General features: G+C 46.8%; 4 protein-coding genes across 5 annotated transcripts in view; 2 read left to right on the top strand and 2 right to left on the bottom strand.

Annotated features, from left to right (window-relative positions):
• The window catches only part of LOC137537250 (zinc finger protein 721-like), a 75503-nt gene extending 70239 nt beyond the window's left edge, over positions 1-5264 (top strand). Inside the window, exon 8 of the mRNA XM_068259340.1 lies at positions 761-5264. Within this exon, the coding sequence (XP_068115441.1) occupies positions 761-2076 (1316 nt within the window). The 3' untranslated portion in view covers positions 2077-5264. The remainder of the gene's footprint in view (positions 1-760) is intronic.
• A 22256-nt stretch (positions 5265-27520) lies between these two features.
• LOC137535529 (oocyte zinc finger protein XlCOF8.4-like) lies at positions 27521-52230 on the top strand. Its single transcript, XM_068257369.1, has 7 exons — positions 27521-27580; positions 33512-33632; positions 34621-34746; positions 35314-35392; positions 36567-36664; positions 38578-38701; positions 45770-52230. Exons 1-7 carry the CDS (start codon positions 27576-27578, stop codon positions 46576-46578), a joined length of 1362 nt encoding a protein of 453 aa, XP_068113470.1. The 5' UTR covers positions 27521-27575; the 3' UTR covers positions 46579-52230.
• A 23242-nt stretch (positions 52231-75472) lies between these two features.
• Positions 75473-87419, bottom strand: LOC137535510 (zinc finger protein 568-like). Of its 2 annotated transcripts, none has more exons than XM_068257350.1 (5): positions 87209-87419; positions 85756-85931; positions 83231-83328; positions 81875-82166; positions 75473-77252 (listed from the first exon to the last, which is right to left on the bottom strand). In XM_068257350.1, the coding sequence occupies exons 1-5, from the start codon at positions 87247-87249 to the stop codon at positions 75802-75804; spliced, it is 2058 nt and encodes a 685-aa protein (XP_068113451.1). In that variant the 5' UTR covers positions 87250-87419; the 3' UTR covers positions 75473-75801. The 2 variants fall into 2 exon arrangements, with proteins under 2 accessions (XP_068113451.1, XP_068113452.1); XM_068257351.1 differs by having other exon boundaries at positions 85756-85917.
• Positions 87420-105788: 18369 nt separating this feature from the next.
• LOC137537249 (uncharacterized) lies at positions 105789-142142 on the bottom strand. The gene is made up of 10 exons (XM_068259339.1): positions 142082-142142; positions 125807-125923; positions 124056-124256; positions 118307-118408; positions 118055-118199; positions 117737-117796; positions 117429-117526; positions 117060-117311; positions 109745-110183; positions 105789-109208 (listed from the first exon to the last, which is right to left on the bottom strand). Exons 2-10 carry the CDS (start codon positions 125900-125902, stop codon positions 107899-107901), a joined length of 2703 nt encoding a protein of 900 aa, XP_068115440.1. The 5' UTR covers positions 125903-125923; positions 142082-142142; the 3' UTR covers positions 105789-107898.
• Positions 142143-144179: the final 2037 nt, after the last annotated feature.

The following is a 144179-nucleotide window of genomic DNA, read 5'->3' as shown; positions in this document are numbered from 1 at the left end:
ACGTCACACCCCTATTACTTCTCACATTCCCTGTGTACATAGTGTGTTTATACCACATTACAGGCACACTGTGCAGTCACATTACACACATCACACCCCTATTACTTCTCACATTCCCTGTGTACATAGTGTGTTTATACCTCATTACAGGCACACTGTGCAGTCACATTACACATCACACCCCTATTACTTCTCATGTTCCCTGTGCACATAGTGTGTTTATACCTCATTACAGGCACACTGTGCAGTCACATTACACACATCACACCCCTATTACTCTTCACATTCCCTGTGTACATAGTGTGTTTATACCTCATTACAGGCACACTGTGCAGTCACATTACACGTCACACCCCTATTACTTCTCACATTCCCTGTGTACATAGTGTGTTTATACCTCATTACAGGCACACTGTGCAGTCACATTACACATCACACCCCTATTACTTCTCACATTCCCTGTGTACATAGTGTATTTATACCTCATTACAGGCACACTGTGCAGTCACATTACACACATCACACCCCTATTACTCCTCACATTCCCTGTGTACATAGTGTGTTTATACCTCATTACAGGCACACTGTGCAGTCACATTACACACATCACACCCCTATTACTTCTCACATTCCCTGTAATTTGATTACAGTCAGAAACTGGAATGGTTTGCAGACCAGTTGGAGTTGTCTGGATGTATGCATATCTGTTATTCTTCTCAACATTTTCTAACAGGAAGTGATGATATTTCTCTATTTGCAGCGCAGAGTCCCGGCATCAGGAACCTCTCAGAGACTCGTCTCTCTGTATCCACAGACTGTACAACGGATGATGATGCCACCACACAAGATTCTCCGTCCGGGACCTCTTTTATCCAAAATATTCCCCCAGACTCCCCTCACCTGTGCAACCCTGGGTTGCCTCAGGTTGGAGCCCATGAGAGGGGGGAATTTTACTGTGCTGAGTGTGGGAAATGGTTTAAAATTAAGTCATACTTTCTCTTACACGAGAGATCGCACACTGGTGAAAAGCCACATTCCTGTTCTGAGTGTGGGAAGTGTTTTATACAGAGATCAACTCTCTTGAGACATATGAGAACCCACACAGGTGAGAAGCCATTTTCATGTTCAGAGTGTGGGAAATGTTTTTTAACAAAGTCAAACCTTGACCGACATGAGAGATCTCACTCTGGTGGAAAGCCATATTCCTGCATTGAGTGTGAGAAAAGCTTTATACGCAAAGCACAGCTTGCCCTTCATGTGAGATGTCACACTGGAGAGAGGCCGTATTCCTGTACAGAGTGTGGGAAATGCTTTGTTCAGAAGTCACAGCTTACTAAACACATGAGATCCCACACTGGCGAGAAGCCATACTCGTGTGATTTGTGTGGGAAATGTTTTGGGCGTAAAGCAGACCTTATCACACATGAGAGAACTCACACAGGTGAGAAGCCATTTTCATGTTCTGAGTGTGGGAAATGTTTTTTAACCAAGTCTAACCTTGTTGTACATATGAGATCTCACACTGGCGAGAAGGCATATCCCTGTACTGAGTGTGGGAAGTGTTTTAAACACGTATCACAGCTTGTTGTACATATGAGATCTCACACTGGAGAGAGGCCATTTTCCTGTACTGAGTGTGGGAAAGGTTTTGTACAGAAATCACAACTTACTAAACACATGAGATCTCACACTGACGAGAAGCCATATTCTTGTTCTGAGTGTGGGAAATGTTTTGCACAGCAGTCTCAGCTTACCGAACACATGAGTATTGTCAAGCATGAGAAATCTCTCACTGGTGAGAAGCCGTACCCCTGTGCTGAGTGTGGGAAACGTTTTGCTCAGAAATCAGATCTTGTTAAGCATGAGAGAATCCACACAGGTGAGAAGCCATTTTCTTGTTCTGAGTGTGGGAAATCTTTTGCCGAAAAATCAAACCTTACTGTACATCAGAGATCTCACACTGGCGAGAAGCCCTATTCCTGTACCGAGTGTGGGAAGTCCTTTTCACAGAAATCAAAACTTAATATGCATAAGAAAAGTCACACTGATGAGAAGTCGTATTCCTGTGCTGAGTGAGGGTAGGATCACACTAGGCAGTATTGCATATTTCCACTATGTGCTATGGAAAAATGTATACGCGATTCTGCCTAGTGTGTTCCTAATCACAAACACTGGTCCGCACGACAGCCGGGGGCCCCAGGTCTCTCTCACTGGCTGGGGCCCCCAAACCACCATGCGATACCTAGAGGGAAGTGTGGGCAAGCCCTGGACCTCTCACCTCCAGGCAACTCACCCCCATTGCCTCTAAACTGAATGCCAACTGCAACAAACACAATTGCCAACTTCCAGCTAGAGAAATTTCCTACCTTTATCTGGTCAGCAGGTGCCAGTCAGCCAATCAGGTGTACTTGTACTGTCATACACCCTTTGCCTGCTGTACCAAATCTAGCAGGAATTGCATAAATTAGCATTCAGGAGGGAGGCTTCGGTTGGACGCACTCATGGATTGCATCTGTTACAGGGACGCCCCATGTAGGCACATCTCCCACGCGGTCCCCTCCCTAACCACTCACCTGTCAACCGCATCCTGAACGCTGCAAAAAAAGAAATTTAAAATCACAAACACTGAGGGAAATTTTTGCTACTGCAGACTTTATCCAATGAATATTATACAACTATGAACTCAGGGCCTGGAAATGACTTATATAGATAGATATTATACGGCCTGCTAGAATCCCGTAAGCTGTGGTCTCGGCGAGGGGGATATCGATGTATAAAATGCAGTATTTTTGTAACTAAAGAGAATAAGGGCCCTTCTCCACTAGCCACAATCCGCTTTCAAAAGCGGATCGCCAGTGTTTTGCTGATCGTTAGTGCACCGTGATTTACATGTAAATCGCGATGCACTTTCCCATTAGTGCGTTTCGATGTACCCCAAATCGCAATCGTCGGGCTGCACGATATTTGGTTTGATCTCATTTCACTCCCGACGGCTCGCATCGTAATCGCAGCAAGTGGAAAAAGAAGCTTTTGCAGGCGCAAACGCAATTATGCTTGCAAGTGGAAAATGGCCCTACATCCTTTTTTATCGTTAGCAACACAGGATACAAACTCTCGGCACTGCTGGCCATTGTAATGCCTTCACTGTGAGCTCAGGAACAGTCCATAGAAACACATACACTGTGCATCAGTGACATACCGATACTGGCAGAGCTGGGGGGCAGCGTCCGTATGGGGTGGGCTCATTGAGCCGCAGGCTTTTGAAATGGCTGTAAGGCTGAAAGTGGCTGGATAGCGTGCTGGGTAAGTGCTCTGCCTCTGACACCGGAGAGCAGGGTCCAAATCTCACCTCTTCAGTATTCCAGCACGTATTTAGTAAGGAGACCTTGGGCAAGACCCCCTAACACTGCAACTGCCTATAGCGCGCGTCCTAGTGGCTGCAAGTCTGGTGCTTTGAGTCCGCCAGGAGAAAAGCGCAATATAAATGTTCTGTGTCTTGTCCGATACCCTGTTTGGTTGCTGCACCACAGCCTTGCCGATGTTGTGTATGCTATGGATGCGCAGCATATGTTTTTTTTGTACGGGCTGCTGATGAAATCACAATGAAGCCATTGCAATTACCATTAGTGTCAGGAGTTGTCCTTCCTGGATGAATGCGTATGCTAAGCTATTTTGCACACCGATATGGTGAGACTGAAAAGACATTACCAGGCCATGATCCACCAGCTTTCCAGGCCTGTCTGCCGCTAGGATAATTGGGAGGTCTGATAGAAGAGCACCCTACTGTAGTGTCTGCCTCAGCACTTCTCAGTCCCTCTTTAAAGAAGTATAACACTCAGCATTTCTTTTTTGCTCTAAACGATTATTTACAGCATAAAATTTACTACCACAAAAAAAAATGTAGCAAAACAGCATTCAAACAGTTAAACACAGCATTTTGTTCTTTAGTGGAAAGCTTCTGGCCCCATCTGAAGAGGTGATAACATTACCTTTTGTTTACATTCCTTTGTCAGATACATTTAGTAAACATAAGCAAAGTGCTGAAACTCAGCTGAGAAGTAGAAAGAGCTGAGAAGTGAGCACTAGATCGGTTTTAATATATAAATACAGCAGCTATGCAATAAAATGCAATGGCAGCTTTCGGTGCAGATAAACAGTACTTTAGGAATTTGTAATCTGTAAACAGACAATATAACTTATGCACAAAAGCAAATATAATTGTATGGGTAATAAAAAGTAAGAAAACGCATTTTCATTGAATGTTTTCTGTCAGAGTGTTATACCAGTTTAAGGCCTCATTCAGGCAGGCAGCTGATAGGTGGTGAACTCACTGCCTGTGAGCTGCTCTCCTGTCCGGCCTGTGCGCTTGTTACCGCTCCGTACCGGCGCTAGACAAGTGTTCCCTCCCCCTTCCTCATAGAGTCACATCTGAGCATAACTGCAGCTGTGCTCAGACGCAACGTGTCACAGTTCTCTGCTCCCCAGTAACCCCACCTGGCTTTAGTACTTGGCACGCACGGTGTTACAACCACTGCAAAGTAGCTGCATTTAAATTGCACCCGAATTGCACTAGTGGGTGGCAGACATGATGCTGAACTGCTTGGCAAGCGTGCTGTTCAGCCATCCATCTGAAAGAGGCCTCACTGTATACAAGAGACAAGCGTCCATATGTGACCGCCTGATGCACAATCATGAATTCATCTAAGAACGGGTTCTGTGCTAAGGCCGGAGCATAGGGAGGAATATGGTAAGAAAAGGGTGTAACGACTCTCGATAAGACCCTCAGCAAGACCGTGATAAGCCCCCACGTTCCGGTACACACACGCACACGCACACATACGCACACACACACACACACCTCCATAGGAAGTGATAATTGATTATTTTTGAGGTGTGATGAGATGACTGAGTGCTGTACAGAAATGACCGGGGCGATATGACACCGTCACTGTGTTACATCTCTTCTTTGCATAATTATGTAGCGAGCTGATGATGAATAGGGGGCGGGGTTATAAAAGGAAAATGATGAATTGGAAGGAATGTTGCTTGTCATTGTTCTTGTAACTACTTTGATGATATATATCTGATGATTGCTGATCTTTTTGATATGACTGTCATAATATTTACCAATAAAAAAGTTTGGGATGAGGAAAGTAATTTTTTTTTAAACCAAAGATGTATCCTTTACCATTCACTTGTGAGTGTATTGTATATAATTATTCTTATATATTTATATATGCCCATTTTACACAGCGCTGTACAGAGTATATTGTCTTGTCACTAACTGTCCCTCAGCGGAGCTCACAGTCTAATCCCTACCATAGTCATGTGTCTATTTATAATGTAGTGCATGTATCATAGTCTAGGGCCAATTTAGGGGGCAGCCAATTAACTTATCTGTATGTTTTTGGGAGGAAACTGGAGTGCGGGGAGGAAACCCACACAGACACGGGGAAAACATACAAACTCCATGCAGATAGTGCCCTGGCTGGGATTCAAACTGGGGACCCAGCGCTACAAGGCGAGAGCGCTAACCACTACACCACTGTATTGTATATACCATTTCCTTTCATACATCTTCCCCAAAGAAACCATCAGATAAATTCATAGTAGCTGAATATCCCTCCGAGAATATTTAGTTCTTCTCCTGTACCCAGCATGCCACGCCCTCTTAATGTCACTGCCACTTACTACCACCGCTGTTCTTACCTCTAAACTTGCATCTCTACAAAAACTGCTCTAACCTTGCATCTAATGAATGTGGCCACACACCGTGGCTGGACTTAGATAAGCGCTGCTATTTTATATCCCACTAACACAGGCATGGGCAAACTGTTAAGGAACTACAAGTCCCACAATGCATTGCAGGAGTCCGACAGCCACAGTCATGACTCATAAAGACAAATGCATTGTGGGACTTGTAGTTTCGTAACAGCTGGAGGGACGAGTTTGCCCATGCCTGCACTAACGTGTGTCAGCAATAACTAGTTGGAAAATACATTGTCGTTTGCCAACACCTCTCACACATTAGCGTATAATCTCCCCACCAGTCTGCAATCAACATTGGCTTCAATTAACTAAAATTTTCATGTGAGGTCATTTACGTTGTGCAGTAAAACGATTTCTTTTGAGTATTCACTAAGATTGTCACACATGCGGTGATAGTTCAGTAAATTATCAAACAACGTCATGACAAGTCACAAAGAAACTTACTTCATGCGGTATTTCATTCAGTATTTGCTGGATTATTCCAGTGCAGAGAAAATGGATGAAAAATGTTATGTAGATAGAATGTGTTATTGTAATAAGTAAAGAGCAAATCCAAGCTGCACAAAAGTAACAAAATCTCCTTAACAACACTATAATTTTGTTTTAATAAAATCCGGTATAGTAAACATTAGGGTATATAGCAGTGATGGCTAACCTTGGCACTCCAGCTGTGGTGGAACTACAAGTCCCATGAGGCATTGCAATACTCTGACAGCTCTAAGCATAACTCTGGGAGGCAGAGGCATGATGGGATTTGTAGTTTTTTCACAGCTGGAGTGCCAAGGTTAGCCATGACTGGTATATAGTAAAGTCACTGTCCAGGTCCTGGGCCAAACTCCGCGGAACTGGATTGATGGTGGATGCAGGATGCTAGAAACAATCTGGGACTTTTAATATACAATGCGCATGATTTTATCTCCAATGTGAGTGCAATTTTTTTTTTTTTTAAAGTTTAATAAACAGTATTACGCTATGCAAAGTGATTTGTAGTTGTAGACTTAACCTTCCTGGCGGTAAGCCCGACCTAAGCTTGGGCTATGCCGCGCAGGAGGATTTCTCCGGCCCTGCTGGGCCGATTTGCATCTTTTTTTTTTTTTTTTTTGCAATACGCAGCTAGCACTTTGCTAGCTGCGTGTGCATTCCGATCACCGCCGCTCAGCGCAAAATCGCCGCGCCGTGTTAATCTCAGCGACATGTCAATGGCTGTAAACAAAGAGAAACTTGTAAAAAACTCATGAAAGAATAAAGTTACAGTAAAACCAAGCACACCATTATTTTTCCTGTGAAATTCCCAATAAGGTTGATATCACATGACCCTCTTCCTATTGAAAAAACAAAAGTTGGATTCAAAATGGCTGACTTCAAAATGACCGCCATGGTCACCACCCATCTTAAAAGGTTTCCCCCCTCACATATACTAATATGCCACTAACAGGAAGTTAATATCACCAACCATTTCCATTTAAAGAGACACTGAAGCGAAAAAAAAAACTATGATATTATGATTTGTATGTGTAGTACAGCTAAGAAATAAAACAATAAGATCAGATACATCAGTCTAATTGTTTCCAGTACAGGAAGAGTTAAGAAACTCCAGTTGTTATCTCTATAAAAAAAAGCCATTATCTCTACGACTTTCAAAGTGGTGGAGAAGGGCTGTCTTCTGACTTTTATTATCTCAACTGTTAGTTAACTATTTACTTTTCCTCTGGCAGAGGAGAGGTCATTAGTTCAAAGACTGCTCTGAAAGAATCCTTTTGAATGCTGAGTGTTGTGTAATCTGCAAATATTATAGAATGATGCAATGTTAGAAAAAACACTATATACCTGAAAATAAAAGTATGAGAGTATTTTCTTTGCTGCTAATCTTCTAGTAATTATTCATAGTACACAACCAATTCATTATATCATATATATTTTTTCGCTTCTGTGTCTCTTTAAGGGCTGGTTCAGACGGACGCTTGCGGAGCGTTTACAGCAAGTGTTCGGAACGAAGTGTTTCGGTAGCGTTCGAGCTGCCCCTGGAAGCGACATGTAGCTTCCAGGGGGTGGCCAACCGCGACGGCTAATGTCCCCCTAGGGGAAGAGAAAACGCAACCGCATCGGAACGCGACGCGAAGGCTACTGAAAGCCTGACCGCGCAGCCGCCGCAACGCCCCCAAACGCAACGCCACGCAGACATCCGTCTGAACCAGCCTTTAGTAAGGTGTATCCATATAAATGGCCCACCCTGCATATTGTGGGCTTACTTACCCTAAGGTGTGGCGAACCATAACGTGTAAGGACTATCCGAATATTTACTGGAAGAAGCGCAATTACACGCATACAATTCCACTTTCCACTATGGTCGAATGCAGAATACTGTTGGGCCAGAAAACAGGTTTACCATACCTCCCAACTTTTTGAGATGAGAAAGAGGGACACTTAAGCCATGCCCCTGCCACACCCATGATCACACCTCTAGTCTTGCATACCATAAAGATTTCATAAGAAAAATATGTTGTTTTATCATTCAAACCACATTGGTCCTTTCTATCCTGGTTCATTTTCCTTCATATTAACATTTTAAAATTAGTAATATATCAATTTAAAGGATGGGAATAAAGTTTAGAGTCAACCAAACACATTTTTAGTAGAGAAATATACCGGTATATATTTACATAGAAAGAGGGACAAAGTCCTGAAAGAGGGACAGGGCTCCCAAAGAGGGACTGTCCCTCCAAAAGAAGGACAGTTGGGAGCTATAGGTTTACTGACCGCAGCCACCCTCCATTCTGGAGATATAAGGGGGCAAAGTGCCCCCAACACACCGGTCTGTGGAGCTGAGAGGGGGGTAAAGGTACCCACAGGCTACACTGACCATGACAGAACCATGAATTCCGGGGAATTCAGGGCACGCGTGTGGAGGACATGATCACCACATTTGGGGTGCTGTGACCCCTAGTACAGGAGGAACAAAGCTCTACCCAACGCATCCCATTCACTGTCATTTGGAATGATTTTACTATGTGCTGATGATGGCCAGCTATGAACAAGGAAGAGACTATAGAGGGCAGCACCATGTAACCAGAGCTAGCTGTGACTGTACCAGCTGAGTCTCCCAGTGCGCATGCTCCACAGACGCTGCCTCCTCTGCACTGCGCATGTCTACCACAGAGGGCGGGGCTGAGACGCACAGTGGAACGCAAAACACGCCCACCGTAACCAGAAACCGCCATAACTGCAGCAAGCGAATCAAGCCACGGGGGCGGGGAACAAGCAGCACGCTGCGCCTATCACAGAGGACGGGGCGGGACTACAAGCTGGAGCGACCTTCCAGTCAGGGCGGTGAATATGTAAATGAGGCTGCTGCTAAGGGCTGGAGTAATGCTGCTCAGCTCAGGGGGGAGGAGTTATGGGCGGGGCTTGGGAGAGATACTGCAGCACTGATACTGTATGTTAGTATTATTGTATTTATATATATATATACAGGACAAATAGCGGGGAGCCCTAATACATGATATTCTGCACAATCAGGACCTCCAGCAATACCAGCCCAGGCACAGTGACGTCAGCACTGCTGGGAATGTCCATGTGTGATGAATAACAGCAGAGTAATCACTAGCCAAGTCACTGAGATCATCAATCACTCACAATCAATCCAATATAGATAGAATAAAGTGAACCTGTAGAGAAAAAAATGGGATAATTCAGAGACACCACTGGTGACTTTTACCTTTTATCTCCCCACTTGTCATTAAAGAAAAACATTTCTGTTACAGGTGATACAAATCCTACAATAAATGTGCAATGTGCCTACTTCCTGCTTTCATGGAAGCAGACATAGGGTTAGCATGCTGTGCTTACAAATTAGCTGCTCTGTCTTGGCAGTCAGCTGACACAACTGAGAGATCAAATTACAACTTGTGATTAGTCACAGATGAGGAGGGAATTAGACAGGCTAAACTCTCTATATACATACAAGGTTACAATACAATTTCTCTACGATTTCCTTCTGTGTTGTGCAAGAATTCGGGTCCACTTTAAGGCTGGTTTCACACCAAGACGTTGCATTTTAGGGGACGTTATGGTCGCATAACTTGCCCCTAACGCAACGCCTGGTGCTCTCTGATGTGCACGTCAGAGTGAGCAGCTCACTCTGGCGTCCGTGATGCCGTGATGCGTACACCTTTGGACGCATGCGGCATCACGTGGTCCCGCCCGGCCAATCGCCGCACAGAGCGGCCGCTCCAGGAAGTAAACACTGCACGTTACTGAGTGCAGTGAATATTAATTAGCCATGTGCCTGGCCTCTCTCCGCTCCTCCCCAAAATTACTGAGCATGTGCAAGCAGTCTAACGTGGCTCTGCCGCTTATAAAGTACTGCATGCAGTACGTTCTGTTATGGCGCAGCGTTACTGAGTAACGCAACGTGGGCACTGTGAACAGCCCATTGATTTTTCATTGCTGTGCGGTGGGCTGCGTTACAGGCTGCTCTAACGTGCGCCTGTAACGTCCCACTGTGAAACCAGCCTTAAGCAGTGTGACCCCCACCATCACAAATGTGTGCTGCCCAGTAACAGCTAAGTGGAGGACACAACAGAAGAAAGACAGATAGTCAGAGCGGCCCAACTGTGCAGCCACAGAGTCTGGTGACGGGGACATCCCAGCCCACCTGGGACATTGGCTGCGACGTATATGTGCCTGGGACGGGGAACCCTCATTCGGAGACATGTCCAGGTACACTGGAATGTCTGGTAACTGTAAATGAAGGCCCTTTCGCACATGCGGAGTAGCCTCCTTCAGACACGCAGACGGCGCTGCCCTGGAGGTGTGGCTTCATGTATACTACACAGAATGCTGTGAGAGAGCACCAGGCGGAAGGAGAGCCAGTTTTTGCCAATGCATGTAGGCTGATACGACGCGTAGGCAGAAATGATGGCAGACCAGCAGAAGTGTAGACAGCACCAGATAGGAGGCTACTGCACATGTGCGAGGGCCATACATTTTGGGTCCAAGGTCCTGACTATCACTAGAAGGGGCTGCAAGCAGAGTATATAGTGGAGGACAGGGGTGGTTCTTCCATGAAGCAACGTAATCACATGATTCAGGGTGACAACAATTAGAGGGCAGCAAGAGGCAGCTCCCCTCCACAAATGTCCCCCTCCTCGTACTCCCTGTCTCCCCCTACCTAGATGCATGGCGCCATTTCACTCATCTGCTCGAAATGTTCCAACGGTATAATCTCCATCCGCCCATCCAGCATCCTATATCCATGGCTACAGCGGTGCATCATGTGACCTGTTAGTCAGAGAGGAAGCAGCACGTTCCATCCACCCATCCAGCATCCTATATCCATGGCTACAGCGGTGCATCATGTGACCTGTTAGTCAGAGAGGAAGCAGCACGTTCCATCCAGCATCCTATATCCATGGCTACAGCGGTGCATCATGTGACCTGTTAGTCAGAGAGGAGGCAGCACGTTCCATCCACCCATCCAGCATCCTATATCCATGGCTACAGCGGTGCATCATGTGACCTGTTAGTCAGAGAGGAGGCAGCACGTGTGGCTAATGATCTGCTGAGAGCGGGTGAGTGATGCGGTGCAGCACATACCCAGCATGTAGTGCCAGCGCCTGCAATGTACAGCCCAATATCTCTCTCCTCTCTGGTCTGGCTTTGTACACACACATCGGTGGGGGGGTGGGGTCTTGGTGACATCCTCCTCCCTGGTGGAGGAATGGCTGCAAACTCAGGGAAACTGGACATTTAACATGTTTTTTTTTATCTCAGATGTCTTTTAACCACTTGCGGACTAGGTACGTTGAATCAACGTCCAGCAGGTGGTGCTACTGTTCTGACCGGACGTTGATTTAATGGTCGCGCTAACAAACCGCCCCGACACGATCGTGCGCACCCGGAGGGGGAGATTAATCTGTCATATGACAGCTGGCATCTCCCCCGAGTGATCAGCAGCCATTGCGTATGGCTGTTGATCACGTGATCACTACGATCGCCGGCAGATCGTAGTGATCACTTTGACAGCGGCGGCTGCAGCAAAGAAGAGGATCCACTCACCTCCCTGCTGTTCCAGTGACGATCGGCGCCCCCCTCTGCTCTGGCCGGCATCTCTGCTCCGTCTGCCATCAGCGCCGGGTCCCGGCTTGATTACGTCATCAAGCCGCGACCCGGACCTGAGCGTCATTTGGAGCGGAGATGCCGGCTGGAGAAGAGGTGGCTACTGCAGCTCATCGCTGGAGCCTGGAAGGTGAGTGAAAGCTGCCAGCTACAGGGGGGGGGCACCTGCCTCCATGGGGGACACCATGCCCAGCCAGCCACAGACGGGATCCGGCCGCCCGACCCCCCCCCCCTAAACGCGCCCCCCCCCCCTCCATGCAAATTGCCCTGGTCCTTAAGGGGGGTTAGGCGGCCGGTCCCGAAGTGGTTAAGTAGTGAACACTTTATTAAAATGTCCAAACAAAGATAAATAAAAGGGAAGAACTGCCCACAAAACACTGTAAAGTGTACATTTCTCTTAAAGCCTCATCTACACTTTACAATTTTCCGTTAGATCGGATCTTGATTGCATCTAATAAAATACTGGAAAAATTAGTGGAATAGGCAGGGTACGCTGTGTACAACATATATACACCACCCTGAGAAAGGGGAGAATATAGATCCCAAAGAGGGAGCATGTAGAAATCCCAAGGGAAGATGCGTAAAACCATAGATGACAGGCCATGATGACCCAGCTGTGGAGGGCTCTTTCATATGGGCAGCTGAATGCAGTGAATTCACCGCCTTTCAGCTGCTCTTGTTCACCGGCTGGGTGCTTGTTAGTACTGGTGCTAGACAGGCAGTCCCCCAATAGCGTTACATCTGAGGACAGCCTTGATTCTCTGTCGCTGGCTGACACCACCACACGTCTAGCGCTGACGCACATGGTGTTACAAGCGCTGCCATTCAGATGCATCTTAACTGCACTGGAATGGCGCTCTTGGCTGGCAGACAGGATATTGAACTGCTTGACAGGGGCAGAGTTCACATTCAAGTAATTAAGCCTCCTGGAAATTTGGGCAAAGGGTAAAGTCGAAAAACAGCTCCCCCTGCTCCTGCACAAGTCCCGGCGGTGCTACTTACTATTCCGCCTTCCGGTCGCCATGGGGTAACAAGCAATATGGATTCCAGCTTTTGCTGGCAGCCGAATTACGCTCTTTTGATAATAATTTGGGCTCCATCTTCTCCATCTATAACTATAATTCACATTACGGCCTTTGGCGGCGCCGGCTGTGCCTGATTTGCACAATTCAACCTCCCATCTGAAAGACAACTCAGAAAGAAGAGTGAATATCAAGGTCTATCATCTGAATTCACAATAAGCTGTGTCAGTGTTTGGAGGGTTTTGATCCAGAAAGTCTGTGTCTTAAAGTTATACCTAGGGGATGGATGGGGGTCAGATATACTGTACTTACCTGGGACTGCTCCCAGCCCCCTGCAGTCTATGAGATCCCTCCTCACTGTAGTTCTGATCCTCTCCAGGGAACCGCTGTCCGCTCGAAAGATCTTCGACCAATAGGCCAAGCGCTATTCAAGTACATGCAGCCAAATGGCAGTGTTTGGTAACACTGCACAGGGCACATTCAACACATGGTGAGATTATGCAGCACCTTAAAACCGCCTCATGCTGCATCTGAAGACAGGGTCAGTTCTAGCAACAATGGGGCCTGGGGCAAAAGTAACCTGAGGGCCCCCCCTTACACCCACCTCTCCCCCAGTATAGTAGTCAGAGGTGTCCTTAAAGACCTCCCCACCCCACCAGTGTTATGGAGGCAGGCAGAAACTCACCTCCTCTGAGTTCCAGGCACTGAAGTCCTGCCTGTCTTCTCTGTAGTGCTGCTGCTCTGCACTTCCTGCCAACCACATCGTACACTAGAGGCCAAATGGAGAAGCAGGAAGTGCAGAGCAGCAGCACTAAAGAGAAGACAGATGGACTTGCAACGCCTGGAACTCGGAGGAGGCGAGTGTGTGCCTGTCACCACTGCCTCTGTAATGCTGCTCGGGGGGAGAGGGATGGAGATAATTTAGTGGGGTGGTGGCAGATACTTGGAGGCCCCTATGGATGCTGGGGCCCTGGGACATTTACCCCTTTTGCCCATATGGTAACGCTGGCCCTATCTGAGGATGGAAACCGCATTGCTCAGATGCAACTCCATGGTGGCTGCCTCCCCACCGCCCTTGCTGACACTGTTGAGTGCTAACAAGTCCCTAGCTGGTGAATGGGTGAAGAGGCCTAATGCCTGGTACACACAATGCAATTTTCTGACAGATTTACTGCCAGATCAACTATTTCCAACATGTCCGATCTGATTTCCGATCAATATTTTGATCAATTTTCCATAGAAACAAACGGAAAATCAATCGGAATTCAGATCGGACATGTTGGAAATAGTCGATCTGACAGTAAATCTGTTAGAAAATTGCATTATGTGAACCTAGCATAACTGTGATTTGGGAAGAGATTTAAGGACGGGAGAGCGAGTGAATAGGCAGGTGGAGGGGGAGAAGATCACAGAGACCTCTGATGTCACGTTGGCGTAGGACTTGGACAGGGTCAGGACACTGTGGCGCCTGCATTCAGCCATGCTGTGATAAGCTGCCAACTCTCCCATTCCCTCCCCTATTGTCTCTCCTCTCCCTCTGCCTGCCTAGTCTGGGGCTCTCCTGACCCTGCAGCACCTGCTGGTTCATTGCTTATCTCAGTGTTCACATTGTGAACTTTACACCCGTCCCTGCTGCTGGGCTGTTTGTTTACTTTCATATGGGCTGCAGGAACACTTCCTGGCTCACCTATTTGGCCACACCTATGTTTGTTTAATTACTTTTCTGCAGGGTCCTGTTTGCTTTTGGATTATCACACAGTCTACTCACTTTAATGAAAAACTTTTCCCACACTCTGAACATGAGTACAGTTTCTCAGCTGTGTGAGATTGCTGTTGCTTTTCAACAGCTGATTTACAGGAAAAGCATTTCCCACACTCAGCAAAGGGAAATCTCTTCTGTTGGGGTCCGGTATTAGACTCCTCAGGAGAAGTGGGGTGGGGGGATCTAGCTGTCCATCGAGCTCTTGGATGAAAAACTGCTGTATGAGAGATTTCATTTGAAGAATCTTCTGTGAGTTCACCATCATTCATTGTAGCATCTGAGGATATTGAGAAAAGAGTCTCTGAGAGGTTCTTGATGCCGGGACTCTGCCCTGCAAATAGAGAAACATCATCACTTCCTGTTACAAGAGAATAGAACAGTTTTCAGCATGGAATGGAAATATACATTACAGGAAGATGTCCAGGGAGGGGACCCTACAGGAACATGTCTAGGGAGGGGACCCTACAGGAAGATGTTCAGGGAGGGGACCCTACAGGAACATGCCCAGGGAGAGGCCCCTACAGGAACATGCCCAGGGAGAGGACCCTACAGGAACATGTCCAGGGAGGGGCCCCTACAGGAACATGCCCAGGGAGAGGACCCTACAGGAACATGCCCAGGGAGGGGACCCTACAGGAACATGTCCAGGGAGGGGACCCTACAGGAATATATCTAGGGTGGGGACCCTACAGGAACATGTCCAGGGAGAGGACCCTACAGGAACATGTCCAGGGAGGGGCCCCTACAGGAACATGCCCAGGGAGAGGACCCTACAGGAACATGCCCAGGGAGGGGACCCTACAGGAACATGCCCAGGGAGAGGACCCTACAGGAATATATCTAGGGTGGGGACCCTACAGGAATATATCTAGGGAGAGGACCCTACGGGAACATGTCTAGGGAGGGGACCCTACAGGAAGATGTCCAGGGAGGGGACCCTACAGGAACATGCCCAGGGAGGGGACCCTACAGGAACATGTCCAGGGAGAGGACCCTACGGGAACATGTCTAGGGAGGGGACCCTACAGGAAGATGTCCAGGGAGGGGACCCTACAGGAACATGCCCAGGGAGGGGACCCTACAGGAACATGTCCAGGGAGGGGACCCTACAGGAACATGTCCAGGGAGGGGACCCTACAGGAACATGTCCAGGGAGAGGACCCTACAGGAACATGTCCAGGGAGGGGACCCTACAGGAACATGCCCAGGAAGGGGACCCTACAGGAACATGTCCAGGGAGGGGACCCTACAGGAACATGCCCAGGGAGGGGACCCTACAGGAACATGTCCAGGGAGGGGACCCTACAGGAATATATCCAGGGAGAGGACCCTACAGGAACATGTCCAGGGAGGGGATCCTACAGGAATATATCTAGGGAGAGGACCCTACAGGAAGATGGTAAGATTTTGACGACATATCAAATGTAGAGAGGTGGGGCAATAGACAAACACATAATGATAAAGGCACATATAGGGATGGCATCACTCTGATGCACCATCTTGAGGTTTTTGTTGCTCCTACTGTCATATTCAGTCATATTCAAGCACGGAGCCTTGTGGTACACCAATAGACAGCAGGCGTGGGGAGGAGAAAGTATTGGAGCAGAAGTGCCAACTAGAGGGTGGGCAGAGAGCACCCTGAGAGGAAAAAACACACAGGCAACAGCTGCCCCGATGGTGCAGAATGTCACATCAAAAATCAGAGTGAGTGATATAGAAGATGGAGTACTCACAAAGGGAGGTCGCAGTCAGGCAACCAACCACTGTAAGCAGGTGGAGATGCACAAACCTGACTCCACTCAGGTGTTCAGCCCAGCGGGACGCAGTCGTACTCTTCGTAAAAGACAACTAAATGGTTCTACCAGTGATTGAACCACTGTGGACCAGTTAGGACATCCCTCCAGTGGGTGTACTGGAGCAGGAGACAGAGAAAGTATCTCCAGACAGGTAAGTGTTAGGCATAAAATAATTATCAGTAGTGTGGCAGAGGCCGAAACCTGACTGAAGGGGGTCAAACATGCTGTCAGTAGAGAAAAAGGGGAAATGCAAGACAGTAAGGTAGCTACAGAAGGATGTCGGGTCCAAAGAAGGATTTTTTAATTTGAGGTGTTGTGATGAGAAGGGGAATGTGCCAGTGGAGATGGACAGGTTAAACATGTTCCCATGAGGTCCCCTCTCTGGGCATCTTCCTGCAGTGTACCCTCCCCTGACAGGTTCCTCAAGTGTGTGTGTCGTCCCCCCCCTCCCCCAGCAGGTTACTCTAGTGTCCCCTCCATGGATATATTCCCATATTGTTCCTTCTCTGGATATGTTTTTTGTACGATCACTTCCCTGGTTGTATTCCCTTAGTGTGCTATAAATGTCATAGTTCACTCAGTTCTGTAAGGCGATTTGTATGAATTTACCTTCTGCAGACTGATTTGTCACAGAAAAGATTTAGATAAACACCAATCTGTGCCGATCTCTCTAAAACATCCCCTAACTTCAATTGTCCTCATCATGCCACCCTCCTCCATAGACTGCTGATCACTCCTCACATACGTCTCTTCTTCTTCCTCTTTACTTCTCCTCATCATGTCACCCTCCTCCATAGATTGCTGATCACTCCTCACATATGTCTCTTCTTACGCTTTACTTGTCCTCATCATGTCACCTTCCTCCATAGACTGCTGATCACTCCTCACATACGTCTCTTCTTCTTCCTCTTTACTTCTCCTCATCATGTCGCCCTCCTCCATAGACTGCTGATCACTCCTCACATACGTCTCTTCTTACGCTTTACTTGTCCTCATCATGTCACCTTCCTCCATAGACTGCTGATCACTCCTCACATACGTCTCTTCTTCTTCCTCTTTACTTCTCCTCATCATGTCGCCCTCCTCCATAGACTGCTGATCACTCCTCACATACGTCTCTTCTTCTTCCTTACATGTCCTCATCATGTCACCCTCCTCCATAGACTGCTGATCACTCCTCACATATGTCTCTTCTTCTTCCTCTTTACTTGTCCTCATGTCTCCCTCCTCCATAGTCTGCTGATCACTCCTCACATATGTCTCTTCTTCCTCCTCTTTACTTGTCCTCATCATGTCTCCCTTCTCCATAGACTGCTGATCACTCCTCACAGATATCTCTTCTTATTCCTCATTACTTGTCCTCATCATGTCCCCCTCCTCCATAGACTGCTGATCACCCCTCACATATGTCTCTTCTTCTTCCTCTTTACTTGTCCCCATCATGTCACCCTCCTCCATACACTGCTGATCACTCCTCACATATGTCTCTTCTTCCTCTTTACTTGTCCTCATCATGTCTCCCTCCTCCATACACTGCTGATCACTCCTCACATACATCTGTTCTTCTTCCTGTTTAACTTTGGCTTTTATATTGTCACCCTGACTTCAAAACATGAGATGAAATGATGTATTTTACATATGATCATTAGCAATCTGAGACTACACAGAATAGTATAATGTAACATTGTTTGGAGTCTCTGGTGACCACCAGTCCCACCTACCTGATAATACTGAGCGATGGTGGAATCTTCTGGGGGACAATCTTGGGAATAAAGAGGACCTGTACATCTCTCTGGTGGGTTCCTGTTACTGGATACATCTGTAGGAAACACACACACTGACTGAATACATTGTCTCTATGTGATTATCAGATGATGGGGGATCTAGGTGGATAATCCCAGGAATAAAGAGGACCTGTACATCTCTCTGGTGGGTTTCTGTTACTGGAGACATCTGTAGGAAACACACACACTGACTGAATACATTGTCTCTATGTGATTATCAGATGATGGGGGATCTAGGTGGACAATCCTGGGAATAAAGAGGACCTGTACATCTCTCTGGAGGGGTGCTGTTATTGGATACATCTGTAGGAAACACACACACTGACTGAATACATTGTCTCTGTGTGTTTATCAGATGATGAGGGATCTAGGTGGCCAATCCTGGGAATAATGCTGGATACACACCATGCGTTTCCGCGTTCGATGCGTCCGTCGATACGCATCGATTCGATTATTTCCGACATGTCCTATTCAAGCTTCGATGGATCGTTAGGTCGATTTGCCATACTTTACATGGCAATCGACCTAAAAATCATCAAAATGCGTTCGGAAATGCTCGGAAATAATCGAATCGACGCGTATCGACGGACGCATTCGACGCGGAAACTCATGGTGTGTATCCAGCATAAGGAGGACCTGTACATCTCTCTGGTGGGTTTCTGTTACTGGATACATCTGTAGGAAATACACACACTGACTGAATACATTGTCTCTATGTGTTTATCAGATGATGGGGGATCTAGGTGGACAATCCTGGGGATAAAGAGGATCTGTACATCTCTCTGGAGGGTTTCTGTTACTGGATACATCTGTAGGAAACACACACACTGACTGAATACATTGTCTCTATGTGATTATCAGATGATGGGGGATCTAGGTGGGCAATCCTGGGAATAAAGAGGACCTGTACATCTCTCTGGTGAATTTCTGTTACTGGATACATCTGTAGAAAACACACACACTGTCTGAATACATTGTCTCTGTGTGTTTATCAGATGATGGGGATCTAGGTGGACAATCATGGGAATAAAGAGGACCTGTACATCTCTCTGGTGGGTTTCTGTTACTGGAGACATCTGTAGGAAACACACATACTGCCTGAATACATTGTCTGTATGTGTTTATCAGATGATGGGGGATCTAGGTGGATAATGCTGAGAATAAAGAGGACCTGTACATCTCTCTGGTGGGTTTCTGTTACTGGATACATCTGTAGGAAACACACACAGTGACTGAATACATTGTCTCTATGTGTTTATCAGATGATGGGGGGGATCTAGGTGGACAATCCTGGGAATAAAGAGGACCTGTACACCTCTCTGGTGGGTTTCTGTTACTGCATACATCTGTAGGAAACACACGCACTGACTGAATACATTGTCTCTATGTGATTATCAGATGATGGGGGATCTAGGTGGACAATCCTGGGAATAAAGAGGACCTGTACATCTCTCTGGTGGGTTTCTGTTACTGGGTACATCTGTAGGAAACACACACACTGACTGAATACATTGTCTCTATGTGTTTATCAGATGATGGGGGATCTAGGTGGACCCTCCATACTTCTATCTCCTTTACCAAAAATAAAAGTCTCCTCTTACCCGGTGATGTGAGGGGCGGCTGATTCTCCATCATGGTGTCCTTGTAGCGGTCCTGGTGTTGTCCTATATGTTGCCCCTCCTCCATGGGGAAATAGATGGTGACATCTGCCAGTGATATCTTCCCAGTTGTATTCTGTTGCTCCTCTGCCCCCTTGCAGTGGACATGTGGTCTATACAAGAAAATAATGTGGTCTGTGCTGGATAAAGAACTAGGAAGGTTTCTACAATCATTACCATAACTTCCGGCTGTATAAGAATAAAAGAAGCATGAAGCAAGCCATTCTGTCCACAAATATTCACACACAGAATCCCCCAAACTCTACCCCATGAGGAGCAGCATCACATACTTACATATTGTCACCATCATTTCACAATAGTTGTGATTACTGCAGCTGAAAGCAGCCGACATTCGGCACAGATCCTCCCTCTTTGCACAATTACCGCCTACAATACAGTTCCCAGCCGTTTTCGTTTTGTAAAATGTAATAAAACGCTGGTGTGATGCAACCATCTTGTTGGAGGACATGGCTCTGTTCCTCCATAGAAGTTCTTCTGACTAGTGAGGTTCTTACGATCTCCTGCAATTGTAGAAGTTCTATTGTCGTATAACAGCTGGGCTCTATTCTTCTAAACAGATATTTTATGTGCTAAAAAAAAAAATCAGGATAGCTGCAACTGCAAGCTAATAGACATTGTGGTACAGAACTGGATTACCCACAATGCAACTGAGGGCAGATCAGCAATTAGAGGGCGAATTGGGAGGCTTATGGAGACAAGTGGTACACCCTCCTGAAATGCAGAGTAGCCAAATTCCTGGCCTCCCCTCCCCCACTATGTGTTACTCCCCCCATCCAATACCTGTGCTCCCTCACCTATACCGGTCCTCCCCTCCCCCATTATGTGCTCCTCCCTCACCCCAATACCTGTCCTCCCCTCCCCCATTATGTGCTCCTCCCTCACCCCAATACCTGTCCTCCCCTCCCCCACTATGTGCTTCTCCCCACCCCAATACCTGTCCTCCCCTCCCCCAATACCTGTCCTCCCCACTATGTGCCCCTCCATCACCCCAATACCAATCCCCCCCTCCCTTTGTGCTCCTCCCTCACCCCAATAGCCACACCCACAACCCACGTTGTAAGCATAAATAGTGCTGGTTGTAATTAGAATACTCCTTTGCTTGTTTTTGTATATGATATGATACATTACATTATTACAGTGATGTAAAGTAATACATACATTATCCAGCGTATAGCCTCCTGGGTCCTAGTGTTGTCCGGATCATGAACGATTCGGATCTTTGATCCGAATCTATTTTATGAGTCGATCATCCGAATCATCAAAATGAACGATTCGAATCGCAAAAGGGGCGGGGCCAGGAGCGACACGCCCCCTCTCAGCGGGCAGCGGGGTCCTGGAAGCAGAGATGGATCGCTGAGTTGGAGGGGAGGCAGCCTTGCAGGGACAGGTAGATGAGAGAGAGGGGACATGGGTGCCACTGCCAGATATGTGTAGAGCACACATACTGGCTGCAATGTGCTGCTCATTATAGGCTGTCTGTTCCGTAGTGCTGCACAGTGATCACATTGGAAGCTTTTGGCTCAGCACAGCTCAGCTCAGTAACTTTGCAGACAGTGTGATTGAAAGGCAATATAATCCTCCTGCACTCAGCACTAAACAGCTGCACTTATCTTCTGGGAATGCTTTCTTTCACTGTGTGACCTTTTCTTTCAAAGTGTACAGATGAACATATAGGTGAAATACATGTAAAGCATATGACTTCAGCATGTGGGTATTACGTGCAAACATTTCTGCTCTCTGCTCGTCCCTCCTCCCTTCCCTGTCCACTCCCTGCCCTGTGTCCATCTTCTCCCCTTCTCTGTGTGTCCACCCCCCTCCCCTTCTCCTGTCCACAGACCTGTCCTGCTGTTCATTTCACCCCCGAATGCTTCGGTAGTAAAATGATCCGAGATTCGGATCAAAGATCCGGATCTCTTCAATGATCCGATTCGAATCATCCGGATCATTGAAAAGATCCAGTTCAAGTACACTCCCCTCTGCCCTTCCTGCCTGCGCTCCATGGTTTCCAGCACAGGAGAGCCCGCCATCTTGTGGTGAGTTAGGTAACTGCATCCCACCACTCTACATGATTACATCTGATAACGGGGAATAGCTAAGTGTGGAGATTAGTTACAGCCACCGGCGTACCACTAGCCCCCTAAATCTCCATATTTGTGGTGACCTGCTCCTCCTACCCCCATTGCAGAGCAATGCAGGGAGTTCTGGGATACTAACCTGTTCCAGTGCTGCTTTCATCTCCCCTCCTCTGACCCTCACCTATCTTCATGTCTCCTCCTCTGACCCTTACCTATTCCTCATCCCCTACCCTGACCCTCACTTGCCCCTGATGTCCCCTCCCCTACCCCTCATGTCCCCTCCCCTGACCCTCACCTAACCCTCTTCTCAGCTCCCCTGACCCTCATGTCCCCGCCTCTGACCCTCACCTACCTCTCATGTCCTCTCCCCATGTCCCCTCCCCTGACCCTCATCTACCCCTCATGTCATCTCTCCTGACCCTCACCTACCCCTCATGTCCCCTCCCCTGACCCTCACCTAACCCTCATGTCAGCTCCCCTGACCCTCACCTACCCCTTATGTCCCCTCCCCTTACCCTCATGTCAGCTCCCCTGACCCTCATGTCCCCGCCTCTGACCCTCACCTACCTCTCATGTCCTCTCCCCATTTCCCCTCCCATGACCCTCACCTACCCCTCATGTCATCTCTCCTGACCCTCACCTACCCCTCATGTCCCCTCCCCTGACCCTCACCTACCCCTCATGTCAGCTCCCCTGACCCTCACCGACCCCTCATGTCCCCACCCATGACCCTCACCTACCTCTCATGTCCCCTCCCCATATCCCCTCCCCTGACCCTCACCTACCCCTCCTGTCATCTCCCCTGACACTCGCCTACCCCTCCTGTCATCTCCCCTGACACTCGCCTACCCCTCATGTCCCCTCCCCTGACCCTCACCTACCCCTCATGTCACCTTCCCTGACCCTCACCTACCCCTCATGTCCCCTCCCCATGTCTCCTCCCCTGACCCTCACCTACCTCTCATGTCATCTCCCCCGGAGTGTCAAGTCTGCCTCAAACTATTGCTAACATACATCCCTCATTTCCTTTGCCACGTCCTCTTCTCCTCTGCTTTGCTCCAGCTCCAGGCTGACTGGTCTGGAAATTGTTCCTCAACATAACCAGCAGTTTTTAGATGTAAGTGATAAGATGAAAGCATTACCTACAGTATTCCCTCCTCATCTCCCCTTGACTGATCCATGTAAAGGATACCTGTAATCAACCTAAGAAAAAAACACATACCTTAGGACCCCTTAGAGGCTTAGAGCTTGCCCATTCCTCTCTGCATCCCCTCATTCCACTGAAAGCTATCTAGCTTTAATGGCAAAGAAGCCTTCGGGTCTAATCTGAAGGCTTCAGAAGGCTTCGGGCCTGAAGATGTGAGAAACCTGAAGACGTAGCCAGTGGGATATCTAACTGGGTGCCTGGCGGTGGAACGAGGGGATGCAGAGGACCAAGAAGGGTCTAAAGCTTTCTTTTTTCTTAGGTGAGTATATGAATTTTTTCTCAGGGTGGAAACAGGTATCCTTCCTATTGGGAGAATATACACTATGCCCAAGGAAAAAGTACAGTAGGCAAGTAGCTGCCTTGTTTATTTATTTTGTGGTCACAAGTTTGCTTTAAATTGAACCTGAACTGAGTACAATTATTTACATGATGTACCTACAAATGAATATTGCATACTTACCTCGCCGTCAGTTTATCTTAGAAGCTCGCCATTTTCTTCTTACAACGATTCCTTCCATTTCTGACAAGATTTTGTCCGAGCTGAAATATATCAGTTTCTGTCAGTTACATATCAGTTTCTGTCAGTTATAACTGAAAGGACAACTGATGAGTAAGGTAATGTAATGCTGGCTGTGATACAAACTAACCAGTTACACAGAAAATACGAAAATCGAGGTCAGATCGTTAAGTGAGGTCATACACGTGAAGTCTGAGATATGCGGTACAAAGGGACTAAGACAGAGCAATGTCAATTACCGGCTAGGATCATACACTGGTAATCAGATAGGCTAAGGTACAGTTAAGGATGAGACAGAGACGAGGTCGTTAGACTAGCCGAGGTCAATACCAGGTATCAGATGACTGTGGTACAGAGCGATAAGACTTTAATCAATAGTGGAGGGCTTGCCGGGTCATACACAGAAAATCAATAACAATATACAATATTCAATACTAACTAAGGATAGATATATATATATCGCAAACACTGCATATATATCTATCACAGCGAACCTAAACTAGACTCTGTAGCAGAGCAAGGTCCAGCGCTCAGTGACCTGAAAGCTATCACGGACACTGGACAACTGAAAAGACCAGTCTTCTATACTGAGGTAACGTGCATCACTCCCCTGAATTTTCAGCCAATCAGAGGCTTCAAAAGTGTCAGCTGACCAGCCTCACAAGCATTTCCTAAGCCTATAAAGGCTGTTTTGAGCCGTTCGCGCTCGCCCCGAGGGATGGCTGGAAGCGCTGCACTGGCTCACAGCCGTGGGGAAGCCGGGAATGCCATCAGGTAATGCAGAAGTGCATGGCTGCCCGGAGCTGCCGGCAGCCGCATCCGCATTTATTACTACAGGTAATGTCCATATTTAACTATGGCTCAAGTGGGCGATATTACAGTTTTACAGTAACTGACCAGGAAGTTGTTATTGGGTAATGGCCATTTTCAAACAGGAGGACAATTCCATTGATCACAGTGAAACAGATGCAGAAGAGGAGAAAGAGATTGAGGAGTAGACTACATGCGAGGTAAGTATGATGTGTGTATGGTTATTTTGACTTTTAATTTTACATTTTTTTGGTTAAATGTTCATATTTTATAATCTGAAGAGGGGGATGACCGATATAGCCTCATTATCAGTATTACCAGCAGAGAACAACCAGTTAAGTCAAAGTCATAGCGAACCACTAGGAAAGAACCTAACCGCCCATTGATAAAGCTATGTTAAATAGAATTTAGTCTTAAAATAGAAACAAAGGCAAATCAGCACTTAAGTATAAAAATATATAAAATGAACCTCTCCATATGGGAGTTTCATAATCGGGAGATGTAGTCCGTTAGTGTTAGCTTATGTCGATGGTTACTGTGATTGTAATAACCCCAGGTTCATCTAAAAGACAAAAGGAGACCAGGAGCCCAATGGTGCAGAATCATGTAAGATTCAGAAAAGCAAATTGCTAAGGATGTACAGTATATACTCACAAAGGCGGGTTGCAAATCCTTGCAACCACCGTCAGAGCAGGCAGGAAATTAATCGTCCCAACTCGGTTTCCCAGGTCTGTGGCAGGAACTGGCCGGTCCGGTCGCACTCCGGAAGCTCTTTAGGACAACTAAAAAACTATCACCTCTAAAAGCAGTATGACAAGACGTGGTGGTGTACTATGTGTTAGTACACCTCTGGGCCGGGAGATGTAGTCCGTCTATGTTAGTACACCTCTGGGCTGGGAGATGTAGTCCGTCTATGTTAGTACACCTCTGGGCCGGGAGATGTAGTCCGTCTATGTTAGTACACCTCTGGGCTGGGAGATGTAGTCCGTCTATGTTAGTACACTTCTGGGCTGGGAGATGTAGTCCGTCTATGTTAGTACACCTCTGGGCTGGGAGATGTAGTCCGTCTATGTTAGTACACCTCTGGGCTGGGAGATGTAGTCCGTCTATGTTAGTACACCTCTGGGCTGGGAGATGTAGTGTCTATGTTAGTACACCTCTGAGCTGGGAGATGTAGTCTGTCTATGTTAGTACACCTCTGGGCTGGGAGATGTAGTCCGTCTATGTTAGTATACCTCTGGGCTGGGAGATGTAGTCCGTCTATGTTAGTACACCTCTGGGCTGGGAGATGTAGTCCGTCTATGTTAGTACACCTCTGGGCTGGGAGATGTAGTGTCTATGTTAGTACACCTCTGGGCTGGGAGATGTAGTCCGTCTATGTTAGTACACCTCTGGGCTGGGAGATGTAGTCCGTCTATTTTAGTACACCTCTGGGCTGGGAGATGTAGTCCGTCTATGTTAGTACACCTCTGGGCTGGGAGATGTAGTCCGTCTATGTTAGTACACCTCTGGGCTGGGAGATGTAGTGTCTGTTATTACACCTCTGGGCTGGGAGATGTAGTCCGTCTATGTTAGTACACCTCTGAGCTGGGAGATGTAGTCTGTCTATGTTAGTACACCTCTGGGCTGGGAGATGTAGTCCGTCTATGTTAGTACACCTCTGGGCTGGGAGATGTAGTCCGTCTATGTTAGTACACCTCTGGGCTGGGAGATGTAGTCCGTCTATGTTAGTACACCTCTGGGCTGGGAGATGTAGTGTCTATGTTAGTACACCTCTGGGCTGGGAGATGTAGTCCGTCTATGTTAGTACATCTCTGGGCTGGGAGATGTAGTCCATCATAAAGATTTCATAAGAAAAATATGTTGTTTTATAATTCAAACCACACTGGTCCTTTCTATCCTGGTTCATTTTCCTTCATATTAACATTTTAAAATTAGTAATATATCAATTTTAGGGATGGGAATAAAGTTTAGAGTTAATCAAACACATTTTTAGTATATAAATATATATATTTGTATAGAAAGGGGGACAAAGTCCTGAAAGAGGGACAAATGAGGAGGACAGAGGGACAGGGTTCTCAAAGAGGGACTGTCCCTCTGAAAGAGGGACACTTGGAAGCTATGGGAACAGCCCCCCGTAGGTAAGTAATGCGATCACTCCAACCCCTCCCCGCACTCCTCACATTTTCATATTTAAGTGCTTGGCTACCCTTAATAATAATGATAGTGATGATGATAGTAAAGTTAAGCAAGGTGGCGTAGTTGTTAGTACTATTGCCTTGCATTGCTGGGTCCTCGTTTTGAAACCAAAAAAGCCAGGTCACTATCTGCACAGTGTTTGTATTTTCTATCCGTGTTTTTCCTCCGGGATCTCCAAGTTTACTCTCACATTCCAAAAACATACAGATAAGTTATTTGGCATCTCCCTAAATTGGCCCTAGACTACGAAATATACACTACACGATACATACATAGGCATATGACTACGGCAGGGATTAGACTTTGAGCCCCTCAGAGGGATAGCTAATTGACAACACAATATACTCTGTACAGAGCTGTGGAAGATGATGGCAATATAAATACTAAATGATAATAATAATCTCTATATAATAAAACCTAACTGTCCCTGCGTCATCTTGCTGTCCCTGTGTCCATGGTTTTTGGCTACTGTGCATATGTAGCCGTTGGGACAGGAGGCCGAGGGGGACAAGGCCAGGGTGGGTGGACGGGTGCGCGCGTGGCGGGCGGGTGCACGGGTGCGCATGCGGTGGACAGGAGCGCGCGCACACATGCACTGACATGCAGCGGGGAGAGAGACCTAGAGCCTGTTTTTAAACGAGCTTAGGTTTACTGGTAATAATAATAATAATAATAGTAATAATAAAAAAACAGAGGCTGCAGTTAACCAATTCAACACAAGATGGCGACCTCCTACCTCCCAGATGGAACGCACAGAAAGCAGGAAATGCAACCAAAGACAGGAAGGATGTAAGAGCAGGAACAGAAGTTGCAGGAGGTGGAGAGGAGCCATCGTTGGATGAGGTAATTGTGTGATTGCTGTTATATATTGGGCAGGGCAGAGGTCGGGGTGGACATGATTTGTTACAGATGAGGTCATAGTACACCTGTCACTATCCTGATCATCCCCCTTGAAGTAATTGCCATACAAGAGACATTATAACTGCTGTGACTTGTTTGCCAGTTTTCTAGTGCCATGTCCCTCCAGTGCTGGCATCTCACCTTCCTAGTAATAATTCACATCACAGAGACAAGAGAAGATGTATATGGAATATAGCCATGTCCCCCCAGTGCTGGCATCTCACCTTCCTAGTAATAACTCAGTCACATCACAGAGACAAGAGATGATGTATATGGAATATAGCCATGTCCCTCCAGTGCTGGCATCTCACCTTCCTAGTAATAATTCAGTTACATCACAGAGACAAGAGAAGATGTATATGGAATATAGCCATGTCCCTCCAGTGCCAGCATCTCACCTTCCTAGTAATAATTCACATCACAGAGACGAGAAGATGTATATGGAACATAGCCATGTCCCTCCAGTGCCGGCATCTCACCTTCCTAGTAATAATTCACATCACAGAGACGAGAAGATGTATATGGGATATAGCCATGTCCCTCCAGTGCTGGCATCTCACCTTCCTAGTAATAATTCACATCACAGAGACAAGAGAAGATGTATATGGAATATAGCCATGTCCCTCCAGTGCCGGCATCTCACCTTCCTAGTAATAACTCACATCACAGAGACGAGAAGATGTATATGGGATATAGCCATGTCCCTCCAGTGCTGGCATCTCACCTTCCTAGTAATAATTCACATCACAGAGACAAGAAGATGTATATGGAATATAGCCATGTCCCTCCAGTGCTGGCATCTCACCTTCCTAGTAATAATTCACATCCCAGAGACAAGAGAAGATGTATATGGAATATAGTCATGTCCCTCCAGTGCCGGCATCACACCTTCCTAGTAATAACTCACATCACAGAGACAAGAGAAGATGTATATGGAATATAGCCATGTCCCTCCAGTGCTGGCATCTCACCTTCCTAGTAATAATTCAGTCACATCACAGAGACGAGAAGATGTATATGGAATATAGCCATGTCCCTCCAGTGCCGGCATCTCACCTTCCTAGTAATAATTCAGTCACATCACAGAGACAAGAGAAGATGTGTATGGAATATAGCCATGTCCCTCCAGTGCCGGCATCTCACCTTCCTAGTAATAACTCAGTCACATCACAGAGACAAGAAAAGATGTATATGGAATATAGTCATGTCCCTCCAGTGCCGGCATCTCACCTTCCTAGTAATAATTCAGTCACATCACAGAGACAAGAGGAGATGTATATGGAATATAGCCATGTCCCTCCAGTGCTGGCATCTCACCTTCCTAGTAATAACTCACATCACAGAGACAAGAGAAGATGTATATGGAATATAGCCATGTCCCTCCAGTGCTGGCATCTCACCTTCCTAGTAATAATTCAGTCACATCACAGAGACAAGAGGAGATGTATATGGAATATAGTCATGTCCCTCCAGTGCCGGCATCTCACCTTCCTAGTAATAATTCAGTCACATCACAGAGACAAGAGAAGATGTATATGGAATATAGCCATGTCCCTCCAGTGCTGGCATATCACCTTTCTAGTAAATATATCACATCACAGAGACAAGAGAAGATGTATACAGAATATAGCCATGTCCCTCCAGTGCTGGCATCTCACCTTCCTAGTAATAACTCACATCACAGAGACAAGAGAAGATGTATATGGAATATAGCCATGTCCCTCCAGTGCCAGCATCTCACCTTCCTAGTAATAATTCAGTCACATCCCAGAGACAAGAGAAGATGTATATGGAATATAGCCATGTCCCTCCAGTGCTGGTATCTCACCTTCCTAGTAATAATTCACATCACAGAGACAAGAAGATGTATATGGAATATAGCCATGTCCCTCCAGTGCTGGCATCTCACCTTCCTAGTAATAATTCACATCCCAGAGACAAGAGAAGATGTATATGGAATATAGTCATGTCCCTCCAGTGCCGGCATCACACCTTCCTAGTAATAATTCACATCACATAGACAAGAGGAGATGTATATGGAATATAGCCATGTCCCTCCAGTGCCGGCATCTCACCTTCCTAGTAATAATTCAGTCACATCACAGAGACAAGAGAAGATGTATATGGAATATAGCCATGTCCCTCCAGTGCCGGCATCTCACCTTCCTAGTAATAATTCAGTCACATCACAGAGACAAGAGAAGATGTATATGGAATACAGCCATGTCCCTCCAGTGCTGGCATCTCACCTTCCTAGTAATATTTCACATCACAGAGACGAGAAGATGTATATGGAATATAGCCATGTCCCTCCAGTGCCGGCATCTCACCTTCCTAGTAATAATTCACATCACATAGACAAGAGGAGATGTATATGGAATATAGCCATGTCCCTCCAGTGCTTGCATCTCACCTTCCTAGTAATAATTCACATCACAGAGACGAGAAGATGTATATTGAATATAGCCATGTCCCCCCAGTGCTGGCATCTCACCTTCCTAGTAATAACTCACATCACAGAGACAAGATAAGATTTATATGGAATATAGCCATGTCCCTCCAGTGCTGGCATCTCACCTTCCTAGTAATAACTCACATCACAGAGACAAGAGAAGATGTATATGGAATATAGCCATGTCTCTCCAGTGCCGGCATCTCACCTTCCTACTAATAATTCACATCACAGAGACAAGAGAAGATGTATATGGAATATAGCCATGTCCCTGCAGTGCTGGCATCTCACCTTCCTAGTAATAATTCAGTCACATCACAGGGACAAGAGGAGATGTATATGGAATATAGCCATGTCCCTCCAGTGCTGGCATCTCACCTTCCTAGTAATAATTCAGTCACATCACAGAGACAAGAGAAGATGTATATGGAATATAGCCATGTCCCTCCAGTGCTGGCATATCACCTTTCTAGTAAATATATCACATCACAGAGACAAGAGAAGATGTATATGGAATATAGCCATGTCCCTCCAGTGCTGGCATATCACCTTTCTAGTAAATATATCACATCACAGAGACAAGAGAAGATGTATATGGAATATAGCCATGTCCCTCCAGTGCTGGCATATCACCTTTCTAGTAAATATATCACATCACAGAGACAAGAGAAGATGTATACAGAATATAGCCATGTCCCTCCAGTGCCGGCATCTCACCTTCCTAGTAATAACTCACATCACAGAGACAAGAGAAGATGTATATGGAATATGGCCGTGTCCCTCCAGTGCTGGCATCTCACCTTCCTAGTAATAATTCAGTCACATCACAGAGACAAGAGAAGATGTATATGGAATATAGCCATGTCCCCCCAGTGCTGGCATCTCACCTTCCTAGTAATAATTCACATCACAGAGACAAGAGAAGATGTATATGGAATATAGCCATGTCCCTCCAGTGCCGGCATCTCACCTTCCTAGTAATAATTCAGTCACATCCCAGAGACAAGAGAAGATGTATATGGAATATAGCCATGTCCCTCCAGTGCTGGCATATCACCTTCCTAGTAATAATTCAGTCACATCACAGAGACAAGAGAAGATGTATATGGAATATAGCCATGTCCCCCCAGTGCCAGCATCTCACCTTCCTAGTAAATATATCACATCACAGAGACAAGAGAAGATGTATATGGAATATAGCCATGTCCCTCCAGTGCTGGCATCTCACCTTCCTAGTAATAACTCACATCACAGAGACAAGAGAAGATGTATATGGAATACAGCCATGTCCCTCCAGTGCTGGCATCTCACCTTCCTAGTAATAATTCACACCACAGGGACAAGAGAAGATGTATATGGAATATAGCCATGTCCCTCCAGTGCCGGCATCTCACCTTCCTAGTAATAATTCAGTCACATCACAGAGACAAGAGAAGATGTATATGGAATATATCCATGTCCCTCCAGTGCCGGCATCTCACCTTCCTAGTAATAATTCAGTTCAGTCACATCACAGAGACATATCCACCCTGTGTTGTCTGTGTAATGTCCCCCACCCCAGTAATGCCATTTCTCCCCCAGTATAGCCATGCCCCCCCCCCCCCTGTGTCCCCCAGCATTGCCATTATCCTCCAGTATGTAATGTCCCCCACCCCAGTAATGCCATTTCTTCCTCAGTATAGCCATGCCCCCCCCCCCCCTGTGTACCCCAGCATTGCCATTATCCTCCAGTATGTAATGTCCCTCACCCCAGCAATGCCATTTCTTTCCCAGTATAGCCATGTCCTCCCTGTGTCCCCCAGCATTGCCATTATCCTCCAGTATGTAATGTCCCCCACCCCAGTAATGCCATTTCTCCCCCAGTATAGCCATGTCCCCCTGTGTCCCCCAGCATTGCCATTATCCTCCAGTATGTAATGTCCCCCACCCCAGTAATGATATATCTCTCTTGTATAGCCATGTCCACCACAACCATGCAGAGTAGCTTAAGAAAACATGAGTTTGCCTTCTTAAAACAGAAGGTGTTTGCGATTATTCGTGTTGGCGTGAGCTCTAATGCCAGGTACACACAATGCAGTTTTCTAGCAGATTTACCTGCCAGAACGATTTTATTCAGCATGTCCAATCTGAATTTCGATCCGTTCACTTTTATGGAAATCGATCTGAAAATTTATCAAAATTCAAATTGGACATGTTGGAAATAAATCGATCTGGCAGGTAAATCTGCCAGAAAATTGTACTTTGTGTACCTAGCATAAGGTACAATGCTGAATTTGCAGATCATCTCTTTGTTGTCCCTGAAAGCTAGCCACACCTCCAGAACCGCTGCAATACAATGATGAGTCAGCTTGTTAATATCACAGAGTCTCATAATCCAACATGAATATAGACTGCAGTGTTCTCCCCAGAATTTTTTTTCCTGCCGGTTGTCATGGAAAAGTAGCTGGGGGAGTCGACAGGGACTGTATGGCCAGCGCATCACTACTTCTAGCATAGGAGGCGGAAGAGGTGGTGAGCTGATGACAGCCGGCTGCTCACCAAAATTAGCCGGATGGAGCACCCGGCTAAAAGAGCCTGGGGAGAGCACTGGACTGTTTTGGATTGGCTGATCCTCATCACTGTTTTGGATTGGCTGATCCTCATCAGTGCATGGCATGGATTAATGTGGCTCTATTGGGTAGGACTTGAAACGCCCACAGATACAGACAACCCAGCAAGCTCGTGGTGAACGAGAACTCCTAGAGTGTGAAAGGGGCTTTTCGTAAGATGGCATTTTGATCTTTTTCAGCCCCTTACACACTTCTAGGAGTTCTGGTTCGCCATGAGCTTGCTGGGCAATCTGTAACTAAAGAAATCATTTAATATAGATTTACAGCACAGCCACCAGTCACAGTGTGCTCCAGTCCTCTGCTCCCATTAGCCTCAGTCTCTGCCTCTCCTCATATCCTCATCCATCTACCACTACCAGCACTGCTGTAACATCACAGGAATGGTAACAGTGGGAGGGGATGCCTCAGTCTCCGCCTCTCCTCATATCCTCATCCATCTACCACTCCCAGCACTGCTGTAACATCACAGGAATGGTAACAGTGGGAGGGGTTGCCTCAGTCTCTGCCTCTCCTCATATCCTCATCCACCTACCACTACATGCACTGCTGTAACATCACAGGAATGGTAACAGTGGGAGGTGGATGTGAGGAGAGAAGGCCAGCTGGAGAGGAGGCAGAGGGAGGACAGGAGTGCAGTACGCTGTGAGTATAGTGCACAGGTAGCAATAAACCAGGTTATTATGCTTTCCTACCGCACACACAGGTGACAGCAGTCAGGAGAGTGCAGGGGAAGGGGGATGTTCTCCTCTGCCATTAGTTACTCCATTTATTGCTGCACAAACTCATTTACCCTCCCCTTATTATCTATCATAGGGCAGCAGCCTCCTGTATGGATCACATGACCACATCACTGAGAATGGACAAAGACCAGTGTCACATGACTGAGAGGATATTCAACCTCACCCTGGAGATCATCTATCTGCTGACAGGAGAGGTAAGGAGGATTCTGGGAGGTCACATGACATCACTCTTATCTCTAGTAATATAACACAGGTGTCTGGAGAGGTGAGGAGGATTCTGGGAGATCAGATGACATCACTCTTATCTCTAGTAATATAACACACAGGTGACTGGAGAGGAGAGGGGGATTCTGGGAGGTCAGATGACATCACTCTTATCTCTAGTAATATAGCACACAGGTGACTGGAGAGGAGAGGGGGATTCTGGGAGGTCAGATGACATCACTGTTATCTCTAGTAATATAACACACAGGTGACTGGAGAGGAGAGGAGGATTCTGGGAGGTCAGATGACATCACTCTTATCTCTAGTAATATAACACACAGGTGACTGGAGAGGTGAGGGGGATTCTGGGAGGTCAGATGACATCACTCTTATCTCTAGTAATATAACACAGGTGACTGGAGAGGAGAGGGGGATTCTGGGAGGTCAGATGACATCACTCTTATCTCTAGTAATATAACACACAGGTGACTGGAGAGGAGAGGGGGATTCTGGGAGGTCAGATGACATCACTCTTATCTCTAGTAATATAACACACAGGTGACTGGAGAGGAGAGGGGGATTCTGGGAGGTCACATGACATCACTCTTATCTCTAGTAATATAACACAGGTGATCGGAGAGGTGAGGGGGATTCTGGGAGGTCAGATGACATCACTCTTATCTCTAGTAATATAACACAGGTGACTGGAGAGGAGAGGGGGATTCTGGGAGGTCAGATGACATCACTCTTATCTCTAGTAATATAACACACAGGTGACTGGAGAGGAGAGGGGGATTCTGGGAGGTCACATGACATCACTCTTATCTCTAGTAATATAACACACAGGTGACTGGAGAGGAGAGGGGGATTCTGGGAGGTCACATGACATCACTCTTGTCTCTAATAATATAACACACCTGACCGGAGAGGTGAGGGGGATTCTGGGATGGCACTATGATTGTTTATTTCTCTGTACAGAGTTTTCCTCCAGTGAAGTCTGGTGATCATGTGACCATCACTGTGTCCCCACCTCACTCTGGGAGACACAATAAGCAGAAGATTCTGGAAGTCACCAGGAAGATGATGGAGCTGCTGACTAAAGAGGTGAGCAGTGAGTGCTAAGAATTATGGGACATTAACACAGCAACAGCAAAGAGCGTGTCTGGGTGACTCTATCATGGGACATTTTTATTTTTCCAGCTGGATGTTTTGCAGAACATGGGTAACCCTACAAGCCTGGGCGCCAGGGAAAGACAGCTCGCTCTCAAACTGTGAGGCTTCCAATAGGTTGTAGTATACTATGCCCACACTATTAGGCCAGTCACAACACTTTGTGCTGTAACAAGGTGCTGTGATTGGAGAACTCCCTGTGAGGTTTCCTGCTGGGTCCCCTAAAGTAGACTAGCGCCCAAGCCTGACCTGGATACAAGAAATACTACTAGATAGCAGGTGTTTAAGCCCCCACCTAGGATAATATGAAAGCAGTAATACGAATTATTTTCTCTGCAGTGAGGTTTTTTGCTTTATTTGATAAATTCCTCATCCGGTCTGCAGAGCTACTGCTGCTCTCCAATAATGTCCAGACCAAGAGGAGATTACAAGAGACTGTCTATATCTGCAGCACATTCCTAGAAAGTGTCACATTGTCACCACATTTATCTCACCATACAGGAGGGGCAATATTTAGAAGAACGCAAGGACCTCTATAAAGAAGCCAAGATTGAGAATGAGACGCCCTTCACATCACCGGGTAAGAAGAGACTTTTGTTTCTAGTAAAGGAGAGAGCAGTTCTTGGGGTCCACTTAGACCCCCCATCATCTGATAATCACATAGAGACAATGTATTCAGTCAGTGTGTGTGTTTCCTACAGATGTATCCAGTAACAGGAACCCACAAGAGAGATGTACAGGTCCTCTTTATTCCCGGGATTGTCCACCTAGATCCCCTATCATCTGATAATCACATAGACAATGTATTCAGTCAGTGTGTGTGTTTCCTACAGATGGATCCAGTAACAGAAACCCACCAGAGAGGTGTACAGGTCCTCTTTATTTCCGGGATTGTTCACCTAGATCCCCCATCATCTGATAAACACATAGAGACAATGTATTCAGTCAGTGTGTGTGTTTCCTGCAGATGTATCCAGTAACAGAAACCCACCAGGGAGATGTACAGGTCCTCTTTATTCCCAGGATTGTCCACCTAGATCCCCCATCATCTGATAATCACATAGAGACAATGTATTCAGTCAGTGTGTTTCCTACAGATGTATCCAGTAACAGAATCCCACCAGAGAGATGTACAGGTCCTCTTTATTCCCGGGATTGTCCACCTAGATCCCCCATCATCTGATAATCACATGTATTCAGTCAGTGTGTGTGTTTCCTACAGATGGATCCAGTAACAGAAACCCACCAGAGAGATGTACAGGTCCTCTTTATTCCCGGGATTGTCCACCTAGTTCCCCCATCATCTGATAATCACAAAGACAATGTATTCAGTCAGTGTGTGTGTTTCCTACAGATGTATCCAGTAACAGGAACCCACCAGAGAGATGTACAGGTCCTCTTTATTCCCGGGATTGTCCACCTAGATCCCCCATCATCTGATAATCACATAGAGACAATGTATTCAGTCTGTGTGTGTGTTTCCTACAGATGTATACAGTAACAGAAACCCACCAGAGAGATGTACAGGTCCTCTTTATTCCCAGGATTGCCCACCTAGATCCCCCATCATCTGATAATCACATAGAGACAATGTATTCAGTCAGTGTGTGTTTCCTGCAGCTGTATCCAGTAACAGAAACCCACCAGAGAGATGTACAGGTCCTCTTTATTCCCAGGATTGTCCACCTAGATCCCCCATCATCTGATAATCACATAGAGACAATGTATTCAGTCAGTGTGTGTGTTTCCTACAGATGTATCCAGTAACAGAAACCCACCAGAGAGATGTACAGGTCCTCTCTATTCCCGGAATTGTCTAGAGGAAGATTCCACTATCCTCCACCATTATCAGGTAGGTGGGGCTGAGGGTCACCAGAGACTCCAGACTGTGTGACATTATAGCAAAGTCAAATAACCTTCCGCACACTCGCATCACAGGCTCCAGGCACACAGGGCTCCGGCTCTTTTTCTTCTACTGCCCTTCTCCCCCGTTATCCACTCGTCTTTCTGGGCGGGATGGATTCCTCTCCACCAGGGGACACAGGCAGGCCAGGCGCCAGCAGTCATGAGCAGCCGCTCGTTTTAGGATAGGGCCGCCACCCACGTGGCTGGCCGCGGATCCCCATTCATGGCAATCTCCTGCTCCGCTCTCCAGCAGCAGCCGCCGCTGCCAGCAACCCAGGACGCCCAGCTACCACGACTGGGACATAGGCAGGCCGGGTGCCGGACACCAGAAGCAGGTCACGGGAAGCCACTCGGTCGGAGATCAGGCCGCCACCCATGTGGCTGGCCGCGGACCCCTGTGCACGCCGCTCCTGCTGCTCCTTCCAGCGAGCCACCGCCACTGCCAGCGACACCGGCAGGCCAGCGATCACCAGGGGCGGCTTGTTTTGGATCGCCTCCCCTCCATACTCCACTCCCCAGTGGGAGCCGCTCCGCTTGGGCAGCCATGGAGGACCAGGCAGCCGTTGCTGAGCCTACCGCAGGAGCCGCCGCTGCCTTCCAACACAGGTAACGGGTCTGGGAGCCGCAGACAGGAGGTCCAGGCTGCCACTGCCACCCTGCCGGGACACATCTGCCAGGTCAGGGGGGCTGCAGGGAAGCATAGCAGCGGACAATCACAATCATCATCATCAGCCCCCTTCGGATCATCTGCTGGGGGGGGGCGCAGGCCAGGGGCTAATTTTTGCAATTCTGCTCCGGGAGCTGTGGGGCCGGGACTGTTAAGGACCATGTGGACTGTGTAACAACCATGGGGACGAAGGGTCTCTGTCTATATCTCACTAATTGTGGGGGGTCTGTTGGGCTGCAGGGCAGAGAGCGCCGCTCAGATTGTGGCTGGCAGCTCCACTCGACATAGCTCTTGGACAGACCCCTCTGGTCTTTCTTGTCTTTCTCTCGTCAATGTGTTCTATGTTTAACGTGTTCTATGTAAGGTATGCTCTGAGGAATGCTTAATGTGTGTCTACTGTATTGTTTTCTTAACTTGTGAAATGCATAACGTATGTTTACTGTACCATCACCAACCCTGATTGTGCCAAAAATAATTCCGGGTACAACTCACTGTTGTACTTGGCGAAATAAATGATTCTGATTCTGATCAAAGCACTGGATAAAATCCCAGCCACATGGATCAAATGCAAGGAAAAAACACAGAATCCTTACTAGTTAAATATTTTAATATGTAATAAAAATGTGCTGAGGAGGGGGGGGGGGGCAAATAAAACAGCAAAGTCAATTAACCCTTCGCTCATTTGCATGCAAATTCCCTCACACAACTCATGCAGGAACCAACGCTCTCCCTACAGCTAAGATAGAAGCTGGCGACTGCACTATCTTTCCCAGGAGAGGACATGAGGATATGAGCTCCTAATGTCTGGATGGGCTTGATGCGCTGAATGTTTGTGCTGTGCATGTTACAGGGCCAGAGTTAGGAAACATACTAACACAGGGAACCTGTATGTGTATGTGACTACGCAAGAGACTTTATTCTTGTAAAATGACCCCTGCTTTTACCTTAGCTGTAGGGATAGCGTTGGTTCCTGTATGAGTTGTGTGAGAGCATTAACATGCGAGTGTGCAGAGGGTTGATTGATGTTGCTATTTTATATGCCACACCCCCTCCAGCACATCCCTACACACATATTAAAATAATGCAATGTCCTAGCTGGAGGTGAGGAGCCTGGATGGTGTGTTTCTTCTTGTATGAGTTTATATTCTGCTCTGTTACCAGTGATCACATCTTATGTCATGCTGTGCACTTAGGATGGAGAGATGATACAAGTAAAGGTTGTGGTTAAAGAGGAAGAGGAGGAGATCTCTGTCGCAGCTCACCAGCCGTCTATGGAGGAGGGGGACATGGCCAGAGCTTCTAAGCGGGAAGATACTGGTGAGTAATAACTCTAGGTATTCAAATGTAATAAGCTGATAATGGTCACTGTACATTACTGTACACAGATTGGTCACAGTAGGGGTGACTTAGTGTTACTGGCCTGTAATAAGCTGATAATGGTCACTGTACATTACTGTACACAGATTGGTCACTGTACGGGTGACTTAGTGTTACTGGCCTGTAATAAGCTGATAATGGTCACTGTACATTACTGTACACAGATTGGTCACAGTAGGGGTGACTTAGTGTTACTGGCCTATAATAAGCTGATAATGGTCACTGTACATTACTGTACACAGATTGGTCGCAGTAGGGGGTGACTTAGTGTTACCGGCCTGTAATAAGCTGATAATGGTCACTGTATATTACTGTACACAGATTGGTCACAGTAGGAGTGACTTAGTGTTACCGGCCTGTAATAAGCTGATAATGGTCACTGTACATTACTGTACACAGATTGGTCGCAGTAGGAGGTGACTTAGTGTTACTGGCCTGTAATAAGCTGATAATGGTCACTGTACATTATTGTACACAGATTGGTCACAGTACGGGGTGACTTAGTGTTACTGGCCTGTAATAAGCTGATGGTCACTGTACATTACTGTACACAGATTGGTCACAGTAGGAGTGACTTAGTGTTACCGGCCTGTAATAAGCTGATAATGGTCACTGTACATTACTGTACACAGATTGGTCACAGTAGGGGTGACTTAGTGTTACCAGCCTGCAATATGCTGATAATGGTCACTGTACATTACTGTACACAGATTGGTCACAGTAGGGGGTGACTTAGTGTTACTGACCTGTAATAAGCTGATAATGGTCACTGTACATTACTGTACACAGATTGGTCACAGTAGGGGTGACTTAGTGTTACCAGCCTGTAATAAGCTGATAATGGTCACTGTACATTACTGTACACAGATTGGTCACAGTAGGGAATGACTTAGTGTTACCGGCTTGTATTAAGCTGATAATGGTGACTGTACATTACTGTACACAGATTGGTCACAGTAGGGGGTGACTTTGTGTTACCGACCTGTAATAAGATGATAATGGTCACTGTACATTACTGTACACAGATTGGTCACAGTAGGAGTGACTTAGTGTTACCGGCCTGTAATAAGCTGATAATGGTCACTGTACATTACTGTACACAGATTGGTCACAGTAGGGGTGACTTAGTTTTACCAGTCTGTAATAATCTGATAATGGTCACTGTATATTACTGTACACAGATTGGTCACAGTAGGAGTGATTTAGTGTTACCGGCATGTAATAAGCTGATAATGGTCACTGTACATTACTGTACACAGATTGGTCACAGTAGGGAGTGACTTAGTGTTACCGGCATGTAATAAGCTGATAATGGTCACTGTACATTACTGTACACAGATTGGTCACAGTAGGGGGTGACTTAGTGTTACCGGCCTGTAATAAGCTGATAATGGTCACTGTACATTACTGTACACCAGATTGGTCACAGTACGGGGTGACTTAGTGTTACCGGCCTGTAATTAGCTGATAATGGTCACTGTACATTACTGTACACAGATTGGTCACAGTAGGGGTGACTTAGTGTTACCAGTCTGTAATAATCTGATAATGGTCACTGTACATTACTGTACACAGATTGGTCACAGTAGGGGTGACTTAGTGTAACTGGCCTGTAATAAGCTGATAATAGTCACTGTACATTACTGTACACAGATTGGCCACAGTAGGGGTGACTTAGTGTTACTGGCCTGTAATAAGCTGATAATGGTCACTGTACATTACTGTACACAGATTGGTCACTGTACGGGTGACTTAGTGTTACTGGCCTGTAATAAGCTGATAATGGTCACTGTACATTACTGTACACAGATTGGTCACAGTAGGGGTGACTTAGTGTTACTGGCCTATAATAAGCTGATAATGGTCACTGTACATTACTGTACACAGATTGGTCACAGTAGGGGGTGACTTAGTGTTACTGGCCTGTAATAAGCTGATAATGGTCACTGTACATTACTGTACAAAGATTGGTCACAGTAGGGGTGACTTAGTGTTACCGGCCTGTAATAAGCTGATAATGGTCACTGTACATTACTGTACACAGATTGGTCACAGTAGGGGGTGACTTAGTGTTACTGGCCTGTAATAAGCTGATAATGGTCACTGTACATTACTGTACACAGATTGGTCACAGTAGGAGTGACTTAGTGTTACTGGCCTGTAATAAGCTGATAATGGTCACTGTACATTACTGTACAAAGATTGGTCACAGTAGGGGTGACTTAGTGTCACCGGCCTGTAATAAGCTGATAATGGTCACTGTACATTACTGTACACAGATTGGTCACAGTAGGGGGTGACTTAGTGTTACTGGCCTGTAATAAGCTGATAATGGTCACTGTACATTACTGTACACAGATTGGTCACAGTAGGGGGTGACTTAGTGTTACTGACCTGTAATAAGCTGATAATGGTCACTGTACATTACTGTACACAGATTGGTCACAGAAGGGAGTGACTTAGTGTTACCGGCCTGTAATAAGATGATAATGGTCACTGTACATTACTGTACACAGGTTGGTCACAGTGGGGGGGTGACTTAGTGTTACCGGCCTGTAATAAGCTGATAATGGTCACTGTACATTACTGTACACAGGTTGGTCACAGTGGGGGGGTGACTTAGTGTTACCGGCCTGTAATAAGCTGATAATGGTCACTGTACATTACTGTACACAGATTGGTCACAGTAGGAGTGACTTAGTGTTACCGGCATGTAATAAGCTGATAATAGTCACTGTACATTACTGTACACAGATTGGTCACAGTAGGGGGTGACTTAGTGTTACCGGCCTGTAATAAGCTGATAATGGTCACTGTACATTACTGTACACCAGATTGGTCACAGTACGGGGTGACTTAGTGTTACCGGCCTGTAATTAGCTGATAATGGTCACTGTACATTACTGTACACAGATTGGTCACAGTAGGGGTGACTTAGTGTTACCAGTCTGTAATAATCTGATAATGGTCACTGTACATTACTGTACACAGATTGGTCACAGTAGGGGTGACTTAGTGTAACTGGCCTGTAATAAGCTGATAATAGTCACTGTACATTACTGTACACAGATTGGCCACAGTAGGGGTGACTTAGTGTTACTGGCCTGTAATAAGCTGATAATGGTCACTGTACATTACTGTACAAAGATTGGTCACAGTAGGGGTGACTTAGTGTTACCGGCCTGTAATAAGCTGATAATGGTCACTGTACATTACTGTACACAGATTGGTCACAGTAGGGGGTGACTTAGTGTTACTGGCCTGTAATAAGCTGATAATGGTCACTGTACATTACTGTACACAGATTGGTCACAGTAGGACTGACTTAGTGTTACTGGCCTGTAATAATCTGATAATGGTCACTGTACATTACTGTACACAGATTGGTCACATTAGGGGTGATTTAGTGTTACTGGTCTGTAATAATCTGATAATGGTCACTGTACATTACTGTACACAGATTGGTCACAGTAGGGGGTGACTTAGTGTTACCGGCCTGTAATAAGCTGATAATGGTCACTGTACATTACTGTACACAGGTTGGTCACAGTAGGGCTGACTTAGTTTTACTGGCCTGTAATAAGCTGATAATGGTCACTGTACATTACTGTACACAGATTGGTCACAGAAGGGGGTGACTTAGTGTTACCAGCCTGTAATAAGCTGATAATGGTCACTGTACATTACTGTACACAGGATGGTCACAGTGGGGGGGTGACTTAGTGTTACCGGCCTGTAATAAGGTGATAATGGTCACTGTACAATGCTGTACACAGATTGGTCACAGTAGGGGTGACTTAGTGCTACCGGCCTGTAATAAGCTGATAATGGTCACTGTACAATGCTGTACACAGATTGGTCACAGTAGGGGTGACTTAGTGTTACCGGCCTGTAATAAGCTGATAATGGTCACTGTACATTACTGTACACAGGTTGGTCACAGTAGGGCTGACTTTGTTTTACTGGCCTGTAATAAGCTGATAATGGTCACTGTACATTACTGTACACAGATTGGTCACAGTAGGAGTGACTTAGTGTTACTGGCCTGTAATAATCTGATAATGGTCGCTGTACATTACTGTACACAGATTGGTCACAGTAGGGGTGATTTAGTGTTACTGGTCTGTAATAAGCTGATAATGGTCACTGTACATTACTGTACACAGGTTGGTCACAGTAGGGCTGACTTTGTTTTACTGGCCTGCAATATGCTGATAATGGTCACTGTACATTACTGTACACAGATTGGTCACAGTGGGGGTGACTTAGTGTTACCGGCCTGTAATAAGCTGATAATGGTCACTGTACATTACTGTACACAGATTGGTCACAGTAGGGGTGACTTAGTGTTACTGGCCTGTAATAAGCTGATTATGGTCACTGTACATTACTGTACACAGATTGGTCACAGTAGGAGTTGACATAGTGTTACTAGCCTGTAATAAACTGACAATGTTCACTGTGTACACAGAAAGTGCCTGGTTACCACTTCCTGCCCTATGATGTGAAAATAAGTCTCTGCTCTCCCCTCCCTACAAAATCCTAGATATAATTGTTTATTTTACTCTGAGCTGATAACAATGCCAAACATTTGTAAAGGAATGATTGCAAACCCCTTTATTCCTCCCAGGGAATTCAATGGCAGGATTAAGGTGTAAACAAGTGTAAAACAAACATTCCAGGAGCAGACATTAAGGTATATACAATATGTTACTAATACATATTAAAACAAATGAACTGTTTAAATAAACAGGAGAGATAGACAAATAAAATATGTGTGTTTAATGTACAATAGAAGCTATGTACATTAAGGCTATAATGTATTGAAGTGGATAAATTGTGTATTTTTTCACTTTTTTCTTTATTTTCCTTTTACAATGCACAGAAAATATCATTAATAAAAACAAATATGAGCCACAATAAGCCCAATTTGTCCTGAATAAAACAATATATAGATCATTTAGTTGTGATAATTATTTATGAAGTTATTGCCAAAATAATCAGAGCTGAGCTGAACTGTGAAAATGGCCAGGGTAGGGAAGTGGTTAACATTACCAGTACTAACTAGAGCCAGGGGATCAGCAGGACAGCCAGGCAATGTGTATTGTTTAAAAGTAAATAAATATGGCAGCTTCCATAACCCTCTCACCTCTGGTTTCCTTTTAAAGGGTACCTAGAATGTAAGTAAGGTGCCCAGTGTAACTTACTCTGGGCTTCTTCCAGCCCTCTGTAGTCATCCTGGTCCATTACTGTCGTTCCGCTCTGAACCATTCAGCAGCTTTTGGCTGACTGAAGTGGTTTGTTGGCTACTGAGCATGTGCGTGCCCAACCACGGTTGTACTGATCCAGGAGGCAGGGGGCTGCGCAGGCAGCTTGTGGAGGGGACAGCTGTTGAATGGATCAGATCGGAACCACAGTGAGGGACCAGAAGGATAATAGGGGGCTAGAAGGAGCCCCAAGTAAGTTAAACTGGGCACCTAAGTTACACTTTAGCTTTCCTTTAAGAATGCTTTTCGTTCTGAACCCATTCCCTCCCCCTGCTGAACTGTCCAGTAGGAGTTATAATGAGCAGCAGCAGGCTTCTCCTTCTGTCGGAAGACAGAGTTAAAGTGAACCAAAAGGCAAGTTACATACTTACCTCAGTAGTGGCGATCCTCTGGATGGTCCACCAGCCTCTAAGATACTCTACAGCCCACCAGTGCAGCGCTGGGTCCCTCTGTACCTGTTTCAAACATGCCAGCTGAATAGGTGTCTTGTGGCTGTGAGGGACTCATCTGTATGAGGCATACCCAGAACTTACACAGCCCGCAGGAGCCCCTCCAGAGCCGGGAGAGCAGCCAGAGGATGACGAGGGAACCGGCGCTGGAACGGTGGGCTCTACAGGGGTTCAAGAAGTCTCTCTACACACACACACTTTATTTACATGTACAGTTGAGTATGAACACATCCTGTGGGTGGGCACACTAGGGCTGCACGATTTTAGGAAAAAAATGAAATTCACTATCGATTTTATTCAAAACAAGCTGTAGCACTAAATTTATAGGTAGCCAGTATAGTTGCCCCAGTATAGGTTAGCCTGGTAGGTGCCTCTGGTGTAGGTAGCCACAGCCAGTATACTTACCCCAGTATAGGTTAGCCTGGTAGGTGCCTCTGGTGTAGGTAGCCACAGCCAGTATACTTACCCCAGTATAGGTTAGCCTGGTAGGTGCCTTCAGTATAGGTAGCCAGTGTAGTTGCCCCCAGTATTGATTAGCCTGGTAGGTGCCTCCAGTGTAGGTAGCCACAGCCAGTATGCTTGCCCCCAGTATAGGTCAGCTAGGTAGATGCCTCTGGTGTAGGTAGCCACAGCCAGTATTCTTGCCCCCAGTATAGGTTAGCCAGGTAGGTGCCTCCAGTAAAGGTAACCAGTATAGTTTCTCCCAGTATAGGTTAGGTAGGTGCCTCCAGTGTAGGTAGCCACAGCTAGTATACTTGCACCCAGTATAGGTTAGCCTGGTAGGTGCCTCCACTATAGGTAGCCAGGCAGCATAGGTGTAGCGGCGGGGGAGAGCAGGCATAGCGTAGCAGCAACTTGCCTTCCGGGATGACAGCGGCAGCTTCTATCTCCTTCATTCTTCCTCTCCCAGCCGTCCATCGCGTTGGTACCAGCGATGACATGCGGTTACATCATCACAGGGCGCGCTGTTACCAACACAATGGACGGCTGGGAGAGGAAGTAGAAAGAGGCTGCAGGGGATCCTGGAATGTGAGTTGTGCTATAATTATACGCCTGGAACGCGGAAAAATATGTGTTAAAAATCACCGATTTGACGATTATGTAATCGCTGTGCCCCATATTATGATGTTGATTTTAAAACGATTTATTGTGCAGCCTTAGCGCACACACACACACACTATATTTATGTGTAAAGTTGAGTATGAACACATCTTTCTGCAGTTCTGTATCAGGCTGATAACTGTGATATTCCCCAGAATTCTCTAACAATGTTGATGTTTTGTTATTTGCAGATCGGAGTCCCATCGTCACGAAACCCGCAGAGGTTCATCTGACTTTATCCCCAGACTGTAGACTGGAAGACGATGTCGTCACACGACAGTTCCCCCACCCTTCTAACGCAGGGGATCCTCATCCCAGGACCCGGCAGTCAGATCACCACGGCGACAAGGTTGATACGTGGCGCGAGGAAAGCTTCATCGGGACATCGGGTCTTGCTGCGCACGAGAGATCTCACACTGGTGAGAAGCCCTATTCCTGTGCTGAGTGTGGGAAATGCTTTGACCATAAATCCCAGCTCCTCAGACACGAGAGATCTCACACTGGCGAGAAGCCTTATTCATGCTCGATGTGTGGGAAAACGTTTGTTTGGAAATCGAGTCTTGTGTCTCATGAGAGATCTCACGGTACCGTTGAGCCATATTCCTGCTTTGAGTGCGGGGAATTTTTTGTCCATAAGTCCCAGCTGACCGTCCACGAGAGATCTCACCCGCAGAAGAGGGTCTATTCCTGTTACCATTGTGGGAAATGCTTCGTCCACAAATCTCAGCTCATCAGGCACGAGAGATCGCACACCGGCGAGAAGCCCTTCTCATGTTCCGAGTGTGGGAGGTGTTTTGTTTGGAAATCGAGTCTCGTCACACATGAGAGATCTCACACCGGTGACATGCCACATTCGTGTTCTGTGTGTGGGAAATGCTTTGTCCATAAATCTCAACTTGCCACACACGAGAAATGTCACCCGCGCAAAAAGACGTACAGACGTCCCCCAGCTTCACAACAGGTTCCGCCACAGGAGGACGTTTGTAAGGCGAATTCCTAAGCGGAGCCGCGGTACGCGCGGTTATTATTTACTTCCAGAAAACTCTAGATTTTGTCACATAGTATAAATTATGTTTTTTTAGTTGCTTTTAATGAGTTTTAAACAACTTATAGCAGCTTATAGAGCACTGCAACACATAATAACAAAACTATGTAGTAAGACATAAAAGTAGAGTAGATTTGGTACATGAGGATAACTTTTTATGTGTGTATGAGAGTTTTATGACTCAAGGGTTTGTAAGCAGAATTCTCTGTATTTCTGTTCTGAGTGTGGGAAATTTGGTGCATAGAATTAGATCCCCAGTCAGACATGAGATCTCACAATGACACAAAGACCTAGATGAGCCCTGAGTGCGGGAAATGATCTCACAATGACACAAACGCCTAGATGAGCTCTGAGTGTGGGAAATGATCTTACAATGACACACAGACCTAGATGAGCCCTGAGTGTGGGAAATGATCTCACAATGACACAAAGACCTAGATGAGTCCTGAGTGTGGGAAATGATCTCACAATGACACAAACACCTAGATGAGCTCTGAGTGTGGGAAATTATCTCACAATGACACAAAAGACCTAGATGAGCCTTGAGTGTGGGAAATGATCTCACAATGACACAAAGACCTAGATGAGCTCTGAGTGCGGGAAATGATCTCATAATGACACAAAGACCTAGATGAGCCCCAAGTGTGGGAAATGATCTCACAATGACACAAAGACCTAGATGAGCCCTGAGTGTGGGAAATGATCTCACAATGACACAAAGACCTAGATGAGCCCTGAGTGCGGGAAATGACCTCACAATGACACAAAGACCTAGATGAGCCCCGAGTGTGGGAAATGATCTCACTATGACACAAAAACCTAGATGAGCCCTGAGTGTGGGAAATGATCTCACAATGACACACAGACCTAGATGAGTTCTGAGTGTGGGAAATGATCTCACAATGACACAAAGACCTAGATGAGCTCTGAGTGTGGGAAATGATCTCACAATGACACACAGACCTAGATGAGCCCTGAGTGTGGGAAATGATCTCACAATGACACACAGACCTAGATGAGCTCTGAGTGTGGGAAATGATCTCACAATGACACAAAGACCTAGATGAGCCCTGAGTGTGGGAAATGTTCTCACAGTGACACAAAAAAGACCTAGATGAGCCCTGAGTGTGGGAAATGATCTCACAGTGACACAAAGACCTAGATGAGCTCTGAGTGTGGGAAATGATCTTACAGTGACACAAAGACCTAGATGAGCCCTGAGTGTGGGAAATGATCTCACAATGACCTAGATGAGCTCTGAGTGTGGGAAATTATCTCAAAATGACGGCTCGTGAGTGTGGGAAATGTTTTGGTCATAACTGACACTTTCTTGACCATCAGGGATCCTATACGATTGAAAAGCGAATTATGTCCTGAGTGTGGGAAATGTTTTGAACTGAAGCGGTGTGACTAAAATCAGGATTTCAGAATCGTATGACTCAATTAACACTCCATTTGCCTGGTAAATATTAGGTCTGCGAGGAAAAAACTTTTGGGATGTTTTTTTTCCCTGATCCTGAGTTTTTCTCATCTGTTAGCAAATACAAATATATCAGAAATGCGGGTAGATGGGCACTAAACGTATCGCTGCCTCGTACCCAGGAGAGAAGACACACTGCTTACCTCACAATGGTTTTACAAGTTTTTAATTATTTTTCTATTACATAAAAAAAATCAGGCTAGTTTTTTATCAAGCCTTTTTGACCCTTTCCTCCCACATGCTGGCTGGTATCGTCAGAGTATCTGAGCCAGACAACAATGGGCTCCCCCACCTGAACAATACCAGGCCCTGTAGCCCATGATGGGTGGGGGCTGTGCAAAAAGGGGGCAGGAATGCCTCCCCTCCCTTGCATAGGTATTTCTGTTCATGTCAAGGACATGGGGCTCATCCCCACCCCTATGGCAGTATGCCCGGGGGGGCGGGGGGTAATGGTGGAATCTGGGAGCCTCCTTTAAGGTGACCCAAAGCTGTTTGTCCCCTCCCAGGTAGATGGGTAAAGAGGGTTATTTGCAAAGTATTGTGGGTTAAAAAAAAGTTATTTTTAATATACAAATCAACTTTCAACTCTTTATTAAGATACTTATGTTAAAGAGAATCTGTAACCTAAAAACCTCCTATAAATAAACATACCAGCCTGTAGGTTTTCATCTCCTGTCCCCCTCTGTCACATTTTCGCTGCTCCCCACCAGGATCCTGGCCCAAATAAAGCAGTTTTATAAACTGTTTTTGTAAACAAAAAATATGGCTGCCAGACAGGAAGTTCATCATAATATTGCATGTTCATGTAAACTGCATTACAGTTTCCATGAAAGGTTATATTATGGAACAATACATTCAGCCTTTAGAGTTTATTTCATAGTTTGGAAGAAGTTTTACCTTGTAAAGAATGCTGCAATCTTTAGTAGTGATTACTGATAGCAGGTCCATGTCTGCATTCTGCAATAGTCTATGAGCTATGCTTCTTACAATGATCAGCTTTTATCAGTAGGTGATACAGAGTTACTGAGAGCAGGTAACTCTGTTTTCAGTGTGTTTTCACAGTTTTCAGTGTGTGAAAGACTCAGAGACTCAGAGCAGGGCTATCAGTGTAACCTCCTCCTGTCTGTAAACCATTACAGCTACTTCCTCTTTGGGCCGACAAGCCTGACAAAAGAGAGTAAATTTAATTTATTACAGCAATGGAGCAACTAAAAAAGGCTGCAGTAAGGCAGAGCACTTTAGAATAGATATAGGAACTTGTAGGATAGTAGAAAAAGGCTGAACATTTTGTTACAGAGTCTATTTAAGGAATCCCATTGGCATACTGACCAATAGGAAATCCTGGCAGGAAAATAAATGATATTTCTAGCGGGTTCCTTCAACAGCCTCAGGAGTAAATTACAGGGAGGCCCGATATGAAGTAATCTACTGCCAGGTCTCTCCAATAATCCTTTTATTTGACTAACGTGAATGTTTCTATGGGTCAGCTGGCTGCCTCGGCAGAGCAGCTACAGTAATTTGTAAACACAGGGTGTCAACCCCATATGTCTGCTTCCATGAAAGCAGGAACTAGAAATACTGCAGATTCATTGTAGGATGTGTATCAGCTGTAACAAAGAAATGTTTTTCTTTAAAGGTTATGTTGCGAATCTTTTAGAGCAGAAAAGAAGTTCTGAGTTCAGGTCAGCTTTAAAAAGAAAGGGTATATATTTTACAAATTATTTATTGATGGTTTTTATTAAATGTTTTTAAATGTAACCCTGTGTTCTGAATTGGGAGAGGGAGTAAAAAATTGCCTCTATACCCGCTTACCTGGGGCATTGGGACAGGCATTTGGGGGTCTCCTTAGTGTTAAAGTATGGTAAGCTCCCAATCCCCTTGCAGGACCCACGGCCAGAATCGAGATAAGCCCCTTGTGCCCGACATAGAGAGGGGGGCCCATAAGTAACCAAGGAAGTCCCACTACACCAAAAGGTAGGGTGAAGTAGAAAAACTCTTTATTCCAAATACATCATCAGTGTACAGATAAAAATCTCATGCGTATCGGAGCAGTAGATGGCTCCTTAATCATAGCTAGAGAGCATAGAGAGGGGGGCTTTGTAGAAGATGGGAAGCAGCTCTGATTTATTTTTTTAATTCCGAAAGAGGGAAGAAGATTGATGGTTAACTGAATGCACAAAGTCCAGTAAGATGAGAAGAGATGGATTTATCTCCCAGCAATGTTACGCTGGACACACACAGGACCGATATTCAGAGAGACTGGATCACTGTGACTGTGACGGGATCTTCGAGGCATCTCCTGATTTCTCTACATCATTTTAGGGGTAACGTTATAGATCTATATTGTTACGCCCTCACAGAGGAAGACTGGCAGCTATATTACCTAATAATACTATAAATATGACAGCAGCAAATCATGAGGTATTATAAGTCAGATGTATTCCCAGGTCATATTATACTCCAGTACAAATAATGCCGATACACCCCAATGCCTCAGTGCTGCACCCCAAATGTAAATTAGGAGATGATTGGATACAGGTTTTTGGGGTTGAGGTGAGATACAGGAATTCTGGGGTGGAGAGGGGGACAGGTTATTGTTATATATGTTACATTCACTGCTATAGACACCCCAATGCCTCAGTGCTGCACCCCACCTGTAAATTAGAGGGAGATGATTGGATACAGGGGTTTGGGCTGGAGGGGAGATACAGGAATTCTGGGGTGGAGAGGGGGACAGGTTATTGTTATGTGTTACAATCACTGCTATAGACACCCCAATGCCTCAGTGCTGCACCCCAAATGTAAATTAGGAGATGATTGGATACAGGTGTTTGGGCTGGAGGTGAAATACAGGAATTCTGGGGTGGAGAGGGAGACAGGTTTTTGTTATATGTGTTACAGTCACTGCTATAGACACCCCAATGCCTCAATGCTGCACCCCAAATGTAAATTAGGAGATGATTGGATACAGGTGTTTAGGCTGGAGGTGAGATACAGGAATTCTGGGGAGGAGAGGGGGACAGGTTATTGTTATATGTATTACAATCCCTGCTATAGACACCCCAATGCCTCAGTGCTGCACCCCAAATGTAAATTAGGAGATGATTGGATACAGGTTTTTGGGCTGGAGGGGAGATACAGGAATTCTGGGGTGGAGAGGGGGACAGGTTATTGTTATATGTGTTACAGTCACAGCTATAGACACCCCAATGCCTCAGTGCTGCACCCCAATTGTAAATTAGGAGATGATTGGATACAGGTGTTTGGGCTGGAGGTGAGATACAAGAATTCTGGGGAGGAGAGGAGGACAGGTTATGGTTATATGTGTTACAGTCACTGCTAAAGACACCCCAATGCCTCAGTGCTGCACCCCAAATGTAAATAGGAGATGATTGGATACAAGTGTTTGGGCTGGAGATGAGATACAGGAATTCTGGGGTGGAGAGGGGGACAGGTTATTGTTATGTGTTACAATCACTGCTATAGACACCCCAATGCCTCAGTGCTGCACCCCAAATGTAAATTAGAAGAAGATGATTGGATACAGGTGTTTGGGCTGGAGGTAAGATACAGGAATTCTGGGGTGGAGAGGGGGACAGGTTATTGTTATGTGTTACAATCACTGCTATAGACACCCCAATGCCTCAGTGCTGCACCCCAAATGTAAATTAGGAGATGATTGGATACAGGTGTTTGGGCTGGAGGTGAGATGCAGGAATTCTGGGTAGGAGAGGAGGGACAGGTTATTGTTATATGCGTTACAATCACTGCTAAAGACAAATGTGGGAAGCTGTTGCTGGAAATGATTCTGTGTTATGTAACAAAATAAATCCTATTAGAATGGAAATATGATGCGTCTCCAAGTATCTCTCCTGTGATTAATGCCTGGTACACACTATGCAATCTCCCGTCAGATCAACGGGTCAAATTAACAATTTCTGTCAGGTCTGATCTGATTTCTGGTTACTTCTGTACAAAATTGAACAAAAAAATAATTGAAAATCAGATCGGACCTGTTGGAAATTATCGATTCGACCCGTCAATCTGATGGGAACTTGTATGGTGTGTACCAGGCATTAAGCTGTTAACCTCCCCGGCGTTCTATTGAGATCGCCAGGGAGGCTGCGGGAGGGTTTTTTTTTAATAAAAAAAAAACTATTTCATGCAGCCAACTGAAAGTTGGCTGCATGAAAGCCCACTAGAGGGCACTCCGGAGGCGTTCTTCCGATCGCCTCCGGCGCCCAGAATAAACAAGGAAGGCCGCAATGAGCGGCCTTCCTTGTTTTGCTTAGATCGTCGCCATAGCGACGAGCGGAGTGACGTCATGGACGTCAGCCGCCTCCGATCCAGCCCTTAGCGCTGGCCGGAACTTTTTGTTCCGGCTACGCTGGGCTCAGGCGGCTGGGGGGACCCTCTTTCGCCGCTGCTCGCGGCGGATCGCCGCAGAGCGGCGGCGATCAGGCAGCACACGCGGCTGGCAAAGTGCCGGCTGCGTGTGCTGCACTTTATTTGAAGAAAATCGGCCCAGCAGGGCCTGAGCGGCAGCCTCCGGCGGTGATGGACGAGCTGAGCTCGTCCATACCGCTCAGGAGGTTAATAAAGTATATTCTCTGGATAGATGGGTTGACTAAAGGTATGCAGACATGTCCAAAAAGGTGCACGACCAACAACACGACATGACTGACTCCACAAAAACCATTTACATGACTTGTATTTACCGCGCACCAACCAACTAAATGACCAAATTATTTACATACTGTGTGCAAACGAAACAACGGACTGCTCGACATGGCCGCATTGAAAACAAGTACATCAGTCAAACGATATTGTGCACATGTAGCCAACTCCACGTTATCAGCCCAACAGTCCTGTGAGTTCAGTGTTCTCCCCAGGCTCTTTTAGCCGGGTGCTCCACCCGGCTAGTTTTGGTGAGCACCCGGCTGTTATCAGCTCACCACCTCCTCCTAAGCTATAAGCAGAGTTGCGCACAGAAGCACCAGCCCTGCATTCTCTCATCTTGCCCCACCCGGCTACTTTTTCATGCCACCCAGCTGGAAAAAAATTCTGTGGAGAACACTGGAGTTGATCCACCAGATGGATTGGGAAAACCGCCTTTCTCTCGTCTAGTTGTTTGCAATGTGCACACACAGCTGATTGTCGTCCAACAGACCAGACCACAATCCGGCAGATTGGTTGAGGGTGTGTATGGGCCTTAAAACAAAGATATGCTGGGAATACACAATTAGCTTTTTCCAGCAGATTTACTGGCCGATCAAATTTCCGATCGTTTTTCTGATCCATTTCCATTCACTTCTTTGAGAAAATTGATTAGAAAAATGATCGAAATCAGATCAGAAGTGATCTTTCGAGCCATCTATCTGTCAAAAAACCTCATGGTGTATTCCCAGCATTAAAAGAAGGATGTAGTTTGGAGGGGCTGTAGCTTTGGGGGAGGGGGGTGACAGGTTGATTGTCTATTGTTTGCATTGTGTGCAGTGCGTTGTTATTACTGATGTACTATTACATACATCAATAAAATTACATTTTAAACAAGAGATGTGTATTGTTATAATTATCAGGCCATCTAAGCTCCGTGTTTCAGACAACGATCAACCTTCCACTGCGATTATTGCGATTGGAAATCACTGATCGAGCCCATAAATGGGATAGAATATTATAACCCATCTAATCATTTCAGATAGGATCGATACGGAAAACAGATCGATAAAACGATTATTTGTTGTTGATTGGCATCATCAACACTATCCAAATTCAACCAACAGAATGGTTGATAGTTTGCTAAAATTGCAACATTAATGGACAGATTTACTGATGGCCAAGTCTGAAAATGAATTTGCCTCTCTGTGTATTGTGACCATGTGTTGTGTATTTTTTTTTTATCATTGAAGCAGGTGACAAACTGCTCTAAATCCATTTTAGTCCTGGCCACACCGGCAGCTCATCATCTATATGAGGGGATGTCATGAATTTTTGGATGTGTTTTGGCCGCTTTGTGGGCGCTGAAGGTCTTTGGTCGTAGGAACCCTTGGTGTGGCCATTCCTTTGCCTGTTCCTTGTTATCAGGATCATCACTGTGGAGTCAGGTTTCATCCTCAGTCACTAACCTGGCCAAAATATCCTCTGCAGCTTCAAAATGGGCCAAAGCGGCTTTGGATGCTTCAACTCGTTCCCTCTTGTGATCGCTGTTCAAACATTACGGCACCCACTTTGCTGAAAGCTTGGCCTGCTGCACATGTCTAGAATAGTGGAGATAACAAACCCAACCCGCTCCCCTGAGATGTCCAGTATCTGGAATATATTGTGGATATTCGGTGGTCCTCAATAATCAGCTCATGGACGGCATCGCAGGTTGCCGGGTCAGTTGGGGGGGCCTCCAGTTCAGGGCTCATCTTCTATGGTGAAATGCCCATTCCTGTGAGATATCCAGGTTTTGACAATGCATAATTATACAGGCGTAAGCCCGGGCACACAACGCCTCCCCAGAGGTACCCCTTACCTGGTGGTAAAAGTATCCCTCAAACACAATCCGTTAATGCTGTATTTGCCTTACTTAAGGGCTAGAACCCACTACAGCGATTTATTTTTTTTTTTTTTTTTTTTTTTTTCCAATGTTTAGGGAGGTTTTCAAAACGCTAGCGTTTTCCCTAAATGCTCAGCTAATGTTAATGGATGGGCCAAATTCCACTAGAGCAATTATGATCACCAAAATCGCAAACGCAGGACATGGAGCATTTTTAGCGTTAGCGTTTCTGCAATGTAAAGTAGATAAACGCTGGAAATGAAAATGAATTGAAAGGACCAATCAGAAGACTCATAGAGAATCATTGCATAAGGGCTTTTAGGGAGATTTTGAAAATCGCCTGCGCTTGAAAATAGGGCAAAAAACGCCCTTAGTGTGAACAAGCCCTAAAGGTGTATATTTTTCAGGGTTTTTTTTTTTTGTGTCCCATGAATTGTAAAAAGTAACAGTAATATACCCTCATGACATACATATTAAAAGGGCAACTATTTATGTATTTATTTTATAATTTTTTTCTTTACAGTTCTTTGTTATGAATGGACATGGCCCCTGATCAGTGTCATGTCCATTAATTACAGGCACTGGGATTAGTTCAGGGAAGCCTCGCTTCCTTTCCCCAACTGCCGACGTGGAAATACCGCTGCTCGGAGTGGTGGTCACGCGTGCATGTGCACTGGACGAGAATACTCACCCAGGTAGCCTTGAGTGGCGCCTATCTGAACGAGAATACTTGTCCAGATAGGCTTAAAGAGAGTCTGAAGCATTTTAAAATACCTATTTATTAGAAAAATCCATAAAATACATACAATTGCTGTAGGCACATAGGTACTATGGAGAGAGAGAAAACACGTTAGCGTTGACAGCTGTTTCGCACCCTAGTATGGGGGTGCTTAATCAGGACAGTGAGCCCCCCTGAAAACCCTCCTTATATACAATAAAGCAACTTGCCAAATGGCAAGCAAACATGGACGCCTCCTCTGCACGCCGATCTCCGACATCTATGACTTCCGGGACGCATCTGCGTTCCACCAACCGGAAACCGGAAGTCATCATATGCTAGTGTAGCCTATCAGAGCGGCGGTGACGGGGCATAATCAAGGAGGCGGAGGCAACCGCGTCTAGGCGAAAACCACGCCTCCATGACTCCCAAATCCCTCCCAGTTAAACGCCACAGTCGGACAAATTATGTCCGTAAAGGTTGCCATGGATACCGTGGGTAAATACAAACGCCAGGGAAATTACAGCAAAAGATAGCAAAACAGGGCCTCCTGAGACCTACCGTATTTTTCGCAATAAAAGACGCACTTTTTCTTCCCCAAAACTGGGGGGGGGGGGGGAAAGTGGGTGCGTCTTATATTACAAAGGTACAGTATTTTCGCCCCATAACATACTTACCGGATCCTGCCGCCCCGATCCTCTCCTCCTTCGTCTGACCGCTGTCATCCAAGGTCGCAGCAGCCGTCATCTGAGGATCCCATTAGGTGTCATCAGAGGGTCCAGCAATCCCATCCAGTATCCCCGCTCTTTAAGTGTCCAAGTCGCTGGCTCCTCTCCACTGCAGTCATGCTTGTATGCAGGCTCGCTGTGATCACGCGCTGCCGCCTTGCCGGCTTCCTCCATAGTTACAGCGTCCTTTTCTTAGTTACAGTGCCCCCTTATGTGTGACGAGCAGCGCACGTGCGCCTGACGTCATGCGTGACCCCGGCGCACATGCGCCGCTCGTCACACAGAAAGGGGCACTGTAACTAAGAAGAGGACGCCGTAACTATGGAGGAAGTCGGCTGGGCGGCAGCGTGTAATCGCAGCGTGATCACCGTGAGCCTGCATACAAGCATGACTGCAGTGGAGAGGAGCCAGCGATTTTGACACTTAAAGAGCGGGAATACTGGATGGGATTGCTGGACCCTCTGATAACAGCTAATGGGATCCTCAGATGACACTGTGTAACGAAAAAAGAGGAAAAAAAACCACAGAGACACCAGGAGCCCCTATAGTGTATTATCCTTGCAATCTGGTCTAGATATGCAAATGATGCTACTCACAAGTATAGGTTGCTTGGAGAGGCAACCACTCGAATGCGCATGTGGAGAAAACCCGTCTCCACTCGGTCTTTAGGGTAGATGGTCGCAGCTCCTTCGAAAAAAGGTATCTTACCACAAATTTGTGGTGAGAAATAACAATCCAACAATTGTGGGGTGTTAGACTCGAGATAAACTAGTAGTAGGAGGCGCCCTTGTAGTATAAATTGCACTTAGGCTTATTAAAATGAACAGTAACATATATAGTAGATCGCCTACCTTAAGAATGGACTCTCCACTCGGTAGGATGAGTATAAAAATTTAATAATGATAAGCACTCAGGACAACGCGTTTCGCGGTATAAGCCGCTTCATCAGGTCAAAATAGTGCTGTAGTCAGTAGTAGTATAACTATAAGTGAGAGCACACACCATTAACCATTAACCAGGTTTGGCGCCCAGTAAATCTACTACTGACTACAGCACTATTTTGACCTGATGAAGCGGCTTATACCGCGAAACGCGTTGTCCTGAGTGCTTATCATTATTAAATTTTTATACTCATCCTACCGAGTGGAGAGTCGATTCTTAAGGTAGGCGATCTACTATATATGTTACTGTTCATTTTAATAAGCCTAAGTGCAATTTATACTACAAGGGCGCCTCCTACTACTAGTTTATCCTCAGATGACGGCTGGAGGCGTTAGTTAGTGAAGTGTAGTGGAGTTTGGGTTGGCTGGAGGGGTCAGTTAGTGAAGTGTAGTGGAGTTTGGGTTGGCTGGAGGGGTCAGTTAGTGAAGTGTAGTGTAGTTTGGGTTGGCTGGAGGGGTCAGTTAGTGAAGTGTAGTGTAGCTTGGGTTGGCTGGAGGGGTCAGTTAGTGAAGTGTAGTGTAGTTTGGGTTGGCTGGAGGGGTCAGTTAGTGAAGTGTAGTGTAGCTTGGGTTGGCTGGAGGGGTTAGTTAGTGAAGTGTAGGGCTGGCGGGGTCAGTTAGTGAAGTGTAGTGTAGTGTAGTTTGTGTTGGCTGCAGGGGTTAGTTAGTGAAATGTAGTGTAGTTTGGGTTGGCTGGAGGGGTTAGTTAGTGAAGTGTAGGGCTGGAGGGGTTAGTTAGTGAAGTGTAGGGCTGGCGGGGTCAGTTAGTGAAGTGTAGTGGAGTTTGGGTTGGCTGGAGGGGTCAGTTAGTGAAGTGTAGTGGAGTTTGGGTTGGCTGGAGGGGTCAGTTAGTGAAGTGTAGTGTAGTTTGGGTTGGCTGGAGGGGTCAGTTAGTGAAGTGTAGTGTAGCTTGGGTTGGCTGGAGGGGTTAGTTAGTGAAGTGTAGGGCTGGCGGGGTCAGTTAGTGAAGTGTAGTGTAGTGTAGTTTGTGTTGGCTGCAGGGGTTAGTTAGTGAAATGTAGTGTAGTTTGGGTTGGCTGGAGGGGTTAGTTAGTGAAGTGTAGGGCTGGAGGGGTTAGTTAGTGAAGTGTAGGGCTGGCGGGGTCAGTTAGTGAAGTGTAGTGTAGTTTGGGTTGGCTGGAGGGGTTAGTTAGTGAAGTGTAGTGTAGTTTGGGTTGCCTGGAGGGGTCAGTTAGTGAAGTGTAGTGTAGTTTGGGTTGCCTGGAGGGGTCAGTTAGTGAAGTGTAGTGTAGTTTGGTTTGCCTGGATGTCTCAGTTAGTGAAGTGTAGTGTAGTTTGGTTTGCCTGGAGGGGTCAGTTAGTGAAGTGTAGTGTAGTTTGGGTTGGCTGGAGTGATTAGTTAGTGAAGTGTAGTGTAGTTTGGGTTGGCTGGAGGGGTCAGTTAGTGAAGTGTAGTGCATCTTGGGTTGGCTGGAGGGGTTAGTTAGTGAAGTGTAGTGCATCTTGGGTTGGCTGGAGGGGTTAGTTAGTGAAGTGTAGTGTAGTTTGTGTTGGCTGCAGGGGTTAGTTAGTGAAGTGTAGGGCTGGCGGGGTCAGTTAGTGAAGTGTAGTGTAGTTTGTGTTGGCTGCAGGGGTTAGTTAGTGAAATGTAGTGTAGTTTGGGTTGGCTGGAGGGGTTAGTTAATGAAGTGTAGTGTAGTTTGGGTTGGCTGGAGGGGTTACTTAGTGAAGTGTAGAGTAGTTTGGGTTGGCTGCAGGTGTTAGTGAGGGAAGTGTAGTATACTGTAGTGTAGTGTAGTTGTAGTAGGGGTTAGTGAAGTAATGTGTAGTTGGTGGGGGCAGCAGGGGTAAGGGAAGTGTAGTGTAGCAGGTGTTAGTATAGATGGGCAGTGTAGCTTAGATAAAGACAGTTTTGGGGGAGTTAGAGGTCCATAAGAAGCCCCTGCACCATAGACGCACCTAGGTTTAGTTTAATTTTTTTTTTCCTGATTTTTGCCCTCTAAATCTAGGTGCGTCTTATATGCCGGAGCGAGGTATATTCCGAAAAATACGGTACCTAAATCCTATGTCAGAAACAAGCGGCCGGACGGACTCCGTAGTGTTACACAGTTCTCAGTAAGGTAGAGGTATAGAAAAGAGAGAAGATGAGATAAGAGAAAATTAATAATACAGAAATAACACATATAAAACCATAAAAAATGTATTCATAGCAACTACAAAAAGACTGACCTATCATTACGCCCATTTAAACCCAAGACTCCAGTAGTGTTGAAAAAGGAAATCCAGAAGCTTTCCCTCCTCAATATTTTCTTGTTCCAATCACCACCTCTCCTATCCTTGGCTACTGATTCTAACCCAAAAATGTTTTTAGTAGAATCTCCCGCATGGATTTCATTCGTATTGTGCATAACCCTGGGGCTTCCCTTAGCATTGAGGTTGCCAAGGGATCTACAATGTTGTTGGCAACGTTCCTGCATCATTTGTGTTGTCATAGCAACACACAATCTTTCACAGGGACAAATCAACTCATAAATCACTCCTCTGGACCTGCAATTCATAAATTGTTTAAATCTCACCGTTTGGCCAAATCTCTCAAAGCTTTTTCCTGTCACCATAAAATTGCTACAAGAACAACTGCCACATTTGTAGTTACCCATGGACCTCGTACGGCCAAGCCCATTTGATATCCTGGAGCTAACAAACTCACTTCTACAGGGTGGGCCATTTATATGGATACACCTTAATAAATGGGAATGGTTAGTGATATTAACTTCCTGTTTGTGGCACATTAGTATATGTGAGGGGGGAACTTTAAGATGGGTGGTGACCATGGCGGCCATTTTGAAGGCGGACATTTTGAATCCATAGGAAGAGGGTCATGTGACACATCAAACTTATTGGGAATTTCACAAGAAAAACAATGGTGTGCTTGGTTTTAACGTAACTTTATTCTTTCATGAGTTCTTTATTTAGTTTCTCTTTGTTTACAGCCATTGACATATCGCCGAGGTTAACACATGAGGAGTGGATAAAAATTGTGTTGATGTCTGGTGAACGCAGTAACCGGGTCATTGCAGCAGATTTCAATGCAAGACACCCGATAAGACCACCCATCTCCCATGCTACAGTTAGCAAACTGCTTGCTAAGTTTCGTGAAACTGGTTCAGCGTTGGATTTGCCAAAATGTGAATGCATGAAATCTGTCACTAATGAAGACACATCAGTGGCTGTCCTAGCTTCATTCAGCAAGAGCCCACAACGTAGCACTCGCCGCATGTCACTGGAGAGTGGCATTGGTCGAACATCCCTTCGGTGGATATTAGCTACTCACAAATGGCACCCTTACAAACTCCAGCTACTGCAGCATCTCAAAGAGGATGACCCAGATCGGCGCACTGAATTTGCAGGATGGGCAAAACAAAAATTGGAACAGGGCCCTCAATTTACGCAGAAGATTTTGCTCAGTGATGAGGCAAACTTTTATGTGAGTGGTGAAGTTAACTAACAAACCCACCGCTATTGGTCTGACACTAACCCACATTGGATAGATCCCTCCAAGACTGTTGGAACAAAAAAATTGATGGTATGGTGTGTTATATGGGGTACAAAGATAGTGGGGCCATTCTTCATCAATGGAAACCTAAAGGCCACTGGATATGCGAAATTGCTACATGATGATGTGTTTCCCTCTTTATGCACTGAAGCTGGCACGTTCCCTGAGTTTTTCCAGCAAGATGGTGCACCACCACATTATGGGTGTCAGGTCCGAGCATTCCTAGATGTACAGTTTCCTGGAAACTGGATTGGTAGTCGCGGGCCAGTTGAATGGCCCCCATGGTCTCCCGATCTGACCCCCTTAGACTTTTATCTTTGGGGTCATCTGTCTGAAGGCAATTGCTGTGAAGATATGAGATGTGCAGCACCTGAAACTACGGATACTGGAAGCCTGTGCTGGCATTTCTCCTGCGGTGTTGCTATCAGTGTGTGAGGAGTGGGAGAAGAGGGTACGGATACTGGAAGCCTGTGCTAGCATTTCTCCTGCGGTGTTGCTATCAGTGTGTGAAGAGTGGGAGAAGAGGGTACAGATACTGGAAGCCAGTGCTAGCATTTCTCCTGCAGTGTTGCCATCAGTGTGTGAAGACTGGGAGAAGAGGGTTGCATTGACAATTCAACACAATGGGCAGCATTGAATACATTTTATAAGTGGTCAGAAACTTGTAAATAATTCATGAAATAATAAAGTTATGTTAAAACCAAGCACAGCATTGTTTTTCTTGTGAAATTCCCACTAAGTTTGATGTGTCATATGACCCTCTTCCTATTGAAAAAACAAAAGTTGGATTCAAAATGGCCAACTTCAAAATGGCCGCCATGGTCACCACCCATCTTGAAAGGTATTCCCCCTTACATATACTAATGTGCCACAAACAAGAAGTTAATATCACCAACCATTCCCATTTTATTAAGGTGTATCCATATAAATGGCCCACCCTGTAGTTAGTTGGTATTTTAAACTAGATGGTTTCCTGTAAGAAACACAAGGAGGGAGTCTACATTTTTCATTTAACAGATTGTCCTGTTGGATAATCCACCAATTCTTCTACATAGATTTCTTGATGGACTCAAACATTGGGGAATAGGTAAAGTGCATGTAGAATCTGTTATCAGAGCTCTTCACTTTTTTGCTTTGAAGGGAGTCCCTACTTTTATTGGCCGCCTTTTCAAAGGCCTGATTAATATCTCCTTATTTGTAAACCCTCACCAAAAGCCTCTCACACAATTGACTAAAGGGGAGAGACCTCACCGTAGGGGCGGGGGGGGGGGGGGGCAGTAACTAGTAGCATACAGTAAATAATTGACAAGGTTTTAGTTATCAAAGACCCCCGGTTGCATCTATACACAAATCCAAAAAATCAACTTTCTGATATCCCCATGTGTAGGTAAAGGCCATATTGACATCATTGGCGTGCACATATCCCATGAATTGTAAAAAATCATCCTGTCCTCCATCCAAAACCAACAAAATATCATCAATAAAACGGATCCAGAGTTTGAGCCTCCCTAGGAACGCGTTCCCCACCATAAAGATGTAGTTGGCCTCCCAGTGGCCCATGAAGAGACCTGCATAGGTGGGGGCCACGGGTTCCCCATTGCCGTGCCGACCTCCTGACTGAACCACTGACTGTCAAACAGGAACGCATTCCTGGTGAGGATAAACTCCAGACCCACCAACGTAAACCATCGTTCTGAATCTGAATGAGTGATAAAGGGGAGAAAAAACTTTCAACAGCCCTTAGGCCGTCAGCATGGCAAATCCTACTATAAAGAGACACATCATCAATAGTCGCTAGAGCATATGATGACTGCCATTCAAAATCATTTAGGATATTAAGAAATTCCAAAGTGTCCCCTACGAAGGATGGGATAGTTTTTAAAAGAGGCCTTAATTTAGAGTCCAAAAACTGAGATAAAGGTTCAGTAAGGGAACCAATAGCAGAAACTATTGGCCTCCCAGGTGGTTTGTCCAGAGACTTGTGTATTTTCGGTATAGAGTACCAAACTGGACTTCTCGGATATTGAGGAAACAATTTATTGACGTCTTTCCTGTCTATAGTCCCCTCTGAACAAGCCTTAGATAATAATTTCTTTAATTCCTGATGGATCACTAGGTAGCCGTGTATAGGTGGATCTATCGTTCAATTGTCTTGGGCACTCCTCCTGGTAGTCTTTTGTAGATAAGATAACAACTCCTTCCCCTTTATCTGCTTCCCGAATGGTTATGTCCTGATTTTCTCTTAGACTGCGCAATGCCCATTTTTACAACTCAGTTAAATTTGTGTGATCCTTAGGATAGATCAAGGCTCTGCAGTCCTCCAGGACACTTTTCATAAACAGTTCTACTGACCCTCCAGGAATCGAAGGGGGATAAATGTAAAGGCATTGCCTATATACGTTGGTAAAGGGTGATTCAAATCCACCGTATTCTGTTGAGGGTCCCCAGCCAGTTTTTACAAATCTATCAGGGCTGCTCTGTCCCTTTGGATGAATCTGGCTGCTGCAGTCATGATGCAGTAGTCCAGGCAGAAGATGATGAGGGCATGAACAAGGAGTTTGGCAGGGGCGGATCCTGGAGATGCTGTAACGGTGGAAATTGCAGGTCAGGTAATGTTTTGGATGTGGGGGCAAAGGAAAGCTCTGAGTCCTGGGTGACACCCATGGCCTCGGCATGGGGGGTAGGGAAATTGCGTGTTGTTACTGTGATATGGGGAGGAGTAATGTTGCGTGTGGCAGAAAAATCAACACACAGGTGGTATTTGAAGCCCAGGGAGGAGATGACTTTGCCAATAGAGGAGGTGTAAATTGAAAACAGTAAGGGGCCACAGACAGAGCCCTGGGGGACCGCAACTGAAAGGAAGGTGGAAGAGGAGCTGTTGAAGGAGGTTTTCAAGGAGCGGTTGGAGAGATGTGAGGAGAATCAGGCCAAGGATAAGTCATGGTTGCCCATGGGCTGCAAAGATTGGAGAAGAAAGGAATCGGTCACAGGGTTAAATGTTGAGGAGAGGTCAAGGAGGAGTCGGATGGAAAATTTGCCTTCGTCTTTTGCATTAACCAGTCACTAACCACTATGATGAGAGCTGCTTCAGTTGAGCGGGTGGGTCAGATTGCAGGGGTCAAATAAGGAGTTGGTACTGAGGACTAGGTCAGATGACGGTGGACCAGGCACTCAAGGCGTTTTGAGGCAGTAGTTGGAGGGTAGTGAGGGGTTGAGTGAGAGTATATTCAGCAGGGGGAGTACAGTAGCCTGCTTGAAGTTTGAGGGGAAGGTCTGGTGGAGAAGTTGAACAGGGAGGTGAGGACAGGAGCCAGGTCTGGGAAAAGAGGGCTCTAGGGTGCTGGATGGGATAGGGTCCAGGAGGTAGTAGATGTTGGGGTAAGTCACCAATAGCAGGTTTACTTCTTCCTCCAAGATGATGAGAGTGAAGGAGAAGGGGGGGTAGGGCATAGGAGTGAGCAGGGGCAGTGGAGTGGAGCGGGGTAGAGCATGGGAATGAGCAGAGGCAGTGGAGTGAAGGAGGAGAGCGGGGTAGAGCATGGGAGTGAGCAGGGGCAGTGAAGTGAAGGAGGAGACCTGGGAAGGGCATGGGAGTAAAACAGGGACAGTGTAGTGAGGGAGAGAAATTCCTTGTCAGAAAGGAGAAGTGCTGATAGAAGCACTCATAGTGGCGGCTCCCTCCCTCTGCATCAGCGAGTAGGGTTGCCGCGGCATACTGCAGTTTGATTGTGCATGTTAATCATACCATAATCATACCATGCACAATCGTGTTTTACTGTTTTTTGGGGGGAGCAGGGTCAGGCATATGAAAAACGTCGAGGGTGGGACGCAGCAGCAGGCACACGAACAGCGAAGGGGGTCAACAAATACTCACTTCTCCGGGGTCCATCATGTGTGTACTACCTACTTCTTCCTTTTTCCTGTTCTTGTGTTCTATCCCCCTGTAACAGCGCCCAGGAGAGCGCAGTGACAGCAATTATATAGAGGTGTCAGGGGGTGGTGCTGTAGCACAGTGTGTGGGAAGAGCGCTGGGGAGAGAGGGGCAATGCCAGATGAGGAGAGAGCATTGACAGCAGTTATATAGAGGTGTCAGGGGGTGGCGCTGTAGCACAGTGTGTGGGAAGAGCGCTGGGGAGAGAGGGGCAGTGCCAGATGAGGAGAGAGCATTGACAGCAGTTATATAGAGGTGTCAGGGGGTGGCGCTGTAGCACAGTGTGTGGGAAGAGCGCTGGGGAGAGAGGGGCAGTGCCAGATGAGGAGAGAGGATTGACAGCAGTTATATAGAGGTGTCAGGGGGTGGCGCTGTAGCACAGTGTGTGGGAAGAGCGCTGGGGAGAGAGGGGCAGTGTCAGATGAGGAGAGAGCATTGACAACAGTTATATAGAGGTGTCAGGGGGTGGCGCTGTAGCACAGTGTGTGGGAAGAGCGCTGGGGAGAGAGGGGCAGTGCCAGATGAGGAGAGAGCATTGACAGCAGTTATATAGAGGTGTCAGGGGGTGGCGCTGTAGCACAGTGTGTGGGAAGAGCGCTGGGGAGAGAGGGGCAGTGCCAGATGAGGAGAGAGCATTGACAGCAGTTATATAGAGGTGTCAGGGGGTGGCGCTGTAGCACAGTGTGTGGGAAGAGCGCTGGGAGAGAGGGGCAGTGCCAGATGAGGAGAGAGCATTGACAGCAGTTATATAGAGGTGTCAGGGGGTGGCGCTGTAGCACAGTGTGTGGGAAGAGCGCTGGGGAGAGAGGGGCAGTGCCAGATGAGGAGAGAGCATTGACAACAGTTATATAGAGGTGTCAGGGGGTGGCGCTGTAGCACAGTGTGTGGGAAGAGCGCTGGGGAGAGAGGGGCAGTGCCAGATGAGGAGAGAGCATTGACAACAGTTATATAGAGGTGTCAGGGGGTGGCGCTGTAGCACAGTGTGTGGGAAGAGCGCTGGGGAGAGAGGGGCAGTGCCAGATGAGGAGAGAGCATTGACAACAGTTATATAGAGGTGTCAGGGGGTGGCGCTGTAGCACAGTGTGTGGGAAGAGCGCTGGGAGAGAGGGGCAGTGCCAGATGAGGAGAGAGCATTGACAACAGTTATATAGAGGTGTCAGGGGGTGGCGCTGTAGCACAGTGTGTGGGAAGAGCGCTGGGGAGAGAGGGGCAGTGCCAGATGAGGAGAGAGCATTGACAGCAGTTATATAGAGGTGTCAGGGGGTGGCGCTGTAGCACAGTGTGTGGGAAGAGCGCTGGGGAGAGAGGGGCAATGCCAGATGAGGAGAGAGCATTGACAGCAGTTATATAGAGGTGTCAGGGGGTGGCGCTGTAGCACAGTGTGTGGGAAGAGCGCTGGGGAGAGAGGGGCAGTGCCAGATGAGGAGAGAGCATTGACAACAGTTATATAGAGGTGTCAGGGGGTGGCGCTGTAGCACAGTGTGTGGGAAGAGCGCTGGGGAGAGAGGGGCAATGCCAGATGAGGAGAGAGCATTGACAGCAGTTATATAGAGGTGTCAGGGGGTGGCGCTGTAGCACAGTGTGTGGGAAGAGCGCTGGGGAGAGAGGGGCAGTGCCAGATGAGGAGAGAGCATTGACAACAGTTATATAGAGGTGTCAGGGGGTGGCGCTGTAGCACAGTGTGTGGGAAGAGCGCTGGGGAGAGAGGGGCAGTGCCAGATGAGGAGAGAGCATTGACAGCAGTTATATAGAGGTGTCAGGGGGTGGCGCTGTAGCACAGTGTGTGGGAAGAGCGCTGGGAGAGAGCATTAACAGCAGTTATATAGAGGTGTCAGGGGGTGGCGCTGTAGCACAGTGTGTGGGAAGAGTGCTGGGAGAGAGGGGCAGTGCCAGATGAGGAGAGAGCATTGACAGCAGTTATATAGAAGTGTCACAGGGTGGCGCTGTAGCACAGTGTGTGGGAAGAGTGCTGGGAGAGAGGGGCAGTGCCAGATGAGGAGAGAGCATTGACAGCAGTTATATAGAGGTGTCAGGGGGTGGCGCTGTAGCACAGTGTGTGGGAAGAGCGCTGGGGAGAGAGGGGCAGTGCCAGATGAGGAGAGAGCATTGACAGCAGTTATATAGAGGTGTCAGGGGGTGGCGCTGTAGCACAGTGTGTGGGAAGAGCGCTGGGGAGAGAGGGGCAGTGCCAGATGAGGAGAGAGCATTGACAACAGTTATATAGAGGTGTCAGGGGGTGGCGCTGTAGCACAGTGTGTGGGAAGAGCGCTGGGGAGAGAGGGGCAGTGCCAGATGAGGAGAGAGCAGTGACAGCAGTTATATAGAGGTGTCAGGGGGTGGCGCTGTAGCACAGTGTGTGGGAAGAGCGCTGGGAGAGAGGGGCAGTGTCAGATGAGGAGAGAGCATTGACAGCAGTTATATAGAGGTGTCAGGGGGTGGCGCTGTAGCACAGTGTGTGGGAAGAGCGCTGGGGAGAGAGGGGCAGTGCCAGATGAGGAGAGAGCAGTGACAGCAGTTATATAGAGGTGTCAGGGGGTGGCGCTGTAGCACAGTGTGTGGGAAGAGCGCTGGGGAGAGAGGGGCAGTGCCAGATGAGGAGAGAGCATTGACAGCAGTTATATAGAGGTGTCAGGGGGTGGCGCTGTAGCACAGTGTGTGGGAAGAGCGCTGGGGAGAGAGGGGCAGTGCCAGATGAGGAGAGAGCAGTGACAGCAGTTATATAGAGGTGTCAGGGGGTGGCGCTGTAGCACAGTGTGTGGGAAGAGCGCTGGGAGAGAGCATTAACAGCAGTTATATAGAGGTGTCAGGGGGTGGCGCTGTAGCACAGTGTGTGGGAAGAGCGCTGGGGAGAGAGGGGCAGTGCCAGATGAGGAGAGAGCATTGACAGCAGTTATATAGAGGTGTCAGGGGGTGGCGCTGTAGCACAGTGTGTGGGAAGAGCGCTGGGGAGAGAGGGGCAGTGCCAGATGAGGAGAGAGCATTGACAGCAGTTATATAGAGGTGTCAGGGGGTGGCGCTGTAGCACAGTGTGTGGGAAGAGCACTGGGGAGAGAGGGGCAGTGCCAGATGAGGAGAGAGCATTGACAGCAGTTATATAGAGGTGTCAGGGGGTGGCGCTGTAGCACAGTGTGTGGGAAGAGCGCTGGGAGAGAGGGGCAGTGCCAGATGAGGAGAGAGCAGTGACAGCAGTTATATAGAGGTGTCAGGGGGTGGCGCTGTAGCACAGTGTGTGGGAAGAGCGCTGGGAGAGAGGGGCAGTGCCAGATGAGGAGAGAGCAGTGACAGCAGTTATATAGAGGTGTCAGGGGGTGGCGCTGTAGCACAGTGTGTGGGAAGAGCGCTGGGAGAGAGGGGCAGTGCCAGATGAGGAGAGAGCAGTGACAGCAGTTATATAGAGGTGTCAGGGGGTGGCGCTGTAGCACAGTGTGTGGGAAGAGCGCTGGGAGAGAGGGGCAGTGCCAGATGAGGAGAGAGCATTGACAGCAGTTATATAGATGTGTCAGGGGGTGGCGCTGTAGCACAGTGTGTGGGAAGAGCGCTGGGGAGAGAGGGGCAGTGCCAGATGAGGAGAGAGCATTGACAACAGTTATATAGAGGTGTCAGGGGGTGGCGCTGTAGCACAGTGTGTGGGAAGAGCGCTGGGGAGAGAGGGGCAGTGCCAGATGAGGAGAGAGCATTGACAGCAGTTATATAGAGGTGTCAGGGGGTGGCGCTGTAGCACAGTGTGTGGGAAGAGCGCTGGGAGAGAGCATTAACAGCAGTTATATAGAGGTGTCAGGGGGTGGCGCTGTAGCACAGTGTGTGGGAAGAGCGCTGGGAGAGAGGGGCAGTGCCAGATGAGGAGAGAGCAGTGACAGCAGTTATATAGAGGTGTCAGGGGGTGGCGCTGTAGCACAGTGTGTGGGAAGAGCGCTGGGAGAGAGGGGCAGTGCCAGATGAGGAGAGAGCATTGACAGCAGTTATATAGAGGTGTCAGGGGGTGGCGCTGTAGCACAGTGTGTGGGAAGAGCGCTGGGGAGAGAGGGGCAGTGCCAGATGAGGAGAGAGCAGTGACAGCAGTTATATAGAGGTGTCAGGGGGTGGCGCTGTAGCACAGTGTGTGGGAAGAGCGCTGGGGAGAGAGGGGCAGTGCCAGATGAGGAGAGAGCAGTGACAGCAGTTATATAGAGGTGTCAGGAGCTGCCATATCCAGAGGTTTCAGCATCTTTCATCCAGTGGTAAAAACAAATTATACACACTTATTTTTTTGTAGACATATTTTATTAGTAATAATACAGTGCTAACATCTTCTGTAGCACACAGTACACAGGAGAGCATCCCGGGAATACACATGTTCACATGATAAATACAGTAAAGCAGAAATAAGAAACATGAAGAGGATGCAGAGGATCAGCAGGGCTGCCAGGCAACTGGTATTGCTTATAAGGAAATAAGTATGGCCGCCCCCATTTCCATTGCAAACAAGAGTGTATCCACGGGCCTCAGTGTGCAGACAATATCTGTAGGGGAGTCAAAGGTTATAGTAAGAGGACCATCAAACCTCTAAACATCATTGCAATCCAAGCAGCAAAGCCAGTCTGGACTCGACCCTTGCAAAGAGATGCTTCTCCAACACTTGAAATGTATTTGTTTAGCGCAGGTGCAGCATATTGAGAGCACAACGTTTCGGACTACATGCCGTTTCTCAAGGCACTTGACAAAAGGCATAATCCAAGACCTCCACCTAGTGGTGAAAGGAAATATTGCAGTCTGTATTTCACTCTAAAAGCATAAATATGATTCTACATCAATAAATAGAAAAATTACAGTACGCAAAGAGTTCACAAATCCGAAATAAAACAATTCAGCTCCACCATGATGTTTAATTCTTTATGGATTAGATTTTCTGGTCGATATACTTGGGGAATTCTCCCTGTCTAATCACTGACGTTCCTGTGTGCCCTAAAATGTACATCCTGATGGGACTCTTATTGAGAACAGTATAATAGTCCAAACACTCAGAGAAGCCATTTGTGATATGAAACATAATAATGCTCCCAGTGCAAAAAATAAAATGTACCCACTGCACACCCAGACCTGTTGTGGATCCGATGTGGACCAGAGCAGTTCTCACATTCTAGCTACACCGATAGAAATAACTTTATCACTACTTATAACACCTTAGAGATCTATACATCAATTATTTCTAGTATAAACAAGGTTTTCTTTGGCTGTTTTTTGTCCATTAGGAATAATTTTATTTCTCATGCATTAAAAAAAAAAAAAAAAAATACAATTTCTCAAATTTCATTTATTATTCTTTAAAAATAAAAAGTGCTATGGTAGATAATACAAACACCAATTACATTTCGCCATTCATTCCATCTGTTATATGACTTACATTTTGTTGCTGCCGTGTTTGTTGACGGTATTCAAGTTTGAAATACAGTAATATTTTTCTGCATTATGTTGTATTTTTCTCCTAGTGCTGCAACAATAACAAAACATGTCTAAAGGTAACATGGGGGATAAAAGGTTTCTAGAAAGCATACTTAGTTGCTTTATTATGCAGAGGGTGTGGTCTCAAAAGTGGGTGGTGTTATAAGAGGTAGCTAAAAAGTATTTTCAGCACTGCGTAATAAGTTGGTGCTTTATAAATACAGTAAATAAATAAATATTTCTGTAGTATTAGCCACCCCCCTTTATAAGAAAGAAGGGGTTGTTGCTGGTTGGTTTCCCTTTCTTTGCTGATCTGCTGGTTCTGCTTTAGTTTCTATCTTCCACTGGTAGTCTAGCAGCCTCCCTTTCTTCCCCTTTAAATATCCCCCAGTGGACTAGTGTCCCCCCTCCCCCCCACTCCAATAGCCTTCCATGGCAGTTTATCTAGCAGTCCTTCCCATCTTTATCTCCCTGGTAGTCTAGTCCATCCAGAGAATGCAAGTTCCAGCTTTCCTTTAAGGTACCGACACTCGCTACATTACAGCCTGCCTCTGGGGAGAATCATGCATGTAAGTGGGAGCCTCTCAATATCACCTAAATATACGGCATACAGGGTCTTCAGCAACATCTGATTGTTCCCCCACTCACCCAGCCCACCGGAAACCACTCAGTTGTGGGCTGCATACTGTCACTCCTCCTGCTCCACAGTAACTGACAATTCCGTACCACCTCAGCCCCCAACTGTCACCCGATCCCTGCCAGGCAACAGCCCTCCAATCCCCCAACTGTAGCCCAATCCCTGCCCTGCAACAGTACTCTTATCCCACAACGGTCACCCAATCCCTGCATGGCAACAGTCCTCCAATCCCACAACTGTCACCCAATCCCTTTCCCGCAACAGTGCTCCAATCCCCCAAATGTCACCCGATCCCTGCCTGGCAACAGTCCTCTGATCCCACAACTGTCACCCAATCCCTGCCCAGCAACAGTCCTCTGATCCCACAACTGTCACCTGATCCCTCCCTGGCAACAGTCCTCCAATCCCCCAACTGTCACCCAATCCCTGCCCAGCAACAGTCTCTGATCCCACAACAAATTTCACCTGATCACTGCCCTGCAACAGTCCTCTGATCCCACAACTGTCACCCAACCCCTGCCCGGCAACAGTCCTCCAATCCCACAACTGTCACCCAATCCCTGCCCGGCAACAGTCCTCCAATCCCACAACTGTCACACAATCCCTGTCCCACAACAGTGCTCCAATCCCCCAATTCCTGCCTGGCAACAGTCCTCTGATCCCACAACTGTCACCCAATCCCTGCCCGGCAACAGTCTCTGATCCCACAACTGTCACCCCATCCCTGCCCAGCAACAGTCTCTGATCCCACAACTGTCACCCCATCCCTGCCCAGCAACAGTCCTCTGATCCAACAACAAATTTCACCTGATCACTGCCCTGCAACAGTCCTCCAATCCCACAACTGTCACCCGATCCCTGCCCGGCAACAGTCCTCTGATCCCACAACTGTCACCCAATCCCTGCCCGGCAACAGTCTCTGATCCCACAACTGTCACCTCATCCCTGCCCAGCAACAGTCTCTGATCCCACAACTGTCATCCCATCCCTGCCCAGCAACAGTCCTCTGATCCCACAACAAATTTCACCTGATCACTGCCCTGCAACAGTCCTCCAATCCCACAACTGTCACCCGATCCCTGCCCGGCAACAGTCCTCTGATCCCACAACTGTCACCAAACCCTGCCCAGCAACAGTCCTCCAATCCCACAACTGTCACCCAATCCCTGCCCTGCAACAGTCCTCCAATCCCACAACTGTCACCCGATCCCTGCCCGGCAACAGTCCTCTGATCCCACAACTGTCACCCGATCCCACAACTGTCACCCCATCCCTGCCCAGCAACAGTCCTCTGACCCCACAACAAATTTCACCCGATCCCTGCCCGGCAACAGTCCTCCGATCCCACAACTGTCACCCAATCCCTGCCCGGCAACAGTCCTCTGATCCCACAACTGTCACCCAATCCCTGCCCAGCAACAGTCCTCTGATCCCACAACTGTCACCCGATCACTGCCCTGCAACAGTCCTCCAATCCCACAACTGTCACCCGATCCCTGCCCGGCAACAGTCCTCCAATCCCACAACTGTCACCCGATCCCTGCCCGGCAACAGTCCTCCGATCCCACAACTGTCACCCCATCCCTGCCCGGCAACAGTCCTCTGATCCCACAACTGTCACCCAATCCCTGCCCAGCAACAGTCCTCTGATCCCACAACTGTCACCCAATCCCTGCCCAGCAACAGTCCTCTGATCCCACAACTGTCACCCAATCCCTGCCCAGCAACAGTCCTCTGATCCCACAACTGTCACCCAATCCCTGCCCAGCAACAGTCCTCTGATCCCACAACTGTCACCCAATCCCTGCCCAGCAACAGTCCTCTGATCCCACAACTGTCACCCAATCCCTGCCCAGCAACAGTCCTCCGATCCCACAACTGTCACCCCATCCCTGCCCAGCAACAGTCCTCTGATCCCACAACTGTCACCCAATCCCTGCCCAGCAACAGTCCTCTGATCCCACAACTGTCACCCCATCCCTGCCCAGCAACAGTCCTCCAATCCCACAACTGTCACCCCATCCCTGCCCGGCAACAGTCCTCTGATCCCACAACTGTCACCCGATCCCTGCCCGGCAACAGTCCTCTGATCCCACAACTGTCACCCCATCCCTGCCCAGCAACAGTCCTCTGATCCCACAACTGTCACCCAATCCCTGCCCAGCAACAGTCCTCTGATCCCACAACTGTCACCCCATCCCTGCCCAGCAACAGTCCTCTGATCCCACAACTGTCACCCGATCCCTGCCCGGCAACAGTCCTCTGATCCCACAACTGTCACCCGATCCCTGCCCGGCAACAGTCCTCTGATCCCACAACTGTCACCCCATCCCTGCCCAGCAACAGTTCTCTGATCCCACAACAAATTTCACCTGATCACTGCCCTGCAACAGTCCTCCAATCCCACAACTGTCACCTGATCCCTGCCCGGCAACAGTCCTCTGATGCCACAACTGTCACCCAATCCCTGCCCGGCAACAGTCCTCCGATCCCACAACTGTCACCCCATCCCTGCCCAGCAACAGTCCTCTGATCCCACAACTGTCACCCCATCCCTGCCCGGCAACAGTCCTCTGATCCCACAACTGTCACCCAATCCCTGCCCAGCAACAGTCCTCTGATCCCACAACTGTCACCCAATCCCTGCCCAGCAACAGTCCTCTGATCCCACAACTGTCACCCAATCCCTGCCCAGCAACAGTCCTCTGATCCCACAACTGTCACCCAATCCCTGCCCAGCAACAGTCCTCTGATCCCACAACTGTCACCCAATCCCTGCCCAGCAACAGTCCTCCGATCCCACAACTGTCACCCCATCCCTGCCCAGCAACAGTCCTCTGATCCCACAACTGTCACCCAATCCCTGCCCAGCAACAGTCCTCTGATCCCACAACTGTCACCCCATCCCTGCCCAGCAACAGTCCTCCAATCCCACAACTGTCACCCGATCCCTGCCCAGCAACAGTCCTCCAATCCCACAACTGTCACCCGATCCCTGCCCAGCAACAGTCCTCCGATCCCACAACTGTCACCCCATCCCTGCCCAGCAACAGTCCTCTGATCCCACAACTGTCACCCAATCCCTGCCCAGCAACAGTCCACTGATCCCACAACTGTCACCCAATCCCTGCCCAGCAACAGTCCTCTGATCCCACAACTGTCACCCGATCCCTGCCCGGCAACAGTCCTCTGATCCCACAACTGTCACCCGATCCCTGCCCGGCAACAGTCCTCTGATCCCACAACTGTCACCCCATCCCTGCCCAGCAACAGTTCTCTGATCCCACAACAAATTTCACCTGATCACTGCCCTGCAACAGTCCTCCAATCCCACAACTGTCACCTGATCCCTGCCCGGCAACAGTCCTCTGATGCCACAACTGTCACCCAATCCCTGCCCGGCAACAGTCCTCCGATCCCACAACTGTCACCCCATCCCTGCCCAGCAACAGTCCTCTGATCCCACAACTGTCACCCCATCCCTGCCCGGCAACAGTCCTCTGATCCCACAACTGTCACCCAATCCCTGCCCAGCAACAGTCCTCTGATCCCACAACTGTCACCCCATCCCTGCCCAGCAACAGTCCTCCGATCCCACAACTGTCACCCCATCCCTGCCCAGCAACAGTCCTCTGATCCCACAACTGTCACCCAATCCCTGCCCAGCAACAGTCCTCTGATCCCACAACTGTCACCCAATCCCTGCCCAGCAACAGTCCTCTGATCCCACAACTGTCACCCAATCCCTGCCCAGCAACAGTCCTCCGATCCCACAACTGTCACCCCATCCCTGCCCAGCAACAGTCCTCTGATCCCACAACTGTCACCCAATCCCTGCCCAGCAACAGTCCTCTGATCCCACAACTGTCACCCAATCCCTGCCCAGCAACAGTCCTCCAATCCCACAACTGTCACCCGATCCCTGCCCGACAACAGTCCTCTGATCCCACAACTGTCACCCAATCCCTGCCCAGCAACAGTCCTCTGATCCCACAACTGTCACCCAATCCCTGCCCAGCAACAGTCCTCCGATCCCACAACTGTCACCCCATCCCTGCCCAGCAACAGTCCTCTGATCCCACAACTGTCACCCAATCCCTGCCCAGCAACAGTCCTCTGATCCCACAACTGTCACCCAATCCCTGCCCAGCAACAGTCCTCCAATCCCACAACTGTCACCCGATCCCTGCCCAGCAACAGTCCTCCGATCCCACAACTGTCACCCCATCCCTGCCCAGCAACAGTCCTCTGATCCCACAACTGTCACCCAATCCCTGCCCAGCAACAGTCCACTGATCCCACAACTGTCACCCAATCCCTGCCCAGCAACAGTCCTCTGATCCCACAACTGTCACCCGATCCCTGCCCGGCAACAGTCCTCTGATCCCACAACTGTCACCCGATCCCTGCCCGGCAACAGTCCTCTGATCCCACAACTGTCACCCCATCCCTGCCCAGCAACAGTTCTCTGATCCCACAACAAATTTCACCTGATCACTGCCCTGCAACAGTCCTCCAATCCCACAACTGTCACCTGATCCCTGCCCGGCAACAGTCCTCTGATGCCACAACTGTCACCCAATCCCTGCCCGGCAACAGTCCTCCGATCCCACAACTGTCACCCCATCCCTGCCCAGCAACAGTCCTCTGATCCCACAACTGTCACCCCATCCCTGCCCGGCAACAGTCCTCTGATCCCACAACTGTCACCCAATCCCTGCCCAGCAACAGTCCTCTGATCCCACAACTGTCACCCAATACCTGCCCAGCAACAGTCCTCCGATCCCACAACTGTCACCCCATCCCTGCCCAGCAACAGTCCTCTGATCCCACAACTGTCACCCAATCCCTGCCCAGCAACAGTCCTCTGATCCCACAACTGTCACCCAATCCCTGCCCAGCAACAGTCCTCCAATCCCACAACTGTCACCCGATCCCTGCCCGGCAACAGTCCTCTGATCCCACAACTGTCACCCAATCCCTGCCCAGCAACAGTCCTCTGATCCCACAAAAGTCTCAGCAGACCGCATTTGGTCCCCGGGCCGGACTTTGGACATGCCTGTCCTAGGGGTACTGCGATTCACATAACATTTAGCTTTGTAATATTTCTATTTGTTAATGAGGAAAAAAAATCTGATTCTCTACTGAATTATTGGTAAAATACTACAAACCAATTAGAAGAATGAATACAATGAATAAAAGATAAGAGACAACACAACACATTCAGTAGTTATGCATTTCCTACACTCAGCACATGGATAGCGCTTCTCTCACGTGTGAAATCTTTTATGTGTGGCGAGGCCCGATTTCTGCTGAAGGCATTTCCCACACTCAGCACAGGAGTATGTCTTCTCACCAGTGTGAGATCTCTCATGTCTGACAAGCTTTGATTTATCCGCAAAACATTTCCCACACTCAGAACAAGAAAAGGGCTTCTCCCCAGTGTGAGATTTCTTATGTCTATCAAGTTTGGCTTTATCCCCAAAACATTTTCCACACACAGGACAAGAATAGGGCTTCTCACCAGTGTGAGATCTCTCATGTCTAGCAAGCTTTGCTTTATCCCCAAAACATTTCCCACACTCTGAACAAAAATAGGGCTTCTCACCAGTGTGAGATCTTTCATGTCTAATAAGATTTGATTTCTGAGCAAAACATTTTCCACACTCAGCACATGAATAGGACTTTTCACCAGTGTGAGATCTCTCATGTCTAATAAGATTTGATTTCTGAACAAAGCATTTCCCACATTCTGTACATGAATAGGGCTTCTCAGTACTATGAGATCTCTCATGCAAGACGAGGTCCGATTTCTGTGCAAAATATTTCCCACACTCGGCACATAAAAAAGGTTTCTCCCCAGAATGCGATCTCTCATGTATGACAAGATTTGATTTTTGAGCAAAACATTTCCCACAATCAGCACATGAATAGGGCATCTCATTAGTATGGCATCTCTTGTGCAAGACTAGCTGTGATCTCTCAACAAAACATTTCCCACACTCACCACATGAATAAGGTTTCTCATGAGAGTGAGATCTCCTATGTAACTTAAGATTTGATTTCTTGGCAAAACATTTCCCACACTCAGCACATAAATAGGGCTTCTCACCAGTGTGAGATCTCTCATGAATGACAAGCTCTGATTTCTGAATAAAACCTTTCTCACAATGAGCACATGAATAGCGCTTCTCACCAGTGTGATATCTCTCATGAATGACAAGATTTGATTTATTAGCAAAACATTTCCCACACTCAGCACAAGAATATGGCTTTTCACCAGTGTGACATCTTTTGTGCAAGACTAGCTGTGATCTCTGAACAAAACATTTTCCACACTCAGCACAAGAAAAGGGCTTCTCACCAGTGTGCAATCTCTCGTGTGTAAGAAGCTGAGATCTCCACGTAAAACATTTCCCACACTCAGCACATGAATGGGGCTTCTCACTAGTGTGCGCTTTCTCATGTCTGACAAGCCTTGTTTTATCTCCAAAACATTTCCCACACTCAGTACATTTATATGGCTTTTCACCAGTGGGTGATCTCTGCTGGGCTGCGGCATGAAGGTCTGTGGGGGAAAGAGGATGGAGGGAGCCGAGGGGAAGGTTTTCAGCAATAATTGTCCTTCCTGCTGAATCTGGTGTGACGTCATCATCAGTTGTAGAGTCTGTGGATACAGAGAGACAAGTCTCTGAAAGGTTCCTGACGCCGGGACTCAGCGCTGCAAATAGAGAAACATCATCATGTACAGTGACCATTATCAGCTTATTACAGGCCAGTAACACTAAGTCACCCCTACTGTGACCAACCTGTGTACAGTAATGTACAGTGACCATTATCAGCTTATTACAGGCCAGTAACACTAAGTCACCCCTACTGTGACCAATCTGTGCACAGTAATGTACAGTGACCATTATCAGCTTATTACAGGCCGGTAACACTAAGTCACCCCCCTACTGTGACCAATCTGTGTACAGTAATGTACAGTGACCATTATCAGCTTATTACAGGCCGGTAACACTAAGTCACCCCTACTGTGACCAATCTGTGTACAATAATGTACAGTGACCATTATCAGCTTATTACAGGCCGGTAACACTAAGTCACCCCTACTGTGACCAATCTGTGTACAGTAATGTACAGTGACCATTATCAGCTTATTACAGGCTGGTAACACTAAGTCACCCCATACTGTGACCAATCTGTGTACAGTAATGTACAGTGACCATTATCAGCTTATTACAGGCCGGTAACACTAAGTCCCCTTACTGTGACCAATCTGTGTACAGTAATGTACAGTGACCATTATCAGCTTATTGCAGGCCAGTAACACTAAGTCCCCTTACTGTGACCAATCTGTGTACAGTAATGTACAGTGACCATTATCAGCTTATTACAGGCCAGTAACACTAAGTCACCCCTACTGTGTCCAATCTGTGTACAGTAATGTACAGTGACCATTATCAGCTTATTACAGGCCAGTAACACGGAGGGCCCATTCACACCTGAGCGGGAATCGCACGATTCCCGCTCGCGGCAAACCGCTAGCGGTTCTGCAAGAACCGCTACACATTGTAGCCAGTGGCCGTGTTCTCACTGCCGCGGTTGCGGTTAGCGATAACCGCAACCGCGTTGCATGCAGCGGTTTGCCGGCGACGAGCGTTCCGCGATTTGCGATCGTGATTAGCGTGCATAGCACGCTAATCGCGATCGCTCCAAAACCGCCGCAGTGTCCAGTGATTTTTCTGCGCTAATCGCGGGAAAATCACTCCCGCAGAACGCCGGCGGTAATCGCCGGCGTTCTGCGATTGTAAGTGTGAATGGGCCCTAAGTCACCCCCTACTGTGACCAATCTGTGTACAGTAATGTACAGTGACCATTATCAGCTTATTACAGGACGATACTTTTTTTTTTCTTTTGGTTTTGGCAACTCATCTTTATAGATAATATAACTAATTGAGCTTCAAAATCTATATCTAAGTCTAGTCGTATATTAATAAATTGTTTCAGTTATCGGTCACCCCGATCTCAAGGAGCATGATGTCGTTTGTTATGGGGTCTAGATTCCCCGCCCCCCCCCCCCCCCCTCCCCTTCCATTTTTGGACACATTGAGGTGAGTTACAGTTTATCAGTTCTCCTAAAAATTGGCAATGTCTTGAGAGTGATTTTTCTGGTTTAAGCTTATTAAGGATTTTTTTTCAACAATGTTAAACTCTTGTTATATCTTTACTGCTGAGGGATTTATTAAAGCTCTGATTTTTTTTATATAACCCCAAGTGTTTCTTCTCTTTTTATCTATATCAAAGAGACACCCCAGCCCTGAGCTCGTCATTACTCCTAGATACTTAATATTCTGTGCCATAACCCATATAAAATTACAAGTTCTTTTTATTTCATTCTTGTTTTCTTACTACAACCAAATACCCAATGGGGAGACTGGCTTATATTGATCTTCATATCAGAAATCCTGATAAAATTGTTGAGGGTTTGATGAAGTTTTGGTAATGATGACAGAGGATTAGATAATTGTCATATGCCAAAACCTTGACCTCTGTCTCCCTGAACACCAAATCTGTGATTTGTTCAACTTGGATAGTTTGGAGAAGTATTTCCAGCCCTGAATTGAAGATACAGTAGCTGACAATTTTTTCGGGGGCCGCGCAGGGTCCCCTTTATCAAGGCGTGTGGTTACAAACACATATAGTTCACATACTATATATACCAATCTAGTCCCCAATACCCCACCCCAAACGTGACTAAACAGTGATGTCATTTCCATTGTTTACTGATAAACATGCCCAGTTATCTGAGCGATTAACAATATTACACTCTCATCAGTGCGCACAACGCTACTGTATCTGTTCACACATACCTGTCCCGGCGTCCTCCAGCAACACTCTGTTGTTAGGATGTGGCTAAATGACACAGCAATTCAAACATACACCATATCCACGGCCGTTACTGCAGCCGGCTCCCGTGTGCTGCTTCGCCTCCCAGGGCGCCGCCCACAGTCATCATTGGTTAAAAAATCTGAACCAATGGCGTTTGCCGGTCTCTGGTTGCAGGCAACATCCCACTCAGTGACGTCTTACATTGCTCCGCCCTGCTCCGTGTATATGGTATGTCACATTGCTCCGCCCTGCTCCGTGTATATAGTATGTCACATTGCTCCGCCCTGCTCCGTGTATATAGTATGTCACATTGCTCCGCCCTGCTCCGTGTATATAGCATGTCACATTGCTCCGCCCTGCTCCGTGTATATAGTATGTCACATTGCTCCGCCCTGCTCCGTGTATATAGTATGTCACATTGCTCCGCCCTGCTCCGTGTATATAGTATGTCACATTGCTCCGCCCTGCTCCGTGTATATAGCATGTCACATTGCTCCGTATATATAGTATGTGAACTATACGTGTTTGTAACCACACGCCTTGATAAAGGGGGACCCTGCGCAGCCCCCGAAACAATTGTCAGCTATATAATCTTTGTGGAAACACATGGCTCAATAAAGAGCGTGATTGATTCTAAAGTGGTGTGCTGATACATTGGATTGTCGCTCTCAGGCCCGTTCTCAGGGACTATAGGTCTTGAGAACAGGCCTGAGCCAGAAACAGCAGTCTGTCGCCATTAGCCCAGCAAAGCATTTTTGACATCTTGCTAATATAGCATAAATACTTATTGGTGGTTCCAGCCTTCATCTTTTTTTCTGTATCGTGGACCCTGGAGAACAAGGGTGTTTTGGGCTTGGGCACACCAGTCCTTGCTTTTGTGCGTTTCACTCCATTGCTTTCAAGCTATACAGTATATACATTCAGCATCAGAAGAAGGAGATACCTAGCTTGTTTTTCAAATATAAATAAATGTCATACAGTTGTCATCCTGTTTGAAAAATCCTGCTTTCACTGATGGCTAACACAGTACAATGCTCTACTGCTACCAAAATGAGTCAGAAAAGAGTTAAACTGTAGCACAGAGAAAGCTGCTGCCATTCCCTAAGGCAGAGGTCCTCAAACTTTTTAAACCTGGGGCCAGTTCACGGACCCTCAAATTGCTGGGGGGCCGAATCTATCATTTGGAAAAAAAAATTCTGGACCGGTGAGCCAACATTTTAATCGTACTCATCCTGTTTTGCCCCAGCTAAATGAAAAGATTGATAATACAACATAGGAGACAGGTGTCCAGCACTGCTGTGGTTTTATCTGCAAACATCTTGAACTGCTTGCAACAGAAGAGAAGCGTGTACAAACCTTGTGGCCAGTGGTGTGGTGGCTGCAGGGCAATGAATTCCTGAATGCCACCAGGTTTGTACACCCTTATCTTCTGTTGCAAGCAGTTCAAGTTGTATGCAGATAAAACCACAGCAGTGCTGGACACCTGTCTCCTAATGTGTATAAACTTTTTTCTCCCACATGTTTATTAATTGGCCTGCAACTGTCCCCCCACGTCAGAGAGACCCGTGCTGCGCGTCTACAAGCAGCCACAGGTTGCCATAGTGACGTCCAAATGGGCGGTGATGCGATGTGCCGTGCAGAGCTGGCGCCTCCTCCCCTCGCTGCTTTGTGGAGGGGAGGAGGTTTAAGCTCTGCAAGGCACATTGCGTCACCGCCCCTTTGGACTTCACCATGGCAACCTGTGGCTGCTGTCTTCACTGCAGAGAGGACACTGGACACAGCGCGGGCCAAGGCGGCGTGGCGTGAGGGAGGGGCAGGTAGATGTACAGCACAGGTCTTTCTGATGTGGCGGGGAAGAACAAACCAATCTTTTGATATTACTGGGGCAGCACAGGCCGGCAGGCTGGTCATTTTGATGTTAGGGGCCGAATTTGGCCCGTGGGACGTAGTTTGAGGACCTCTGCCCTAAGGGGAAAAAAGCCAAACAAACCACAAATTTAACAGGTCTTAGAACTTTTACAGCTGACCAGCGATACATTATTTGACAGCAGTGAGGGGAGAGGAAACTTAGCAGAGCTGATAATTCCTGTCCGTGAATGTGTGCATGAAAACTCACCAAACTCAGGAGTTCTGTTACTGTAAACCCCTGGCACTTCACACAGAAGCTTGTATGTCCCCACTTATCATAAAGAGGAGAGGATCATCAGGTGACATCAGATACTGACTGTCATCACACACACCAGGAAGTGAGAGGGATGCAGGGATCTCTAGAATTCAGGCAGAACAGAGCAAAGCAGGAGAGATGATTTACTTTGACATGTCCTGCCGCCCTGCTGTTTTTATCACCCAAGGTCGTAGCCTATGAGGCCTTCCCAGAAATCCGATCTTAATTGTACAGTGCCCCAGAAGATGCTAGCACTATATAAATCCAAAATAATTATGCTTACTCACCAGTGCTAATAGTTGTAAGAATGTTTTCCTCTTTACATATCCTCATCATGCTACCCTGCTCCTTAGACTGCTGATCACTCTTCACATATGTCTCTTCTTCTTCTTCCTCTTTACTTCTCCTCATAATGTCTCCCTCCTCCATAGACTGCTGATCACTCCTCACATACGTCTCTTCTTCCTTTTTAATTGTCACCATCATGACACCCTCCTCCATAGACTGCTGATCACTCCTCACATATGTCTCATCTTCTTCCTCTTTAACTTCAACTTTTATGTCTATTAGTTCTTCATCCTACATGCAGAAAAAGAGAGAAAATGTAGGTATTTAACCACTTAAGCCCAACTGGACGAGATTTCTCGTCCAGTTGGGCTGCGCGCACTCCCGCGGGTCGCGCGCGCTCCCGCGGGCCCCCCCGTGCGCGCCCCCGCTGCTGCCCGTTAGCCCACCGATCAGTGAAAGGGATTATAAATCCCTTTCGCTGATCGGACCCCCCCGGAGAAAAGCCGACAGCGTCTCTTCAGACGCTGCGGCTTTTCTGAGCTCTGGGCTCCTTTCTTCTGCCTGGGAGCGAGATCGATCGCTCCCAGGACTTTTTGATTCTGGCCATCTTGTGGCCAAATAGCAAATTGCACCTAAAAAGAAAAAAAATTACAAATAAACATATAAATATATTAAAAAAAAAACCCTGTTTACCTCCCACACCAAAAAATACCCACATACAAGTTTACATAAAAAAAAAAAAAAAATTACAATAATAAAAAAAAAACAAAAACATAAATAGTTACCTAAGGGTCTGAACTTTTTAAATATTCATGTCAAAGGAGTATATCAATATGATTTAATAAATTATGGGCTTCTAAACAGTGATGGACGCAAAACGGAAAAAATGCACCTTTATTTCCAAATAAAATATTGTCGCCATACATTGTGATAGGGACATAATTTTAACGGTGAAATACCCGAGGCATATGGGCAAATACAATACGTGAGTTTTAATTATGGAGGCATGTATTATTTTAAAACTATAATTGCTGAAAACTGAGAAATAATGAATTTTTTCCATTTTTTTCTTATTCTTCCTGTTAAAATGCATTTACAGTAAAGTGGCTCTTAGCAAAATATACCACCCACAGAAAGCCTAATTGGTGGCGAAAAAAACAAGATATAGATCAATTCATTGTGATGAGTAGTGATAAAGTTATTGGCAAATGAATGGGGGGTGAAAGTTGCTCGGATGTAAAAAAATTTCAACCCTTCGGGCTTAAGTGGTTAAAATGTAGCAATTATAAACTTATTAACAGAAGAATATAATCTCACAGAGTTTGAAAACGCCGGTAACCCTCAGTCTCCCTTACCTGATAATGGTGGGAGGTGGTGGGACCTTCCTGTGGACAATCCTGGGAATAAAGAGGACCTGTACATTTCTCTGGTGGGTTGCTGTTACTGGATACATCTGTAGGAAACACACACACTGACTGAATACATTGTCTCTATGTGTTTATCAGATGATGGGGGATCTAGGTGGACAATCCTGGGAATAAAGAGGACCTGTACATCTCTGGTGGGTCTCTGTTACTGGACACATCTGTAGGAAACACACACACTGACTGAATACATTGTCTCTATGTGATTATCAGATGATGGTGATCTAGGTGGACAATCCTGGGAATAAAGAGAACCTGTACATCTCTCTGGTGGGTTTCTGTTACTGGATCCATCTGTAGGAAACACACACACTGACTGAATATATTGTCTCTATGTGTTTATCAGATGATGGGGGATCTAGGTGGACAATCCTGGGAATAAAGAGGACCTGGACATCTCTCTGGTGGGTTTCTGTTACAGGATACATCTGTAGGAAACACACACACTGACTGAATACATTGTCTCTATGTGATTATCAGATGATGAGGGATCCAGGTGGACAATCCTGGGAATAAAGAGGACCTGTACATCTCTCTGGTGGGTTTCTGTTACTGGATCCATCTGTAGGAAACACACACACTGACTGAATACATTGTCTCTATGTGATTATCAGATGATGGGGGATCTAGGTAGACAATGCTGGGACTAAAGAGGACCTGTACACCTCTCTGGTGGGTTTCTGTTACTGGATACATCTGTAGGAAACACACACACTGACTGAATACATTGTCTCTATGTGTTTATCAGATGATGGGGGATCTAGGAGGACAATCCTAGGAATAAAGAGGACCTGTACATCTCTCTGGTGGGTTTCTGTTACTGGATACATCTGTAGGAAACACACACACTGACTGAATACATTGTCTCTATGTGTTTATCAGATGATGGGGGATCTAGGTGGACAATGCCAGGAATAAAGAGGACCTGTACACCTCTCTGGTGGGTTTCTGTTACTGGATACATCTGTAGGAAACACACACACTGACTGAATACATTGTCTCTATGTAATTATCAGATGATGGGGGATCTAGGTGGGCAATCCTGGGAATAAAGAGGACCTGTACATCTCTCTGGTGGGTTTCTGTTACTGGACACATCTGTAGGAAACACACACACTGACTGAATACATTGTCTCTATGTGTTTATCAGATGATGGGGGATCTAGGAGGACACTCCTAGGAATAAAGAGGACCTGTACATCTCTCTGGTGGGTTTCTGTTACTGGATACATCTGTAGGAAACACACACACACTGACTGAATACATTGTCTCTATGTGTTTATCAGATGATGGGGGATCTAGGTGGACAATCCCAGGAATAAAGAGGACCTGTACATCTCTCTGGTGGGTTGCTGTTACTGGATACATCTGCAGGAAACACACACACTGACTGAATACATGAGGCTTGATTCACAAAAGGGTGTTAAGTGTTAGCATGCCTGTGAAAAGCCCCTTAGCACACCTAAAGGTAGTTTGTGCATGCTAATAGGCGCCCACGTGCAAAGTTTAGCAATGCGCGGTGCACGCGAAATGTCGCACCGGGTGCCCCTAAAATGTTGCACTAGGTGCGTCCGAAATGGCTAACCTTTGTGCGCGATTAGTAAGAGCTTTAGACGTGCAAACTACTTAGCACCCTAGTTTGCACGTCCAAAGCCTTTAGGCATGCTAAGTAAGCACTCATTTGTGAATCGAGGCCATTGTCTCTATGTGATTATCAGATGATGGGGGAACTAGGTGGACAATGCTGGGGATAAAGAGGACCTGTACATCTCTCTGGTGGGTTTCTGTTACTGGACACATCTGTAGGAAACACACACACTGACTGAATACATTGTCTCTATGTGTTTATCAGATGATGGAGGATCTAGGTGGACAATCCTGGGAATAAAGAGGACCTGTACATCTCTCTGGTGGGTTTCTGTTACTGGATACATCTGTAGGAAACAAACACACTGACTGAATACATTGTCTCTATGTGTTTATCAGATGATGGGGGATCTAGGTGGACAATCCCGGGAGTAAAGAGGACCTGTACATCTCTCTGGTGGGTTTCTGTTACTGGACACATCTGTAGGAAACACACACACTGACTGAATACATTGTCTCTATGTGATTATCAGATGATGGGGGATCTAGGTGGACAATCCTGGGAATAAAGAGGACCTGTACGTCTCTCTGGTGGTTTTCTGTTACTGGATACATCTGTAGGAAACACACACACTGACTGAATACATTGTCTCTATGTGATTATCAGATGATGGGGATCTAGGTGGGCAATCCTGGGAATAAAGAGGACCTGTACATCTCTCTAGTGGGTTTCTGTTACTGGAGACATCTGCAGGAAACACACACACTGACTGAATACATTGTCTCTATGTGATTATCAGATGATGGGGAATCTAGATGGACCCCAAGTACTGCTCTCTCCTGTACAAGTAATTAAAGTCTCCTCTTACCCGGTGATGTGAGGGGTGGCTGACTCTCCATCATGGCGTCCTTGTAGAGGTCCTGCTGTCCTTCTATATACTGCCCCTCCTCCATGCATAAAGAGCCGGTAACATCTGCACTTATCTTCTCCGTTGGATTCTGCTCCATCTCCACTGAAGAGGACACATGGTCTATACAGGAGAATCTTTTCAGTAAATAATATAATGGAAATTATATGGACTGACTTGAATGAAGAATTAGGAAGATTTCTGAAGTTTACCTCCCAGCATTTGAAGATAGAAATAAGAAACACAATTTAGCACAGAAATGTTCAGACACACACCAATCCTAGCTAAAGTATAAAGGACATCTGAGACAAAAAAGTAAAAGTAAGTAAAATGTATAACCTACTTTTGTTATAAGGTCCTCCTTTCTCAGGCGGTGTCCTCTCTCTGTAAGCCCCCCCCCCCCCCCCCAGCTCACAACCTCATCTAATAATTGGCCCCTGCGCAGCAGCATCCCTTCACACATGCAGGAGGCGCTGTCCACACTCCCGGCAGCTCTCCCCTTTCCTGGGACTTGCGTACAGCCCTCAGAGTAGCGCATGTGACACCTTTCCCTCCAGACCATCAGACCACTGCTGCGCATGCACTGGGGCATTCACTCCGGATCAGGACACACAGAGACAGGCAGCTCAGTCACACACATATCTTTAATACGTTTAAATCTAATTTGAAGGCTGTAGACAATGACTTATGATGTCACAGACACCATCCCGACGGTGCGCGCCTCTACAAAGTCCCAACACCCTCACTATTCACCCACCTAGACTAAAAGCACCTTCATGTACACCCACCCAGAGGCCCGTGGAAGCGAGTGTGCCACTGTTCAGAGGCAGTTCCCGGGGTTGATCGCGGCTGAACAGCAGACCGCAGGAGGACGGCTTATGGGGCGGGAGAAAGCCTCGGGTGAGTATCGATTCTTCTTAGTTTTTCATCTCGGAGTCTCTTTTAGCCCCCACTATTCGGCCAATCACAACGCTGAGTGCTGTAGAGGGTGCTGTGATTGGAGAAATGTTCCCTATGAGGTTTCCTGCTGGGTCCCCTAAACTAGACTACCCAATTACACAAACATTGTAAATCAATAATAATAATTAAGTAAAAAGTGTGGTCAGCTACTTGCCTGGGGCTTCTTCCAGCCCCTATGACGTCCTCTTGATGCCTCACTGTCATTCCACGCTGCCCTGTTCCCCGGGTGTCTCCCACCATAAGCCATGCCTCCCAACTTTTTGAGATAAGAAAGAGGGGCACTTAAAGAGAGTCTGAAGCCTAATAAAATACTTCTGTAGAGGACCAGAAAAGTAGGGAATGATGTAAGGGATCAGGAGGACTTTAGGAGCCCCAGATAAGTAACTGGACACATCTTTTTTCATTTAAAGTTTACAGGAGAAAGACGATGAAGTGGAGTAATAATAACTATTACCTTTGTTGTTCCCAGACCCAACAATGCACTCTCAATTTCATCCACTCTTTTTACATTTTCATCTATGATTCCACCACTTCCTGTCTGTGGTTCTATCACTTCCTGTCTCTGCGTTCCAGCATGGAGAGGAAAGGTCGCCATCTTGTGGTGCAGTAGTATACTACACCAGAAAAAAAACTATTTTGAATGATGATTATTACTGAATTGTTATTCTTTATTTATGTATATACTGTAGGCCCAATGTCTGTGTGCCATTGTGCAAGTAAGTATGTATTTACTGACATGTATGGCTATATCTAGCACCTTTTTGACCAGGTGCTTTTCTCAACTTTATCCAGTGCCCTTTTATAACAGAAATCTTTTTTTTTCTCCACTATATCCGGCGCCCTTTTATAACCCAAATCATTTATCAGCTACATCTGGCAAACTTTTTTCCAGGCAGCCATTTTTTAATTAATTTTCTAATGAATGCAAAAGGACTGGGCAACTGATCAATTATCATTACTGAAGTATTATAGAGAACTTTTGCCCTTGGTTAAACACAAAACAAATGGGTTACTGAAGGACTTTGAAGCATTATAGCTCGTTTATTGCAGCCATTTTTGCTGCAACTTGAAACTAAGGTCAATACAGTCGCACAAAATACCATCACCAATAAGCAGGACGGTTCCTCCATGAAGCAACTAGCGGTGAGCTGTGGCGAGCTCCACTGCTGGTAATCAATATTACGAGTAGGACTTGCTGGCCGCAACAGAGGGGGGGTTAACTTACCCATGTTACCACCTATAGCCGATGCAGTTCACTCGAGTTCCACGTCACTCATGCTTCCTCTTTCAAACCCCGAACAATGCTTTCAAACCCAGAACAAGCCAAAAATATAGAGCTCCTAAAGGTTATTGTCTCCCACCCAACTTTTTGATCATGAATTATTCATCCTCCAAAGTGAAGTCACTGGATTTGAGACAATTAAGGATCCATACATTATGTTCTGTAGTGGATTGACCTTGAGAAGGATGTATCATAGACAGAGTGATAAGGATGAACAAACCAGGTTGGTTATTAAGTTACTGGAGGTAATTGATTGACAGGTGTTCCAAAACCTTCTGGACCCGGCAAGTGACAATCAGGGTACCTCTGATAATCCAGAAGCAACAACTGCACACCCGGGTAAGTTCAGACCATGATCAACCTTTTTACCTTCCTTATCGCTATATCCACCAATTAAGGTATTTTCTGATCTTGTTACCAAAGATATTGAACGATTACGACCACTTGTGGGTAGAGACCAGAATTTAACAGTTGATGAATATTTGGCTCTGAGTGACCTTCCAAAGAGAGATGATGTTATATCATGCGTGAGGGCGATAAAGATGGAGAGTTGATGATTATGTGAGTGAAGCTTGCTGCAATAAAAAAAATATAACAGGGTACTTTGGGCTAATCCTACAGACACTTGAAGAGGGAACTGGACCGTATCCTGGATAATGCAAAGGAAAGTGCACTAATTTCACAATGGGAAAAACAATTCTCTTATGGTAAGGCAACCAGTTGTCCCCAGAGCAGGATCTTTAACCAGGCAACCAAATCAATTGCTTTAGGGCCCCCGGGAGGTCAAAAAGGTTTAAGATTTATTGCCTCTGTTCATGTTTCAGTCAGTAAAAAACAGATCTCGGCAGCAATTATCTACTATAGAGATAAGAAGTTATACAAGCAGGCTCACACACTCACACAGTTACTCCCCCTCCCCTTAGCGCAAAGCTGTCAGACACAGGCTGGGGCTGGAATGTGATCTCTCCATACAGGAGCAGCTTTTTAGCTTAGCTAGGGAAATTTGAAGTGTGTCAGGCAAAAACATATGTAGCTAAACCTTTTTTCCATAATAGGATCATCATCATCTGGTAAGATCTGCTCTGCTCAAAAGCCTATGACTTGTGTGCAGGATGTTTACAGTTGGTCTGCTGAACTCATTAGCCTTAATTTTATCCCCCACATCGGGGTCTCATAAAGATATACAGTCTCTGTCCGGTTTATTGTGTCTGTTCATCATTTATCCTTCTCTGTTCAAATCTTTCTGTCTGTAAGATCTCAGCAGCAATGCTCTACCACAGAGATAAGAAATTATACACACAGACATACAGTGTTACTCCCCCTCCCTTTAGGACAATCTGCTCTGCTAAAAAGCCTCTGAGTTCTGTTTGTGTTGCTCATAGTTGGTTTCCATCATTGCTGAACTTGGCCTTCATTTTAACACCCTAGTTGGCCAAATAATATCTAAAGCTGCCAATACACACATCGATTTTGAACACTGATTGAATCTTCCAGTAATCTAGTGCTCATACATATCCAGTCGATTAGCTTTCAAGCAATACTGTGCTGTTTATCAATCTCTGGGGGATAGGGGCAGGACAGGAGCGGTGGGGAGTCGATGGTCCATAACTTTGCCCTGCATCAAGCAGTACAGCAATTGCAGTTTGATTGAAACTAGAGTTCTGCCGTCGATCACTATACAGTTGAATTCTAATGGAATAATGATCAATCAGCTAGGCATATTGGGGCATAATTGACCTGTGTATGACTAGTGGGAATGACCGAGCAAAACGGACAAATTTGGTCTTACAGTGAATCAGCCCCAAATTTTGCAAGATCCTCACAACCTGAAGGTCGGGTACACACCAGGCAATTTCCCATCAGATAGACCGGTCAAATGGATTATTTCTGACAGATCCAATCTGATTTCTGACCATTTTTCTGATCAATTTTGTATAGAGGTGTTTAGAAAAATGATCAGAAAAATGATTGGAAATCCATTCAGAACTTTCAGAAATATTCAATTCAACTCATCTATCTGACAGGAAATTGCATGGTGTGTACCAGATATTAGTCAAATTGGCCAGGTGGCAGGTTTAGGCAACAATGAAGAAGTACAAGGGTCAATCACATTTTCTGTGTAAACAATCATGAAGTTGTTGATCTTACATCTGCCTCGCTGTACTCACTTTTGTTGCCAGTGGTTTAGACATTGATTAATGGCTGCGTGTTGATGTTATTTTGATGGCTCAGTAAATAAACTTACACAGTTATAAAACCTGTACTCTGAATGCTTTACATTGTATCACAGCGTCATATCTTCAGTGCTGTCTGTCCCATGAAAAGGTGAAATACAATATTAACAAAAATGTGAGCAGTGCACTCACTTTTGTGAGATACTGTATGCTGGGGAGACATCCGTTCAACAGTGTGTGTGTGTGTGGGGGGGCTAAATTTATTAGGCCTCTTTTCCATGGGCTGTTGAGCTGTGTGCTCAGCAAGCAGTTACCAGGCAACAGCGAGCAGTTACCAGGCAGTAATGAGCAGTTACCAGGCAGTACCAATCAGTTGTGAGAGTTTGGGAGGCATTTTACTGCCTATCAACAGTCCGTGGAAAAGAGGCCTAACTCTGCTTGAGGCCCTGCATGGTCTTAACCCGCCTCTAGTCGTCCTTACTTTTTATTTGTTGCCCAAGGTGCACAAGAACAGAAAAAAAAACACTGGGGAGACCCATCGTCTCTGGGACCGGTAGCTTGATAGAAAAGGGTTGCGCATTTCTTGATTTTTTTTTCTACAGGACTATGTTATTTCTTTGGATTCTTACATTAGGGATTCCCTTGACTTGATCACGAAACTGAACCAGGTTTCTGTCCCTGCAGGTGTGGTCTTTATTCTATGATGTTGAGGACCTTTACACCAACATTGGACATGTGGTACTAACCACCGATACCATCATTGCACAATACTTACCCCGAGATCTTGTGTTATAGCTAAAAGAGCACCCAACTTCAAGGAGACATGAAGCAAGAGCCATTTCCAATGCACACAAGGAGAGCCACCCTTGCAGCCAGCCGGTGTAATGTTTGCTATGCTGTGGTCACTGGGTCAGAATAGCAATAGCCATATAGCAGGTTATGCTTGGGTACAGTCTCACCAGCAGCACTGATGTCACAGCTCCGTCCTCAAGAGCCTGGAACTCGCAGCGGTTTTCCGGTAATGCTTCCTGATGCTATCAGGGATGGTTTAACCTTTTGGGGACAGCGTATATTAGATCTTACGCCACACTTGTGGCTGTTCTAGCCTGATGCAGCATAGGATCTATGCCACCCGCCGTTTCCACTCTCGACGCAATTGTGCGCATGCGAGAGGGGAGATTTAGCTGTCATATGACAGATGACATCTCCCCTCAGTGATCAGAAGCCATCGCATACGGCTTCTGATCACGTGATCACTATGATCGCCGGCGGATCATAGTGATCACTTTGACAGCTGCGGCGGTAGGCTGGAAAGAAAAGGATCTACTCACCTCCCTGACGTTCCCACGACGATCGGCGCTCCCCACCACTCTAGCCAGCATCCCCGCTCGCTCTGACCTCAGTGCCGGATCTCGGCTTGATGTAAACAAGCAGTGACCCGGAACTGAGTCAGTATGAGCGGGGATGCCAACCGGAGTGGAGGGGGCTAGAGCTGCTCATCGCTGGAGCCTGTGAGGCGAGTAAAGGCCGCTGCATACAGGGGTGACACCTGACCACACAGGTGACACGATGCCCAGCAAGCTCCAGCAGGGATCCGGCGGCCAGATTCCCCCCCCCCCCTCATGCAAATTCGCCTGGTCCTTAAGGGGGGGTTAGGCGGTCGGTCCCCAAAGGGTTTATGGTCAAACTTAAGCGGGCCGCCCCAACCAACCCACCCCACTGCCAATTGCTCCCCAGGGCCCCTCACATGTAGCAGCAGGAGTTAGGCAGTGGCTGCACCATCCATGTACTCTTCAGCCATGGCATCTGCCTCTTCTCTATCCAGTGCAGCACGTGTTATGTGTAAACTGAAGCCGCACAGAGAGGAGACAGACAGCATGGCTAAGAGTACATAGACGGTGCAGCCATTGCCCACTGGGAGTACCAGTGAGTGATTAATGCTGCTAAACGTGAGGGTCCCCAGAGAGCAGTGAGATGAGACAACTTGGTGGGGTCCAGCAGCACTGGGGCCCCTGCAGAGGTTAGGGGCCCTTGGGCAATCCCCCCTTTACATCTAAGGCAGCACCGGCCCTGGATGCTGTGCATATCTTCGCATATCTCGCAGTTGGAGCGCCAGGGAAGTTCAAGGTTTTCAAGTGGTTACAGTTATTTCCGTGGACATTTTGACATCAGCAATGATCCTCTCGGCCCTCAAGCATCAGCAGGTGACCTAAATGTTGCCATGGAAATCTCTGACAAATAAGAACCTCAAATGAGTGTAAAGATTCTTGTTGAGACCTCCAAGATTCAGTGGTCATCATTTCCAACCGTTCTTCTTGTGGAGATCACAATGGAATTGGTGTGGTGCACTGACCATATATAAAACGCTGGAGACAAGGAGAACCAGGTAAAATCCTTCAAGCAGTTCCTAGAGAACATTAATATAGGAAAGTCCAGACGCCCCGCCCCTCCAAAAAAGTGATGAGCTGAAAGGGATCTGAGCACAAAATCTAACAATCAAACAAACCTCGCTCTAAGGGAGGTTCAACAGTGGTGTGGGTCCACACTAGTTCCACTCCATAGCTTACTCCCCATCTCCTCCTATGCTTGTCCACACCGGCTCCACTCCACAGCTTACTCCACATCTCCTCCTATGCTTGTCCACACTGGCTCCACTCCACAGCTTACTTCCCGTCTCCTCCTATGCTTGTCCACACTGGCTCCACTCCACAGCTTACTCCCCCATCTCCTCCTATGCTTGTCCACACAGGCTCCACTCCATAGCTTACTCCCCATCTCCTCCTATGCTTGTCCACACTGGCTCCACTCCACAGCTTACTCCCCATCTCCTCCTATGCTTGTCCACACTGGCTCCACTCCACCGCTTACTCCCCATCTCCTCCTATGCTTGTCCACACTGGCTCCCCTCCACCGCTTACTCCCCATCTCCTCCTATGCTTGTCCACACTGGCTCCATTCCACAGCTTACTCCCCATCTCCTCCTAAGCTTGTCCACACTGGCTCCACTCCACAGCTTACTCCACATCTCCTCCTATGCTTGTCCACACTGGCTCCACTCCACAGCTTACTCCCCATCTCCTCCTATGCTTGCCCACACTGGCTCCACTCCACCACTTACTCCCCATCTCCTCCTATGCTTGTGCACACTGGCTCCACTCCATAGCTTACTCCCCATCTCCTCCTATGCTTGTCCACACTGGCTCCACTCCACAGCTTACTCCCCATCTCCTCCTATGCTTGTGCACACTGGCTCCACTCCACCGCTTACTCCCCATCTCCTCCTATGCTTGTCCACACTGGCTCCACTCCATAGCTTACTCCACATCTCCTACTATGCTTGTCCACACTGGCTCCACTCCACAGCTTACTCCCCATCTCCTCCTATGCTTGTCCACACTGGCTCCACTCCATAGCTTACTCCCCATCTCCTCCTATGCTTGTCCACACCGGCTCCACTCCACAGCTTACTCCCCATCTCCTCCTATGCTTGTCCACACTGGCTCCACTCCACAGCTTACTCCTCATCTCCTCCTATGCTTGTCCACACTGGCTCCACTCCACAGCTTACTCCCCATCTCCTCCTATGCTTGTCCACACTGGCTCCACTCCCCATCTCCTCCTATGCTTGTCCACACTGGCTCCACTCCACAGCTTACTCCCCATCTCCTCCTATGCTTGTCCACACCGGCTCCACTCCACAGCTTACTCCCCATCTCCTCCTATGCTTGTCCACACTGGCTCCACTCCACAGCTTACTCCCCATCTCCTCCTATGCTTGTCCACACCGGCTCTACTCCACAGCTTACTCCCCATCTCCTCCTATGCTTGTCCACACTGGCTCCACTCCATAGCTTACTCCCCATCTCCTCCTATGCTTGTCCACACCGGCTCCACTCCACAGCTTACTCCCCATCTCCTCCTATGCTTGTCCACACTGGCTCCACTCCATATCTCCTCCTATGCTTGTCCACACCGGCTCCACTCCACAGCTTACTCCCCATCTCCTACTATGCTTGTACACACTGGCTCCACTCCACAGCTTACTCCATATCTCCTCCTATGCTTGTCCACACCGGCTCCACTCCACTCCACAGTTTACTCCCCCTCTCCTCCTATGCTTGTGCACACTGGCTCCACTCCACAGCTTACTCCCTGTCACAGGAGCCCTAGTGGTCAGACTGCAAATGGCCTTCTAAACGGTGCCAGCGCACGGATCCTGCGAACTCTGGTCGCAGTCAATGCGCAGGAACCGTTGGGAATTAGCCGCAGACAAACCAGAAGGGAGCCTGTGAGGTACGGTAATTACAAAATACACACTAATTCAGGGTATAACTGCCACCACCTCGGTTACCATGGGCCCGAGGAGCCCGCTGACTGACTAGTCCTGCGAATAAAAACGGTTAAACACACTCTATTCTGTCTAGTTAACCACAATACGATAGTAGTAGCGTCTCTCCAGAGACCTGGGATCGGTTCTGTGTGTGCTGAATAATAGGGTAGCTATAACAACAACTGACAATAGCGTCGGTTTATTGAAAGCAATATAAATAATTAATATATACAGACAATTATTAAAATCAACAATTATTAAAACAGTAATAGCCAGTATGAAAAATAAAAGAAGGGAGAAAAAAACACTTAGTTCCTGGAAAGATGTCCTTTTGTGGGAAGAATCATAAAGTCCAAGCAAAATAGTTTCAAGTTTCCCAAAGTTCTTTGTTTCAGAGCAAAATTCAAAGTTCAGCAAAGTTCTTTGTTTCAGCTAAGTTCAATCAAAATGGCCACCACTTGTTCCTCACGGTGGCCGTGTGTTCATGAAGGTGGAAAAATGGAGGAATGAATAGCCCGGGCAGCTCATGTACTTTTAACCTCCCTGGCGGTTTATTTATTTTGCCAGGGAGGCTGCAATGTGGTTTTTTTTTAATAAAAAAAAAAAATATTTCATGCAGCCAACTGAAAGTTGGCTGCATGAAAGCCCACTAGAGGGCGCTCCTGATGTGTACTTTCGATCGCCTCCGGCAATCGAAAGTAACAAGATAGGCCGCAATGAGCGGCCTATCTTGTTTCGCTTTCCTCGTCGCCATGGCGACGAGCGGAGTGACGTCATGGACGTCAGTCGACGTCCTGACGTCAAAGCCGCCCGATCCAGCCCCTAGCGCTGGCCGGAACTGTTTGTTCCGGCTGCGCTGGGCTCGGGCGGCTGGGGGGACCCTCTTTCGCGGCGATCGGGCAGCACACGCGGCTGGCAAAGTGCCAGCTGCTTTTTTCAGAAACGAAATCGGCCCAGCAGGGCCTGAGCGGCGACCTCCGGCGGCATACCCCGAGCTCAGCTCGGGATTACCGCCAAGGAGGTTAATGGAGCTGCTTTCAGAGGCGAGCTTCCAGAGTCGGCCCCCGGGCCGGACTATGGTAATCACATCTGGGCAGGGGCTTCCACAAGCCACATAATCCTGACATTTCTCTAGACCGACCTACGCGGCCGGCACACAAATAATAATTACATATTCTCGATCCCCAGAACCTCCCGATTAATATGATACCTTGGATGCGGGTGTTAGGGAATATGGTTACCGAGGGGTCCATAACTCCTTAACCGACCGGGCCATCACAATGAATTTCATATCAGCACGATGGCCAGATTTTACCGAACAAGACGATATGAATTTTATAGCTGTGCGATATACGGTCTCCATTTAATAGGTAAGAAAACCTATCCCCAAGGTTTTCCTATCTGCCTAGTCGGTGCCGTTCTGGCTGCTTTGTCATGGCCCCCTGGAGAGCCAGTTTCCTTTCTCTTTTCATGGGGCCATATGGCTGTGGGGGAAAAGGAGCTGGTCCCTGCAGGGAATCCAGCCACGTGCGACATTCCTGAGGGGAATGCTTTGCTCACAGGGGAACAGGTCTCTGGATTAAAGAACACAAAGTGTCGTTTTCTGATCGCTTGCACGACTGCACAGATCCGACAGGGAGCGATCAGGAAAGCGACTGTGAATTCTCTAGATTCACCTGCGTTTCTCACGGCTATTCCGTGACACTCCCCATCTCCTCCTATGCTTGTCCACACTGGCTCCACTCCACAGCTTACTCCACATCTCCTCCTATGCTTGTCCACACTGGCTCCACTCCACAGCTTACTCCCCATCTCCTCCTATGCTTCTCCACACTGGCTCCACTCCATAGCTTACTCCACATCTCCTCCTATGCTTGTCCACACTGGCTCCACTCCACAGCTTACTCCCCGTCTCCTCCTATGCTTGTCCACACTGGCTCCACTCCATAGCTTACTCCCCATCTCCTCCTATGCTTGTCCACACTGGCTCCACTCCACAGCTTACTCCCCATCTCCTCCTATGCTTGTCCACACTGGCTCCACTCCACAGCTTACTCACCATCTCCTCCTATGCTAGTCCACACTGGCTCCACTCCATAGCTTACTCCCCATCTCCTCTTAGGCTTCTCCACACTGGCTCCACTCCACCGCTTACTCCCCATCTCCTCCTATGCTTGTCCACACTGGCTCCACTCCACAGCTTACTCCCCATCTCCTCCTATGCTTGTCCACACTGGCTCCACTCCACAGCTTACTCCCCGTCTCCTCCTATGCTTGTGCACACTGGCTCCACTCCACCGCTTACTCCCCATCTCCTCCTATGCTTGTCCACACTGGTGTTGGATAAACAGATGTACATTCAAGAGGCGCACAGACAGTTGCAGACCCCGGGCCATTATGAGAAATGCAGAAGTGATCCCACTTGGGTAATTAAAAGTAAGGTGGATCACATGGTGCAGGATGCCCTGTTGCTAGGATTGATTACGAAAAATACTGCAGAATTTTTGGAGGTTATTCACCCGCAGGTTCCACTATTGTACTTGTTACCCAAGATACACAAATGTCTGACTCTGCCCCCAGGCCGCCCTATCGTGTCAGCCGTTGGGTCAGTCCTTTACCCTTTGTCCAAGTTCGTGGATGTTTATTTGCAGGATATGGTGAAGGGGATACCAACTTGTTTAAGGGACACCACGGATCTGTTACAAAGATTAAAAGAGGTGGACACCAGGAAATCAGGGTTGATCCTGGCTACCCTGGATGTACAAAGTTTGTTTACCTCTATCCCACATGAGGAGGGCATGAGGTACATAGAAGAGATGCTGCTTGAGACATCCATGGAGAATCGTTTGATATATTTTGTACTTGATTGCCTTGAGATGATATTGGTTAATAATTACTTTAAGTTTGGTAACGATTTCTATCTGCAGAGACAGGGCACAAGTATGGGGTCCCCTGTGGCCCCGTCATTCGCTAATCTGTTTATGTACAAATTGGAGCAATGTATGTTTTTGAAGAACGAGAAGTATTGTCATAATATTGCGGGGTACTATCGATTTGTGGATGACATCCTGATTTTGTGGCAGGGAGAGTTGGAGGAGCTACAATTGATGGTGGAGGATGCCAATGTGGCACATTCCACAATCAAATTTACGATGGAGTCCTCAGCGAAGGAGATCCAGTACTTGGATGTCTCTATAAAGATTACAGATGAGGGATTGCAGACGGATCTGTATACGAAACCTACGGACCGGAACAATCTCCTCAGAGTGGATAGTTTCCACAGCAGAAATGTAATCAAAGCCATCCCTAAGGGACAGTATCTGAGGGCCAGGATAGCTTCCACAGAGGGAGGCTATCAAGCAGCGGCTGAGAAATTGACAAATAAATTCCGTTCAAAAGGTTATGATTCTAACATGCTTGATAAGGTACGGGCCGAAATAGGAGAAGTCCCAAGAGAATCGTTGCTACAAAGTAAGTCAGAGCGGGATGGTTTAACGGATCGTATCCCCTTCGTTCAGACTTACTGTAAACAGTCGAAAGTGGTCAGACAGGTGGTCAACAGGTACTGGCCGATACTACAGCAGGATCCTGTGTATGGAGAGATATTTAAAAATGCACCATTGTTTTCTTTTAAACGGGGGAGGACCATTAAAAACATAGTCAGCAGGGTAGATCTTGCGGAACGATGTGTAGAGATGCATAAACTCACAAAGAAAAGGGGTACCTTCCCGTGCATGAATTGTAATTGCTGTGGGGCGATCATCAAAGGGGATCATGTCAGCCACCCATACACAGGAGAAAGAATTAGAATTAATTCCATGTATACCTGCGACAGCACGTTTGTCGTGTATGCACTTAAATGCCCGTGTGGGCTCCTGTACGTGGGGAAGACGACAAGAGACGTCAAAACCAGAGTGCAGGAGCATAGAGGCTCCATTCGTGGATTCAAACCATCCGAATTGAGCAGCCATACGCCGGTGGGCAAACACTTTTTTGCCCGTGGACATGGTGTATCGCAGCTTAAGTGGATGGTGCTGGACCATGTACCCCCGCCAAAAAGAGGAGGAGACAGGGACAGATTACTGTTACAGAAAGAAGCACGGTGGATGAGGAAATTAGACACCATTGCGCCTAAAGGCATGAATGAAATGTTTAGTATGAAATGCTTCTTGTAGGTAAATGTCATTGTGTTTCTCCCCTACAGGTTGTGATGAATGGTCATCGCTATGGTGGGTGGTGGAGGAGGGACATCTGTATCGATGGTGCAGTGAGTCTATGCATTGCATGTTCAGTAAATTTTGTGTGTTAACGGGCATAGCCTAAATGTTGCTTACACTTATGTTCCCCAAGATGTTTAGATGGGTAGACATTGGATTGTAGTGCCCAAAATGATGAACTTGGACTTACCCCGAGGGGTTAATTCAGAAGTTGATCAGCTGATCGAAGAGGAGGGTTTGTTAATTTGGGTGTGGTCTAAGAATGTTCATAAGGTGCTGTGTTGGAGAGGTTGCATGTACACTTGAGGAAGGGGGAAACCCCGAAACATGTCGTGTTTGCTACTAATTTAATAAACGCAAGTTTATACGCCAGTTGAGTGCCTCCTTCTTTTCTATTTGTATCTGCTGTGGCGGAGTGGTGATCCGCAGAGGGATTGTGCACCGGCAGCCCAGGTGACACACCTGGAGTTGAAACCAAGCTCAGCAACCCCCTTATTTGCTGCACACTGGCTCCACTCCACAGCTTACTCCCCATCTCCTCCTATGCTTGTCCACACTGGCTCCACTCCATAGCTTACTCCCCATCTCCTCCTATGCTTGTCCACACTGGCTCCACTCCACAGCTTACTCCCCATCTCCTCCTATGCTTGTCCACACTGGCTCCACTCCACCACTTACTCCCCATCTCCTCCTATGCTTGTGCACACTGGCTCCACTCCACCGCTTACTCCCCATCTCCTCCTATGCTTCTCCACACTGGCTCCACTCCACAGCTTACTCCACATCTCCTCCTATGCTTGTCCACACTGGCTCCACTCCACAGCTTACTCCCCGTCTCCTCCTATGCTTGTCCACACTGGCTCCACTCTATAGCTTACTCCCCATCTCCTCCTATGCTTGTCCACACTGGCTCCACTCCACAGCTTACTCCACATCTCCTCCTATGCTTGTCCACACTGGCTCCACTCCACAGCTTACTCCCCATCTCCTCCTATGCTTCTCCACACTGGCTCCACTCCATAGCTTACTCCACATCTCCTCCTATGCTTGTCCACACTGGCTCCACTCCATAGCTTACTCCCCATCTCCTCCTATGCTTGTCCACTCTCCAGCTTACTCCCCATCTCCTCCTATGCTTCTCCACACTGGCTCCACTCCACAGCTTACTCCCCATCTCCTCCTATGCTTGTCCACACTGGCTCCACAGCTTACTCCACATCTCCTCCTATGCTTGTCCACACTGGCTCCACTCCACAGCTTACTCCCCATCTCCTCCTATGCTTCTCCACACTGGCTCCACTCCATAGCTTACTCCACATCTCCTCCTATGCTTGTCCACACTGCTCCACTCCACAGCTTACTCCCCATCTCCTCCTATGCTTCTCCACACTGGCTCCACTCCATAGCTTACTCCACATCTCCTCCTATGCTTGTCCACACTGGCTCCACTCCACAGCTTACTCCCCGTCTCCTCCTATGCTTGTCCACACTGGCTCCACTCCATAGCTTACTCCCCATCTCCTCCTATGCTTGTCCACACTGGCTCCACTCCACAGCTTACTCCACATCTCCTCCTATGCTTGTCCACACTGGCTCCACTCCACAGCTTACTCCCCATCTCCTCCTATGCTTGTCCACACTGGCTCCACTCCACAGCTTACTCACCATCTCCTCCTATGCTAGTCCACACTGGCTCCACTCCATAGCTTACTCTCCATCTCCTCCTATGCTTGTCCACACTGGCTCCACTCCACCGCTTACTTCCCATCTCCTCCTATGCTTGTCCACACTGGCTCCACTCCATAGCTTACTCCCCATCTCCTCTTAGGCTTCTCCACACTGGCTCCACTCCACCGCTTACTCCCCATCTCCTCCTATGCTTGTCCACACTGGCTCCACTCCACAGCTTACTCCCCATCTCCTCCTATGCTTGTCCACACTGGCTCCACTCCACAGCTTACTCCCCGTCTCCTCCTATGCTTGTGCACACTGGCTCCACTCCACCGCTTACTCCCCATCTCCTCCTATGCTTGTCCACACTGGCTCCACTCCACAGCTTACTCCCCATCTCCTCCTATGCTTGTCCACACTGGCTCCACTCCATAGCTTACTCCCCATCTCCTCCTATGCTTGTCCACACTGGCTCCACTCCACAGCTTACTCCCCATCTCCTCCTATGCTTGTCCACACTGGCTCCACTCCACCACTTACTCCCCATCTCCTCCTATGCTTGTGCACACTGGCTCCACTCCACCGCTTACTCCCCATCTCCTCCTATGCTTCTCCACACTGGCTCCACTCCACAGCTTACTCCACATCTCCTCCTATGCTTGTCCACACTGGCTCCACTCCACAGCTTACTCCCCGTCTCCTCCTATGCTTGTCCACACTGGCTCCACTCTATAGCTTACTCCCCATCTCCTCCTATGCTTGTCCACACTGGCTCCACTCCACAGCTTACTCCACATCTCCTCCTATGCTTGTCCACACTGGCTCCACTCCACAGCTTACTCCCCATCTCCTCCTATGCTTCTCCACACTGGCTCCACTCCATAGCTTACTCCACATCTCCTCCTATGCTTGTCCACACTGGCTCCACTCCATAGCTTACTCCCCATCTCCTCCTATGCTTGTCCACTCTCCAGCTTACTCCCCATCTCCTCCTATGCTTCTCCACACTGGCTCCACTCCACAGCTTACTCCCCATCTCCTCCTATGCTTGTCCACACTGGCTCCACTCCATAGCTTACTCCCCATCTCCTCCTATGCTTGTCCACACTGGCTCCACAGCTTACTCCACATCTCCTCCTATGCTTGTCCACACTGGCTCCACTCCACAGCTTACTCCCCATCTCCTCCTATGCTTCTCCACACTGGCTCCACTCCATAGCTTACTCCACATCTCCTCCTATGCTTGTCCACACTGCTCCACTCCACAGCTTACTCCCCATCTCCTCCTATGCTTCTCCACACTGGCTCCACTCCATAGCTTACTCCACATCTCCTCCTATGCTTGTCCACACTGGCTCCACTCCACAGCTTACTCCCCGTCTCCTCCTATGCTTGTCCACACTGGCTCCACTCCATAGCTTACTCCCCATCTCCTCCTATGCTTGTCCACACTGGCTCCACTCCACAGCTTACTCCACATCTCCTCCTATGCTTGTCCACACTGGCTCCACTCCACAGCTTACTCCCCATCTCCTCCTATGCTTCTCCACACTGGCTCCACTCCATAGCTTACTCACCATCTCCTCCTATGCTTGTCCACACCGGCTCCACTCCATAGCTTACTCACCATCTCCTCCTATGCTTGTCCACACTGGCTCCACTCCATAGCTTACTCCACATCTCCTCCTATGCTTGTCCACACTGGCTCCACTCCATAGCATACTCCCCATCTCCTCCTATGCTTGTCCACACTGCTCCACTCCACAGCTTACTCCCCATCTCCTCCTATGCTTCTCCACACTGGCTCCACTCCATAGCTTACTCCACATCTCCTCCTATGCTTGTCCACACTGGCTCCACTCCACAGCTTACTCTCCATTCTCCCCTATGCTTGTCCACACTGGCTCCACTCCACAGCTTACTCCCCCCATCTCCTCCTATGCTTCTCCACACTGGCTCCACTCCATAGCTTACTCCACATCTCCTCCTATGCTTCTCCACACTGGCTCCACTCCACAGCTTACTCCACATCTCCTCCTATACTTGTCCACACTGGCTCCACTCCACAGCTTACGCCTTATCTCCTACTATGCTTGTCCACACTAGCTCCACTCCACAGCTTACTCCACATCTCCTCCTAGGCTTGTCCACACTGGCTCCACTCCACATCTCCTACTATGCTTGTCCACACTGGCTCCACTCCACAGCTTACTCCCCATCTCCTCCTATGCTTGTCCACACTGGCTCCACTCCACCGCTTACTCCCCGTCTCCTCCTAAGCTTGTCCACACTGGCTCCACTCCATAGCTCACTCCCCATCTCCTCCTATGCTTGTCCACACTGGCTCCACTCCACAGCTTACTCCACATCTCCTCCTAGGCTTCTCCACACTGGCTCCACTCCACAGCTCACTCCCCATCTCCTCCTATGCTTCTCCATACTGCTCCACTCCACAGCTTACTCCCCATCTCCTCCTATGCTTGTCCACACTGGCTCCACTCCACAGCTTACTCCCCATCCCTTCCTGAGTGGCGTAGCCGATGAGCTTTGGGCCCCAGTGCAAGGTTTACATGGGGTCCCAAGCACTTAGGTTGGTATGGAGTCCCTAAATCTACCAAGGACAGTTTCAGTGTCAGAGAGGTGTAAGTACAGTAAGGAAACAGTTAAAGGGAAACAGAAGTGAAAATAAACTTATGAAATAATGAATTGTATTTGTAGCACAGCTAAGAAATACAATATTAATAGCAAAGAAACAAGTTATGTATTGTTTCCAGTACAGGAAGAGTTAAGAAACTTCAATTGTTATCTATACAAAAGAGCTTCTCTGAGCTCCATAGTCAAATTGGAGGTTGATTTCTGGAGCACTAAACATCAAAAAAACAGTGACAGACGGCTTCTGATAAGATTCAGCGAGAAGAGAAGTTCAAAGGGTCAGTAGCTCTGCAAACCACACTCTGTATTTTAGACTATAATGCCGGTAATACAGTTCAGCCGCGAGATTCTCTCATCTTCCGCTTGTTTTTCTTATCTTTTTCCATTCACATATGACAAATCGAGCGGCAAAATGATCGAACGTGAGATCGGACATGTCGGAAATTATCTATCGAACCATCAATCTGCCGCAGAAACGCACCGTGTATTCCCAGCATAAGACAGAACAAGCTGCGAATAGGACAAGATGATGCGATGCTATAAAAAAATGGTATAGAACTGAAAATAAAAATACGAGACTAATTTCTTTACTGCTGATGTTCTATTCTTTGGGTGCGTATTATATCGGCGGCGCTCAGTTCGGCGCGGGGAGAAACGAATGACGGCTTTTCCTGCTGCCGCTAAACTCTGAGGCGGCGTTAAAGGGGAACTTCAGCCTAAACAAACATACTGTCATCAAGTTACATTAGTTATGTTAATTAGAATAGATAGGTAATATAATCTCTTACCCACCCTATTTTAAAAGAACAGGCAAATGTTTGTGATTTCATGGGGGCTGCCATCTTTGTCATGGGTGCAGCCATCTTTTTGGTTGAAAGGAGGTGACAAGGAGCAGGAGACACAGTTCCAACTGCCCTGTGTCCTGATCACCCCTCCCAGCTGCACACGCTAGGCTTCAAATGTCAAATTCAAAATGTAAAAAAAAAAAAAATTGCACCAAAACAGCAGAACGAGAGCAACAACATCAGAAATCCCATCATGCTTTGCACAGCATCAGGGGAAAAAAAGCCCAGGCTTTTTTCTTCTGTGCAGCTAAAAATGAGGCTTGTATAAGAGAAACAAAGTTCTGATGCTGTGAAACTGTTAAATAAACAGAAAGCCTTTTCAGTCCTGCTGAGTCGATTTTTAGTCCGGAGGTTCACTTTAAATACTATTCCCCCTGCGAGTTGTTGCAACTCAGCTGCCAAAGCCCCGAATTAGCGGTACGCGGCAGGTATGGGCGTACATTCGGATTCGGGTTATCCGGATAGTTGCTATCCGGATTTACCCAGTAATGCTGTGCAGGCTGGGCGGGGGTGTTAGGGTACAATTCCCTGCATGCAACTTCGCATAACCAATAAAAGTTAATGAGCCTGTATCCACTTGTCAGGAAAACGGAGCGTTTTCTTGTGCACCGCACACACCGCATGCGATTCGCATACAATGTATTTAATAGGGAATTCACATGGTGGTTTTTTATGCAAATTTTCATGCGAATTCGCATACGATTTCGCATGGAATCAATGAAAAAGCACACTGCCATGATTAAATTCGCACACAGCGTCATCCATGCGAAATCGTATGCGAATTTGCGGTAAAATTCGCATACAACTGCATGCGATTTCGCTCCTGCATGCGAATTCGTCTGCGGGGAATCCGCGGCGATTCCACACCGCACTAGTGGAACCGTACCCTCAAGCTTACCCTTCTGACTAGAGTTGGGCGAACTGTTAGCGCAACTGCAGCCGAACTGTTCGGCTGCCCAACCTGTCATGTGGCTGTGGCTCTTACTACTTCCGGGTCGCAATGACCCGGAATAGTACGTTTGCGCTGGCCCAGCGGAGCATGTCCTAGATCGCGCTCCCGTTGCCGGGCACTCTCTGCGCATGTGTGTGACATCATGAGTGAAGTGGAATCAAATAGAGAGAGTTACAGGTGTCACAAGCTGGGGAAATGGAGTGATGGTGACATGTGACACAGTAATGGCGACATGTGACTGTTCCTAGTGATGTGCAGGAAATCCTTAAAGGACAACTGAAGGGAGAAGAATATGGAGGTTGCCATATTTATTTCCATGTAAACAATACCAGTTGCCTGGTTATCTTGCTGATCCCTCTGCCTCAAATACTTTTATCCATATATCCTGAACAAGCATGCAGCAGATCAGGTGTTTCTGACATTATTGTCAGATCTGACAAGATTAGCTGCAGGCTGGTTTCTGGTGTGTGATTCAGACAAATAGACCAGCAGGACTGCCAGGCAACTGGTGTTGTTTAAAAGGAAATAAATATGGCAGCCTCCACATTCTTCTTACTACAGTTGTCCTTTAAAGAAGAATTTTACTGACACCTGGCACTCCTGCTGTGACAAAACTAACAATCCCATCAAGCCTGTGCCTCCCCGAGTTATGTTGTCAGAGTATCGCAAATCCTCATGGGACTTGTAGTTCCACCTCAGCTGGAGTGCCAAGATTAGCTATCACTGACATAATGAATAAAATTGATTTTTTTTTACAATATTAATTTACAGTAGGTGCGAAAGTTTGGGCAACCTTGTTAATCATCATCATTTTCCAGTATAAATCGCTGGTTGTTACGACAAACAATGTCAGTTAATTATATCATATAGAAGACACACACAGTGATATTTGAGAAGTGAAAAGACGTTTATTGGATTTACAGAAAGTGTGTAATAATTGTTTAAACAAAATTAGGCAGGTGCATGAATTTGGGCACCACAAAAAAGAAATGAAATCAATATTAGTAGATCCTCCTTTTGCAGAAATTACAGCCTTTTAAACGCTTCCTGTAAGTTCCAATGAGAGTCTGGATTCTGGTTGAAGGTATTTTGGACCATACCCCATTACAAAACATCTCTAGTTTATTCAGGTTTGATGGCTTCAGAGCATGGAGACAGCTCTCTTTAACTCACACCACAGATTTTCAATTATATGGGGACTGAGATGGTCATTCCAGAATGTTGTACTTGTTCCTCTGTATGAATGCCTTAGTGGATTTTGAGCAGTGTTTAGGGTCGTTGTCTTGTTGAAAGATCCAGCCCCGACACAGCTTCAGCTTTTTCACTGATCCCTGGACATTGGTCTCCAGAATCTGCTGATACAGAGTGGAATCCATGCATCCCTCAACTTTGACAAGATTTCCAGTCCCTACACTGGCCACACAGCATGAACGAACCACCACCATATTTTACTGTAGGTAGCGGGTGTTTTTCTTGGAATGCAGTGTTTTTCCTCCATGCATAACGCCCCTTGTTATGCCCAAATAACTCATCAGTCCACAGCACCTTATTCCAAAATGAAGCTGGCTTGTCCAAATGTGCTGTAGCATACCTCAAGTGGCTCTGTTTGTGCTGTGGGCTTCCTCTGCATCACCCTCGCATACAGCCTCTCCTTGTGTATGGTGCGCTGAATGGTTGAACGATGCACATTGACTCCATCTGCAGCAAAATGATGTTGTAGGTCTTTGGTAATGGTCTGATTGTTCTCACCATTCGCCGCTTCAGTCTATCCAAGATTTTTCTTGGTCTGCCACTTCGAGCCTTAACTTGAACTGAGCCTGTGGTTTTCCATTTCCTCAATATATTCCTAACTATGGAAACAGATAGCTGAAATCTCTGAGACTGCTTTCTGTATCCTTCCCCTAAACCATGATAGTAAACAATCTTTGTCTTCAGGTCATTTGAGAGTTGTTTTGAGACCCCCATGTTGCTACTCTCCAGAGAAATTTAAAAGAGGAGGGAAACTTACAATTGACCCCCTTAAATACTCTTTCTCATAAATGGATTCACATGTGTATGTAGGTCAGGGGTCACAGAGCTTACCAAGACAATTTGAGTTCCAATAACTAATTCTAAAGGTTTTAGAATCAATAAAATGACAACAGTGCCCAAATTTATGCACCGGCCTAATTTTGTGTAAACAATTATTGCAAACTTTCTGTAAATGCAATAAACTTTATTTCACTTCTCAATTATCACTGTGTGTCTCCTATACGATATATTTAACTGACATTTTTTATCGTATCAACCAACGATTTATACAGGAAAATCATGACGATCAACAAGGTTGCCCAAACTTTCGCATCCCACTGTATGAGTTATTTAGTCAGAGTTTGCCCATTGCAAAATATTTCTTTTCCCCGATTTAAATTCTGAAACTTGTCACAGTTGGTGACATGTTTATTGCTGGCAGCAGCATTACTGCAGAATGTTTTTTGTTGTGTGTTCAGAAGTGAACAGAAGCAACGGCTGGTCTCCCAGAGTGCTTTCGGGGGAGAAGGATGCATATTTTTTTTTACAATATTACTTTATAATAATCTTTTTAAGCTCTCACCCTGACTTATATTCTGAAATGTACTTGTGGTGCCGCCCTCTTTACTGCTGGCAAGGTGAATCGCTGTGGAATTCTTTATTTTCCCTCTATGAAGTGAGAAGGAACATAATCTGGTCTCTCAGAGTCCTCTGGGGCAGAAGGCTGTGTGATGTCATTGCCTAGGCTGTGACATCACTGGGAGGGCAGCGTTACATACCAAGCAAGGCATTGGGTACTCTGAATAATCTATTACATTCCACAATTTGTCATTACAGTTCCTCTACTCTCCCTACTGATGTGAATCACAACTCTTGATCTTGCCTTAACTCCACCAGCTGCCTAAATCCATCAATGGAGCCCAAGTGATTTAAAGGGAATGATGTGATTGCAGGCAGATCCCTAATATCAGAGTGTACTGGAAACCAATCACCGGAACATTGACCACTAACTCATGTCTTCTGATCTGCGTGGTGAGACCTCTGATGTGCAGCAAACTGCTTCTCATGTTCAAAGCATTTCCCACACTCAGAACAGTAGTAACCCCTCGCCACAGTGTGTGATCTCTGGTGCACGACCAGGCAGGATTTATTGGCAAAGCATTTCCCACACTCCGGACAGGAATAGGGCCTCTCGCCAGTGTGAGACCTCTGATGAATGACGAGCTGAGACTTGCGGGTGAAGCATTTCTCGCACTTGGGGCAGGAATAAGGCTTCTCCCCTGTGTGGGATCTCTGGTGCACAGCCAGGTGTGACTTGTACTTAAAGCACTTCCCACAATCCGGGCACGAGTTCTGCTGCTCCGCCTTGTGAGACCTCTGGTGCAATACAAGCTGAGACTTGCGCCCAAAACATTTCCCACACTCCGTACATGAATAGGGATTGGCACCGGTGTGATAGGACTGATGTCTGATGAGTCCGAGCTTATGCCTGAAACATTTCCCACACTCGGGGCAGGGGTGCAGCTTCTCGCACATGTGGGATCTCTGATGCACAGCAAACGGTCTCTTATGTTCGAAGCATTTCCCACACTCAGAGCAGGAATACGGCTTTTCACCCGTGTGCGATATGAGGTGTCTGACTAGCTGTGGTTTATGCGTGAAACATTCCCCACACTCAGAACACGGGAACATCCTCTCTCCTGTGTGCAGCCTCTTATGTACAGTAAGGTAGGACCTGTATCCGAAGCGTTTCCCACACTCAGTACACGAATATGGCTTCTCGCCCGTGTGTGAGCTAAGATGATCGGAGAACCGCAACTTCTGCCCAAAGCATTTCCCACACTCGGGGCATGTATAGGCTTTTCCCCCTGTGTGCGATCTCTGATGTACTGCCAGCTCCCTCTCCTGTCTAAAATGTTTCCCACACTCAGGGCAAGGATAGCGCTTCCTCTCCACATGAGAGTGCCGATGAGCGACCATCTCACGCTTGTATGCAAAGCATTTCCCACACTCGGAACAGGAATGAGGCTTCTCATCAGTGGCTGAACTTGTGTGAGCGTCAAAACTTGAGTTCAATGTAGATTGCCCACCCTCAGAATGCATGTCTTGCTGTTGGTCTCCATGGTGACATCCCGCAGCGTCAGTTTCCTCAGTGGCGGAGTGGCGGGGGGACCTATATACCCTGCGAGGCCTGGGCTGGGAGTCTGGGGCCACGGCACTGCCTTCCAGAAAATGTCGCGTCATCACTTCTATCTCCATAATACATTCTGGGGCCGGGTTGAGGTAGTTCCACGAGGGGTTCCTGATGCCAAGACTGCGTGCTGCAAATACAGAGTGTCAGCTGATTACACAACTGCAGAAACCTCAGGGCAAGCAAAACATTCCCATAGGCTAGTAAGCCCCACCCAGAAAGTAGAAGTAGAAAGTAGATGTGGGAACTTATTAATCAAAGCATCTACTAAGCCCCACCCAGGAAGCAGATGTGGAGACTAATACACCAAAGCTAGTAAGCCCCGCCCAGGAAGTAGATGTGGGGACTAATAAACCAAAGCTAGTAAGCCCCGCCCAGGAAGTAGATGTGGGGACTAATACACCAAAGCTAGTAAGCCCCGCCCAGGAAGTAGATGTGGGGACTAGTACATCAAAGCTTCTACTAAGCCCCACCCAGGAAGCAAATATGGTGACTTTTAAATCAAAGCTTCTAGCAACTGACACCTATCAGCAGTTTATTTTGGGTTTTCAGTGATTTCCTAACCCCAATCTTCCCACCCTATTGCGGATCACTGGATTGCTGGGAGGAGTTTTAGTAAAAGGGATCATGCTCTTAGCAAAGGAACGGATGTTTTTTAAATCTAACCTGAGTTTATCTCTGTATAAATGTCTTCCTCTTTAATAGTCCTGGTAACGTCACTCTCCTCCGCAGAAAGCGGTTCACTTCTATCAGGCGATTCTTCTTCTTCCTGTTTAATGGTCACTCGTATTATGCCCTCCTCCATAGACTGCTGATCACTCCTCACATACGTCTCCTCTTCTTCCTCTTTACTTGTCCCCATCATGTCTCCCTCCTCCATAGACTGCTGATCACTCCTCACATACGTCTCTTCTTCTTCCTCTTTACATGTCCTCATCATGTCACGCTCCTCCATAGACTGCCGGTCACTCCTCACATACGTCTCTTCTTCCTCCTCAATCGTCCCCATCAGGTCACCCTCTTCCGTAGACTGCTGATCAGTGAGGACATGCATATCTTCTTCTTCTTCAACAACTTCCACTTTTATATCAACGGGCTCTTCACTCTAAGTCATCAAATAATGAAATGATATACATTATAAATGTGAGCATTAATAAGCTGAAAATACATACAGCTTACATATACAGAAATGTCAATATTTTATAAGACCTGGGCATGCCGTTGGGTACTCCAGTAACCTCCATTGTTTAGACAGTTTTTGGTAGATTTATGGATTACATTCAGTCATTGTGAGGTTGGAAGGTCTAATTTGGGCTGCATTTAACCATTTCAGCCTACAGTGTTTACTTTATTCATCCCAGCAACTTTCACCTCCCATTTATTCGCCAATAACTTTATCACTACTTATCACACTGAAATGATCTATATCTTGTTGTTTCCGCCACCATTTAGGCTTTCTTTGGGTGGTAAATTATGGTACATTATTTTATTCTAAATCCATTTTAACAGGAAGATTAAGAAAGACATGGAAAAAAATAATTTCTCAGTTTTTGGCCATTATAGTTTGAAACTAATACATCCTACCATAATTAAAACCCAAGTATTGTATTTTCCCATTTGTCCCGCTTATTACACCATTTAAAATTATGCCCCCATCACAAAGTATGGCGCCGATATTTTATTTGGAAATAAAGATGCATTTTTCCAATTTGCGTCCATCACTATTTACAAGCCCATAATTTAAAAAATTATATTAATATACTCCTTTGACATGCATATTTAAAAAGTTCAGACCCTTAGGTAACTATTTATGTTTTGTTTTTTTATTGTCATTTTTTTCATTTTTTTTTTAATGACAAAATTTATTCGGGTAATTTTTAGTGTGGGAGGTAAACAGCTAATTTTAAATGTAAAATAATGTATTTAATAAAAAAATGGATGTCGGTGTAGTTTTACTATTTGGCCACAAGATGGCCACAGTCAAAAAGTCCTGGAAGCGAAAAATCACGCTTCCAGGAACTAGAATGAGGAGAGGGAACTTTTGTTTAACCAGAAAGACAGCGGGCACTGATAAGAGGCCCTCGGTGTTTCTCCGGGGGACTTGGATCGATGTATGGGAATTATATTCCCATTCCTTGATCAGGGGGCTAACGGCAGGCGGCAGGAGCGTGCGCAGGAGCACGTGCGATCATGCGCCTCATTGACCAGCACAGTTTATTTGGTCGGATATATCCGTCCAGATAGAATTAAGTGGTTAAATATCCTGACAGAAGGTCTCACATTATCCTCTAAAATAAAATGCAATCTATAGTGGATTCTGTGATGGTGTCAAGGCTCTAATGCAGCAAAGCAGCTCCGAACCATAACATTTACACCACCATGCTTTACAGTTCGCATGTTCTTATGCTGAAATGCTGTATTTTGTTTACTCCATCCATCTCTCCTGGAAGAATGGCCACACGAGAGGAGGACTCACAAATTCATGTGAGAAGGGACAACAGCGGTTGCCATTGGGGTAACCTATCTTGCAAGTATCCTACATCATTTATTAACCTCCCTGGCATTATGATTTTTACCAGATTTAGGGTTTAAAAGCCATGTATTACTTTCACAAGCTTTTAGAGCCTAGAAACGAGAATAAAAACATACCACAGAGATATCTGCAGCAGCACCTGTATATAACTCACTCACGGGATTTCCGCTCTGAGCTGCGGATTTCTGTCCCGAACCTGACTCAGGATTACCGCTAAGGCGGTGAAATACATTTATATTCTACTAAAGACCTAACTACTCCACTATGATGAGCTCTTGATGGCCCTGTGTGTTCTTTTTTCCAGAAGGTTACTAAATTCCTTTGATAGTATCTCACCGATCTGTGTCTAGGTGTTCAGGACGTTCTTGCTGGATACCAATGGTTTCCTCTTGTCCCACTTATCATGTGCATCACATTTCTAGATCTAAGTATCTAATAGAACATGCATACACTCTGAGATTGCTGGTTGTGAGCGCTACCTGCAGGCCCAGTGATGACATGCTATGAATCCTAGTCAAGTTCTTCAGCTTCTCGGGTTCTGCATGTGGGGAGTTGTTCCCGAGAAAGGCTGGGAATGCTAGAAGCGGTCGGGAATGTCACCACTTGTGGATAATGCTCCCAACACTGGAATAGCACAGGTCAAATTATCTGGGGATCTTTTTACTTCCATTCAATGGTGCAAATACAATCCATGCCCCCCCCCCCCCTTGTTCACACCCATTCTCTTGCCCCTTCTTGGTGCCCTTCACAGCCTGGGGGCCCATCTCACGGGGGACATAAAACACGTGGCCATCATGATCTTCACACCCATAACAAGTGTAGCCACAGAACACCGGATGTGAAGTATAGTACCCTGTATGGGAGGAAGGTAAGGGTAGTAGTTTGGGTCCCCCACAGCTCTGGGCCCCTCTGCGATATCAGGTGCTGCTCCCCTCTAGTTCTGCCCCTGCTTCCATTCCCAGAGCCTCAAGAATCTAAAAACTTCTTCTGGAAGTGCTCACTGAGCTCCGCCCTTCTCGGAACAGTGAACCACACAATACAGTGAAGAGCCAATCTAAGAATCTGTGAGGGTCTTGCAATGTAAAATCCTCATTCCCTGTAAAGAGACTCTGTAACAAAATTTTCATCCTCATTTCTTCTATCCTATACGTTTCTATACCTATTCTAATGTGCTCTGTCTAACTGCAGCCTTTGCTAGTTGCACAGTGGCTGTATTATCTGTTATATGATCTAATCTTCTCTCCTCTGTCGGCTCTGTCGGGCTGAGGCAGTCAAGCTGGAACGTGCTGTGCTGCTTGTGATTAGATAGCAGCTATACACACCCTCTCACGGCCCCCTGCACACTCTGTATGACTCACACACTGAGCTCTTCTCAGCCTATCACTTGCTATGTCTTTTGTTTGTAAACATTGCGTAAAAATGGCAATTACAAGCCTGGATTGCAGCAGGGAGTGGCAGAAACAGCACAGAGGGGCCCAGGAGAACATATTGAATAGAATGGTATGCTTTTTATTGTAAGAATTTTAGAGTAAAGATTCCCCCTTAAGACAGGTTCCAGAGAACCTCATTTCTAATAAAGCAGTGGTACATCATGCTTTTATGGAAGGCCATTTAGTTTCTAATCTAGCAGATGTACCAGACTACCAGGCACTACCAGGATAAACAATGACCTGTTCTAATATTTCTGGAAGCAAAAAACTGAAAGACCGTAAGAAGTCCGATTACAGCTTGGAATTTCTGCATCTGCATAGTGGATGGACTGTCAATCACTTAATCATGAAAGCCATTAGGAAGCTCCCAATGTAATTGACATCCATAACACACCCACGGCCCACCTACAGTAGGATGTGACTAGTTAACCCTAGTTAAAGCAGATATAAGATGAAAAACTATCTATAACAAGTAACTTGTCTATATATCTTATCTAAAGTTTAGATAGTTTACACAGCAAATCTAGCTGCAAACAGCTTCAATAGTATATGATCATTTATTCCTGTGATACAAAGAGGCAGGCCATATTCGGTTTGTCACATTACACACAGGCAAGCTGCTCTGCTTCTCCAGCCCTCAGCCTCTGAAAACTTCACTTCCCTCCCCTCTGCCTCTGAAATCTCTGGCTAGTAACACCTCCACCTCCTCCTGCCCAGACTGAGCTCCCATGAGCCTTTGCTACATGGGACTCAGAATGTCAAGGCACTGGAGAAGCTGGGGGCGCAGCTTGTTTAGTTTATAGGGAATTATGGTATTAAAATAATAAAAAAACAACAACAAGTATTTGGCTTGTGTAAGGAACACAATTATGCAATGAGTAAATGTTTATCTCGGATCCACTTTAAGCTGGAAGTTTCTCTGCATATAAAATCGATCCCTAGTTTTACAGGTACTTAACGTTCACCTTTCTTCTGCCATACTTTCTCTCTTTGCTTTATGTTAGTTTGTGCAGTCTAGTTTAGCCTAATTCTGATGGAAGCGCTGACTTCTGATTGGAACGCTGCCTAAACCAAGATCAGCAATGATATCCATATTCTTGTCTGATGACATGAACAGCTTGTATTTCTGATCAAAGCCAACTACTTGTTGGACATCCATGGTCTACATCGATCTGCTACAGCTGTGTGTGTGAATGACATAAGTTGATAAGAGACTATGGGGTTGATTCACTATAAACAAAAAGCGTGCCTTGTCAGAGTTAACATGCCTTATCAGCGTTAATGTGCCTTATCAGAGTAGCATAGCAAGCGCTACAAACTTAGGCCTGCTAATTGGCAATGACGAGAGCTCCACTCGTCCTGCCCTGAGCCCCATGCGGGTCCAATCACTTTTAAGGACATTATCCCCGCACTTTGATTTGCCCGATAGGCTGCCTGTCATGTTTCCTGTCAAGTGACAGGCAGCCCATTGGGTCAAAGTGTCCTTAAAAGTGATTGGACCCGCAGGGGCTCAGGGCAGGACGAGCGGAGCTCTCGTCATTGCCAATTAGCAGGCATAAGTTCATAGCGCTCGCTATGCTACTCTGATAAGGCATGTTAACGCTGATAAGGCACATTATTTGTTATAGTGAATCAACCCCTAAGTGCAGTCATTTGATCACTGGTGCCGACGGTAGCCAAGGGCAACCAAAGTACATATTACAACACTGGGATAGTCCAGTTCAAATTATTCTTTTTACTTCCATTCTCAGACTCTCAAGCATCTACACCCTTCTTCTGGAAGTCCTCACTGAGCTCTGGAACAGCAACACCACACACTACAGAAAAAAGCCAAACCATACAGAGCTGCCCATAATTATTTATACCCCTGGCAAATTTTGACTTAAAGTAACTTATATTCAACCAGCAAGTAATTTTTTGGATGGGAAGCGGCATAGGTGTCTCCCAAAAGATAATATGATGTGCAAGAGGCACGATTGTGGAAAAAAAAAATATTTCTCAGCTTGTTTACATTTGAGTAAAAAGTGTCCAATCCAAAATTATTCATACCCTTCTCAGTAATCAATAGAAAATAGCTATTACAGCAATCATACGCTTCCTATAATTGCAGACCAGCTTTTTGCATGTCTCCTCAGGTATTTTCGCTCATTCATCTTTAGCAATGAGCTCCACATCTTTCAGGTTAGTGGGTCTTCTTGCCATCACCCTGATCTTTAGCTCCCTCCACAGATTCTCGATTGGATTCAAGTCAGGACTCTGGCTGGGCCACTCCAGAATGTTAATGTTGTTGTCTGCTAACCATCTCTTCATCACTTTTGCTGTATGTTTTGGGTCATGGTCTTGCTGAAATGTCCACTGGTGCCCAAGGCCAAGTTTCTCTGCAGACTGCCTGATGATGTGGTTGAGAATCCCCATGTATTGCCCTTTTCTCATGGTGCCGTTTACTGTAATTACGTTCCCTGGTCCATTGGCTGAAAAAATACCCCCAAAGCATTGGATTCCCACCACCACGTTTGACAGTGAGGATAATGTTCTTTGGGTTGAAGGCTTCTCCTTATTTATGCCAAATGAAGGAAACATAATTGTGACCAAACAATTCAATTTTTGTTTCATCTGACATAACACAGAAGACCAGAAGTCTTCTTCTTTGTCCAGATGAGCATTTGCAAAGGCCTAGCGAGCTTTTGTGTGACTTATCTGGAGAAGTGGCGCCCTCCTTGGTCTGCATCCATGGAAGCCAGCAGTATGCAGTGTCCATTGGATTGTCTGCCTTGAGACATTGCCACCAACAGAGGCCAGATTCACCAGGATGGCCTTGGTGGTGATCCTTGGATTCCTTTTCATCTCTCTCACTAACCTCCTGGCCGGCAGAGGTGTCACTTTTTGTTTCCGACCATGTCCACAGTGCATCTTGTATTTTTTAATACTACTTTGCACTGTAGCCACTGGAACTTGAATTTTTTTTTAGAAATGGCCTTATAGCCCTTTCCTGACTTGTGAGCAGCCCTAATGCACAGTCGCAGGTCCTCATTGAACTCCTTTGTCTTAGCCATGACTGTCCACAAACTAACTGCAGGGAGCTGCTGATTTTCACCTGTTGAGTTGATTAAGAGCTGTTCCCAATTAATCAGGGTAATTAGGATGCTTTAGAACAACTTGGACTATTTGGAATGGTATAGAACTTTGGATTTTCCCACAGGACTGTGACAGTTTGTGAAGGGTATGAACAATTTTGGACTGGACACTTTTTGCTCAAATGTAAATAAAAGTGGAGACATTTTTTTGTTCCACAATAATGCCTCCTGTACATCGTCAAAGTAATTTTAAGTCAAAATTTGCCAGGGGTATGAATAATTATGGGCAGCACTGTATGTCTGAGGAGTACACAAGACTGATATCTCCAAAAGCATTGGTAATTTTGCTACTTAAACTGCACATTGGACTAGGAAAGGTACACAGTGAATAATATTTCTTTCTTTATAGCCTTTGTCTACCAATATTGTTGAATTTAAAGGGCTACTGTAGGGGGGGTCGGGGGAAAATCAGTTGAACTTACCTGGGGCTTCTAATGGTCCCCCGCAGACATCCTGTACCCGCGCAGCCACTCACCGATGCTCCGGCCCGCCTCTGGTTCACTTCTGGAATTTCAGACTTTAAAGTCTGAAAACCACTGAGCTTGCGTTGCCATGTCCTCGCTCCCCCTGATGTCACCAGGAACGTACGGTGCAGGCACAGACCATACTGGGCATGCGCAGTACCCTCCTGGTGACATCAGCAGCAGTTAGAACACGGCAACACAGGCGCAGTGGTTTTCAGACTTTAAAGTCTGAAATTCCAGAAGTGAACCAGAGGCGGGGCCGGAGCATCAGTGAGTGGCTGCGCGGGCACAGGATGTCTGTGGGAGACCATTAGAAGCCCTGGGTAACTTTAACTCATTTTCCCCCGACCCCCCTTACAGTATCCCTTTAAGATTAAATATGTGTATAGTAAAAAAAAATGAACTGGTAATACTACGTACCTGATAGAAACATGCATAGTTGTGATCTTTCTGAGTGCAATCCTGGGAATAAATAGGAATGAGACATCTCTGTGTAACTGTCCTCATCATGTCACCCTCCTCCATAGTCTGCAGATCACCCCTCACATACGACTTTTCTTCTTTCTCTTTAATTGCCCTCATCATGTCACCCTCCTCCATAGACTTCCGATCACTCCCCACATAAGTCTTTTCTTCCCGCTCTTTAGCCATAACATCAGTCTGTTCTTCCTCCTAAATCCAAGAAACAGGAACAAGTAGAATCTATAAAATGTAAACAATAATAACCTAGGACGCCATGGATAATAATCAGTTACTTTGGTGTCTCTGATGACCCCCAGTCCCACCTACCTGATAATGGTGGGGGGTGGTGCGAGCTTCCTGTGGACAATCCTGTGAATAAAGAGGACCTGTACATCTCTCTGGTGGGTTTCTGTTACTGGATACATCTGTAGGAAACACACACACACTGACTGAATACATTGTCTCTATGTGTTTATCAGATGATGGGGGATCTAGGTGGGCAATCCTGGGAATAAAGAGGACCTGTACATCTCTCTGGTGGGTTTCTGTTACTGGATACATCTGTAGGAAACACACACACTGACTGAATACATTGTCTCTATGTGATTATCAGATGATGGGGGATCTAGGTGGACAATCCTGTGAATAAAGAGGACCTGTACATCTCTCTGGTGGGTTTCTGTTACTGGATACATCTGTAGGAAACACACACACACTGACTGAATACATTGTCTCTATGTGATTATCAGATGATGGGGGGATCTAGGTGGACAATCCTGGGAATAAAGAGGACCTGTACATCTCTCTGGTGGGTTTCTGTTACTGAATACATCTGTAGGAAACACACACACTGACTGAATACATTGCCTCTATGTGTTTATCAGATGATGGGGGATCTAGGATGACCCCAAGTACTGCTCTCTCTTGTACAAGAAATGAATGTCTCCTCTTACCCGGTGATGTGAGGGGCGGCTGATCCTTTATCCTGTCGTTCTTGTGGAGGTCCTGGTGTCCTATGTACAGCCCCTTGTCCATCACATCTTCTTCATCTCTGATCTCTTCTTTCACAATGATATTTATATCAGTCAGTGTTCGCCCCTGACAATAAGAATAGAATAATATCAGGGCAGCCCCTCTATAGAGCGTATATAAGCAGTGTGGAGTAATCAGTGACAGCATGGACTGCCCTGATCTTCTATACCTACCTCCTCCTCCTTCTGTCCTTGCAGATGCTCCTCCTCCTCCTCTTCCTTCTGTCGTTGCAGATGCTCCTCCTCCTTCTGTCGTTTTAGATGCTCCTCCTCCTTCTGCAATGTAGGAAGTTTGGCATGGTAAGACAGAAGCTCGGTAATGATGTATTACAGAAAGCAATTCATTATGCAGGATATCCAATTTTACTTGAATTGTCCTAGTTTCAGCCTCAGAAATACTTCCTCCCAGTTCAGGGGATGGAGAGAGCCTTGAAAGCCCGTATCCTCGAGCATATGTGTAATATTGGTAATGGGAACATGGAGACCACACTGGGTAGACACTATGCCCCATACCATGGGTGTAGGCTGCAGGGTACACTCTTTATGAGTATCTACAAACTGAACATGTCAAAGCGGAGGGGGGATGTAACCAATGAATTATTATGTAAAGAGAACATGTGGATCTTTCGATTGCAAACCTTGAATCCGTATGGTCTGAATAATGATTTCAGCTTGAAACCGTACTTGAAGAAGCAGATTTATACCAGAAGAAAATAGGTTACAATGAACCTTGAGGAAATCCTAGACAGAAAAAGGAGAGTGAATGTGTAAACTCCTAGGCATGTGGGTGAGAGAGTTTTGTAAACCTAATGTAAGAAAAACATGCCTGTTGGAACTCCATAGAAATATGAGAATGCGTAACTGGCCCTTTAATTTTGCGGTTCTAACACGCTGTGCATTTTATATCACACTGCATCTCCTGGAAAAAGGAAAACATCTGGAGTACAGGACCAAGATGGTCTGATCTATAAAGAGTTGGAACTGTAATAATTAGTAATTATAGATTGACAAAAATAAGGGAAGATTGGATTACCATTACGTCTTGAAGTGACTTTTAATGCTGTATGCACCTGGCTACAGTTGTCATTATGGGCTTTGGAATTGTGTGTCTATTGGCAACAGTTGTTATGTAGGAGGTAGAGCAGTAAGTCTAAGAGGGTACAAGAGGGAGAGAAAACACGCCCAGTGTTACATCCTGACAAATCGCCTGTGAGGGGCGGGAAACGCATCAATGGGCGGAGCCTATGTGTCTTGGCTACGTCATGGCCATGCTGCATGGTAGAACGGAACTACAGCTGGCGTCCTGAAAGCACTGAGCTGGCAAGTGGCCGCCATTGCCGTCCCGAGGAGTGTGAGAGACTAGCAGGGACTGGGTCCGCACGGCAGCACGGACAAGTGGCAGCGACATCTTTGTTCGGTCATAGTGTGCTGATGAAACCGCTTTCACCTTTATGGACTTAACTTAAGGCTGGCCCTGAACTGCTGTAGCCCGACCCGCCTGCAGTGTCTATGCTGGAAGCTCTAGTCATGTGGATACGGTCAGGGCTGGTCCTGGACTTTCTGCCACCTGGGGCAGATTTTTGAGGAAGCGCCCCCCCCCCCCCCCCCCCCCGATTCGGAATGGTGGCACGGCAACCAACCTACTCTGCTTCATTTAATGTTCTCACATGACATGCTGCAGCTCAACACAATAACACACTGGCTGGCTGTGAGTCTGTGACAAATTGCTCACCCTCCCTCAGCCACTCCATTCCTTCTGAGGAAGGTACACACAGTACAAAAATGCTGCCCCTGAAATCACTGTGCCTGATGCAAATGTTTCACCTTGCTTCATGAGAGAACCAGCCCTGGACCTAGCCTTGCTGCCATGATAAGTTATGACACGTGCCAATAGTACCGAGAGGCAATATGGGTACAGCATCTTCAATTCTAAGTAGCCTAGCATATAAGCCTACCCTGGCAGGACAGGTGACAGTATAGTGAAGCAGTGAATGAACAACACATACAGGGAAACAATGTGGGCACAGCATGGACACCTAAAAGATAGTCAATGATAAAGAATGGTAATAATAAGAGCAGGATCATCCTCAAGGCAACAGCCTGGGACCTAGTGGGAGTCAAGTGGCTAATCTGTCATCTTCTCTGATCACTCTTCCACCTTGGTCTACTAAAAAGACTACAGGGAAAGCAGGGCTAGTACTTTGCCTTGGGCCCCATTTCATCTTCATCCTTTCTGCTAATAATGATAGCTTGCATGCAAACACCCATCAGCAGCCCTGAGACCCAAAGCATAATGGCAATACACACACAACTATAGGGAAGCAACGAGGGAATCTAAAGTCCCTAATAGCAATACACGCATCCCTATAGGGAAGCAACCAATCAGCAGCTGTGAGGATACACTGTAAGTACAGTCATTAGTACAGGGAAGCAGTGTGGGCACAGCATGGGCACCTATCAGCATCCCTGAGTGTACACTGGAACTAAGTACAGGCATATCAGTACAGGGAGACAATGTGGGCATCTACCAGAAGCCCTGAGGGTACACTGGAAGTACAAGGAAGCAGTGTGAACACAGCATGGGCCCCTATCAGTATTCCTGAGGATACACTGGAATAACAGGCATATCAGTACAGGGAGACAATGTGGGCACAGCATGGGAATCTATCAGCATCCCAGAATGTACACTGGAAGTGCAGGTATATCACTAGAGGGCACAATATAAGCACCCCATGGGCACCTGTCAGCAGTCCCGAGGATGTGGGCACACTTATAGAACAGGTGTCAGACTAAGCTGACAATGGGGGAGAGGTGGGCTAACATGATCACAGCACCCACCTATGGAGTCGTCGTCCTCCCGATTAGGGAGCTCAGGGAGCTGTTGCTACTTTTCTCTGGTGAGCTGAGTCAGGGTAAGTCGTGCGCACCTGGGTACCTTCAGCAGGATCAGCCTGGCAGTTCCTCCTCCTCCAGGGTAGGGGTGAGCAGGTTGTCCAGCACGATCCTCTCAGTGCCCCCCTCCTCATCCTCATAGTCTCTATCAGGGGCGGCAGGAGGGGGTGGCGCCAGCACCATCAATTCATTCCTGATTCATGGTGGGGGCAGGCAGTGGTCATCCATCTGGCGGGCAGGGGGCACCCGGGGCAGCGGAGGCACGCTAGGTGATATTCAGGGCGGCAGGCATGCAGCGTGACTCTTCCAGTCACTTCCGGATTCCGCCCTTGCCCCCGCCCGGCATGAAGGCAGCTTACAGGAGGAAAGACCGAAGACTCAAAGGCCCGCATCTAGGGTGGTGGGCTGCCGGTTCACAGCCCAGGGGTGCAGACTGGCCGGGTCACAATGTTCAGTTGAGTCAGGCGGATGGCGGAAAAGTGGGAGACATCAAAAGCCTGGCGAACTTACTTCAGCTTTCTGCCTGGTGCCGTCTCCCCCACTTTGCCGCCTGAGGAACCTGCCTCACTCCGCCTCATGGGCGGGCCGGCCCTGGAAAAGGTCTCTGCTCGTCATTGCAAAAAAAGTGGGTACCCACGGAAGGTCGCTGCAATGGAGGTGGTAAGATTGATGTCTTCTTCACACAGATTACCCCCTGGCTAGTAAGAAAGCTGTACCTAGTGTTATCAAAAGGAATCGCTGCTGTGCAGGTGGACTAATTGCCCCCTATGGGGAGCTTATCAGCAAGAATGTACTAACTATCGGACTGGTGCCATTCTATGTGTGGGTGAACGTATGATGCCGGCTTAGGATAGACAGGTCATCACTGAGCTATTGAGCATCTATCAATGACACATAGGATATCCGCAAGCTTTTACTGCTTTGAAATATAGGTTGCTGATTTTTGCATGCAGTCAAGCTGTTATTGTGCCATTTGTAATAAATGTTTTGCTAATAAATTTTGTACTACCTAGTTCAACATATCGAGAGCCCATTGCCCATTTCTATCTTTTATTCAGAAGCTGGGTAGTGACATATTGCAGAAAGCAATTCATTATGCAGGATACCCAATTTTACTTGAATTGTCCTGGTTTCAGCCACAGAAACACTTCCTCTATCTATATATTTCTGTATACTGCTATGCAGCCCCGCCCTCCCTGTGATGTCACAGCCTAGGCTATGATATCACGCAGCCTTTTCCTCCCAGTGCACTCTGGGAGATCAGGGGTATTTTATTGCTCAGTTCAGAACACACAGTAAACAAACATGTTGCTACCTGTGATAAAATTCAGAATATCAACCTTTTGCGGACCGACGAAAGTAAATCCTACGCCACACTTTTGGCTGCTCTAGGCTGATGCGGCATAGGATTTACGCCGTTTCCGAGAGGGGGGATTAAGCTGTCATATGACAGCGGACATCTCCCCTCACTGATCAGGAGCCATCGCGTATGGCTCCTGGTCATGTGATCACTATGATCGCTGGCGGATCGTAGTGATCCCAGTTACTGATACGGCGGTAAGGAGGGAAAGAAGAGGATCCATTGACCTTCCTGCCGTTCCCCCGGTGATCGGCGCTCCACTTCGCTCTGGCCGGCATCCCTGCTTGCCCTGCTTGCTCTGACGTCATCAAGCCGCGACCCGGAACTTAGCAGCAGTACGAGCAGAGATGCCTGCCGGAGCGGAGGGGTCCACAGCGGCTCATCGCTGGAGCCTGGGAGGTGAGTAAATGCTGCTGGCTACAGGGGGGGCACCATGCCCAGCTATCAAAAGTGGAGATCTGGCTGTCTGCCCCCCCAAACGCCACCCCCGCATGCAAAATCGCCTGGTCCTTAAGGGGCGTGTCCCGTGTCCTCCTCTGTCCTTCTTGTGTCCACCTCTGTCCCCGTGTCCTACCTGTGACCCTCCTGTCCCTCTCTGTCCTTCCTGTGCTCTTCTCTGTACTTCCAATGCTACCCTGTGGACAGATCACTCACTCTGTCCCGGGAGCAGCAGCGTGTGCAAACGTAGCTGAGCCGGCCTTCAGAAGACCTGCGGCCAATCAGGCGGGGGAGCTGCCAATCACAGTCTCTGCTCTTCACTGTTACTGGAGCTGATGGTCTTGAGGGTGGGGTCACGGCTCCATCATTGCGGCCAATCACTGCACTCTCTAAGACTCAGCGCAGACTTATTCATCTATACGTCTGTGTTGCATTGTTGGTTTATGGCTGTATGAGGAGGCCCATCTCAAGGATTCATCCTGTCTCCCGCACCCTCATTATCTACAGGAGGCTTCTACCTCCCAATGGAGGAACACAACATACTCCGCCCACCAGGCAGTGGCGTAGCTAAGGAGCTGTGGGCCCTGATGCAAGTTTTACAATGGGGCCCCCCAAGAACTCTATATATAACCATTGATACGGCGCACCAAAACCTGCCAATGGCAACTACAATGTCAGAGGTGCAAGAAGGGGATGGGGAACAGTTTGTTAATGATTACCACTATTCAAAGTATCTATAGAAGTGATTATTATGAGCACAGGACCAATAGAGAGCTAATGCTGTAGTTGAGGGAGGGCCCTTTGGGGCCCCTCTGGCCCAAAGGCCCCGATGCGGTCGCAACCTCTGCAACCCCTATTGCTACGCCCCTGCCACCAGGCAGACCTTATCCCAAAACTGCCGGCATCACCTACCCCTCCCATCACTGCCAGCATCACCTACCCCTCCCATCACTGCCAGCATCACCTACCCCTCCCATCACTACCAGCATCACCTACCTCTCCCTATCACTGCCACTATCACCTACCCCTCCCATCACTGCCAGCATCACCTACCCCTCCCATCACTGCCAGCATCACCTACCCCTCCCATCACTGCCAGCATCACCTACCCCTCCCATCACTGCCAGCATCACCTACCCCTCCCATCACTGCCAGCATCACCTACCCCTCCCATCACTGCCAGCATCACCTACCTCTCCCATCACTGCCACCATCACCGCCACCATCACCTACCTCTCCCAGCAGCAGCTCCATAATCTTACTGGTCACATGGAGAATCTTCTGCTTGTTGTTTCTTTTGGGAACCAGGGAGTGACGTGACGGAACCATGATGGTCCCACAGCCGCCACACGTCATCGGGGGGAAAATCTGTTTTGGAAGTCCAACAATAATGTCACATGATTGTCCCAGAATCCTCCTCACCTCTTCAGTCACCTGTGTGTATTATTATTAGAGATAAGAGTGATGTCATGTGACCTCCCAGAATCCCCCTCACCTCTCCGGTCACCTGTGTGTTATATTACTAGAGATAAGAGTGATGACATGTGACCTCCCAGAAACCTCCACACCTCTCCGGTCACCTGTGTTTCATTATTAGAGATAAGAGTGATGTCATGTGACCTCCCAGAATCCTCCTCACCTCTCCAGTCACCTGTGTGTATTATTATTAGAGATAAGAGTGGTGTCATGTGACCTCCCAGAATCCTCCTCACCTCTCCAGTCACCTGTGTGTATTATTATTAGAGATAAGAGTGACATCATGTGACCTCCCAGAATCCTCCTCACCTCTCTGGTCACCTGTGTGTTTTATTAATAGAGATATGGCCTCAATTCACTAAGCAGTTTAGACTAGTCTACTGATGGTTTTGAGTCTGCTGATGGTTTGGTCAGTTGCATCAAAGGGGAATTCACTATTACTGAATGTTTTAGACCTGTTTTTAGACCTGATCTAAACCATTTGGTAATTAGGTGGGTAAAGCAGGGGCAATTATCAAAAGATGCAATTCACAAACAAGTAGCTATGACTGACATCCTTCTCCTTTGATGAGCTCTCCTCTGCATACAATTAACCCCCTTGGCGGTATGAAAAATACCGCCAGGGGGAAGCGCAGCAGTTTTTTTTTTTATCATGTAGCGAGCCGAGGGCTCGCTACATGATAGCCGCTGCTCAGCGGCATCCCCCCGCCCGCTTCGATCGCCTTCGGCGATCACCGATCAGGAAATCCCGTTCAAAGAACGGGATTTTCTGGAGGGCTTCCCCCGTCGCCATGGCGACGGGGCGGGATGACGTCACCGACGTTGGGACGTCATTGGGAGACCCGATCCACCCCTCGGCGCTGCCTGGCACTGATTGGCCAGGCAGCGCTCGGGGTCTGGGGGGGGGGCCGCGCGCTGCACCGGATAGCGGCGATCGGGCGCGCGGCGGCGGCGATCGGGGTGCTGGCGCAGCTAGCAAAGTGCTAGCTGCGTCCAGCCAAAAAAAAATTAAGTAAATCGGCCCAGAAGGGCCTGAGCGGCACCCTCCGGCGGCTTACCCCGTGTCACACACGGTGTTACCGCTAAGGAGGTTAAACTCCTGCATAATTAATTCAAGAGGTTCCATCCTCACATCTAAAATACCTCACAGAATTACTCTACCTACAGAAATCAGCATTGAAATAAGAGTGATGTGATCTCCCAGAATCCCCCTCACCTCTCCAGTCACCTGTGTGTTATATTACTAGAGATAAGAGTGATGTCATGTGACCTCCCAGAATCCCCCTCACCTCTCCAGTCACCTGTGTGTTATATTACTAGAGATAACAGTGAGGTCATGTGACCTCCCAGAATCCTCCTCACCTCTCCAGTCACCTGTGTGTTATATTACTAGAGATAACAGTGATGTCATGTGACCTCCCAGAATCCTCCTCACCTGTCCAGTCACCTGTGTGTTATATTACTAGAGATAAGAGTGATGTCATGTGACCTCCCAGACTCCTCCTCACCTCTCCGGTCAGTAGGTAGATGATCTCCAGGGCGAGGTCTAATATCCTCTCAGTCATGTGACTCCAGTCCTCCGCCATACTCCCTGGGCTGGTCATGTGACCTGTAGACGGTCTCTCCTGTAGGCAGAAAGCACAGTGAGAATAATAATAATAATAACCATAAGGTTCCGCCCCCAGCACAGCCCTCTGATGTCTCTGCTGTATTATAGTGGCCATACATCAGGGGAAGTGGCTGCCGATCGACCATCTGATTCCATTATTATAATCAGAACCGGATTAAAATCGGTGCTGCTAAGTGCATGCCCGATCCATGATGTGACCAATCACGGGCCAAAATAGGTCGCATTAATTGGTCGGACATGCTGCAAGATGTCAGCCCGATGTGGTCAGTCAGGTGGTGGGGATAATGGCGTGTGATATTGGGACGAGCAATGAATGCAATGAGACCCCACCGCTGCCCCCCCTAAAGTGTAATGTATCCCCCCAGTTCCCAGTGCACTGTACTAGAGATGGCCCGAACGGTTCCCGGCGAACTTCCGGGGTTCGCGATCGCGGCGCACCAGGAACTTTTCCGGAAGTTCGGTTCGCCCCCATAGTGCACCATTAGGGTCAACTTTGACCCTCTACATCACAGTCAGCAGGCACATTGTAGCCAATTAGGCTACACTCCCTCCTGGAACCACTCCCCCCCCCCCTTATAAAAGGCAGGCCCCACCGGCCATTACTTACACTCACTCGTGTGCCTGCAGTAGGATAGATAAGGGACAGCTGCTGCAGTGCAGACTCTCACATAGGGAAAGATTAGTTAGGCTCTTGTAGGCTTGTTAGCTTGCTCCATGCTGATTCTTATTGCTAAAATAGCACCCCACAACAGCTCTTGAGATCTCTTCTTGTGATCTATTTTTTTTTCTGTGTGTCCCACTGCCACTTGTGTTGCATAGACACCCTTGATAATTCATACTGTGTGTGTGCCACTGCCAGGCCCAGCACATTCAGTGACTACCTGTGTGTGTGACAGGTGCACATTGTAATACCCAGTACTGCATATACCCAGTACCTGTTGTGAGGATATATGTGATGATGATGATGATGATGATGATATGTACGGTAATAGGCAGAACATAGCAGCCATATGGTATCGCATGGAAGCCATATGTTTCATTTTTCTGCCTGTGTCATGTTTAAATCTGCTCAAAGCCAGCTGGCTTCATGTGAGTTCCTGTATGTAAATGTAAATTAACTCTGCATTCAATGGCCAGCAGGAGAAGCTACCATTGTCAGCTTCTAATTAGGAAACACTTAATCAGACAGTTGCTTTGAATCCTATACAGGTGATCAGCTACCCTTTGGCCTGAATAGGAGCAGGGAATGCTAAATGGATTTGCTAGCCTCTGGCAAGGAGATGGCTAATTAGTCAATAGCCAGTCAGACCCTTACCTTTGATTTGATAGGAAATACTGTCACCAATGTGTTTGTCACCTGTAACTTGGAGTAGGGAAGTCTTTGATGTGTGTAAATATAATATGGAGAGATGGGAAATGTCTGGAAAGTTAATCAAAAGTTGTTTCTCCCCTTCCCAATGAAGTTGCAGCCTCCGGGCAAATCTCCCAGTATAAAAGGCAGGGCCAGATGCCTAAAAATTCTCTTCTCCTGAGAGTAGCACATCGCCAGAGATGATCCCGATCGAATCGGAAAATTCGTGTCCCTCCACGATTGGACATTTGCGCTGGTAAAAGTTCAATTCATGTTTTATTTTTAAGCAAATTGTCTTGTGTATCTTTGTAACTTTTACTTTGTTTTTGTAAATCTTTTGTATATATTATTTTCTGCATTGTTCCACATTTTTCTGGAATATTAAATCGTTATTTAATAAGTTTGACTTCTGCTGTACTAAGCCAACGCTCATAGCCTAGAGAGACTGCAGTGTAACTTGCGTTACAAGATTCAGTGCCTGATTGTGCCTTGCTACTGTACGAGTGTGTGTGTGTGTGTGTGTGTGTGTGTGTGTGTGTGTGTGTGTGTGTGTGTCATTCCCGTATTCGGCCTAAAGCGCAAAGCTGACCCGAATACGAAAACGCGGATTGCGTGCAGATCACTTAACAGCAGAGTGGAAGTGTCTAGCAACAGCTAGTGGTGGCAGTGAGAAGTGTTCTGAGGGGTCACAGCCTTGTGTTAGCTCAAATAAGGCTGCTTCCCCTCTCGATCTGGTCAAACCCGCAGTCGGGAACCGTATCTGGAGGCTTGTCGCGGGGCCGGTTTCTGACACCTGTTGTTCATAGTGCACCCACCTACCTACGTGAGCGCATGCAGTGTGATATACCACTCTGTGCATACCTGTTAACTCCACCTGTGTGACTGACTGCACATTGTATTAGTCAAGTCAGTACATACCTTTCACTTCAATCCCCCAATATAGACAAAAAAGGCAGACGCAGGCCACCTGGCAGGTCTGTCCGAGGTGGTGCTGTCATGATTTCGTGTGGCCTGCGACCAAAGTACAGTGTTCAGAAGAAGGCATGTGCCATCAACCCCCAATATTGTCAGGATGTAGTTGACTGTTTAACTCAGAACACCTCATCTTTCTCAGTTTCCGTATGGAAGCATGACATATCTTCCTTCTCCTGCTCGGATTCTGGCACCCCACTAAACACTCAGTCGGCCGCCACCACCAAAGTGCCATCACGCCAGGGCTCTGTGGTGTGGAAATTTTTTTGCGTGTCTGCCTCAGATGAGAGCAATGCCATCTGTACTCTCTGCCACCAAAAACACAGACCAAGACCCGCGTAGGGACAACTGCCTTACGAAGGCACATGATTACAAAGCACAAACTGCACTGGGATGACCACCTGAGGGAAAGCAGCACACAAAAGCAAATCCACACATCGCAGTGGAAGATATGCAATTATTTCTCAAAAGAGGAGATACCCAAACTGTACCGTGATGTTGAAAGGCAAGTGGTGTCATCTCTGGCACACAGAGGGACCATCTGACCACATGGTCTGCAAAGCACGGTCAGGCCTGCCCAAAGACTAAGTCAGTCCCCACGCCGTGTGACTGTTTGCCACAAAACTAAGTCGCTCCCCACACAGCATCTCTGCCTGCAGGCCGCTTGACTGCCTTCTCCGCCACCACCTACAGGGTCCAGGACTCCAGGCGGATTCCTGAATTTTTAAGGGTGCTGCTAGCAGTGGCCGCTATAATCATTTTTCTGGTGCGTGTACATGCCTGCCTAATTTTTCTGGCTGCACTGCGGCTGCAACATCAAAACAAAAGGCATGTACATGTGCCCATCCCCCTTCGTGATCATTACCTTGCTGCGGTGAAGGGGCTTGCATATCACAATGAAGCAATGACCGCCGGCTATATGAGCGTCTCGGGGGGATGTGACACCTAAGATAATAAGGTCGTTGCTTCATTGTGGACAGACCAAATTCGATCAGCTGGACAATCACCTCAGCCTGGCGACCATAAGGGCTTGAAAACCGCCATGGCCTGCACTCTCGCCAGGGTGCGCACCAGTCCAGCACCGCCATCACAACACAAACAGCTGTTTGCGGTGCGTTACACAGTGAGTTTGGTGTGTCAGTGTGAAGCAGTACTCTAATTACACTCCCTGATTGATGTATACACATGCAAGATATTTTAAAGCACTTTAGACCTCCAATTTAGCATGCAATGTGATTTCTGCCCTTAAAACGCTGCTTTGCGTCAAATGCAGATTTTTCCCCTGGACTTTTGGCATGTATCCCATTCCCACATGCAAAAACTCAGATGTTAGACCCCTTGAAACATCTTTTCCATCACTTTTGTGGCCAGCATACATTTTTCAAGTTTTCCAAGTTCGTCTCCCCATTGAAATCTATTGTGGTTCGCGGAAATTCGCGCAAAACAAACTTTTTGAGGAAGTTTGTGAACCCAGTTCGCGAACTGAAAGTCGGAGGTTCGGAACCATCTCTACACTGTACATTACCTACCTGCAGCTGCCACTGGCTCCTGGTGCTGTCCCTCATCCATACACGTCCCCCATGTCATTGCTAGTGTACACATGGGCACACCTGTGACATCACACCTACGCCCACATTACTTCGGCAACCATATGGTGCATGTGTATGGACGAAGGACAGCACCGGGAGCCAGCGGCAACCGCGGACAAGTAATGTATAGAGCATCAGGCACCGAGGGGGGGAGGGGCACATTGACCATTAGGGGACAGCGTCAGGCCGATGAATGTGGCGTCAAGAGGTTGATTCTGGATCGATTTCAGCATGAAATTGATCGTGAACCAGTCTGAAGTGTATGGGCAGACAACAGATCTCTCTCTCTCCGATCACATTTGATCAGGGAGAGATCTGTCTGTTTGCCGATATGTCCATACATCGTCTCATGTGTGAGCAGCTCTACAGCTGCAAAGCTAGATTATTATCCTAATGTAACTGAACAGAATGCATGTATACATGACACAGCGGATACAAGTACATGACTGACAGACTACACACTGCTGGTTCCATGTAATAAATACCACATAACAGGACTCCCAACTTTTTGAAATAAGAAAGAAGGACACTTTAAGACCCGCCTCTGCCACACCACCAACCACGCCCCCACCACGCATATCACAAAGAATTCAAAGGCAAAAAAATGTGTTTTATCATTCAAACCACACTAGTCCTGTCTACCATCATTGGGCAGGGCTTTGGAGTAATGGTTAGTGCTCTCTCCTTGCAGCGCTGGATCCCCGGGTTCAAATCCCTGTCAGGTCATCATCTGCAAGGAATTTGTATGTTCTCCCCATGTCTCCGTGGGTTTCCTCCGGGCACTCCGGTTTCCTCCCACATCCCAAAAACATACAGACAATTGACTTCTCCCTAAATTGGCCCTAGACTATGATACATGCACTACATAATATATAGTGGCTTGCAAAAGTATCCGGCCCCCTTGAAGTTTTCCACATTTTGTCACATTACTGCCACAAACATGAATCAATTTTATTGGAATTCCACATGAAAGACCAATACAAAGTGGTGTACACGTGAGAAGTGGAACGAAAATCATACATCATTCCAAACATTTATTTTACAAATCAATAACTGCAAAGTGGGGTGTGCGTAATTATTAGGCCCCCTTTGATCTGAGTGCAGTCAGTTGCCCATAGACATTGCCTGATAAGTGCTAATGACTAAATAGAGTGCACCTGTGTGTAATCTAATGTCAGTACAAATACAGCGGCTCTGTGACGGCCTCAGAGGTTGTATAAGAGAATATTGGGAGCAACAACACCGTGAAGTCCAAAGAACACACAAGACAGGTCAGGGATCAAGTTATTGAGAAATTTAAAGCAGGCTTAGGCTACAAAAAGATTTCCAAAGCCTTGAACATCCCACGGAGCACTGTTCAAGCGATCATTCAGAAATGGAAGGAGTATGGCACAACTGTAAACCTACCAAGACAAGGCCATCCACCTAAACTCACAGGCCGAACAAGGAGAGCGCTGATCAGAAATGCAGTCAAGAGGCCCATGGTGACTCTGGACGAGCTGCAGAGATCTACAGCTCAGATGGGAGACTCTGTCCATGGGACAACTATAAAGCAGCCCATACACTCAGCCGATTTTCTGGCCGACCGATCGATCCCGATCGATCGATCGATTGCAAATCAGTTGGCCAATCGACCGATCGATGGCCGATTTCGATCGATTTCGATGGATTTCCATCGAACTTGCAGGGTGGAAAATTTAGGTCGATCTGAAGAGATTGCTTATCAGTTTGCATTGGCCTTAATGGAAATCTGATGGCAAAAAAATGCCATCAGATCGAATTTCAATAGATTTCAAACTGAAATCTGTTGGAATTCTATCCTGGTAAAAAATGTTCTAAAAACGCATCAGATAGACCATCAGATGCATTTCTTATCTATCTGCTGCCAATCTGACGAGTGTATGGGCACCTTTAGTCATGCACTGTACAAAGTTGGCCTTTATGGAAGAGTGGCAAGAAGAAAGCCATTGTTACCAGAAAAGCATAAGAAGTCCCGGTTGCAGTTTGCCACAAGCCATGTGGGGGACACAGCAACCATGTGGAAGAAGGTGCTCTGGACAGATGAGACCAAAACAGAACTTTTTAGCCAAAATGCAAAACGCTATGTGTGGCAGAAAACTAACACTGCACATAACTCTGAACACACCATCCCCACTGTCAAATATGGTGGTGGCAGCATCATGCTCTGGGGGTGCTTCACTTTAGCAGGGACAGGGAAGCTGGTCAGAGTTGATGGGAAGATGGATGGAGCCAAATACAGGGCAAACTTGGAAGAAAACTTCTTGGAGTCTGCAAAAGACTTGAGACTGGGACAGAGGTTCACCTTCCAGCAGGACAACGACCCTAAACATAAAGCCAGGGCAACAATGGAATGGTTTAAAACAAAACATATATATGTGTTAGAATGGCCCAGTCAAAGTCCAGATCTAAATCCAATTGAGAATCTGTGGCAAGATCTGAAAACCGCTGTTCACAAACGCTGTCCATCTAATATTACTGAGCTGGAGCTGTTTTGCAAAGAAGAATGGGCAAGGATTTCAGTCTCTAGATGTACAAAGCTGGTAGAGACATACCCTAAAAGACTGGCAGCTGTAATTGCAGCAAAAGGTGGTTCTACAAAGTATTGACTCAGGGGGCCGAATAATTACGCACACCCCACTTTGCAGTTATTTATTTGTAAAAAATGTTTGGAATCATGTATGTTTTTCATTCCACCTCTCATGTGTACACCACTTTGTATTGGTCTTTCACGTGGAATTCCAATAAAATTGATTCATGTTTGTGGCAGTAATGTGACAAAATGTGGAAAACCTCAAGGGGGCCGAATACTTTTGCAAGCCACTGTAGACATAAGACTATGGCAGGGATTAGATTGTGAGCCCTTCTGAGGGACAGTTAGTGACAAGACAATATATACTCTGCACAGCGCTGCATAATATGTTGGCGCTATATAATTACTAAATAATAATATACATTTTGTATTTTCAAATGATGAAAAACTATCAAAGGATAGGAATAAAGTTTACAGTCAATTAGACACATTTTTACAGTCGAAGACTTACATATATTGAAAGGTTTTATTAATGTGCTACTTAAATCACCGATATTAAAATATATACAGCACATCAAATCTATCTTAAAATGACATCATTGCTCCAACTAGTCAGCAGCACATTCCTCCAGACAGTGCTTTACGGATACATTAATAATTAACACTCTAGAAGTTCCAGACACCTTTGAGAGACAGAATACAATACCTGTATTTCAATACCCAGTTGGTATATTACCATACAAGCCACTGTGACAGAGATCTGAAGACTCAGACCTAGTCACGCATTGTTGTTAAAAAACCTGGTCCATTGAGAAATTAACACATGCACAAATTCTACCTCTGCCAGTGTTTACAGAACAACACATGCTATTGTTTTTACTGTCTCTACCATGTCTGTTCTATTGTCTCCACTACTTCACATGGGCACACCGGTTTAACCTGGTTCTTTCCCCTACATCAGGGTGTATATAAGATTGACCTGTAAATAAAGATTTCAGATGCATTTTCACCAACTTAAGTGTCGTGATCATTGCATCTCCCAGCTGGAGAGAGGCTACTCACTAAAACCAGGGAGTTGAATCCATAGGTCTGACTGCTGCTAAAGTGATCGTGCAGCCACCTCGGAAGGAATCAAGCTAGCAGTTTGGTGTCGAGAAGAGGGATTCGCCATACACAGTATCGGGTGAGTAATACTATTTTTTTTTATATATTATTACCACCCTATACTGTCAGAGCGGATTAGCAGAACCCGGAAAGTGCTTCTGTAGCGCCTCCCAGGAATCTGATATTCCTAAAGTAAATAGCGGGTCTGATGCCCCAATTAAGAAAGCAGTACTGTGTGAAATAGTGAATAGTCTCTCTAAACCTTGTATATTGTTGTATAGTCGCTTAAGTGAATTTTAGTTGTTATATAAGATTGCATGTTACTGTATAGATTTGTGTAGATTGTATGCGAGGTTGAGCTGAGATTGAAGGTATAATCTTGTCCACAGAGGATAGTTAAAAGTCAAACCATAAATCAGATGTAGATAAACTTGATTAGAAGTATAGAAGAATCACACAAGCTGGAGACCAGGTTTTCCAGTAAAGTCTAATACTGACATCACCATCCCTAGATAAACCTTCAAGCTCAGCTAATCTCACTCTATTTTTTTTATTGTATTTTTAGCTTAGTATAATGGGCAACTCTCAAGGTATGGGGACGCCCAAGGGAAATTTGAAATTTAAGTTTAGAACTGAAAAGCATGTTCCTAAGTCTGCTGCGAACCACTCTCTGGTGAAAGTGTCTCCCAAAAATGAATTTGGGGAAACACCTAAAATGTTTGTCCAGAGGTGTCTAGGTTCATTTTATACAGACCCATGGGTGGATAATATGTCAAATTGGACTGAGGGAATGAGATGTAGTGATCCATTTCCAAGAGAGGGATCTTTTTCAGAATTTCATGTTACCATGATAAAGGGGTTGTGTCTAAATGACATAGGTGCTTTTCCATGGTATCAGGGAGATCCAAACTGGGATAAAACTTATATGAAAACCTGTGGACAGGCATGGTTATCATTGCAAACTTTTTGGACTGATCTTAGCTGTGTAACTGAAAAGCAGCAGATCAAAGCCCCCATTGTATCCCCAACTTCTGCTCCGCCTCCTTATGTGCCATTATACCCTGTCTTAACTAAATTAACAACAGAATATAACTGGCCAACATTAACCCCAACACAAACAATGAAGCAGGCTATAGCTAAAGACTCGGCAGGATGCTTTGAGGTTCATAAGCAGACCACCAAGTCTTCAGCTCATAGTATTCATTACTCCCAGCCCCACCCCCGCCATGGCAATAGGGGGAGATATACAGATAAGCGCAGCTTTCAGCAGCATGCAGGGCCCAGACAAAACTCACGTGTCTGCTACAGGTGTAAGCAACCAGGGCACTTCGTTAGAGATTGCCCCTGCCCGCCCCCAGACCAGGCCCAACCAATGCCTACACAGACCCAGCAGGCACAGATAAAATATCCCATCCAGTGGGGAATGAATACAGCTAACCCACAATGAAGGTGCCCAAACTCCGTCGCCATGTATGATTTAACCTACACTGCAGAAGAGAAGCCCATGGTCAAACTTATTTTAACAGATGATAGACAACCACCTAGGTATAGGGAAGAATATTTCTTAATTGATAGTGGAGCAACAGTCTCAGTCATCAGGCAGTGGACAGGTAAAGAAACTTATCCTGGCGAACCTTCTGTGGGAATAAACGGAGTATTAACCCCCACCAGACGTACCCCCTCCATACAGGTGTATAATCAGTGGAAGGAATTTTTAACAGATCATTCTTTTGCCATATTGCCGACTTGTCCCTCAAATTTACTGGGGAGGGATTTAATGATAGCTTTAGGCATCTCTCTCCTGCCAAACGGGGGAGGGGGATTCTCTATTGACTGTGTACATACTCTAACTTGTGAGCAAGCACTTGTTCCCAGTTCTCTTGAAGAAATCCCTCAAGAGACATGGGCACAAGATTCATTCGATGTTGGTTTTCTCCCCTGCACACCGTACAAGGCAACTGTTAAGCCACATACGCCTGTGTACTTAAAACAATATCCCATCCAGAAAGCAAAGGAAGAAGCTCTAGCGCCAATGATTGAGGCATTCCTCAAACAGAACGTGCTAAAATTCACCACCTCTCCATACAACACGCCATTGAACCCTGTATCGAAGCCAGATGGCTCGTACAGATTCACGCAAGATCTCAGAGCAATAAACGAGATAATTCTCCCGATCACACCTGTGACGCCCGACATAACCACACTTATAAATCAGATCCCAGCCACAACGCAATGTTTCAGTGTGGTCGATCTTTCCAATGCCTACTTCAGTGTACCATTGGATGAGAAGACGCAGCCACTGATGGCATTCGTCTTCAAAGGCCGTCAAATGACCTGGTGCAGATTGCCGCAAGGGCTAATTGACGCACCTGCAGTTTACTCCACCGCTCTCCAGCAAGTCCTGGTAAACTGGCATCCGCAGCATGGTTCCACATTGTTATCTTTTGTAGATGATTTGTTAATATGCAGTCCATCTGAACAAGCGTGTCACAAGGACACACTGTCATTGTTGTGTTTTCTGGGAGCAGAGGGTCAAAAGGTCTCAAAGAAAAAAATTCAGTTCTGTCAGAAAAGTGTTACTTTCCTTGGCATGATTCTCACACCTGGCTCTCGGTTGCTAGCCCCCAACCGCATCCACACAATAATCAGTCTGCCTCGCCCACAGACAAAGCCAGAGTTGATGAGCTTCCTAGGCATGGTAAACTTTTGCAGGTTATGGATCCCAGACTGCTCACACTGGGACTCCTTCCTCAGACCTCTCACAGCCCTCAATGCTCCCCAAAATGTTGTTTGGTCTTCTGAAATGATTGATGCTTTTGAAATGTTAAAGATTTCTCTTGTGTCAGCCCCTGCGTTGGGCATTCCACAATACAATGTACCATTTCATCTGTATGCACGTGAAAATTGTAAAACCATAGCTGCGGTGTTGGCCCAGGACCACGGAAGACGGTTGAGGCCCGTTGCCTATATATCCAAATTACTCCCAGTCACTGTGCAGGGCATGCCACCATGTCTCAGAACTCTGGCAGCATGTGCAATGGCTGTGGAATTGACAAGCTCAATCACACTGGGACATGAGACAACACTTTACACGTCACACTCTGTCCTTCACCTCCTAAAAAATCTGTCTACACAACACATGACTGCCCAACGGTTGGCGAGATATGATGTTATCCTTACCACCACTCCAGGGCTCAAGGTTCACTACTGTGCACCAACAACTGCACCAATGTTGTTCTTGAACTCTCTCCTAGGATTCAAGGGGCTACAAGATGAGATATCAGAACAACATGAATGTGCAGAACGAATTCACATTGCCACAAGCCCCCGCCCCACCCTACAAAGCGTCCCCTTTCCTGATGCAGACGATGTTTTTGTAGATGGCTCCTGCACACGACCAGATGATCACACATTTCATGCTGGTTATGCAGTTGTACAATTGCCTGATACAGTTCTGGAGGCCATGCCAGCTCCTGTATCATCAGCACAAGCTGCTGAGTTAATCGCACTCACCAGAGCTTGTGAAATCATGGCTAACAAGCGAGTAAATGTGTACACAGACTCTAGATTCGCATTCTCCGTGTGTCACGACTTTGGGGTAATATGGCAGCATAGAGGGTTCACGACAGCGGCAGGTAAACCAATTGCGCATGCACAGCTCATTACAAATCTTCTTGCAGCGATTCAACTCCCAGAAGCCATTGCAGTCATTAAGTGCCAGGCGCACACAACCTCAATGACACTAGTTGCCCAGGGAAACAGGTTAGCAGACAAGCATGCAAAAGCAGCTTCTCATGTCACACTTAATCATGCAACTGAGGTTCTCCTAAATGCCCCGCTGGTACCGCTCACACCTGAAAATAACGTCATGCTGTCCCAACTCCAAGCATTTGCAACACCAGCAGACATTACTTATTGGGAGACCCAAGGGTTGACCAAAGATGCTAACGGTCTATGGTCAAAAGGAGGAGTGGTAGGAATTCCTCAAGTAGCAGCCCCTGTTCTTATACTACAAATACATGGTTTAGGCCACAAGGGACTCAAGCAAACAATGGAGGAGGTAAGTAAAAGGTTTTGTGCAGAAAATTTAAAACAAGTCACAGAAAGTATGATTTCAAGATGTCTCACTTGTGCTAGAAACAATGTCCAAGGTAAAAAAGTAGGCCACCATGAACACTTACTGCCCCCACAAGGGCCATTTCAGGAATTACAAATCGATTTTACACACATGCCAAAGGCAACAAACGGGTGTAAAATTCTTTTGGTAATTGTTGACAGATTCAGCAGATGGCCAGAGGCTTTTGTGGTAAGGAAAGAGGATGCAAAAACTGTAGCAAAGATTTTGTGCAAAGAAATTATTCCCAGGTGGGGTTGTCCGGTCAGAATCAGCTCTGACAATGGAACCCCATTCACTGCAAAGGTAACACAGTCCATAGCTGAACAGTTGGCTATAGATTGGAAGTTCCACATACCATATCACCCCCAGAGTGCAGGTGTTGTTGAAAGAATGAATCGCACACTGAAGGACAAACTGAGGAAGGCAACGGAGGGTACCTACCATAAGTGGGACCAGTACTTACCTGCGATTCTTGCTGAAGTCAGAATGACTCCAGACCCAAGAACCAGGTTATCTCCTTTCGAAATTTTGATGGGGAGACCCTTCCCAACCCCATGGACACCGAGTCCATTAATTCTGATACCTGGAGACTTGCAGCAGATACAAGAGGAATATGTAGCAAAATTGATTGAAAAATTGAATAGTGATTATGGTGATATTTCGCTCTCGTTTCCTTTGCCAACAGGTGCACCGACCCACCCATTCAAACCTGGAGACAGAGTCCTGGTGAAGGCCCTCCATAAGTTGAAGTCGCTGGACCCACCCTACGGACCCCCTGCGACAGTCCAGGCAGTGACCAGAACTGCGGTGCTGACAGACGACTCCCCTGTGTGGATCCACGCATCGAGATTGAAGGAAGCCCCACCTCTGGGTCCCACGCGCGCGGACCAGAGCGAGTGACCAGTATCAGACGAGTTCCAGTTGGATCCAGACGGAAGCATCAGTACAATGCCAATGTACACCTCTACTCCTGGAAGAGTTCCCATTCAAGCAGCAATAGCACTCTGTGCAGCAGGCACAATGCTGGCAACCATGGTCTGGTTGTTTGCAGCATGTTCTCACCACCCTGAGGACCTACCCTCGATATGCCCCTCCTTACCCAAGAAAGTGATAAATGCAAGAGACATTGACGTCTCCACTTTGGAGTTAAAACCAAACTTATTAGATACCAAGGACAACATATGGGCATTCATTGCTATCAACATATTGAACTCTTCAGATTTTTGCCTTTCTGACCACTCAATACAAAGCCATATTAAAACACTAAGTGAGTTAGCAAAGGAAATCAAGGAAGATATCAGTAGCAATTGGTGGGACTGGGTTTTTGGGTGGTTGCCTGGTACTGCATTCATCCAACAGCTGATAATCACCATAGTGGGGGTAATCATGTGTATAATAATTCTATGCTGTTGTGCACAGTGCATTCCTAATCTCATATCCATGTGTAGGGCTTGCATACCCACAGCAACCACACAGGGAACATACTCAGGAGGACGCATGGTGATGTTCTCTGGGTGATCCCGCCCTTTTACAAAAGGTTGGGATCAAAGGTTGGGTTGAAAGGTTTTATTAATGTGCTACTTAAATCACCGATATTAAAATATATACAGCACATCAAATCTATCTTAAAATGACATCATTGCTCCAACTAGTCAGCAGCACATTCCTCCAGACAGTGCTTTACGGATACATTAATAATTAACACTCTAGAAGTTCCAGACACCTTTGAGAGACAGAATACAATACCTGTATTTCAATACCCAGTTGGTATATTACCATACAAGCCACTGTGACAGAGATCTGAAGACTCAGACCTAGTCACGCATTGTTGTTAAAAAACCTGGTCCATTGAGAAATTAACACATGCACAAATTCTACCTCTGCCAGTGTTTACAGAACAACACATGCTATTGTTTTTACTGTCTCTACCATGTCTGTTCTATTGTCTCCACTACTTCACATGGGCACACCGGTTTAACCTGGTTCTTTCCCCTACATCAGGGTGTATATAAGATTGACCTGTAAATAAAGATTTCAGATGCATTTTCACCAACTTAAGTGTCGTGATCATTGCATCTCCCAGCTGGAGAGAGGCTACTCACTAAAACCAGGGAGTTGAATCCATAGGTCTGATTGCTGCTAAAGTGATCGTGCAGCCACCTCGGAAGGAATCAAGCTAGCATATATTTACACAGATCTGTCCATCAGTCCTGAAAGAGGGACAGGGGGAGTGATGTATACACAAAATTACACAGATCTGTACATCAGTCCTGAAAGAGGGACACAGGAGGAGGAAAGAGGGACAGAGGAAGCTATGTATACACATATTACACACATCTGTCCATCAGTCCTGAAAGACGGAAAGGGGGAAGCTATGTATACACATATTACACAGATCTGTCCATCAGTCCTGAAAGAGGGACAGGGGGAGTTATGTATACACAAAATTACACAGATCTGTGCATCAGTCCTGAGAGAGGGACACATGAGGAGGAAAGAGGGACAGAGGGAGCTATGTATACACATATTACACAGATCTGTCCATCAGTCCTGAAAGAGGGACACATGAGGAGGAAAGAGGGACAGAGGGAGCTATGTATACACATTACACAGATCTGTCCATCAGTCCTGAAAGAGGGACACATGAGGAGGAAAGAGGGACAGAGGGAGCTATGTGTACACATATTACACAGATCTGTCCATCAGTCCTGAAAGAGGGACACATGAGGAGGAAAGAGGGACAGAGGGAGCTATGTATACACATATTACACAGATATGTCCATCAGTCCTGAAAGAGGGAAACATGAGGTGTAGAGATGTAGCGAACGGTTCCCGAACCGTTCGCCGGCGAACATCTCTGAATACATGGGGCATTTACTACTTCCGGGTCGCTCTGACCCGGAGTAGTACGCCTGCGCTGCCCGGCAAAGCGCGTCCTAGATTGCGCTCCTGTTGCCCGGGCACTCTCTGCGCATGTGCGTGACGTCATGAACGACATCACGCACATGCGCAGAGAGTGCCCGGCAACAGGAGCGCGATCTAGGACGCGCTTCGCCGGGCAGCGCAGGCGTACTACTCCGGGTCAGAGTGACCTGGAAGTAGTAAAAGCCCCAGAGATGTTCGCCGAGCGAACAGTTCGCAACATCTCTAATGAGGAGGAAAGGGGGACAGGGGGAGCTATGTATACACATATTACACAGATATGTCCATCAGTCCTGAAAGAGGGACACATGAGGAGGAAAGAGGGACAGGGGGAGCTATGTATACACATATTACACAGATCTGTCCATCAGTCCTGAAAGAGGGACACATGAGGAGGAAAGAGGGACAGGGGGAGATATGTATACACATATTATACAGATCTGTCCATCAGTCCTGAAAGAGGGACACATGAGGAGGAAAGAGGGACAGGGGGAGCTATGTATACACATATTACACAGATCTGTCCATCAGTCCTGAAAGAGGGACACATGAGGAGGAAAGAGGTACAGAGGGAGCTATGTATACACATATTACACAGATCTGTATATCAGTCCTGAAAGAGGGACACACGAGGAGGAAAGAGGGACAGGGGGAGCTATGTATACACATATTACACAGATCTGTCCATCAGTCCTGAAAGAGGGACACATGAGGAGGAAAGAGGGACAAGAGGAGCTATGTGTATACATATTACACAGATCTGTCCATCAGTCCTGAAAGAGGGACACATGAAGAGGAAAGAGGGACAGGGGGAGCTATGTATACACATATTATACAGATCTGTCCATCAGTCCTGAAAGAGGGACACATGAGGAAGAAAGAGGGACAGGGGGAGCTATGTATACACATATTACACAGATCTGTCCATCAGTCCTGAAAGAGAGACACATGAGGGGGAAAGAGGGACAGGGGGAGCTATGTATACACATATTACACAGATATGTCCTTCAGTCCTGAAAAGAGGGACACATGAGGAGGAAGGAGGGACAGAGGGAGCTATGTATACACATATTACACAGATCTGTCCATCAGTCCTGAAAGAGGGACCCATGAGGAGGAAAGAGGGACAGGGGGAGCTATGTATACACATATTACACAGATCTGTACATCAGTCCTGAAAGAGGGACAAGAGGAGCTATGTGTACACACCTTACACAGATCTGTCCATCAGTCCTGAAAGAGGGACACATGAGGAGGAAAGAGGGACAAGAGGAGCTATGTATACACATATTACACAGATCTGTCCTTCAGTCCTGAAAAGAGGGACACATGAGGAGGAAGGAGGGATAGGGGGAGCTATGTATACACATATTACACAGATCTGTACATCAGTCCTGAAAGAGGGACACATGAGGAGGAAAGAGGGACAGGGGGTTGGATTCCCAAATAGGGACAGTCCCTCTGAAAGAAAGACAGTTGGCAGCTATGAATGCAATAAAGTAGAACAGTGATACAATCTACATATCATGTAATCACAAAATTATTACCTCCTCCTCTGCCAGGTTGATCAATATCTGCTGTCTGCTTCCTCCCACCTCATTCCTGGCTGATCACTTCCTTTTAGTAAGCCCCCTCCTCTTAATTATGCGTTCCAGCCTTTCCTAGCTGTGCGTTTCATCTGATAAGTATGATGTCGCCATCTTCTGGTTACAAAGGTAACTACAGCCTTCACTATATAGTTAGTTATTTGGGTTGAAAAAAGACACGTCCATCGAGTTCAACCAGAGAACAAACAAGCACAGAACATTTATATTGCGCTTTTCTCCTGGTGGACTCAAAGCGCCAGAGCTGCCGCTACTAGGACTGCAGCCACTCTTTCTGGACTGATTGACAGGTCTGTGTAATATGTCTATACATAGTGCCCTCTGTCCTCCTCATGTGTCCCTCTTTCAGGACTGATGGACAGATCTGTGTAATATGTCTATACATAGCTCCCTCTGTCCCTCTTTCCTCCTCATGTGTCCCTCTTTCAGGACTGATGGACAGATCTGTGTAATATGTGTATACATAGCTCCCTCTGTCCCTTTTTCCTCCTCATGTGTCCCTCTTTCAGGACTGATGGACAGATCTGTGTAATGTGTATACATAGCTCCCCCTGTCCCTCTTTCCTCCTCATGTGTCCCTCTTTCAGGACTGATGGACAGATCTGTGTTATGTGTATACATAGCTCCCTCTGTCCCTCTTCCCTCCTCTTGTGTCCCTCTTTCAGGACTGATGCACAGATCTGTGTAATATGTGTAGACAAGCAGATGCTAAAGCAGTCACTCATCCAGGACTGACAGCCTGGCCCGCCGGTGCTCAATCCTTCAGTGGGTCACCACCTCCACTAAACAGTCAATCCAACACGATTAGCAGGAGGCACTCCAAAGGCGTATAAACGGTTGTTTATTCCACAGGTGACTAACACAACATGTTTCGGGGTTTCCCCCTTTCTCAAGTGTACAATCACCCTCCACAGTACAACAACTTATGAAGCATAGTGCACCACACCCACATTGGAAACCCCACCCGTTTGGTCAGCTGACCAGTGAGGCAAAAACATTAAACCCTCAGGGACACATTTTATTGGGCACTACACACCAAGGTGTCTACCCAATAACAGTAACACACCTAAGAAACATAAGCGTAAGCAACATTTAGCATTCAAATTATATGAAATGCAGAAGCAGATATACAGCCAGTTAATTACTCAATTCAGTGACTCACTGCCCCAGGGATACAAGGTTCCCTCTCTCCACACCACCCACCATTCGATGACATGGCATCAGTACCTAGGGGAGGAAACAGAGCAAAAAGCCATATATTAGTGACAATTCATAAAAAGCATTTTAAGCTAAACATGTCATTTAACCCTCTCGGGGCGATGGAATCCAATTTCCTCATCCATCTAGCTTCTCTCTGAAGTAAAACTCTGTCCCTATCTCCCCCTCTGCTGAGTGGTGAAACATGATCCAATACCGCCCACCTCAACTGCGACACCCCATGTCCCAGGGCATGAAAATGTTTGCCCACTGGGGTGTGAGTGCTAGGTTTGGTGGCATTGATTTGAATCCTCGGATAGAGCCTCTATGCTCCTGAATCCTGGACCTGACATCTCTGGTCGTCTTGCCCAAATACATCAGACCACAGGGACACTTCAGTGCATAAACGACAAATTTTCTGTCACATGTGTACATAGATCGAATCTGGATCTTTTCACCTGTATGTGGGTGACTCACGTACTCGCCCTTCATAATGGCTCCACAGCAATTGCAATTCATGCACGGGAATGTCCCCCTCTTACTCGTTAGTTTACTCATTTCCACATACCGTGTAGAAAGGTCCACCCTGCTGACCATATTCTTTATGGTCCTACCTCTTTTGTATGAATACAAAGGAGGCTCTTTAAACAATTCCCCATATGTTGGATCCTGCTGAAGAACTGGCCAATATTTGTTAATCACACCTCTCACAAGACCAGACTGCTTGCAAAAAGTTTGCACAAAGGGTATCTTCCCAAGTTGTCTTTCTTTTTTCGATTCACTCCCCAATAACTCAGATCTCTCGATCCCCTCTACTTCTGTTCTAGCTCTTGCCAGGGTGGTG

Source organism: Hyperolius riggenbachi, chromosome 10 (genome assembly GCF_040937935.1).
Source record: "Hyperolius riggenbachi isolate aHypRig1 chromosome 10, aHypRig1.pri, whole genome shotgun sequence".
NCBI classification, from domain to species: Eukaryota; Metazoa; Chordata; class Amphibia; order Anura; family Hyperoliidae; genus Hyperolius; species Hyperolius riggenbachi.
The sequence above is the reverse complement of the archived record's forward strand: the minus strand, read 5'-3'. Positions and strand labels throughout refer to the sequence as shown.

Excerpts from the sequence above, each read along its gene's own strand:
- LOC137535529 (XM_068257369.1), top strand. Across the intron at positions 34,747-35,313 it reads TGGAGCTGCTGACTAAAGAG|GAGGGGCAATATTTAGAAGA; the intron begins GTGAGCAGTGAG and ends CTCACCATACAG. Across the intron at positions 36,665-38,577 it reads CTATCCTCCACCATTATCAG|GATGGAGAGATGATACAAGT; the intron begins GTAGGTGGGGCT and ends CTGTGCACTTAG.
- LOC137535510 (XM_068257350.1), bottom strand. The coding sequence starts at position 87,249 with ATGAAATTGAGAGTGCATTGTTGGGTCTGGGAACAACAAAG. Across the intron at positions 85,932-87,208 it reads TGGGTCTGGGAACAACAAAG|ATTCTCCTGTATAGACCATG; the intron begins GTAATAGTTATT and ends TTTACTGAAAAG. Across the intron at positions 83,329-85,755 it reads GCCACCCCTCACATCACCGG|ATGTATCCAGTAACAGCAAC; the intron begins GTAAGAGGAGAC and ends TGTTTCCTACAG.
- LOC137537249 (XM_068259339.1), bottom strand. The coding sequence starts at position 125,902 with ATGACCAGCCCAGGGAGTATGGCGGAGGACTGGAGTCACATGACTGAG. Across the intron at positions 124,257-125,806 it reads TCTACCTACTGACCGGAGAG|GTGACTGAAGAGGTGAGGAG; the intron begins GTGAGGAGGAGT and ends TAATACACACAG. Across the intron at positions 118,200-118,306 it reads AAGGACAGAAGGAGGAGGAG|GGGCGAACACTGACTGATAT; the intron begins GTAGGTATAGAA and ends TCTTATTGTCAG.